The 144179-nt window shown below is 43.5% G+C and overlaps 9 protein-coding genes, 1 long non-coding RNA gene and 1 pseudogene across 13 annotated transcripts; 7 read left to right on the top strand and 4 right to left on the bottom strand.

The window, feature by feature from the left end:
• The first annotated feature begins 39792 nt into the window (after positions 1-39792).
• Positions 39793-43295, top strand: LOC133922074 (potassium transporter 19-like). Its single transcript, XM_062367235.1, has 8 exons — positions 39793-40128; positions 40212-40434; positions 40531-40779; positions 40911-40961; positions 41060-41320; positions 41423-41475; positions 41581-41695; positions 41819-43295. The coding sequence occupies exons 1-8, from the start codon at positions 40015-40017 to the stop codon at positions 43012-43014; spliced, it is 2262 nt and encodes a 753-aa protein (XP_062223219.1). The 5' UTR covers positions 39793-40014; the 3' UTR covers positions 43015-43295.
• Positions 43296-44731: 1436 nt separating this feature from the next.
• On the bottom strand, positions 44732-49299 carry LOC133922076 (uncharacterized). The gene is made up of 3 exons (XR_009910379.1): positions 48900-49299; positions 45542-48747; positions 44732-44867 (listed from the first exon to the last, which is right to left on the bottom strand). It is a non-coding gene; the product is annotated as an uncharacterized LOC133922076 (long non-coding RNA).
• Positions 44768-47579, top strand: LOC133922075 (zinc finger protein GAI-ASSOCIATED FACTOR 1-like). Its single transcript, XM_062367236.1, has 3 exons — positions 44768-44906; positions 45583-45979; positions 46649-47579. Exons 1-3 carry the CDS (start codon positions 44768-44770, stop codon positions 47577-47579), a joined length of 1467 nt encoding a protein of 488 aa, XP_062223220.1.
• Positions 49300-52875: 3576 nt separating the features above from the next.
• LOC133922071 (probable magnesium transporter NIPA8) lies at positions 52876-58709 on the top strand. 4 transcript variants are annotated; one of them, XM_062367231.1, is made up of 14 exons: positions 52882-53307; positions 54123-54407; positions 55901-55988; positions 56071-56132; positions 56476-56561; positions 56656-56729; positions 56967-57069; positions 57150-57278; positions 57394-57493; positions 57596-57715; positions 57803-57893; positions 57965-58022; positions 58145-58244; positions 58324-58709. In XM_062367231.1, the coding sequence occupies exons 2-14, from the start codon at positions 54315-54317 to the stop codon at positions 58477-58479; spliced, it is 1260 nt and encodes a 419-aa protein (XP_062223215.1). In that variant the 5' UTR covers positions 52882-53307; positions 54123-54314; the 3' UTR covers positions 58480-58709. The 4 variants fall into 4 exon arrangements, with proteins under 4 accessions (XP_062223217.1, XP_062223215.1, XP_062223214.1 ...); XM_062367230.1 differs by having other exon boundaries at positions 52882-53319; XM_062367233.1 differs by lacking the exon at positions 56967-57069 and having other exon boundaries at positions 52876-53319; positions 56476-56565.
• Positions 58710-59034: 325 nt separating this feature from the next.
• On the top strand, positions 59035-60453 carry LOC133922072 (actin cytoskeleton-regulatory complex protein pan-1-like). Its single transcript, XM_062367234.1, has one exon. It carries the CDS (start codon positions 59274-59276, stop codon positions 60228-60230), a length of 957 nt encoding a protein of 318 aa, XP_062223218.1. The 5' UTR covers positions 59035-59273; the 3' UTR covers positions 60231-60453.
• Positions 60454-67292: 6839 nt separating this feature from the next.
• LOC133920529 (uncharacterized) lies at positions 67293-68285 on the top strand. Its single transcript, XM_062365143.1, has one exon. It carries the CDS (start codon positions 67441-67443, stop codon positions 67999-68001), a length of 561 nt encoding a protein of 186 aa, XP_062221127.1. The 5' UTR covers positions 67293-67440; the 3' UTR covers positions 68002-68285.
• A 7825-nt stretch (positions 68286-76110) lies between these two features.
• Positions 76111-76781, top strand: LOC133923052 (uncharacterized). The gene has a single exon (XM_062368512.1). It carries the CDS (start codon positions 76284-76286, stop codon positions 76779-76781), a length of 498 nt encoding a protein of 165 aa, XP_062224496.1. The 5' UTR covers positions 76111-76283.
• Positions 76782-78424: 1643 nt separating this feature from the next.
• LOC133922070 (ribonuclease TUDOR 1-like) lies at positions 78425-86385 on the bottom strand. The gene is made up of 17 exons (XM_062367229.1): positions 86001-86385; positions 84988-85153; positions 84575-84649; positions 84359-84472; positions 84168-84272; positions 83862-84068; positions 83570-83785; positions 83364-83471; positions 83056-83226; positions 82769-82969; positions 82310-82672; positions 81993-82223; positions 81729-81914; positions 81583-81660; positions 81306-81500; positions 79648-80022; positions 78425-79034 (listed from the first exon to the last, which is right to left on the bottom strand). The coding sequence occupies exons 2-17, from the start codon at positions 85135-85137 to the stop codon at positions 78846-78848; spliced, it is 2964 nt and encodes a 987-aa protein (XP_062223213.1). The 5' UTR covers positions 85138-85153; positions 86001-86385; the 3' UTR covers positions 78425-78845.
• A 2081-nt stretch (positions 86386-88466) lies between these two features.
• On the top strand, positions 88467-89331 carry LOC133923051 (inositol polyphosphate multikinase IPK2-like; annotated as a pseudogene).
• A 3607-nt stretch (positions 89332-92938) lies between these two features.
• On the bottom strand, positions 92939-97520 carry LOC133922069 (ribonuclease TUDOR 1-like). Its single transcript, XM_062367228.1, has 10 exons — positions 97324-97520; positions 96313-96478; positions 95894-95968; positions 95676-95789; positions 95481-95585; positions 95178-95381; positions 94886-95101; positions 94680-94787; positions 94373-94543; positions 92939-94288 (listed from the first exon to the last, which is right to left on the bottom strand). Exons 2-10 carry the CDS (start codon positions 96460-96462, stop codon positions 93344-93346), a joined length of 2088 nt encoding a protein of 695 aa, XP_062223212.1. The 5' UTR covers positions 96463-96478; positions 97324-97520; the 3' UTR covers positions 92939-93343.
• A 38310-nt stretch (positions 97521-135830) lies between these two features.
• LOC133922068 (probable BOI-related E3 ubiquitin-protein ligase 2) lies at positions 135831-139745 on the bottom strand. Its single transcript, XM_062367227.1, has 4 exons — positions 139589-139745; positions 139201-139221; positions 138651-139074; positions 135831-138546 (listed from the first exon to the last, which is right to left on the bottom strand). Exons 1-4 carry the CDS (start codon positions 139624-139626, stop codon positions 138013-138015), a joined length of 1017 nt encoding a protein of 338 aa, XP_062223211.1. The 5' UTR covers positions 139627-139745; the 3' UTR covers positions 135831-138012.
• Positions 139746-144179: the final 4434 nt, after the last annotated feature.

The raw sequence follows: 144179 nt of genomic DNA, 5'->3' as shown, positions 1-144179 counted from the left end.
AGCGTCGTCACTTCTAGTTGGAGAAGCCTTTCCACCACGGCACAAAACTTTTCTTCCATCACTTCTAGTTGGAGAAGCCTTTCCACCACGGCACAAAACTTTTCTTCCATCAAACTTTGAGAAAAGTCATTTTCCTATACCTTTTTAGTTTTTTACAGAGCTTAGATGATTCAAACAGAGCAGTTGCTCAATAACGCAGATTCAGCAGATCGACGTATGTAGTCCCTAGTTGCAGTTCAGATTCCGTCATTTTTCTTATAAAAAAAGAGGGGAAAATCTAGGTTCTGGAACAACTAAAACTATCCGAGTTCAGTACTTGTAATGCCTACTTGAGCAGAAGTATGCAAATTACCAGGATTATGCCAATCTACAGTGAAAGAATCACCGGCCACATATTTATAAGCGAATGTGATTTTTTACTATGTTGTAGACGGACATCATAATGGAGACCGTAATAAGTATCGGCTTCGTATATCGGCTGGGATATTTTGTTCCATTATCTAAAAAAAATTTGAGCGCTGATCTGGCTGTGATGGCAACGTGAGGCTCCGACTGCCTCGTCATATCCGGCCCATTATTTTCAAGAAGCACTCGCCCCATGTAAGTCCAAACTTGTTCGACGGCCCACGTCGTCTGCAAATTTTTTTTTTTTCCTCCGACGGTTTCCGAGTCCGATGGTCACAGAAACGACGCGTTGCGAGCGTGATCGGCGAAGGCCCCGCCGAGTCCGAGGAATTTTTTATCTTATATTTCTAACATAAATAATTAAATAAATATACTCTGAGTAAAAAATTTATAGAATTAAATGCCTACCAGCAAGGTGACAGATGCAGCCCTTATCTTCCTCATCAGAGGCGGTTATGCTTGGATAAACAGTACTTGTTCTTTTTATTTTTCTTCTTTTTTTTCCTCTACTTGAGTAGTGAGGTTATCGTGCTCCAAAATTGATAAAAACTTTTTTTTAGCCTATAGTTCGTGATGAATTCATTTTTACATATGTTTAAAAATAAAAAATTCTAAAGATAGCTATTTTTAAAACTTCTAGCAATTTTTAAGGGAAAAAAATCTAAAAATCTAAAAAAAATCACTAATATTCCGCTCATATGTCTTAATAATATCTAATTATTCCGATTCTAGATTACTTAGTGAAAAATAAGTTCCTTTGCAATGCTCTATTTATATATATTTTTATCATTTCATATGATATTCTGTTTTTAATTTAATTTAAGTTCAAATAAATTCAAAAATACATAAATTCATCCAAACTTTTATGGAATACATATACAAAGTACATGAGTATATGGTTCCACTCGAGTAACTCTACAGTTATTTATCGTAGGCTTACCATTATCATGAAGTGGTTATGTTGTACGAAGTTATCAGTGCAATCTTCTTGGCCGAAGGATATTTCGGTGTTCAACCACCTCATGGCCTGATGAATATGCACAAAGTTACATAAGAGTTTGGATAATTTTGTGCAGTCCGGTTATCGATATTTCTTTTTTTATTTGATGTCACACGCTAAATTGTAAATATTCATATTTATATATATTCCATAAGAGTTTAGATGAATTGTGCATGTTTGAATTTGTTTGAATTAAAATTGAATTAAAAAGAAAATGTCACATGAAATGATAAAAATGCATATAAATAAAGTATTATCAAGGAACTCAATTTTTTATCAAGTAACCTAGGGTTAAAAATAATTTTATATATTATTAATACACATGAGAGGAATATTAGTGTATTTTACCAGATTTTTAGGAATTTTTTAGACTTAAAAATTGCTAGAAGTTCTAAAAATAGCCATTTTTAGAATTTTTTGTTTTTAAACCTATATGGTTATTAAGGTGAATCCTTTTAAAATAGATTCATCATGAATTATAGTTCCAACAGAAAAAAAATTTGTAAATTTTAGAGCATGGCAACCCCACTACCCAAATAAAGAAAGATAAAAGGAGAGAAATTAGAAAAAATGCGGTGGGTACTGTTTATCGTACTTTGAGAAGACAGTAGACACCTTACCATCTTACGAGATAGTGGTAGACGTCTAATTTTACAAATCTTTTCATCCAAAATATATTTATTTAATTATTTATGTTAGAAAATCTTTACTATATAAAACACGAGTTGTTTCGTGCGTCACCCCTTTCCATCTTATCGAGGTTGGTCCTACTCATCAAAACAATTCCTAAGGATGAAATAATCCTCAAAAATTCCTATAAAAATTCTACAGTCCGAAAAGGGCATGAGTGAGTGATCGGGAAGACAGCAAATTAAAGAATCAGTTAAGCTCAGATCCTTCTCATTAGCGATGCCTTCTCAAGAATAAGATATGCTAGCAGATAGTTGAATATAATCCTAGTATAAAAAAACTCGAGTCCGGTATCCAACTCCGAGCCCAAGTCAGGCCCCAGCGCCCGCCCCACCTCACGCGCCAGCAGCCTATATATATGGGGGTGCGCCGCGGCACTCGCCCGTCGCACACACCAAACACAAAGCTCATTGACTCTTGCGGTCACGAATCACGACCCACGCAAGGATTGCCCCGGCTCCGACGAACCCCGCGGGACGCGAACGAGCATCCTTGCCCGCTGCCATGGACGGCGGCGCGCCGATCTACCTCCGCCTGATGTACGTTGACGGCGTCGCGGTGCCCATCCCGGACAACGTCGCCGGCCCCAGCGTGCGCCACGGCGGCGGCTTCTTCTTGGGCGCCCAGGAGGTCAAGGCGGCGAGGCAGAGGGATCACTACGCGCGGGTCAGGCGCCACGTGAGGCAGCTCCCGGACCTGGCCGCGAGCGTCGGTGGCGAGGACACGCTCGTCAACCTCTTGTACGGCGACGTCGACGACTTCGGCCGGCTGCTCCAGGGCCCTCTCGCGCCAGGCGTGTACGTGAACTACGTACAAATCTGATGCTGTAGCTGTTCAATGTCCTTCAGTGGGCTGGCTTGTTTTTTCGAGTGTCTTTTTCTCTTTTTGTGACTTTTGTTGTCCGGTGTATCTGCGAACACCGATATGTGGGTTGGTTTGTTTCCATGGGAAACGACAAACAATTCATTGGTTGTATGGTTTTGGTCTCCATAACTGAAAAAGAGAATAAATCCACTATGTAATAAATCAATAAAGGAGATATATTATTAGTGGTAGCTGCTCAATACACGTTACTAATATTCTATTAGTGAAGAGTCATATAAGATCACGTCACTAATGTAACTCTGAACTGAGACCCGTCACTAATGATAACAGTGACGGGTCACTTGACAAATCGTTGCTAATGACTATCTCAATCATTAGTGATGGACTTAGACATAACCCTCACTAATGTCTCAATCATTAGTGACAAGTTACAAAGAGATCCATACATTGATGTGTCTTAGGGCATCACTTTCACTCCGAAATCCCTCCTACAAAAACCCAGCCCCACGTGCTTCCTCCCCAGATCCTGCCATGTCCTCCCAAATCTCTCCTCCTCCTCTTGTCCACTCACCACAAGTGCCCTGCTCGTTATGCAGGTTCCATCGGCGCCCATTGCCATGAGCATCTTAATAGCTATGGCGTCCTGAGCCTGTTGACTTTCCTTTGATCGATGACAGCCTAGATGGCCTCGGCACGGGTCTCCTCGGTGATGGAGTTCTTCTCCGTCCATATCTTGTCACGCCTGTGCGCCCATGGCAGTGCGTCGAGCTCGCAGCACTAGACAACGTCATCCCGCATTGCCATAGTGTGGTGTGCCGAGCTATGTGCGTACATGGCCGTGTTCATGCCGACCATCGATGTCAGAACCTGCGAACCCCATAGGTGACATTGTTCACTACAGAGCCCGCCGACCCTTCTACACCCGCCACCATCAATAGATCTGGATACTGCTGCCTGTAATTTCTCTTTTCCTAGCATTATTTATTTCCATTTTCCTTGATGACGATTGTTACTGCTTTTCTACAGATGGGGCATGAATCAAGTATGTGCGTGGCAGGCTGGTGCAACAATCAGAGCAAGATCTACTGAAACTCCGAGTGAGGCTTGATTGAATCCTTGTAGCTCTACTCACACTAGTGCTAAGTGGTTTTTCTTTTGAGATGTTGTGTCGAGTTAATTTTTCTGCCAAGATTTAGTATTGCATAATTTGTGAGATAAGAATCATTCAGCATATTATTTTGTACCAACGGTAGGGGACAAGGGCACGCTAGGGTACTCGGACCAAGGCTGATCCTGTTCAGCGGGGCCACCAACCTTGAGGGGAACTCTGCCACACCGACCTCTTCAGTGGGGAGCGTGGTCCACCCTCTTCAGCGGGGAGCTCAGGAATCCATATGCCTTCTATCTTCTGCCTTGTGGTTTCTGCAAATGTACCTCTGCTCCTTGTCTCTGCTAGGATTGTTATTGGCTTGTTTGAGATGAAATTTTCATATACGGTTCTCACAGCCCCTTCTAGAACTAAAGGAGGAGGAATTTTTTTTAGCAAGTTAGGAGGTAAATGGAATTGTTTCAAGACTGATATTTATCTAAAATTTAAAGGCTTTATTCTCTGGGTTGCCAATTAGAAATTGTTTGTAATGACTACAAATCCAGCTAGTTTCTCTGTTTTTTTAGCACACATCAGTGAAAGGTTCGGTCCAGATATACACATTAGTGACGTGTTCAGAGTGACGGATGACACCCGCCACTAATAAGTTTTTATGAGGTGGTGATCATAGCTGTTGTCATGTGAACTACTATGTGTTAACTACATTGGTGAAGTATATTGCCTTTTGCCGATCACCCACAGAATTGCTTAAACATTTCAGAGATTTGTTTGGCGCATGAAATTCAAGTTGATATCAGAGTCATAGTTTCTAGTTCGAGCCCATGGAGTCCGGCCACGTTGTTAGCCTGTGAGCCTCGATGTGAGTTGGGTTGTTTTCCTTTCTTGTTCGTCCATCAATTTCGCGTGGTTAAACTAGCACCAAGGAGGATAACAGGTGGGAGGTGGGGGCATTAGCTAGAAAACCCGGAAGTGGCATTCTGTTGGAGACGTGAGGATAGTGCAGGAGAGGAGAGTGCCGCTAGTTGTGGACTTGTGGATGTTAGGAAACCTAGCAGGTACGTATGGAAGTGGGTCTGTCTTAAATTATAGTAGGATTGGTGTCTAACTCGTAGAGGTTTTTGGTTCTTTATATACGGGAGGAGATCCCTCATTGTAACATATAGAAGAACAGATGAATAAAGAATAGACAACTTTTCCCCTACGCTTATGTCTCATTTTGCAATTGTTCTCTTGAGGGATCGCTGGACTACACCTGGTAGCAGCGGTTTCTCAACATGTTATCAGCACGAAACTCTACCAGAGATCAAGCTAGTGGAACGAATCTGCCTACGACCGATATGCACTGCATCGACATCGTCGTCAAGCGGGCAGGTCTTTGGCCGAGCCTATATGCCCTACGCGGCACGAATCGTTTGCAAGAATTGAAAGGTGCGATCGATTCGGTATGTATCCTCGCAGCTACTGTCTTTTGCATCAAAATAGATCTGAAATCTTTGCATAAACAGTAGCGTGCATTGTATGTATGATCAGTACCGAGTATGTATGAATAAACATGCAATGCACAATAGTATCATCTCATATGCATGAACAGTATCTAGCACAATAAACAATAGCTAGCGAATTCGATCTATCCAGTAGGGCATCACGGCAAGAACCAAGCATCGCATGAACTCTGAGTATCCGATCTGGTGGGGCCCGCAGCCACCACCGCACCGCCGGTTGAATCCGACCGCCACACTCAAGCACAATATGCGGTGGCTCGAAGGCCACCATCACAGATCGAAAAAGAAAAATATGCCAGCTCATGCCCTTCTCGGGTCCTCGGGGAAAGTTGGGGTGCTCGGGGGGCTAGCAGTTCTCGGACCCGAGCACCGCCTCCTGGCTCTTGCCCTCCTCAGGGGTGCTCGGGGGGTACTCGGGGTGCTCAGGGGGCCAGCAGTTCCCGGACCCGAGCACCGCCTCCCAGCTCTTGCCCTCCTCGGGGTACTCAGGGGGTACTCGGGGTGCTCGGGGGGCTAGCAGTTCCCGGACCCGAGCACCGCCTCCCGACTCTTACCCTCCTCGGGGGTACTCGGGGGGTACTCAGGGTGCTCGGGGGGTGAGCAGTTCTCGGACCCGAGCACCGCCTCCCGGCTCTTGCCCTCCTCGGGGGTGCTCGGGGGGTACTCGGGGTGCTCGGGGGGCCAGCAGTTCCCGAGCCCGAGCACCGTCTCCTGGCTCTTGCCCTCCTCGGGGGTCCTCGGGGGGTACTCGGGGTGCTTCGGGGGGCCAGCAGTTCCCGGCCCCGAGCACCGCCTCCCGGAACTAAAGGCTCTATTTTTGCCTTTTAGACCCTGTGGGTTCTGAAAATTACGCAAATTTTGGAATTTTGCGTGCTTTATGGAGAATCCTGAAAATATTTTTCCTGCATGAAAATATCTCTAGAATTTGAATTTTGCATGTGTTTTAGCCATTATGCAGTATTTATTTCTATGTTATTTTTGCTGTTTAAATTGCCTGAAATGCGTTTAAATTCAATAAAATTCAGATGATAGCATAGAAAATATCGAAAAAATTGCAGCAATCCAATTTAGCAACATGAAGCAACTTTACTGGTAGTAATACTTGCATCATTTAAATATGTAGATGGCTGGCATCACGAACAAGGAGTTCGCTGAGCTGAGTGCTGATGGCCGCAACTATCTCACTTGGGCATCAGATGTTCGGATTGTACTGAGAGCAAAAAGGCTCCGCGCTACAATTGGCCTGGGAACAAGTAGTACGATTGTTCCCACGGAGGATGAGAATGATCAGGCACTTCATTTTCTTCGCCATCATCTCTCTCCCACTTTGAAGGATGAGTACATGGCAATGACCAGCGCTAAGGCACTATGGGACACACTGCAGGAGTGTTTTGAGCATCTTAAGTACACCATCAAGCCTCTCGCAGAACAAGAATGGGTCCGGCTCCATTTCTGTGACTATAAGCATGTCAGAGGGTACAACTCCGTGCTGCACCGTATATGCACACTATTGTGTCTCTGTGGGAAAGAGATCACAGAAGAGGAGAAAATTGAGAAGACTCTCTCCACTTTCCACCCGAATGCGGCAAAATCCGCACGCAATCACCGTCAATCAAATTACAAGAAGTATTCAGAATTGATTGATGTGCTGCAACTCAATGAAGTTCATGACGAAATCAAAAACAAGAACTTCTTATCCCAGCCGCAAGGAAGGAGCAGTGGACTAGAAGTCAATCAACTCTCTTTCAAAGCGAGCAAGATCCGTAATAATAAGCGGGAGAAGGGAGGAAAGAAAGTGGTGACAGGAAAAGTCAAGCCTAGTGATGATAATGACAAGACAAAGAAAGAAGTCAAGCCTTATGGTGAGCAAAACCAGACATGCTTTTAGTGCGGTGTTTGGGGTCATTGGTCCCGCATCTGCAAAGCACCTAAGCATGTTGTGGAAGCATTCCAGAAGAAGAAGAAAGAGCAGCCAGAAGCACACCTCACCATTGCAGTGGGGATGGAAGAGGACAAAGCAGTCGAAGTTGAAAGGGATGCATCTCACATGGAAGTTGATGACGCTCCCGCAATGACGGTAAAAGACCTCCCGATGAAGGATGCAGGGACCTCTACTTTGCCCTCTTCCACTGCCATAGTAAATGCCGAAATGAATGAAGCGGAAAACAAAGCCATTGAAGATGAAGTGGTCAGATGTTTCGCAGACTCTATCTAGAATTAGAGTAATTAGCCATTTATTTAGTTAGTTGCTGAATTTAGGAGGATTAAATAAATGTAAGCTCTAGAAGAGCGGATCTTAGCTGCAAATAATTTTTCGATAGTATATATGAAGTATTTAGTCTTTGTGCTACCTTCTTACATGTGAATGATTGAATGCTTTATTTATAGAATATGTGTGGCGCCCGCATGGAGGAAGTGTGTATTGTGGATAGTGGAACCACAAATACAATCTTAAGAGAAAAGAAGTATTTCTATTCTATCAGAAATAGCTTTGGAAAAATGATGACTATCACTGGTAGTGATAAATGCATAGTTGGATCTGGAAGAGCCACAGTCACACTACCTATGAGAACTACTTTGCACATTGAAGAAGCATTGCTGTATCCTAAATCTACAAGGAATCTCTTAAGTTTTAAAGGCATTCGCGCTAACGGTTTCCAGGTAGAAACTGGTGAAGAAGATGATAGGGAGTACCTATACATCACTAAGCGTGACAGTGAAGAAAGAATATTAGAAAAACTTCCCTCCATGAGCAGTGGCTTGTACTACACTCGTATTAGGGCAGCTGAAGTGTTCACTACCTTAAAGACTGTATTCCGTAGTGCGGAATTATTCTCCCTATGACATGATAGATTATGTCACCCTGGTCTTAGACTGATGAGGAACATAATTACTAACTCACAAGGTCATGGCATAAATGTGAAGAATTTCCCGAATCATGAAGATTTTATATGCCCTGCATATGCTACCGGGAAATTAATAGTGAGACCATCTGTCTTGAAGGTACAGGATGAAATCCCTGCATTCCTGGACAGAATACAGGGGGATATCTGTGGTCCTATTCAGCCGCTTTCTGGCCCGTTTCGGTACTTTATGGTGTTAATAGACGCGTCCTCGAAGTGGTCGCATGTATGTTTATTATCTACCCGTAAGCATGCCTTTGTAAAGTTGATCTCGCAGATCATACAAATCAGGAATAATTTTACGGATCATGGAGTGAAGTCCATTAGAATGGACAACACTGGAGAATTTACTTCGAAAGCGTTCGATGATTATTGCACTGGCATGGGGATTAAAGTTGAACATTTTATACCGCATGTCCACACCCAGAATGGACTAACCGAAGCACTGATCAAGAGAATAAAGTTCATTGCTAGACCGTTGTTGCAGCACTGAATTTGCCTGCTACATGTTGGGGACATGCACTCTTGCATGCAGCTGCCCTCATTAATTACAGACCATCCTCCTACAACATCCATTCACCTATGCAACTAGTGCAAGGGGTGATCCCGAAGATTTCCCATTTAGGCAAATTTGGATGTATGGTTTATGTGTCAATACCGCCGCCACAGCAAACCACTATGGGACCTTTGCGAAAAGTTGGAATATATGTCGGTTATGAGACTGCATCCATAATCCGATATTTAGAACCAGCAACTAGAAATCTGCATACGGCCTGCTTCGCTGACTGCATTTTTGATTAAAATAATTTTCCGTCATTAGGGGGAGGAAATATACCCTTGGATGAAAAATATCGGGAAATTATATGGCAGGCTGAAGGAATTGCGGCACATGATCCTCGCACTAGTGAAGCAAATGATGAAGTACAGAAAATCATCGACTTACAGAAATTAGCAAACAATCTGCCTGGTCATTTTTGTGATTTGAAGAGCGTGACTAAGTCGCATGTGTCTGCACGTAATGCATCGGAGAGGGTAGAAGTACCAAAAGAAGGTACCCCTCATCTTGTCCTAGGAGCTCCGAAAGATAATAGAAGGACAAGAAATCCGGTTACTCAAGTCCCAAATAGCCGGAGACGTCTGACGAAAGTGGGAAATGAGAGCTTACCACAGCCGATCACAAAAGTGCCCCAAAGGAAAAAAAAAAAGGAGGGGCCAGTTGAGACATAGCGATGGTATGGAACCTCAGAAAGTAGGCATACCAGATTTGAATCTTCCCATGCAGGAAGAAACCAGCGAAAATGCGCGCGTTGAAATCGACGCTGGTAAACTAAAGGCCCTTGCCACAAATCATGAAGAGCAAGATGAAGAAACACCTGAAAGTGCAGCCCATGATGAAATAGCAATAAACTATGTGAATTCAGGGGAATCCTGGAATAGAGCAACCACAATAGTCGACACATACTTCGCAAATAAAATTGCCACAGTCATGATCATGACCCTGAGCCTGCATCGCTCGCTGAATGTAGAATGAGGTCAGATTGGAAAGACTGGTAGAAGACAATAACAGCTGAACTGTTGTCCCTGAACAAAAGAGAGGTTTTTGGGCCAGTATACCGCACACCTCTTCACATCAAACCAGTGGGATACAAGTGAGCTTTTGTTCGTAAGAGGAATGAAAGGAATGAAATTGTAAGGTACAAGCACAACTAGTGGCACAAGGTTTCACTCAACGACCAGACATTGATTATGAAGAAACCTATTCCCTGGTGATGGGTGGCATTACCTTTAGATATTTAATCTCGATGGCAGTCAACCTAGAGTTGAAAATGAAGTTGATGGATGTTGTGACCGCATATCTTTATGGGAGCCTAGATTTGGACATTTATATGAAGGTACCTGAAGGAATACCACTGCCGAATCAGGATAGAGGAAATAAACACCTTTATAGTGTATAGTTGAAGAAATCACTGTATGGGTTGAAACAGTCAAGTAGAATGTGGTACAATCGTTTAAGTGAATTTCTTGGAAAACGAGGCTACACGAATAGCACAGATTGTCCCTGTGTATTCATAAGAAGGTCCCAGAATGGATTTTGCATAATATCAGTATATGTAGATGATCTGAATATCATTGGTATAAAAGAAGATATAGAAGAAGCAAGTTCCTACTTAAAATCTGAATTCGAAATGAAAGATTTGGGTAAAACCAAATTCTGCTTGGGCCTGTAGCTAGAGCATATGGAAGATGGAATCTTTGTACATCAGTCAAACTACACTCAGAAAGTGTTAGAGAGGTTTGGTTTTGATAAATCATTCCCCGCTAAAACCCCTATGGTCGGAAGATCATTACAAGCAGATCAAGATCCCTATGGACCTAGAGAAGAGGGGGAGGAAGTATTGGGACTGAAATTCCCATATTTAAGTGCAATAGGTGCGCTGATGTATCTGCCTAATTGCACTAGATTAGACATAGCGTTTGCAATAAACCTACTTGCCCGATACAGTGCAGAGCCCACTAAAAGACACTGGAAGGGCTTGAAGGATATTCTACGCTACTTGCAAGGTAGCAAGGATATGGGCCTGTTCTACAGAAAGAATCAGGATCTAAGTCTTGTTGGATACGCGGATGCTGGGTACCTATCAGACCCGCATACAGCGAAATCACAGACTGGCTATGTTTTCTTATGTGGTGGAACTGCAATATCCTGGAAATCGTCGAAGCAAAGTCTTGTATCTACTTCGACAAACCACTCAGAAATAATAGCTCTATATGAAGCCGCACGAGAATACGCATGGCTTAGAAGAGTGATCAATCACGTCCAGCAGTCATGTGGCTTGAACACTACTAACACCCCTACCATTATCTATGAAGATAATGCTGCATGTGTTGCACAAGTGCAAACGGGATATGTGAAAAGAAACTTAACGAAGCATATCAACCCCAAGTTCTTTTATGCTCATGAATTACATAAAATGAATGAAATAAAGGTAATGCATACCAAGTCGTGTGAGAATCTTGCAGATTTGTTCACTAAGTCTCTCCCTGCATTTTGTTTTGAAAGATATGTTCGTGGCATTGGGATGATGAGGCTTAGAGAGTTGCATAGTTTAGGGGGAGATATTCCACATAACACCGATAAGAAGAATTAAATCTTAGTCAAGAAGATTAAGTACCCAAGGTTAATCATGAAGATTACTTGAAGTATTTGGGTGAATTGTACTCTTTTTCCCTTATATGAGTTTTCCTGAAGTTTCTCATGGCAAGGTTTTTAATGAGGCAATTCGTGTGACCATGTCACGAGCTATGTACTCTTTCTCCTAATTTTTTCCACTGGGTTTTTGGGGAGTTTTGATGAGACATGCATTCCGCGAGAAGTGCCCAAGGGGGAGTATTAGGAAACCTAGCAGGTTACGTATGGAAGTGGGCCCGTCTCGAATCCTAGTAGGATTGGATTCCAACTCTTAGGGGTTTTTGGTTCTTTATATACGGGGGGAGACCCCTCATTGTAACATACAGAAGAACAGATGAATAAAAAATATACAGTTTTTCCTCTACGCTTGTGTCTCTTTTTGCAATTGTTCTCTTGAGGGATCGCTGGACTACACCCGGTAGCAGCGGTTTCTCAACAGTGGAGAGTGGTAGGAGTGAAAGAGGAGGTGATGATGTGTGAAAGGTACGGAGGGAGGCGGAGGAGGGTTGAGCAAAGCCGAGCTTTGGTTTTTGAGGAGGAAGAACAATTTTAACTCCTAAAAACTGTCTTGGCTTATGTTTTGCACGGTGGTGTAGTGTTGACCTAGGTGCCCAGCCTTCTTAGATAATGGAATAATTTATTCTAGCGTTTAGCATGAAAGCATATGGCCTCAGTACTTATTACAAAATATAGCGGTCAGACTGCTACATCACATATTATGATCATAGAGAAACTTAGACCAATGAAAGGTAACATAATTTGGATATAGAGAACTTATTAAGTAGTAATCTATTGCTAAATCTTCATTCATGGTTGGCGAAAAGTTACATCGTCATAGTTTCAAGAGTACAGCATGCAAGACGCATTATCTCCTTGTCTTCATCACACTTTTACAATTACGTCCAGAACCGGAGCCAATATGTCCTTCTGTAAAGTACCTGCATATAAGTTTTACAAAGTGATTTATCAAAAATTATATCATTTTTGTTAAGCCATAAAGAACAATATAGAGCAGATGCCCCAGTTAACAACAGCCCCTTATCCTTTAATTTGCTCCGCTTCTTGCTAGCCAATCTTCAAATAAGTTGTCCATACTGAAAGGTAAATTCAAGTTAAAGGCAATCTGAGCCACTCGCCATAAAAACTTAGCAAAATGATATTCGAAAAAAGGGTGTTGAATGGTTTCATTGCTACTACAAAAGCAACATGTTTTACTCTCATTTTACCTTCGTCTAGCTATCTTCAATAAAAATAACACCCTTCTTTAGGTACTATAAGAAAATCTTTATTTTTAAAGGAATCTTCATTTTCCAAACTGTCATGTTAGCTTCTATATTACCATTGTTTACAAGAGCTCTGTACATAGAATGAACTGAAAATTGTTCATTCTAATGTAAATTTCATCTAAAAACATCATGATTATCATTCAATTGAATATAAATTACATGAGCCACCAACTGATGCCAATGTATTAAATTATTATCAACCAGTGATCTACGAAAAGAAATATTCAGTGAAACTCTACTGAACACCGTTGCTATGGATGTATTCTTCCTATGTACAATGTTATAAAGTGAATGGTATAGCTCTCTAAGGGTGAAGTTCCACATCTAGAAACGAATTCGGTTTCCATCATTAAGATGAAATTTACCCAAACTTAGGAATTTTCCTTTAACATTCATCAATCTCGACCAAACTTTTGAATCTCTTGGCTTTTTCTCCACCTCAACTATTGTTTGGTATTTTAAATACTTATTCCTAGGAAGATCCTGCAATAAATCATCCTTATTTATTAACTTGAACAATCATTTGCTCAGTAGACATTGATTTTGTATGTCAATATTTTGTATTCTAGTCCTTCTGTTGACACAAAATGTCCCATCTAGCTAACATATATTTTTTCTTATGGCCATCGTTCAAAAAAATCTCGATCTAAAGTACTCCAATTTTTGTAGAACACCTTTAGAGACCTCAAAAATGAGAGCATAAACATTGCTAAACTAGTTAGCACATAATTAATCATGACCGGTCTATCTCCAACTAACATGTGCTTACTTTTCCAACTACTTAACTTCTTCTCAAATTTCTCTTATATGATTCTCTCATTCTTATTATATAGCTCTTTATGATACATCGGAATACCTAAATACATAAAAGATAAGCACCCTGCGACATCCAAATAGCACACAATACTGTTCTTGACAGTCCTGTGAAATAGTTCATAATGAGGAGGAAGCGCAGGCAAAGATGGCATGCATAGAAGTGTTCGAGGAGACTGAGCAAATAAAAGGTACCATCCAGAGATGCTTCAATGGATCGGATGACCAAAAGCTGAGTACCAACATGGACAAACCAGCCTAAAGGCAACAAATTGATCCGATATTACAAGTTCACGGGGTCAAACAATCCAAAACCTAGTGTAGCTAGGGTGTTAAGCGGACAATTAGGATACTTCGACCATGTAAAATAGACCTTTTCCTTCGGATTTATAGTCTTTGCTGTAGAGTTCTATTTGTCACTTGTCTGATAAAGCATTCCTCTCTAGTCTCTAGTGATCAAGTTGGTAACGTTTTATGGGCGGAGAGTGCAATAATAATGTGTTCCCAAGAAACTTTGAGAAATGTCATTTGTCCAAAATCCATATCACTTCTACCGAGTGCAGATGATCCGAACAGAACGGTCACTCCTTAAGGCAGATTCAGCTGACCGGCGATTGTCGATTATAGTCCCGTATTGCATTGTGACAGGTATATCTTACTGCCTAGAACTAGGTAGCAAAAACCTTTAGGCATTGTGGCCAAAGTGTTCACTCTCTTGGAAATGATGCCTTACTGCATCAACGGTATAGCGATTCAGATGGTGGAGGTAACTACAGAGTTCAGTGCTAATAATGCTGACTTGCGCAAAAATATGTCAACACGGCGAAGAGGTGGTGAATGGTTTCTGGGACAGACGGGTAGAATGGGCATTCCGGTTCCGGCATTATGCCAAGTTAGCACAGGAACACGCACGTCCTGGTGTAGCCGTGGGGCAAAATCCAAAAGAAAACTTGGACTTTTTCTCTTCGTTGGAAAGTTTTTTCCAGCTGTGCCACTGAAGTTGCACATACTCTGGGACGAGGGGGTGGAGTCAAGATTGGACAATAGGGAGGCCAAATTGTAAATATTAACAACAATCATCTGATAACAAGTATGATATGATAGTGTGTATATATATATATATATATATATATATATATATATATATATACTGATTTAATTGGAATATAGATAACAAGTATAACAACAAGTATAACCTCGGCGACCTCCCCGATGACTTCCCGGCCGCTGCTCATCTATGTCGCTCTCTCCTCAGTGACTCCTCCCTCCCTGGCGATTCCTCTTAGATCTAGCGACTCCTCCCTCCCCAACAACTTCTCCCTCCACATGACTCCTCCCTCACCGCTCCCTGTGACTCCTCACTCTCCAGCCACCGCTCCCTCCTTGGCAGCCTCCCTCCCTAGCGAAGGTAAGGTTTTCGGTCTTTGTTTTCCCCCTTTTGCTCTATGATGAGATTTGTCTTCATGCGGTGTAGTATTACATTATAAAAAAATTACGATCAAAGATTAGTTGATATATTATGTTTTAAAAGGTCTTTGATACGGAAATTGTTATTGATGAACATTAATCATGGCAGATCAGGCTCTCCATTGTCGTTCCTAGAGAGCACAAACCAAGATGTTCGGTGGAACGACGCTGTAGTTTCCTAATATTTCTTCTGTTGTGACTAAAACAGTGTGGTGTGTATCACTTATATGTGGGTGGTTTGCAATAATGTTTTATGTTTAATGACTTCTTACATTCATTGTTCTTCGTACTGGTCAATTTTTGGCAATTACATCTGTCCTAGGAAATCGAATCATTCCTATGTAACAGTGTTCACTTTGGAAACTTTATCTTTATGACATACAACAATACATTTCAAACTTAGATGACCTCCGAAGCCTCCCAAAACACAATCTCTCGAAGCCTCGGTCCTCCAAAGCTTCGGCCTCCCGAAGCCCTGGTCCTCCGGAGTCCTGCTTCCCAAAGCCTTTACCTCCTGATTCTATGCCTCCCAAGGCCTCCGCCTCGGGCTGCTTGGGCCGCCTTCCCGAAGGCAGCGGGGTGAGTCAACATGCCTTAGGAAAGATCTACTAGAATGGGAGCACTGGTCGTACTTTGCCTATAAGGAAGTGACCGTGTCGGTGACACAGGAACCAGGGGTCCCCGAGTCCCGAGGCCAGACCAGCAGGTTGCCACGTGGCGACCTCCCGCGGGGATGATCTCCCTGAAGCGCGAGAAGACTAAGTCCCGAGAGAGGACACTCGGGGCCATGAACAGCGGTCCCCAAGTACCCAAGTTCTCCGATGATCTGCGAAGACCAAGTGCCGGGAAGAGAATGCTCGGGGTCATGAACAGTGGCCCCCGAGCACCCAAGTCCCCCGATGACCAGAAAAGCTGAGTACCGGGAAGGGTGTGCTCGGGGCTGCGAATAGTGGCCCCTGAGCACCCGAGTACCTTGAGGACCCAAGGAAGGTAGTTCCGGGAGAGAGTACTCGGGGCTGTAAACAGCGGCCCCCGAGCACTCGGTTCCCCGAGGATCTGAACAGTCAATTCCGAGAGAGAGTGCTCGGGGGCCACTGTTCACTCAGTTCCCCGAGGATCAAGAAAAGGCATATCCGGGAGAGAGTGCTTGGGGCTGTGAACAGCGATTCCGAGCACTCGGTTCCCCGACGACCTAAGAAGTCTTTCGCCGGTGGCCCCCACAGAGGCCCAACGGTGAGGTGTCAACCAGTGAAAGGCTCAATACCGCATTTAAGAGGGCGCGTGGCCTGTCACTTCCAACTGCTCCTGCCACGCTCGGTGTCAGCCCCTGCCACGGCTTGGAAGAGAGGCGTGGGGACATTTAATGCACGGATCCCATCCCGCGTCATCCGGCGCGTCTCGGGATGGCATCGCGAGGCCCAAGGCACCCCGCCTGCCGTCCTGCTGTGTCAGGCGAACAAGACCGGGCGGGCACGCCGGGCTGCTCTGTGGCTACCCGGTGGGCCCTCTCCGCGGTGCCCGTTGCCAACGCCATCATGACGACCGAGACCGGGCGGAGGGCGCGTTTTCAACCCCGCCGTCACTTCGCGCAGCAGCCCATAATGACTGCTTTTCCATTTATGACACCTTGGAACTTGTGCCCTCCCTTTCGGGGCACGCTACCACCGGCGAGTATTTAAGAAGAGCCGATGGAATCGAGGAGGGCCGGATCCAGCTCTCTGACTCTCTCTCTCTCGGACGGGAATGAAGACCGAAGACAGAAGAACACCCCAGTACAAGCACAAAAGCTGAGACCACCGAAGAACAAGGAGCCCGAAGCTCTAGGATAGACAAACATTCTTGTAACCAGCAACATCCCTGAGAGATATTCTCAGTGCATTTATAGCATACACACAGAAGTAGGGTGTTACGCTTAGTGTGGCCCGAACCTATCTAAAAATCCCTCCAGTGCATTTACTGCATTCTGCATTCGATCATTCCATTCCACCTGCCATCGCATTTACGCCCATTTACTTCACCCGCAAACAGATTCAAAATCATCCCCTGACCGAATCTCAAAGGGGTCCCTCCGGATCCCTGCTTTAGGAGTTCACCCTCCGACAGACCGGCATTAAAGGCCTAGGCTAATGGACGCCGCTCTGACACCCCGACGTGATGGAGGCTATCCTGACACCCCTGACAGTGCGGCGTCGGGCCACAATCGGCGACCGGCTCGCCCCCTTCAGGGGGCAGGTACCACGATAATTACCACGGTGGATATTTATCTCCCCGATAGGGAAGAAAGGTAGTTATCCGGGATAAGGCCTAGTAATTTGGTCAGATCCCGGATATTTGTACATTATAATAACTTGTATGCCAAGCTATGCACTACCCTATAAATAGTAGGCCATGATCCTCTGGGAAAAGAGGACGAGCAAGACAGCAAAAAAAGATACAAAGGTGAAAATACACTAAGTCACACTGTGATGCACCTCCCAGAGTGATACATTTTTCTACCATCAATACATTCGTGGTGTTCCTTCTTCTCAAACTTCATCTCTAAACTTGAATCTCCTCCTTAGAAGAAACTCTCACCGTACTTGCTGGGGCAAGACGAACTCTTGCTCCAACAGCACGCCGTCCATGGGGACTCAAACACAGAAGTGCTAAGAGAGGTATGAATCCACCAGAAAAACCACCAAAGGGTTAGCTAAAACCGCCATAACCACCGTTGCAAGCATGCAACCATATGCATGGCTGTCTCGGCCATACACACCGTATGCATGCTCCAGCCCCGCTGCCGTGTGGGACAACGTTCCTCCGACCTCGACCAACTCAGAACACTGGGTCGGTACAGGAACTCCAGACGGCGCGGAGGCCTTCCAGCCTCTGCACGATGAAGACCTCACCGCCTCAGGAGAAGATGCAGTTGAAGCCATGGCCAAGCAGACCGCCTTCCAATGGTTCTGGGCAGTCCAACCCAGGAGTGCTCCCACCTGGACTTGGTCCCTAGGTATCCCCTTTGACTACACCTGGGATACCCCAAGTGAGCCAACATCTTCGGAAAGTCTATTCACCCAGCGCCCTCCTTGGGCCCCTCAAGCAAAAGAGGGTTCCAAGGAGACGGAGGGCTTCGGGGTGCGCGGACCCCACCAGCACCTCCAACATTGCCCTCGCAATGCCAACCGTGCACAGGGAACCCCTAGCCCACCTCGTCCGGGGAGGCATAGTCAGAACCACTTCGACGCCCTCTCCTCCATGCTCTGCTGTCGTCAAGCCCTCGAGCCCATCGCCGACCCCACCGACGACACCCTCAACGCCACTTCCCCAACAGAGGAGGAGGAAGCCACCCATGCCACTGCCGCTTGCTCCATCCAGCCGCCGCCGTCCTCATCAGGTGCAAGTGGAGCAGATCCAAGCGACCCCACCCCCCATCTTTGTTGAGCCTGTCATCCACCTCCCATCTTTGTCAGGTACGCCTCCGCTCCTCCCCCTCCATCTTAGTGTAGGGATATTTGTAGACGACGTCAGGTGGCTCGGATTTGTAAAATGATGCAGTTTTTATCTGATAGATAGATTCAGGCTATGTATGTGTGCACTGAAAAACGCCATGAGCAGCACGCCCTTGCATGCTGATGTCGCCATCACCATCTTTCAGTGAGCTAGTGATGTATCAGATTCAGGCTATGTATGTGTGCACTGAAAAACAAGTGCATGAAGGGAATGTTTGATGCTGACAATGGCGTGGTCTCTGCGTGTATTTATAGATCATGAGTTCATAACTTCATATACGACACGAGGAGGAACAAGCTAGGGTTAATATTATTTCTGTGCATGCAGAGAGTTCACAACATTTTTCTTTTGGGGACAATAATGTTAATAGCAACAATGATTTGGGAGGTTGCTACCGTATGTATATTGGCTACAATTATCCTGGCTTAGTTTCATTGATAGATCTGAGAACCATAATTTGGCAAAACACTTTTGATTTATGGGCATTAAGACTCCTTTTGAGGGTCTATATATTTTTCTTAAATATGTTTGCTCATTTTTCTGAATTGGATTTTCAACTAAAATTAGTTGCAAGAATGACAGTTTTCTCTTTTAACCTGCTATATGTTTTATGAGTATATGTTTTCATATTCAAAACAAGAACCAATTTGAATATCTAAAAAAAATTATATTTTGGACATGGGACAGTTTTATTACTAACACTAGTCTATGTAAAATTAGCAAAAAGTCTTGTATATTCCACCATATTTGGAACTTGTACATATACGTTTGCGTAATTGAAGTTGGCACTTTATAAATATACAATCTATAGCCTATAAATGTCATTCCTTGGAGTAGTATTTTTGGTGTAATATTGCACCATATATGGGCACTTTCTAAACAATTGAGGGAAAGACACATGTTTCTTAGTTCTTAACCTTGATTCCTTTCTTTCCTCTAAGAAACCATAGGGGAGAAGAGGACTGTCACACTTAGAAACCAAAAGCACATATCATGCTAGCACTAGAGGCCTCCCCGGCACAAGATGGGGTGGATAGAGGCCCAAGCCCATACCCAACATCCTCATCCTGTAGCAGCGAAAAAGCCAGTATCACAACCCGATCCTTGTTCCATGCGAGCCACTGAGCTGATGTCGGGCAAGTGACAAAGATAACAATCCCACAGAAGAGGTATTGATATGAGTCAATGCATTTTTATACTTGTTGAATAGAGTAATATTTTTTGCTTATGTCAACTCCCCTTATTTTCTCTCTAGATGGAGGAAGCGCAGTCTCCAAGCTAGATAGCTGGTAGTGGTGCACGAGCCCGAAAGCCAAGGTCACAAACACAGTAGTCGACGGACAAGGTTACCATCATGGGAATCAAAGTTGATGGGTTGTCTATGGATGAAAGGTCCCTGAAGAGATTCCAAAGGGTCACAGGGCTCATTGCTCGGGAGAGGGTGCTAAAAACGACTAAGCTCGATGACCTCAGTGATGAAGCAAAGAGAGACTTGTTTAACAATGTCATCAAGGAATATCTGGAGTACACTGAGAAAATGAGCGAGCGTCAAATGATCACCACAGTCAATGCAGCAATGAAAGTGATCATGTTTCATCATCAAAGCTTTAAGAGCAAGCTTGTTAATCGGTTCTTTTCTAAAGGGGTAGCGCCTTCGAGAGCTACAAGCACTTAAAAGAGGAAGATTGGGATGTTTTTTTTGCAGATGAAGAACTCAGAGTAGTTCAAAAGGGAGAGTGAGTGGAAGAAACAACTTCGGGCTAGGAACAAGCCAAGCACAGGACTGGCGCAACCGGGTATGCTGAGAAAAGGGCGAAATGCCAGGCAGAGGATAATAAGTTGGCTAGAGAAGGCCGTGAGAATCCTTGGATGCAATTCCCAGGACGATCATGATCGTATTTGCGTGCAAGGGGTGAACTATCCGAAAGCGGGGAAATCACATTCAGAAATAGCGAAACCTAGTTAGTCGCATAAAAAAGTAAAAGAAAAGGCAGCCAAACCTAGCCAAAGTTCTTTTACCGGGGTCAGGGAACATGATGTTCTCACAGTGGCACTGGGAAACCTAGAGCACCCAATTCGAGTGCAAGGTGTATCAAGTTCCCAGGGCAGGAACTACGGCTTTCCTGAAGACCTCGAGATGTACAAGAAGAGCAAGAGGTGGTGCAATGGACGTGGATGCAATTACATGGGACATCACTTGAAAAGTTTATACAAGCATCATGGGGTAGCTTGCATCATAGGGAATAGAGATTTTCATGCTATATGAAGCTAGCTCTGGAGCTACAGGGAAGAGTAGTTGTGCCACTAAGGAGGTCAATCAACAAGTAGCTACTACTGTGACTAAGCCAGATACGATTGACCTGATATAAGTGCTCACGCCCTGCAGCCTTGTAATTAGACCTGACAAGTATCTCATCGAGATTGCAAGGGGCCAGGTACTTCCAGACGTTCGTATCTTACATAAGGAACCGATACGTGATGGCTACGCCATGGTTACGGTGGACATTTTACATAGCAATGCCACCGATCATGTGTTGGAGCTCCCCCCAATGATAAAGTTACAACTTTGGGTGAAGCTCTTCGTCAAAGAATCTAGTAGAAGAGGGGTGACATCGTGACCTCTAGTGCATCCCAGTCTGGACGAGCTTCAAATGCACCACCATCGTGCCCCTCATTTCCAGAGAGGGCAGCTTCATTGCCTTCTCCTCCAGAGAATCTATCTTCACTGCCCTCTCCTTCACATCCGCCAACCTCACTTCCAGATCCAAGTCCGTATCCCAAAAGAGCCCAAAGAAAAAGAAAAATGAAGCCAAGAAGAAAGGCTCTAAGAAGCACCTACTAAAGATGTCGAAGGCCATTGTATCGGCAAAGAAGTCCACGGATATTGAAGCAGCATGGACTAGTGCCAACACAAAATTCCAATATGGGAAGCCCTTGATGAGGGTAGATGACCTAGCAAGGGTGGGAAAAGCATGTGTCGAACTGCATAATTACTACATATAGGTTGCTAAAGACAGCAATGCTCAATCCATAGTCGTACAATACAAATGACACCATTTCTTAACTAATGACAACGGCTACTTCATTATGGATTTCAATGACTTATACCTCTTCAACCTTGATACTCTGGATGTATCGTTATTACAGATCTTCATATTAGAAGTTCTTTGAAACTGGATATTCATTAATTAATATAACTAAACATTGAATCTAACTATGTTCTTATTAGTAGACGTTTGATGAAAGAAACAAAGAAGAACAACAAGCCCATTGCATTTCTTGACCCTGAGGCCATTACAGTATCAGTCATCCAACTTCACCCCGACTACGTTGTGGATCATGTGACCAGGGCAATGCAACAATATTTCAAAATGCACTACCTGTTGGACGCTCACAACATTGGTGGTCATTGGATCTTACTTGTTATTTACCTCAAGTGAAACTTGGTGTAGTACCACGACTCATCAAGACCAGTAGCACCAAAAGGAAAACTTAGGAAGTGTGATTATAGCGTTGTAAAAGGACTCCTCGATGCATAAGTTTTGCCTGACTTATTTTACATATTTAACTTTTCTAACATTCAAATACTCCCTAATGGGTCCCTCTTTATGCAGGGTTTTTGACAAGTACCTTCAAGCTCAACCTGACTACAACATGAAAGATAGCCGCAGACTGACACACAAGACCGAGTTTGTTGTAAGTGCTACCAAACAGGTAACCAAATGCTCTCTTTTGCTGTTTTTTCTATTGACCGTAAGAATAAATTTTCTTTTCAGTAGTGCCACCAACAACCATCGGGCAGCACCTGCGGATTCTATGTTGTGTGGAGCATGCTCCTCACACTCCGCATGAAGGATATCAGATCCCCCGATGTAAGTTCAATACGAGATCTACGGATTCTATGTTGTGTGGAGCATGTTCCTCACACTCCGCATGAAGGATATCAGATCTCCCGATGTAAGTTCAATACGAGATTATTCGTAACTAATTTCATAATTAGTTTAATTCTACGATAACATGACATTGTTACGCATCAAATTATGCAGGAATTTTCAGCTTCTTTTTTCGACAACGATGCACTCCCATAGATTCAACGATGGATCGCTGAGTTCATGGTGCCTGAAGTCATCAGCCCATACAGCGAGTTCCACTATAGAATCCCTATGTTGTGAGGTCTTATGTAATATGAGTTGATCGAAACTTTGTAATATTTATGATTCTGTAATGAATTGATTGGAACTTCGTAACCTTTGTGATTCTATGATGAAGCGAGTTCTTATATAAGTGTGTTTATCCATGTGGATTTGGATGTGTTGTTGTTGTTTGCAGGGAGAAGGCGGCTGTCAAATCCTAGCTATGCTCCAAGATGCAGCTAAGAAATAATACAATCATGCTATGTAAGCTACACATAAGTGACGAGTAACTTTGTTACCCGTCACTTATGTGTTCATATAAGTGATGGGTAACTATGCCTTTCTCCCCAGCACATGGGTTACCTATCACTTATGTTTTTTTTTCAGTACATGAGAGACAATCATAGGTGACAGATAACGGTTATGACCCGTCACCTATAACATTGTTAGTGATGGGTCCTTACTCGTCACTAATGATTAGTCACCAGTGACGTATTCGGGGTGACGGATGCGAGACCCGTCACCTATATCCGTTATAACACGTCACTCGTAGCCTTTTTCACTTAGTGTACCTTCCCATGGCGGTGGTACCATCATTGCCTCGCTGCCCACTGTCACCTCCTCCCCCTGCCATATCACGGCTACCGCCCCTAGGCATCCAAGCTGGGAGGGCACCCGAACCCCGACCTTAACCTAACCCTAACTCCGTCATAGCCCTGTCCTTCCTCTTTCCCAATAGTGGCAACCTCTCCGACATCAAGCGCGACAAGCTCGAGCGTGCGATAGCTAGCTTGAACACATGCTCAAAATAAGACTTTGGATGATAAAGAGTGTTAGTTTGGATGGTTGGATGGACCTTGTAGCTGCTTGAATTGTGGACGGTAAGAACGTCTTGTTACTCTCTGCATTCGAAATTGCTATATCGCTTTTAGTTATGCCGGTGAAGAGTGAAGACACAAATGTGAGCGTGAACACAGGTGCCTTTTTTAAGGAGCAAATGGGTTCTCTATGTTCTGCGCAACCATTTTTAGCTGAAAGGGGCCCTCGCGCTTACAATCATCAGCCCGAACGCAGGGAAGAAGCCCAAATGGATGGGAACACGCTGGCCAGCCCGCACCGACGACATGTGCGCAGGCAGCAAGCTTCACGAACTCGTACCAACACGACAAGTGCGCATCGCGTCCGGCTCCCGACGGAGCAGTAAGATGCTGACAGCACACGAAGCAACTGTACTTGATCGTCCAAAATGCCAGTACCATCAGTGGATCGAAAAGAGACACGGCAGTGCGCGGACAGGTCACGTCCGCGAGATCAGATCAAAAGCAGCTCGCGCGGGGATCAGGCAGAAGCCTCCAGGACACCGTCACTTCCCGATCTCGATTGGTTCCCACTTCCCCGTGCTCCACCCTACAGTTCCCATGGAATGCGCGGGAAGATTCAGGTGGTTGTGGTTCGTTTAATCGGACCAACTCAGTCAGTGGCAACTGAAGGACGAAGGAGCTACGGATTGGTCGTTGTCCTGTGCTATATAGTCTTCGCACAGTGGACGACAGGCTCGAGCGTCACTGTCGAGTGGCTAGCTAGCTAGGTCGTTCCAGCTGCGTCCTTTTGAGCCCGTATACTTCCCGAGTAATTATTGTTAACCATGCAGCAGACAAGAGAAGACCAGCGAAAGGCATGCATGCTGCATCCTACCATTAAAGTGACAGTAGGAGGCTCGTTTAAAAATTTACTCAAAATGAGAAGTCGTTTCGTTTCAAATGACTGTATGATGTGTTGTATATAATATGATAAAAGTGAGCATAGATATCATTTTATAAATAAAAATACAAGGGCATAGCAATAAGAATTCATTACACATAAATATGAAATAGAATGACAATAGTTCTAGAACAACAGGACCAAATATCATGTGCAAAACATGAACTGGACAGCAAGTACATTTCTTATATAAAAGTGCTCTTAGTAAAAGTATAACAATTGGCTTTGGAACTATCATTGTCTTCTCCCTAATTATCCTAGCAAGTATATCATCGATTGGGCAATGTTCCTTAGATTTTAGCTAGCAAATATAACCTGAATTGAATTCTCAAGTTTTAAAGGCGCATCATGGACAGTGCTGCAGTGCAATTTCAGAGTGCACAAAACCGGAATAGGGGGAGCAAGTCATTGCCGAGACAAAGATGAAATTGAACAAAAAATTGTAAAAGACAGTAACTGCAACTTGGACTAGCAATTCATCTAGAATCAAATATGTAAAGTACATTTAGAACTCACTGCAGCACTGAACCAAGGATAAGATTAATAGGCAGTATACAGGTGACTCAATCCACCAAGTGTATCACGGTATACAGGAATAGAACTGATACAAACACCGATTAGCCTTCACGTACTACCAATGTCTACCAAATAACTAGAGAAACCACAGGCCTAAGCTAGTGTACTTAGTGAACATGCTCAATCTCAGAACATCCAAACATCATCGAGCAAACTCGTATATGAATTTGTTGTCCAAAACATAGAAAGGGGGCAATACTCACAGAGAGAATAGCTGAAAAGCACTGATGACAGAGGCAAGGCACGGCTCACCAGGAGTTGTCGCAGAAATCCTATTCGTCGTCGTTGCCGCCAACGAGGAAGACGAAGATACAAAGCCTCACCGAACTGCGTTGGTGCTTGCAGGTGAGCCTCGGCGTCAGCAGCATTGATCAGAACACCATTGTGGCTCCTCCACCCAATCCCTTCAAGCACCAACTCACCAAAGCCAAGCTCTTGTATCAAGGAGAGACAATCAACAACAGAGATATCGATGATTAGCCAAGAAAATGGAGATCTTTTTTCCATCGCCCCCAAGGAGGAAGAAGAAGGCCTACATATAGATGTTGCGATGCCATCCAGCCCCACACGACCCCAAAGGATCAAAGGGGCGGTTACGCTGCTGCCGCCGCTCAACAGCCACTGCCTCCTCTCTCTTCCGTGGTGTACCATTTTTCCACAGCATAAACCCTAGCTGAACCAAAGCCAAGCTCTTGTACCATGACCGCACGGGCTTGGGCCACATAAGGACAAATGGGCCGACTGGCCTAGCAAATAAAAAGGCCATGAAAAACAATAAAAATACATATTTTTCTCAATAATTCCCACCAAATTTTAATGTTGGAGTTATCGATTTGATGTACATGATTTGAGTAATTTGTACCTTTCACGTTTGAACAAGTTACCTAGTTGCATAAAATTGACTCACACAGGATGAGAAGGACTAAACCTTGATCCTCAGCCTTGGTGCGGGAGTCTCCTCATATGAAATGCCCTATACTAGGCTGCTTTTTCCATTGCTCTCGGGTTGAATGTTACGGTCATATCCATGTACCTTAATTCATGAGTACCACTTAGAGAAGTACCCAATTTCTCTATGATTGCGACCCCACAATCACACTCACATAGTTAAATTCTCCTAGATGTTCAGTAGGACGACATATATTGTCATACGGCATTGAATTCATTAAGAGCTAATAGCTCACCCTCTCTACAGAAGAGCAAAGCAGCAAATGGGATTGATTTGCTCTTGTATCCACACAGCTTGTTTTCTTATAGCCTAGTTCACGAGATCTCTGATCTGCTAGGATAGGTTGCTGCCGGTATGAACCTTATCAGTGGGTAGTAATCCCATTTCTTTTGATGCTGTCTGAATGACTTTTCTAGCCATTCCTTTTATGAAAGGATCTGCAAGGTTCCTTTCAGACTGAATATAATCTACAGCGTTATTTTATGTGCTTTGAAGTCTTCATATTTTCCTTCCTACTCTTCACCTTAACCAGAACGGTTTGATTATCACAGTAGGTAAGAATATCTTGAATTGGCTTATCCAATATCGGTAGGTCAAAAAGTAGCTCTCAGATCCATTCTACCTCTACAACTGTTGAATCTAGCGCTACTAGCTCAGCCTCCATTGTGGAGCGAGTAGGGATGGTCTGTTTAGATGACCTCCAAGACACAGCTCCACCTGCTAGAGTAAAAACATATCCACTCGTAGCCTTCATATCATCCGAGTCATTGATCCAATTGGAATCACTGAATCCCTCTATGATTGCAGGATGGCCAAAAAAATGAATCCGTAAGTTCTTTGTTCCCTTCAGATACTTAAGTTTCCTCTCCAGTGCTATCCAATGATCATCTCTTAGGTTGGACGTATATCAACTCAACCTCATATTGTATATGAGATGTCAAGTCTAGTTGCACTAGCCAAGTACATGAGGGAATCTATCACGTGTGAATATTTTAGCTGGTATTTCCAATGGCCTATATTTTTCTTCAGCTTATTATTTGGATCATAGGGCATGGCTACAGGCTTACAGTCTATCATACCAAAACATGTAAGCACCTTGTCCACATAATGGGATTGACTTAAAGTCATCACATTCTCACCCTTTAGCAGCTTGATGTTTAGAATTACATCAACCTCTCGTAGATCCTTCATATCAAAGTTCTGAGATAGAAAAGGCATTGTTTGGTTAATCATTTTGAAGTCTATCCCAAACAGCAATATGTTATCCACATATAAACATAGAATGACACCTCGCCCTCCACCATAATGATAATATACGCATTTATCAGCTTCATTAACACATAAGCCGACCGAGGTCAGTGTAGTATCAAATTTTTCATGCCACTGCTTAGGAGCTTGGTTGAGACCATACAGGGATTTGACTAACCTGGATATTTTACTCTCATGTCCTCTTACCACAAATCCATCTGGTTATTGCATATAAATCTCCTCATCCAACTTTCCACTAAGGAAAGTGTTATTTACATCCATCTGGTGTACAAGGAGATTATGCGAAACTGCCATTGTTAAGAGCATGCAAATAGTGGGCAATCTGGCAACAAGAGAATACATATCAAAATAGTCTTCACCTTCCTTTTGCATAAAACCCTTAGCCACCAATAGGGTCTTGTACTTTTTTATAGTACCATTGGGTTTGCGATTTCTCTTGAAGATCCATTTGTAGCCGACTGGCTTGCAGCCAATTAAGAGGTCTGCTAACTCCAAGGTTCCGTTAGTGATGATCGAATCCATCTCACTATAGACTGCTTCCTTCCAATACTTCTCTTCTGAAGAAACATATGCCTCTGAAAAGTTTTGTGGTTCATCATCCATGACAAAGGTGACAAAGTCATCTCCCAGTGATTTTCTAGTTCTTTGCCTCTTACTCCTCCTAAGTTCCAATTCAGGAACTGTGTCGCTGACACTCTAAGGAGTAGGATCATCAACTAAAAAATCATTGATGTCAGCCTCCTTCGCTAACATAGGAAAGATGTGCTCAAAGAATGTCGCATTCTAAGACTCCATTATCGAGTTGATGGTAATTTCTGAGATCTCAGAATGGACCTCTAGGATCTATATACGGTACTCTGGTGAGCATACCCTAAAAAGATACAATCGATAGTTTTTGGTCCTAAGTTTCTTTTCTTCGACAAGGGAACATGTACTTTCGCTAAACAACCTTAAGTGCGAAGAAAGGATAGGTTCGGTTTTTTCCCCTTTCATCCTTCATAAGGGGTTGCCTTGCGGTTCCAAGAAGCGACCCTGTTTAGGACATAGTTAACTGTGAGAATAGCCTTACTCCACCATGAGTTAGTCATACTAGAACTTTGTATCAAGGCGTTACCCAAGTCACAAATCGTTCAATTCTTTCTCTCGGCTACTCCGTTGGCATGTGGTGAGTATAGTGGTGTAAACTCATGAATTATACCACTTTCTTCACAGAACTCGGAGAAATCCCTGGGAATATATTCCCCACCTCTGTCAGACATCAGTCTCTTTATTGTCTTCTCTAGTTGGTTTTCTACCTCAGCCTTATAGATCTTAACATATTCTAATGCTTCATTTGTTGTTCTAAGCAAATAGATATAGCAGAACCTAGTAGCACCATCTATAAGAGTAAAGAAGTATCTTTTGTCACCCTTTGTTAATATTTCATTCATCTCATAAAGATCAAGATGGATCAGCTCAAGTGGCGAGGTGCTTCTCCCCTCAACCGAGTGAAATGGTTTGTGGGGCTACTTAGCTTACACACATACCTCGCACTTATGGCTCTTGTCATAATTATAGGATGGAATAAGATTCATCTTGCTCAAGCTCACTATTGCTTCATTATTAGCAAGACAAAGACGAGAATGCCAAAATATCAATGTCCTTATTAGAATATGAAGAATAGAAAATATTTGTGCAACTATCAAGAATAGAAATACGGAACATACCTCTGCAATCATAGCCTTTTCCTACAAACAACCCACACCTAGTCATCACTACTTTATTTGACTAAGACTAACTTTATTCCTTGCTGGCACGGTATTGATTCGCTGAGTAGATTATGAGTCATGGAAGGCACGAATAGTGCGTCCTTCGAGATAAGAGTCTTATCGGAAGTCAGCTTCAGGCTCACTTGTCCTACTCCGCGTACTACTGTCACAACCCCATTCCCCATCAATACGGATCCACCATCTGCGCCCTATAAAAAAGTAAAACACGTCTCATAAGCACAAATATGCCTTGTAGCACTTGTATCAATCCACCAACTTACTGGTGAATTTGCCATAAAGGCCTTAGATAATACTCACTAATGAAGTCGCCATTGTCGGTATCATCGGATGTTGCAACCGTCACATGCACTTGGGCTTTGACTGCCTTCTGCTACTTAGGTGTCAGCCCCTTGCCCTTACGATTGTGACATCTATTAGCCTTGTGGTCCAACCCACCGTAGACGTAGCATACAATCTCGGGCTTCTTTTTTTTCTTCATGGCATTATCCTTCGGTCCTGAGAATCCAGGTTCGGCCTTCTCTTTCTTCGCATTCCTTGCAGGATGGTTTTTGTGTTCCACAAGGTTTGCTTGAGCGTGCGCCTTCACCCCACTATAGTCTGCCTTGGACTTCTCCTCGATAATTATAGCAGCGATGAGGTCATTAAGAGTCAACCGCTGCTTTAAGTGCCGACGCGCAGTGACAAAGTCACACCAAGAAGTGGGTAGCTTGGTTAGGATGGCATTAACCTAAAAATTCTCAGGGAGGACACAGCCATACTGGCCTAAGTCTTGTACGATCAGCTACAACTAATGGATCTGTTCCGTGACTGATATGCGATCTCCCATACGAAAGTTCATGTAATAGGCCACCATGAAGGACTCATTGTCATTGTCGCTTTCAACATACTTGTCATTTTGCTCTGACCACACCTTTCGTGCTTCCCCGAACCCCACGTAGACGCTAAAGAGCCTGTTCGATAGGATTTCCAAGAGGGGTGCTAGAGCTAGCGCATTAGCCTTCTCCCAACAGGCCCTTAACACGTCAAGACACATTCTTTCGACCTCATCTTGCACGGCTTCCCCTAGATGGGCAAGCGGCTCTTGGATGAGGACCCAAAACAGTTCGAGCTCCATCAACCATAGCCTTGTCCAGACCTGCCAGTGCTTAAAGCCGGTTCCATCAAAGTTGTCAGGCTTAATCGCGTCCAAGGACGATGGTGGTAGGGCAAAAGAGCCAGAATTAGCCATCATAGAAGCAATATAATTTATGGATTGTTGTATATAATGCGATAAAGTGAGCATGGATATCATTCCACAAATAAAAATACAAAGGCATAGCAATATGAATTCATTACACATGAACATGTAACAGAATGGCTGTAGTTCTGGAACAACAATACCAGATATCATATGCATAACATGAACTGAACAGCATGTACATTTCTTATATCAAACTACTCTCAGTAAAAGTATAACAATTGGCCCTAGGATTGTCATGGTTCTGCTTTTTAATTGTCCTAGCAAGTATATCATTGATTTGGCAATGTTCCTAAGATTTCAGTTAGCAAATATAACCTGAACTGAATTCTCAAGTTTTAAAGGCCATCATGGACAGTGTTGTAGTGCAATTTCATAGTGCACAAAATCAGAACAGGGGAAGCAGGTAATTGCTGAGACAGAGATGAAATTGAATAACAAATTGCAAAAGAGAGTAACTGCAACTTGGACTAGCAAATCATCTAGAATTAAATATGTAAAGTACACTTAGAACTCACTACAATACTGAACCAAGGATAATATTAACATGCAGTATACAGGTAACCCAATCCACCAAGTGTATCACGGTATACAGGAACTGAACTAATACACACACCAATTAGCCTCCATATACTACTAATTTCAACCAAATAACTAGAGAAGCCATAGGCCTAAGGTAGTGTCCTCAGTGAACATGCTCAATCTCAGAACATCCAAATATCATCGAGCAAACTCGTATATGAATTTGCTGTCCAAAACATAGAAAAGGGGCAATACTCATAGAGAGAATAGCATAAAAGTACTAATGACAGAGGTAAGGCACGACTCACCAGCTGATGTCCCAAAAATCCTATCCGTCACCATTCCCGCCGACAAGGAAAATGGAGATACAAAGTCTCACTGCACCGCGTTGGCGCGTGCGGATGAGCCTCGGCGTCAGCAGCACCGACCAGAACACCACTATGGCTCCTCCACCCAATCCCATCAAGCATCGACTCACCAACTGAGCTCCTCCCGGCTCAAGCTCAAGAGATAATCAAGAACAGAGAGATCGGTGATTAGCCAAGAAGATGAAGATCATTTTTCCATCGCCCCTAAGGAGGAAGAAGAGGGCCTGTATATAGATGTTGCGGTGCCATCCAGCCCAACATGACTGGCCTTGGAAAGGATCGGAGGGGCGGTTACACCACCGCAGCTGCTCAACGGCCACCTCCTCCTCTCTTCTCTGACGTCCTATTTTTCCACGGTATAAACCCTAGCTGAACCAAAGCTAAGCTCTTGTATCATGACCACACGGGCCTGGACCACACAAGGATAAATAGGCCTACCGGTCCAGCAAGATAAAAAGGTTTAAGAAAAACATTAGAATTCATATTTTTCTCAACAATAGGAGCCGATCAAACCTGAGAGCGCAGCATCGGTTACAGGCAAAGTAGCAATGGCGTAATCTGCACACATGGATTGTAAAATGGAGATTCATGAATACACTAGTGCTGATATTGAGAATACTCATGCATGTCCAAGCAGTAGTAGTCAGGTCAGCCGTGGTGTGCCAACCACGTGCCAAGCTGCTAAACAGAGCTAGATTCTGAGCTAAGCTTCCACAACAATCGGACGACCGATCGAAAGTCTCGTTGAGACAAACTAACTATTGGTACCTTGTGAGCTTGGGAGATGCATGCCAGAATATGCGATCGATCCAGCAAAAGAAATTGGTACCGGACCCCGGTTTCCGGATGCTAGTCGTTGATTTTGAGGCCGGCTCATTAGCCTGAAATCTGGCTGTTACAGTAGACGAGCCGTAGCCGTTAGATGTGAATCTAACGAATCAAAACTCGTCTGCTAGTAGTAATCTTCTTCCTCCGGACACTCCTTTTCTCGTGCCTGGCAATGCTCGCCCCCTCCCTACCTGCCTCCTTTTTCTCCGGTGGTCTACCGTGCTAACCTGACTCTACGTTTACCATCGCTCCTACCCAAGGACCGAGCTTGGTGGTACTCAAGGTGAGTCGTGGCCTCTCTAGATTCAAATTTTTTTTTACTGATTACCTAATGTCAGTAGCTAATTTGGTTCATACACCATCATTGGCCTCACTATCCATCCATGGGCCTCGAATGGTTGCTATGAAGTTACGTCTCTGTCCTCCTGAGATTTCGCTCAAGCTCTACCACTGCACCTATCTAGCCCACCGAATGTCCCAGTCACTTGTGGCTGGCAACTTCCCCACCACCGCACCCATTGCCTACATCCTATGTTGGGCATGTCTGCCTCCTTAGGAGCTCCCACTACTACAGAATAGATGTTCACTATCGGTTCCAAACTATCTTTTGTTGTCGGTTTTGAAACCAACGGTACGTAACAGGTAGTGATAGTCAGATTGCTATCACTGTCGGTTGTTGTCCACCGGTAGTATTGGTATTTTAGGAAACAAAAAACATCTTGGGAGTCGCTCGGCCCCCCACGCATGCTCCACCACCACACGCTCGCTAGCACCCACTATTGCTCAAGCTTGCGGGAGAGATAAGATTGAGAGAGGGGGGAAGAGATAAGGAGCAGCAGCTGGTTGATCAAATGAGGGAGAGAGGGGGGAAGATATAAGGTTGAGAGAGAGAGGATCTGACCGCGTGACTTAGAAAAAAATCAGTCGACACAAGAGCGGAGCGGACGCAAGGGTGAGCCAAAATCGCAGTGAATGAAAATTTCGGACCTGGTCTATGGTTCACTGTCAGTTCATATTAACAACCGATGATGATACTATCACCGTCGGTTTTTAATAGGAACTAGCAGTGATACTGATTTTCTTACTAACCGACGGTGGTAATCTTATCACTACATTAGTAGGGCCAATTAACAACTGGCGGTGGTTTTTAAAACGAACCGACATATAAGACATATTTTGTAGTAGTGTTCTTTAAGCCCGGCGATGAAGAAAACCTCCCAAAATCCCTCCTTGAACCACAAACCTCACCACCAAACTCGTTGACGTATTAAAATTGCCCTCAACCATAAGGACGAGTCACTCATACATAATATGGCTTATATGTCAGTCTATCATTGCCGGTTTATTACAAGCCAGCAGTGATGTATCACTATCGGTTCGTATTAAGGACCGGCACTAAAAGTGTATTTAAAAAGAATCAATTGTGAAACTTGACTATCACTGCCGACTCTAACTATGAACCGACAGTGATACTATCAATGTCGATACTTCTTATAAACCGGCAGTGATAGATTGACTATCACTATCGGCTCTAGCCATAAACCGGCAGTAATAGTTTGTCAAGTATCACTATCATTCTGTGTTACCAACCGACAGTGATAATAGTTATCACTACCATTTCGTGTTACGAACTGATAGTAATAATGGATGACATCTTATCTTTAAAAAAAATCATAACTTTTTCATATAAAGTCAGATAGGAACAAACTTTATACAAAAATTATAACCTTCGACAAGATCTACAACTTTATAGTTGAATTTTTTTTATTTGATGTCATTTAGATGTACAAATAATCGTTTGAAGTGTCAGACAAAAGAGATTCAAAAGGATTGCATATGCTATTGTTATCGCAAGCACTTGTCTGGTGAGATGGTAACGATGTATCGCGCAAGATGAGTGATCTCGGATTCGAATGCCATTGACTGCATGCGCATATATTTCGCTTGAAAATCGCGTGACTTGTGACTTGTGACTGTGCGCACATGAGGGTGCCTGGTCGAGAAAAAAGTTATTTTCATTTTTTGGGTCAAAAAATATCAATTTGGGCACGGACTGCCACTGCCAATCGAAGACTTCAGTTGACAGTGATAGTCATTCATCACTACCGACTGAAGTTTTCAACCGGTAGTGATAACACATTCACTGCCAATCCTCAGGCCGGCAGTGATAGTCAGGTCTATTACTGTCTATTGCCCACTATCAGCTCTAAAGTCTTATAGTGAAGACCACTTTAGAGTTGGCAGTGAACACACTTTTTTTAGTAGTGAGTGTTTTCAGGCGATTGAATTGTAGGAAGTGTGTATTTTCTTTTTAACATTAGGTTCATGAATGTGTTTATAATAGTAAATACTAGTATTTTCTTTTTAACAGAATATGAACCATGCATCTATCTGCCTGCTATTGCTCAAAGGAAGGAAATACGAAAATGAGCCGTTACATGCGAATCTAACAAACCAAAACATGTCAGCTAGTAAAAATCTTCTTTCTGACACCCCTTCTTTTCCATGCCCGGCAATGCTCGCTCCTCCCCTCCCACCTCCTTTGTATCCTGTGGCAGCCCCGCAGCTGGATCCATTCCTGCCGCTAGCTGTCACTCTAATCTAGCTCTTTGATAGCCCCGCTCGATCTGACCCATTGGCTGTCCTCCATCGCTCATGGCCGGTGGTGTTCTAGTCGTCACGCGCGCATCCGCTTTCGCTGTCTTACATGCCTATCTCCCCAGAAGCTCCTCGTAGCCCGGCGACAAGGAAAACCTCCCAAATTCGCTCCTTGAACCATAAACCTCACTGTTAATCTCGCAGGAGCGTTAAAACTGCCGTCGACCATAAGAACTAGTGTTTTCAGGTGATTGACGCGTAGGAAGCGTGTATATTTTCTTAACTTTAGGTTCATGCATGCGTTTATAATAGTAAATAGTAGTAATCCTTTACGTGAAATGACATGTTTGCTCTGCTGTCTGACGGAATATGAACCATGCATCTCTCCACCTGTCCTTGCTCAAAGGAAGGAAATACGAAAAGGAGACTGAAATCTGCCTAGTCACTCGTCACTATAGCACGGGCATGAAATGACGAGAAATAAAGCTAGTACATCCACGGCAGCATGCAGAAGATCAGAAAGAAGAAGACGACACATCCATTTACCGCGATGCGTGAAGCCCGCTTAAAAGTTTGTATGAGTCACTACACGAGAAATCTATTCTAGTAATGGTAATAACTCTTATTAATGATAGATATTTTATCTGTCACTTTTAATATATCACTAATATAAATTTATTAGTGACGGATCTAAATCCGTCACTAATGATACAGTGATGAATCTGATCCGATTCGTAACTAATAATAAACATTAGTGATGGATCTAGATTTGATCTGTCACTAATGACTCTATATTAGTGACGGGTTTGATCCTAAATTGTTACTAATATGTGTTTTAAAAAACAAAAAAAATAATTTTTGGTCTGAAAAATTTGACACGCGACCAAGCACCTTACAAGTCACTGCTCACTCAACCGCACCCGACCATTCACAAGTCACACGATTTCAGTACTCGAACTTGCTACCCTAGAAGTGAGCTTCGCGTGCGTGACCCCTCTAATCATCTCATCTCTTATTCGTCGTTGAGTATAATAGCAAAATCAATCCTTTTGACATCTTCTGATTGAATGTTTGAATGGTTATTTGAATATCTAAATGATCTTAAATTAAAATTTTGTCAACTATAAAGTTGTAGATCTCGCTGAGTTCTACAATGTTCATATAAATTTATCTCCATCCGACTCCATATGAAAAAGTTTGTATCTAACTCGTGCAGTGTTCAGTAAAACAGTCATAACTTTTGCATACGAAGTTCGATTTTGACGTTTTACCTCTACTTTTGAAGCTAACGATGAGGCGCATCCAAAAAATAAACAGTTCTTTAGATATGTATCTTTCTTGACCCAGAAAAGGCTCGGAAGATTCTCGATAGGACCTTTGAAGTTTTTTGTCAAAAATTGACCTTCTCCGATTTGCCTCAAAAATTTTGGAGACATAGTGTTATATCTAAAAATTAGTGTTGTGTAGATGTTTCATCAATCTGAGTTGTAGACCTCGTCGAGGGCTATAATTTTTGTATAAAGTTTTTCACCATCTGAGTTAGTATAAAAATGTTATGAATTTTTTATCCGATCAACTATGACTCGAAATCCAACCAATCATTAGTGATGGGTCAGGTCAGCCATTAGTGACGAGTATCTTTATCACCCGTCACTCATGAGCGTGTCCTCTCTACCCATCACTAATGGGTATACTATTTCTATCCGTCACTAATGATTCCATCATTAGTGACGAGCTTTAAGGTCACCCATTACTAACGAGTGTGCTCTCACTACTAAAAACCTCTTTACTATCGGCCCATAAAGGGGTTTTATTGCTGGTTTTGGAGCCGGCAATTAACAACGGGCAGTGATAGTCTCCGACTATCACTGCTGGTCTAGGAACTAACAGTGAAGGGGTTATCACTGCCGGTTGAAGGCTTCAGCCGGCAACGATAGTAGGACGCCAGATTAATCTTTTTGGGGCTGAAAAAATTGAAAAAATATATATATATTGCACCTGAGGAACCCTCACGCTCTGGCTGTCGCAAGTCACGAGTCACGCGAAATGCGCGCACGTGCAGTTCGTGATACTCGAACTCAAAACCTCTCAGCTCGCGCGCTATGTCCTTACCATCCTACCACAGAAGTACTAGTGATACCATTAGCATATGCAATCCTTTTAACATCTTCGGTCTGAAAATTTAAACGATTATTTGGATATCTAAATGACATCAAATGAAAAGGTTTTCAGCTACAAATTTGTAGATCTCGTCAAGGGCTACAGTTTTGATATAAAGTTTGTCCTCATCCGACTTTGTATGAAAAAGTTATAAATTTTTTAAAATAATCTATTATCCACTATCACTGCCGGCTCTAGCCATGAGCCAACGGTGAAACCTTGACCATCATTGTCGGTTCTTTTCGAATAGTCTTTTAGTGCTAGTCCATGGTACGAACTGACAGTGCTATTCCATCATTGCTAGCTTATAAGAAATCAGCAGTGATGAGTCGACATATAAGCATATTTCTGTAGTAGTGTCTCTCTATCCGTCACTAATAACTCTATCATTAGTGATGAGCTTTGAGGTCACATGTCACTAATGAGTATGCTGTCTCTACCTGTCACTAATAACTCCATCATTAATGATGGGTTTTGAGATAATCTATCACTACTATTTTTAGTGACGAATTATTTCTTCATTATCACTGATGATTCTTTATTAGTGATAAGTTTTGATCGAGTCTCAACCCGACTCGATCATTGCGATATGGACAATAATCAACCCGTTTCGATCATTGCGACATGGACAATAATCAACAACTGGCTGGACAGTTGGCTGGCTAGCTACTGTGCAGTCCAAGTCTCACTGCTCACCGCTTTCCCGTTTCGGCTGAGACTACTCCCACTATTTCACAGTTTCACGTACGTATCTGGAATCTCCATCTAGAACCATATTTAAAGCCCTCTTCCTTCACCCAACAAACAGAAAAGGGTCATCCTTAGCTAGCCGTGACAGCATCAATCTCTCTCCCTAGCTCGCTCGACAGAATCTCGTTGCGTATTTGCCTCGGTCTGGTAGGTGGCTGCGCGTCGACGTCCTCTTCTCTCACGACCCTCTCTCACGGCGGCCGTCGCCGGCTTGCGCCGCGCGGCCTCCGATCGCTTTCTTATTGTCAGGTAGGTGATCGATTCATACTCTTTTAGTTTCTTTCTCCCTCGATCTCCTTCATCTGATTTGTTTTTCAGTTTGCTTCCATGTTATAGCTAGGCTGCAAATCAAATTGCACCAGATCTCGTTGTCCATAAGCATGTGATTGGCAGTAGTAGTAGGGTTTCGGGCACCGCTCTCGCTCTCTCCGTCGGAAGATTCTGGGAGAGGACAGTCCACAACGGCACAGTTTGAAAGCAAGATCCAGCGATGCTAATTACTTTACGATATCGTTCACGCTTAAACAAGAGGGATTTGCACTCGAGCGCGGCATACATTACGCCATGACGATGAACTTAAAGGGGGCGTTTGGTTTCTCACATGTCTGAGCCTGTATACGTGAGTCAGGTTTATCTCAATCAGATTAAATGTATGCGGTAGTAATTTGTTTGGTTGAATGGATATGCTCAGTTTGCTGAGAATAGATTATGTTTGATTGTTCGTATGAGTATATGTTCTACGAGATTAAAATAAAAAAAATAAGTGTTAATATGATATTTATTTTATATAAATACACTATATAGTATTTAATTTATCACTATAAATTAATATTCACTTATTATACTATCATTAGCTAAGTCAGATATGCATCCTGCAAGCCTGGCTCTACAGAAACGTAATTGAGATCCGTTTCTCGGGAGTCAGACTCGCACAATAATTTTACATCCCGTGAACCAAACTCTAAAGATGCTACAAACAACCAAACTACAATCAACCAAACTGGCCTAAGTTACTCATGCATGCATGCAAGCGTCCTGGACGGCTGGGACTGGATCGATCAAGGCGGCGCAACCGCACAAGCGTGATCTTTCACACCTTTTTGGCCGTACGATCGAGTCCTGGACGGCTGAGATCAAGCCAAATGGCCCAAGGGCCGTCGAGACCAACTGTTTGTTTGGTCAAACCGCTCTCTAACTGTTTGCCTTTCTTGTCGCCTGAACTGCGGGGCGGATGATAGAATCAGCTACTAGCGCGCGTAACATCCTGAGATAAGTTGAAGGATTTGTTGCTTCATTTGTCACCGTTTCAGTATTTGGCATCGTGTTATTTCAGCTTCTTCTGGTGTCTAGTAGGAATGCAATTTGTCTCAAAAAAAAAAAAGGAAATACTTCACGTAAACTCCATTACAACCTAGTGTTCTAGGTCCATCGATTCATAGACGAGCCACTGCCCAAGTGATTTGAGTCCTGTAAAGGAGTTCCACAGATATATCGGTGGAGGCAGGGTCCATACGATTTTGATCTTACTCATCCCACAAAATTTCGGTGAAATTCATGCATCCCAGAGAGGCCAGCCAGTGTTAATGCTACCGGTAGCCGGTAAATAGTTTCAACAAATTTTGATCAAATTTGTAATTTCGTTTGCCAAATTTCACCCAAGATTCCAAATTGACCGGCTGTTAAAAAACAGCTACAACTGGGAGTAGGCGCAGCTACAACTGGGAGTCTGTTAGGTGGAAGGCGAGTAATATCTCCCTGGTCCCGTGGGGGTTTTGATCTCGTGAGGTCAGCGCCATCACTCGTTTCCGGCCACCCCTGCCCGCCCGCGTCTTCCATCCTGGATGAAGACACGGCATTCCGTTTCATCTCATAAAAACCAGAAAGAAACGGCCAGCACTGCAATCAACAGACGATGCATGCTGGACCGAGCCAAACATGGCAAGCAAAAGGTTAGTTGTGCAAGTTCGTTGACGTACTTGCTTGAGGTTTAGAGAGAGACAGAGGGGCAGGAAGATCAAGTGCCTCCAGATTTGGCACTGGAGGTTGTTTCCGATGGCGTCTGGCTCTGCAAATGGCGTGCGTATAAGATGGCGACGGTGCAAACGAAGGGATTCGCCATTCTTGAGCGCGGCAGGGGATATATAATCTTGCGTTCGCAGCCCTTCCTTCGGATCCCGGGTATCTCCTCCGTCGTCCCCGGCCCTCTCCTCTCCAGGATCTCACAGCTTCATTTCTCTGAATTCCTTTAGTCAAATAGATTCTTCATGTCTTCAGAATGTTGTGCAGATTGAGTTTTGCTTTCTCATGAGAATTTGTTACAGGGGCACCGGGATCTGAAGCCTAGAGGTTCTGCAGATCGACCATAAACCCTCCGAGCTCTTGAGACGCATCCAAGATCAGCACAGAAGAAGAGATGGCAGCAGCAGCAACCGAGAGCACGGCGCCGGGCTCCGAGAGGCTCAAGCGCCATGATTCGCTCTACGGCGACGCAGAGAAGGTCTCCAACGAGAAGTACCACGGCTCTGGGGTCAGGATCACCTCGATCAAACTCACTTGCGTCATGCACCTGTTCATAGATAGATAGTGACACGGTACGCGCGACTCGTGCAGGGCAGCTGGGCGCGGACGCTGCAGCTGGCGTTCCAGAGCATCGGCGTCGTGTACGGCGACATCGGGACGTCGCCGCTGTACGTGTACTCGAGCACGTTCCCGGGCGGCATCCGGCACCCGGATGACCTCGTCGGCGTCCTCTCGCTCATCCTCTACACCCTCATCCTCATCCCCATGCTCAAGTACGTCTTCATCGTCCTCCACGCCAACGACAACGGCGACGGTGAGGCTTCTTCACTTGGCACAGCATCATTCTCTTTCTCGTCAAACCGAAGCAGTGTGTGTGTTGACATGGTTGTGATATGCGATGATGGTGCAGGAGGAACGTTCGCGCTGTACTCGCTGCTATCGCGGTACGCCAAGATCGGGATGATCCCGAACCAGCAGGCCGAGGACGCGATGGTGTCCAACTACAGCATCGAGGCGCCCAACTCGGGGATGAGGAGGGCTCGGTGGTTGAGGGAGAAGCTCGAGTCCAGCAACGCGGCCAGGATCGCGCTCTTCACCATCACCATCCTCGGCACGTCCATGGTCATGGGCGACGGAACCTTGACGCCGGCAATCTCTGGTACTGTGAACGTACGGTGCATCGAGCCGTTTTGTCATGCGGGTTAAACGGCAAAAAGCTCGCACGAATCATACATAGATTTGAGGATTTAAGTGATGCTAATCAGTTGCTAATGGGTATGCTCTCGGCAGTGCTCTCGGCGGTGAGTGGGATCAGGGAGAAAGCGCCCGACTTGACCCAATGTAACCTGCAACATTCAGATATCAACTTTTTCATAACCCTGTTCATTCATGGTAGCTAGCATCTGAACTGGTACTTCCTGTTGTCGGTTTTGCTACAGCGCAAGTGGTGTGGATCTCGGTGGCCATCCTCTTCGTGCTCTTCTCGGTGCAGCGCTTCGGCACCGACAAGGTCGGCTACTCCTTCGCGCCCATCATCTCGGTGTGGTTCGTCCTCATCGCCACCATCGGGATGTACAACCTCGCCGTGCATGACGCCTCTATTCTCCGGGCGTTCAACCCCATGTACATCGTCGACTACTTCAGGAGGAACGGGAAGGAGGCCTGGGTCTCGCTTGGGGGCGTCGTCCTCTGCATTACAGGTATAACTTCTGATAGATATATCGTCGGTTTTGCGCATCTGGCTATATGAAACTGCAAAGTTGATCTAATCCGTTGTCTATTTACAATGTCATTTGGAACAGGCACGGAGGCCATGTTTGCAGACCTTGGCCACTTCAACATCAGGGCCATTCAGGTACGGGCAGTCATAGCTTAATTTGCTTCAGAGTTTCAGTTGTCAGGACTGGAACATCTTGTTAGTTGTTGCAGTAGTTACCGAGTTATTCGTTCGCTCTTGCAGATCAGCTTCACCTGTATCGTCTTCCCCTCTGTGGCACTGTGCTACATGGGTCAGGCGGCCTATCTGCGCAAATTTCCCGAAAACGTCAGCGATACCTTCTACAAATCCATCCCAGGTACAGCCGGATGATCAACCTGACATTGCAGCAATGGCTTGTTCAAGTTTGCTAGTAGTATTTTGCACACAAATTGACAAATATATCAAAATTCAAAACTGAGGCTGTGAGCTTAAAATGCAGCGCCGATGTTCTGGCCGGTGTTCGTGGCGGCGATCATGGCGGCCATCATCGCGAGCCAGGCCATGCTGTCGGGCGCGTTCGCAATCCTGTCCAAGGCGCTGTCAATGGGTTGCTTCCCGCGGGTGGAGGTGGTGCACACCTCCAGCAAGTACGAGGGCCAGGTGTACATTCCCGAGGTGAACTTCCTGATCGGCGCCGCTAGCGTCGCCGTCACGCTGGCGTTCCAGACGACGGCCAACATCGGCAACGCGTACGGGATATGCGTGGTGACGGTGTTCTCTATCACGACGCACTTGATGGCGGTGGTGATGCTTCTGGTGTGGCGGACGCACCCGGCCCTGGTGGCGGCGTTCTACGCGGCGTTTGGGTTCGCCGAGTTCCTGTACCTGTCGTCCATCCTGTCCAAGTTCGCCGAGGGCGGGTACCTGCCCTTCTGCTTCTCTCTGGTGCTCATGGCGCTCATGGCGGCCTGGCACTACGTCCACGTGCGGCGGTACTGGTACGAGCTGGACCGCGCCGTGCCGGCGTCCGATCTGGCGGCGATGCTGGCGCGGCGCGACGTGCGGCGGGTGCCCGGCGTGGGCCTGCTCTACTCGGAGCTCGTGCAGGGGATCCCGCCCGTGTTCCCGAGACTGGTCGAAAAGATCCCCTCCGTGCACGCCGTCCTCGTGTTCATGTCCATCAAGCACCTCCCCATCCCGCGAGTGGCGCCGCCGGAGCGGTTCATCTTCCGCCGCGTCGGCCCCGTGAGCCACCGCGTGTTCCGCTGCGTGGCGCGGTACGGCTACACGGACCCGCTGGAGGGGCACAGGGAGTTCGCCGCCTTCCTCCTCGACCGCCTCAAGATGTTCGTCCAGGAGGAGGTCGCCTTCGCCGCCCGCCGCCCGAGCGGCGACGAGGACGACGACCATGACGATGCCATCGACTGCGACAACGGCACAGACAGCGACGCGGCGCGCGCGCAGACGGCGGCGGTGGAGGAGGAGCAGCGGTTCATCGACGCGGAGGCGGAGCGCGGGGTGGTGTACCTGATGGGAGAGGCGACGGTGACGGCGGCCGCGGGGTCGTCGCTGGTGAAGCGGGTGGTGGTGAACTACTTGTACGGCTTCCTGAGGAAGAACCACCGGGAGAGCCACAAGGCGCTGTCCATCCCCAAGGACCAGCTGCTCAGGGTCGGCATCACCTACGAGATATAATCATACCCGCAGGCCACAGCTGCTTCCACTTCTCTTCTTCCTAGGGCTTGTTTTCATGTGCTCCTTGATGTTCTAATGGTGTCCTTTAGTAAATGGAGTGGCAGTAAATTAACCTGCGCACTTGCATGGTTGCATGGACTAATGGACTCTACTTGCATCATTGCATGGGCAGTAAGAGAGCTCAAATCTCTGTTCTAAATTGCACCATTCCATCTTTCATGCACCAACCGGCCATTCACAAGCCATCGAGAAAAGTGCATGGACAGCACAGAGAATATTACACATGCATTACCTGTAATTACTCCATGCTTCTTCGTGCTATCCTTTTCAGTGGCTGTTATGCTGAAAGCCTCAAAGTATAAATATCTTTGTTCTTGTCCTTTCTCTTGTCTGTTCATTCTCAGCAGGATGCCTGCCGATGCTCAAACTGTAAATTCATAAGCTGTCGAACCAGGACGCGGAATAGCTAGCATAGGGCACTCCGGATAACGGCTTTTGGCGCTTTGTTTGTACTGTTTTTGGTGTCACACAACAAACTAGGTCCTCCATTCCTTATCAGTAAGCTGCACTTCTCCTGAGGGGGCAATGCAAGCACAGCATGCTCCAGGTTGAGTGATGACAATATCCAGCACAGTTTCTAATGATATGTTACAATTGAAATTGAACACAGATTTACATTTGAAAACAACAATCATGTAGACAACAAGGCATTGTTTGTGTTCCTTAATTTCTTTTAATAAAAGAAGTACAACTTTCGGCCTTTATATCAAAAGGATGTCAAGGATATATATGTGTGTGTGTGTGTTTGTGTATAGTTATTTTATAAATATAAGCACTCACCATGATAACTAGGCGCCAAATCGGCGAAAGGTTCGTTTGACATACACTTTAGCCTCTTCTGATCCCAGCTTCTGCATTGGAAGACATGATGTAGAACGCTTCAAACCACCAGGCTCCATGCAGCGCAGGAAGCTCCAAATACAAAAACAAGAGCAATCTAACAGTTGCACCAAAGAACAAGGGTGATACCACGGCAAAGCCGAATATAAAACTGCGGCCAACAATTGTCTCTTCTCCCGGATCTCACCGTTGTCGTCCTCTTCCCTTGTACCGGCGAAGCCGTCTCCTGCCTGCCCTTCACACCGATTGCTTCGATTTTATTCCTCCATCTGATTGTGACATTGCCTCGAGGAAACAACATTATCAATTTACCACCCAAAGAGCCGAGCTTGACACTGACAAGCTAGTTTAATCCCCATGGTGAAACATGACATACATTAGAGCCTCTCTTGTCGATAATTGCAAGGCGTACAGATTTCTACTCAGTAAAAATCAGCAGTAGAAATTACTGTCTGCAGTATACGATAGCATGAATCTTTGTGATCTTCCAAGTGGTCTTTCTATCAAAATTGTGGCATTGTGAGCATAACAGTAACGGAGTGCGACGAAATGAGCGTACAGTAGCATGTAGCTCAAGACCAATTCTCCTTTCAAGTGGAAATCTGCTTAGCAAACTTGAGGATACTGACAAAATCATTATCAACAATAAATGGAACATTCATTGTGACGCAATCATATTCGCATTCTATGGTTTGAATAATAGCGGCAGATTTGCAGTCCTTGATATTGACTGAAAGGTACTCAACCATTTTCCTATTGTCTAATTGCAGCGCCTTCGTTCCATTGTGCATAAATCACCATCCCCCATCACTTTGCTGGAACCCTCTGGGACCAGTATCCAGTCTTCCAAACAATGTCACACACGTTGGAGGAAGAATCCCCGAACAATTTCCAGCAGCAAGCGAAGCTTGAAGGTTGCGCAGCTGGGTCAAGCAAAGGTGATACTGTCATGCCTGTAGTGAAAAAGAGACGAGGTCATCCAGGAAATCTAGGTATGTGGCTTCAACTTTTCAACTAATACACTTGGTTTCTTGAAGCATTTAATAATATCACTTTTCAACTAATGTTGGCCATCATGTCATAAACAATAAATCCAAGCCTGATATTTTTCCAATCAAGATTATCTGATTACATGAACAGTATCAATCTTATGAGAAATTATGCAAAGGAGAGAGATGAAGCAAGGTTAATCTTAATTTCTGGAACTCAGTAGAAAGTAGAAACTCTATAGATCATCCTGCATTATCCTTCTTTACCTGACAATCCAAGTACGGAAGAAAAATGTTCTTGTGTAGTGTCGTTTTAGCTTTTACTAAGGAACTCAAGGTATCATGTTTAGTATCAGCTCTATACAATGTACCGTACTATTTTCCCACTGCTGCAGCAGGGGAATGAAGCCATAGATAGTTTTACTTTGTTCCTACTCATTCCCACTAGGATATATATATATAGAACCAAGGGATAATGAATGGATAGATAGAAATGATAATAACCAAATCGTGCATTTTACAGCACTGAAATTCATTGGCATCCAAGAAGCAAAGATATCTGGAATGTCCAATAGGTCTCAACATACAACCTGATTAAAAATTGAGATGAAAATGATAACTGGAATGTGCATTTCAACCTGTGACAACCTAACATTTGTTCATGATATCCATCTTGCAGATCCTGATGTAGAAGTAGTGGCTTTGTCACCTAAGACCCTCCTTGCAACAAACAGATACATATGTGAGGTCTGCCATAAGGGCTTCCAGAGAGACCAGAACCTCCAGCTCCACAGGAGAGGCCATAACCTACCATGGAAGCTGAAACAGAGAAGCAGCACTGAAGCCAATAAGAAGGTGTATGTCTGCCCGGAGATCACCTGCCCTCATCATGATGCAAGCCGGGCTTTGGGTGATCTCACAGGCATAAAAAAGCACTACTCCAGGAAGCATGGGGAGAAGAAGTGGAAGTGCGATAGGTGTTCAAAGAAGTATGCTGTCCAATCGGACTGGAAGGCTCACACAAAGATATGTGGCACAAAGGAGTACCGATGTGACTGTGGAACAATCTTCTCAAGGTATCTCTCTCATGAACCAACAACACTATACACAGCAGTTAAACCAGCTATGCTTGACTGTAGAACGATTATTATCTGAACTTAATGCACATTGTTGTATCATACTTTCATACTTCTGCACGTGTGACTCAATGAAAAAAGTGCATGATGTGACCTAATGCATATTCCTCTGTTACAAAGCCTAAATATTTCAAGTAGGCAGTAGTTAGGTACAACAGCAGCAAGCAAAACAAAAAAGGGCAAAGGATAGAGTCCTTGAGTGTTAGGTAACTGCATAGGGCAGGGCTGGTCATAATAACAATGGTTTATGTATCAAATAAAAAATAAAATATCTTCAAAAGATACTTATAAATGGCCTCATGTGAGATACATGAACTGGAAGATTACTTGAGAAACTGCAAATGGCCCATGATTTCTCTTGGTACACACCAGTTATGAGACTTAATTATGTGTTGGTTACAAGGATAATCCAATTTGTTAGAAATAAATAAGCTTACCACATTCACATAGTTGTCAAACTGAAGCAACACAATGCCAATGAAAAATTGAATTTTGCAATTCCTTGACATCCTTTAGCATTGCTGGAAATGTTATATGTGAGTATTTATATCTCCCATATAAACTTTTGAAATTTTACCTTCAATTTTGTATTTTATTATGTAAATGCAGAAAGGACAGTTTCATCACACATCGAGCCTTCTGCGATGCATTGGCTGAAGACAACTCCAAGGTTAACCACACTCTTGCTACAATGGTAGGAAGTCTGCATGGTCAGCAGCAGGACATCTTTTCGCATGGAATACCTAGCTTCACTGCTTCACCAACAGATGTGATCGCAAACTTGTCTTGCAATGACCATAATTCAGACAGCCATCTGAGAACTATGTCCCCTTATGCTCTCATTACAAGGAACACAGCATTGTTTTCCAACCAGATATCACCCAAGGATTCAGGTTTTCCACTTGATGGCAGCGCATCGAGCTACCCTTACATGTCCATGAACTCTCCATACATGTCTGCAACTGCACTGCTACAGAAAGCAGCAGAGATGGGAGCAAAGACCAGCCATGATCCTATATCGCCGTTACTTCTAAAAAGTTTCCCAAGTAATGTGACTAGAGATCATATGGACATATCTAGTGTAAGCCAAGGGGACTCCCTAGGGAATTCAGCTGCTAATAGTGTTGGCATCAAGACAGCTGAAGATGAGGGCTCTTACATGAGTGGTCGCAGTAACATTCTGATGAACTCACCATGGACAAGCAGCTGCATGAGACCTACTACAGTGCCCTTAATTGGACTAATGAACCATCCATTTGCCATGAGCGCAGAAAAGGAGATCCCCAGCATTTTTCCTGAAAGTCAGACTCAGCACAACAGACAGGAAAACATTTCAGGGGTAGGAGATGCTGCCTTAACCCAAGACTTTCTAGGTTTAGGAGGCAGTGGGAATTTGGATATGAGTTCTGAGACCTACAACGCGGATGTGACAGCATTAAGCTATTCTGACGAGCAACAGAAGCCTCAGGAGCATATCTATTCTTACCATCAGTCATCTCTTGACTCTGCTGCACTGGGAAACCCCATTTGGGAATCCTAATGCAGACATTTTACTCTCTGGTAGTTCAGCTTCAGCTAAGCTATCCCAGGAGTAGCATTAGTCAAATTGGAATGTACCAGGCATGTAAATTTACCAGGCAGTATAACCCTTGTTCCGTTAGGTCAAATTGGGTCTAAGAGAGCATTTCTATAAGAAGATTAAAGAAAGTAGCTCACTATCTTATCTGCGTCAGAGAGAAAACAAGGATAGCTCTAAGAAAATGTTGTATTTTCATTCAAGTGATATCAATAAATATTTTGCAATCTGTTAGAAAGGAAAGCAGGACATATGGGTGTAGAGAACAAACAACAGATTTTGTTGTTCTCTTTGACAGTAGCAAACTACAGATTTCTTGTCCTCTTAATTTATGTGGCTTTAGGTATATGAACACAATGTCTCCCCTGCTTCCCACTTTTGCGTAAACCTTAACATGGACGCACGCTGCCAAGTCTTTTGGGCCCTGAAGTGAGTTCCAACTGTTGCTCCCTAGTCCTATTCGGTTTTTACCTAGGTGTTGTCTATGTCGCCTCTCCTTTTTGTTGTACTGTAAAATGTGGCTATAACAGCAATTGATACATTTGTATTAGTGACAAACTGCAGAACAGGTCAAATGTGCTCCTAGAGTCGAGATTCACCATTGATGTTGTAACAGGATAAAGGCCTATAGGAACTGAGCCTACTCAGTTGGTTGAGCGTGTGGATATATGCCTAGACCACCCAAGTCGAAGTCCTCTTCGATGTGATTTTTGGTGCCTATTTCTTATTAATAAAAAGCCACCTAGTTTTGTCTAGTTTTTTTTTTCTAAACAGGAGAAAAGCCGAAAGAGTGCAGACATACTAGTGAGGACTGAGGGATGGCCAACCCGTTGGCTGGTCATCTAACAGTACGTCAATACTAGAAGACCGCAAGACCTTAGACTGAAGCTGATACGGATGAATAGATCTCATGATCTCAGTTTCGCTGGCATCATGTATTTTCAGTAAAAAATGCTGATAGTTTGTCATGGTTTGAAGTATTGCAACATCAATTGTGGGAGTTATATCATTTTAGGTGTCACGAGCTACATACTCGAAGACAGATATACCAAACTAAAAGATGCATAGGCCAAACTCTGCAGGCTCCGAGCAACTTGAATCTTGAGTACTCTCTGGCCACCATATGGCCAACCTACAAGAATCAGAATATTTCTCTAAGGAACTTAAAATCGGAAGGGGAAAGAAGAGCATAGATGCTCAGGAATCAGGATCGCGCATTGTTCCAGTAAAAATCAGTTTGAAGTCTCCAAGTACCGGCAGCAGCACCAGGCGGTGGATGCTCACCGGGGGGAGAAGCGATGAAGCTGGGTAGGCGCTGTCCCCTACGCCGCTGGAGGTTGGCCGGCGGCCGGCAAGGGGTCTTAGTAGCCTCCGCCGTCACCGCCATGGCCGCCGGCGCTGAGCCGTTGGATTTCTGTTTGGGCTTACAACTCTTTGGGCCTTTGAACCAGTTAGTTGCCGGTGCTAACAGTTTGAGGCCCATCCTTTCCCGTGCCAGCCGTACACATCGGCGGCTGGGCGTGCAAAAAGCATTCGTGAGCTCGCCCGAATTGCGATCGTCTGCTGCGACCTAAAAGTAACTGCAGCAAAACCTCTTTCCAGTGCTATAGTACCGTAAATCACTGTGCCGAGTATGGATGCTGATAGGAAAGCTGGAGGGGCACCAGCGACCGATGGAGGCTTCCTCTCCACACTCACATGCTCGATGCTTAAAAAATGGAAGAGGGTAGGCGAACTAGCAAGGCAGAGGCAAAGGTGACGAACAGATTAACCAAAGTTGAAAGATGTCCGGCAACGCGTCGATGGATAGCAACCGACGACACGACTACACCAACATGTGGGAGCTCACCAATCTCTAGCACTTAAAATTCAAAATTAGTACCAGTACTAGTCTATTTGTATTGCACCTAATTAATTGTCACAGGACCAATTTATGCATTTTCAACCTACCGTGCTTCCTAGATGTTTTGGCTCCTGGTAGGACTAGCTTTAGTGGCATCACACTATTTCTTACTTTTTTTCAAATAGGTTGGAATTATATTAAATATGGAGAAAAGTACATCCTTTTACCGAAAGGTCCCTGGAAAAAGGAAGAAATTACAGCCATGTTATCTTCTTCTCTTCCGGTGCTCTCCGCTATTCTTCGCCACAAGTGCACCGCAAATAAGTACGCTAGAGTTTAGAAGCAATCCTCCAACCGATGCCGATGAGGGACCCCAACCTTGAATCGCCGCATAAGCCAAACCTTGAATCATGCCAAGATGCATATGAATACTTTATGTAGGGAAAATTGTTATATTAGGTTATATTTTGTGATTTTGATAATTAATGACAACATAATCAATAAGACTAACATGTTTGACAAGAATATATGTTAGTAAGTCTTATGAATACAATACATGAAGAAGTCATCGAAATCGGAACAAAGAGAGAAATAAATTGGATTTGTTCCATAAATTTTGATGTGATTAAATAGGATGGATTTCTATATAATATTGTAAAGCTCTTTACAAGCTTTTTATAGAGTCTAAGATCATCAAAATTGGAGTTCAAAGCGAAAAGTTATATCCAAAATACATAGCGTTGTTTGCTGAAATTTATCTGACCGGATAATTCAGTGCTCACATCAAAATTAGTCTGGTGCTACATAGGATAATCCAGTGAGAACAATGAAAAACAGTCTGGTGTTCACAAAAAGTTTGAAGCGGAGTCTTTTGCCTCACCGGATGATCCGGTATTCACAAAATGAGCACACTAGACTATTATTTCCAAAAAACTCTAAAATGAACATATGCACATAGGATAATCCGGTGCATTTATCCAGTGTTCAGTGAGTCATCACAGGATAATCCGGTGTTCATAGAGGCTTGAGTGGGGGTTTCAATGGCTAGTTTGTGAGAGTGTACTCATCGGATAATCCGGTGAGAATAATAGTACGGTGTTAGCAATTTTTCTGAGCTATTGGGTTAATGACTAGTGCGCAGGTTTGAGACTATAAATACCCCTCTACTCAATCATTTGAGGCAGCTGGAGTTCAAAAAAGTTCATATACACTTGAGAAGACATCCAAGGCACCAAAGTGCTTAAAGTGATCATCCAAGACAAATTAAGCACAAAATTAGAGAGTGATTAGTGCTTATAGGCTTAGAGAGTGTGTTGCTAGGTGATTATTGCCTAGAGAATGGATAAAGGAGTGATCCAAACTTTTAACTTTTGGTATGCCGGCGCCTTAGAGTCTTGGTGACTCGCCGGCAACTTGAGTCGGAGTTGTTCAAGCTTGTTGACCATCCGACTTGGTGTGGAACGGCGACGAGAAGTGTGTACGGGGACGCGAAGACCCATGCTTTGGTGGCTCAAGCTTCGAAGTGATCATAGCGGCAAGGAACCGGGAGAAAGGCTAGTGATGAGAAATTACTTTGGTGGCTCATCGGGGTGGAGACCTTGTCTTTGTGACTCAATGGCTCAAGAGTCGTGACTGGGTGCCGACTAGGTGCATATACTTTATGGAGTTCCAACGTAGACTAGTGGTGGCATTCATGCCATCGATACCATAAGAAAAAAAATCCTTATATCGATTTTGCTCTCTCTACCTTATTTACATTTCCGTATTTACTTACTTGCAATTTACCTTTTTAGATAATTTGCAAGCGCTTTGATCGGCAGAGAAGACACACTAGATAAATCTAGAGTACCTTTAGATATAAATTGATATAGATTTATCTTATGCTATTTTTGAAGTTAAAATAGTTCCAAGTGTCTTAATTCACCCTCCTCTTAGGACGTCACTGATTCTTATACTTTGAAAGCTCATCGACGATCACCTCGTCGGGATTGGTTGAGGAAAATAGATCGACCACCATCACCCTTAGGAATACCAAGAGCAAAAGCTCGGAAGTAGAGATCGCAACTGCTAGCACAACCGATGATCCGATAAACAAACCAACTACAGAGGAAGATATAGATATCCAAATCAAATGCATGGAACTATAAAAAAACTAACCTCCAAAATGAAGCCTTGGAATGGGTGTCACCATTGCTGAAGAAGGGACAAACATATATTTGCCTAAAGCTATCCAACTGAATTGGGCCAAATAGGTTGGCGCGAGGCGTGGCATTTTTTGGCCTAGCCCGGGCGAACTATAAAAAAAAAACTAACCTCCAAAACGAAGCCTTGGAATGGGTGTCACCATTGCTGAAGAAGGGACAAACATATATTTGCCTAAAGCTATCCAACTGAATTGGGCCAAATAGGCTGGCGCGAGGCGTGGCATTTTTGGCCTAGCCTGGGCATGGCATGAAGCCACGGCACACCGAAAATAGGGAACGGGCCAAACTGGCACATCACAGCTAAGCGGGTCGTGTCTGGGCTAAAGCCACGGCACGTTGACCCGGCATAGCACGATCTGTTTAAGTTTTTTTAAACATATATAATTTGTTTAATCTAATATCATATAGCATCTATGGCGCCATGGTAGCACACCTAGCTTCAAAGTGGAAGGTTGCGTGTTCCATTCCTGTGGGTGCCATTTTTTTCTTCTGATTTTCACATGCAAAAAGGGTTATCAGGTGTCACTCTGTATCTGCCCATGAAGTCACCATATCGCCATCACCGATATAAGGAAACCTAACCACTTAGGAATAAATTCTATCTAAAAAATTATTTGAGAAAACTTTTAAATTTATTAGATCTAAAAGTGGACCAGTACCGGCACCTTCTCGAGGGCCACCACTATTTCTTACTTTATGCCAAATAGGAATGAGATTTCATTTTTTTTTTCAGAAAATAAAGAATGAGCTGATGACGGACTAACATATTTCATTCCTCAAGCGATAACCCCACATGAAATGATAATAATGTGTAGCCTAATCGGAGCGCAACAGTCCCATACAGACTGATGGAATTCTTGACAACGTTCTATGCGAATCTAATATTCGAAACAAATAAGTTTTTTTCCATAAACTTATATCCGTACTTATCATTTCCCTCCTGACTAATTATCACGCTGGCATAATCTGTCAAAAATCCTTGAATAGCAACCATCGCCGTTTTTTTAAAAAGTGCCCTTGAAAGTGGCAAGATTGTCTTAAACTATAATTCAAATAACATTTAAAAGTACTACGTAGAAAGCTGAACCTCCATTAGCTTAATTGCCCCTCAAAGCTGGCAAAAAAATTGCACACGAAGCAAAACCACATGCACCAGAAAAGATTACAGCACTGCTACTCCATCAAAAGAAGCAAGAAGCGCACGAGAGAAAAGGAAAAGCGAGAGGACCAGCAGCAGCCTGTCCGCCCGGCTGTCCCCCTCCGATCCCACCGCACCTGCCCAGATCGCTCCGTCCCCGCGACCCGCACGATCGGGATCTGACGGGTAGAGCGAATCTTGACGTGCCCACCACCTCTTTCTTCCTCTCGACCCCCTGCTCTCCTCGTCGGCCTCCACCACCACACACCGCAGCTTCGCTCGTCGCCTCACCTCGCCTTGGCCGTCGCGGCCGAGCAACCCGTCCCCTGGCCTCAGCCGTCGCTGCCGCCGGGCCGAGCCCCGCCTGCCCTCCTCCTCCCGCGCCGCACGCGTCCGGCGAATCTCGCCGCGCGCGGATCCGACCGTTGCGCCGCGTGGGGGCGCCGTTGTGCCCTGGCCCTGCAGCGGGCGGGAAGCGGAGACCCTTCAAGGATTGAGAAGCACGCGGTGAGACTGGCGGTGAGTTTGCGAAATCCATTTCGAGAGTTTTTCCTCCCCTAAAATCCGTAGGAAATGCGCGCCGCGCACCGACTTGAAACCCGTTGCCGAATTGCTCGGAGGTTCAAAATCGTTTGATCGTCCGCGTGCACCCCCAGTTACTATTGTTACTTTTGTGAATGTTGCTTCCCTGGCTGTACGCATTTACTTCTCGAAAGCCGAATCTGTTTCTGGCGTGTGTCGTCGTTCGGCTCGCTAGATCTGGGCCGGAAATGCCGTGGCGCGGGTTGGTTTCCTTTTGCGGATTTCGCACCGTTGATCCTTTTGGGATTGAGATCTGCCGCATTTGTGGTTCCGTTCTGACGGTGCTGGCCAATCCAGTTGCTTGTTTATTCTGCTCAAATTGTTTTGGTTCGCGCCGTGATTGCTTTAGGATCGTGGGTAGGCGCCGGTTTGGTGATTAATTGATCAAATGATTGCTGGGATTTTAGGTTGTTTCCATCTGACAATTAGGGAAACACACACAAAAAAAATAATATAAGATTGAGTTGTGAAAAGGTGAATGGCTTAGTGTAGCATGTCATTGTTAAACACAATATTAGTTTACCTCTCCAGTAATGTTCGGTGGAAGGTTCTATGCCCAAGTGGTAAGGTTGTAGCCTCATGATCGGCATGCACCACTTCCACCGGGGTGCTAGGTTCTCTTTGAATGCCTTGTCAAATGTTGCCCTCTCTCTTTGAATGTTTCCTCACATGATTCTCTCCTTAAATGGTTGTCATCCAGAGTATGTGTGTCTGATATATCATTTATGCCCTTCTTGCAGGCTGAGCACCACACTGTTTCTTGGAGAGGTTTGACAGACTATTGGGGTCAACACACCCACACAAAAAGAAAAAAGGGAGAGAAAGAAACAGCTCAAGTGTTTGAAGTGGTTTCTCAGCAATGAGCTGTTGTACAGGGGGCTTGTTGAAGAAGTATGCCATATATCTGTAGGAGATACCTGTACGCTTGACTCATGGGTGACTGGGTTATTGGGGCGTTGATAAACATTGTGGGGAGTGTTGCCATAAACTTCGGTACCAACCTTCTGAAATTGGGCCATGATCAGGTGGATACTACATGTCTCTAAATTGGGCTTCTAGTTCTTACTTTTAATTTACCGGATTTACATGTTCCCTCTGGGAAGCTTAGGGGGATGCATATGCGGTTGCCTGGGTTTGATCCGCTGGGTCAGCTGAGGGCGAAAACACCCTTGGTATAAACTCTTTTTTTCCCCAAAAAACTGAACCCTAGTAACATATTTTTGGGTTACCAGATGACCTGTAGGTTGTAGCCATTTCCTCTATAGCTTTCATGAGAAAATGATGTATTAATAAATTCGGATCATAATTGGCTAGCATAGTTATTACGGCGGTAAGGCGAGACGAGGCGCCTGACCACCTTCACACCTTTTAGGCGAGTATGGCGTGAGGCAAGGCGACGCGATACTCACTTCACATAAATGTACAAGCACAACTATCAACTAGCTATCAACATTCAACAATCAACTACACAGAGCAAAGCATTACCAGGGCCGGCAGAGCAGAACAACTACACAACTATACAAGTATACAACTGCATAGAGCCGGCCGACCAAGTTAGTAACTGTGAGGAGTTGACACAGAGCAGAGCTGCGGAGGAGTCGACGAGCTGCCCCGGCGCCGCTGCGGTCTGCGGAAGTGCAGAGTCCATGGCTCCATGAGCCATTGTAGGGGAGCAGAGACCCGGCGGAGTGGGTGGGGGAACGGCGGACGATAGGGGACTGGCGGACGACAGGAGGCAACGACGGCGGATGGCAGGAGGCAACGACGGTGGAGGTGGGGATGGGGTGGGGACTGGTCACTGGGGAGGCAGCGGCGACGACGTATGTGCTGGAGCTGGACTGGAGCAGTAGATGCGGCGGGAGGCGGACATCGGCGGATCTGATTCTGGGCTTGAGAGATGGCGGCGCACCCTGCTCTGGAGTTCTCTCAGGTCTGGTCCCGCGCCTCTTCCCCCCCCCCCTCGGCGTGTTACCTTTTCCGCACGCGTGCTACTAGTTTTCTTGCTTCGCGTGAGCTCCTGGTTTTGCTCGACCTTGCGGCGTCCGCCTCCCTCCTTATTGTGTCGGATCACGATAATGCGACGCCTAGGTGACGCCATACGAGGCAAGGCGACAGCTGCGGCGACTACCACCGAGCGCCCTGACACCTTAATCAACGCCTTAATAACTATGTTGGCTAGTGAGCTACTCCGAATACACTTGAGCATGTTGTCAGCAATAAATTGTGCATTTGATGAGAAACTATAAGACAAACTTAGCAAATATAGCTTGACTCCCCAGGTCAATTTAAGGTAACTTCGCAGCTAGTCTTTGCTGTGTTATTTGAGCATACTGTTTACATATACGCAGAATATCCTTTGAAATAAATACGATTGTAGTGATATATGTGAAGATTCTGTTGTTTTACTTGGCGGAATGAAAGGTTCTGTTTTATTTGTCAGAACAAATTTTCTCATTGTTTTACCTCTGTGCCGGGCTTCCTTTGAAACAATTCATATTCTGTTCGTATTATTTGGCAGAGAGAAAAGCTTTCAGCAATTAACAACAGTGAAGGCAATGTCAAATTCGTTCCAAAATCTGTTATGCATTTCCAGACTTGGAGAATAGGTAGTCCTGTCTGATAGAGCTTATTTACTAATTCTAATGTTTTTGTTATACTTGAAATCTTTATTGTTAAATCTGCATTCAGGTATACTCTTTTTTGCTATTGGGAACTGCCTCAACTTCATGTCCTTTGCATATGCTGCACAGGTTGGTTACGATTTCCTCAAAAGCAAATTCAGTTTAACATGCAAATGTAATGATGATATATATGAGAAAAGTCATGAGCAATTGTGTGTAGACATGTCAAGAATAAAGCTCTTATAGAGATTGTAGATTTGAACCCCGTTCTCTTGACAATGTAGGTGTAGCCCATTTTTTATTTTCCTTTTGTTCTCCAGGTAAAAACATAACAGATGCTCATGCCCCTACAGTTTCCACCTCTGCTTGCTTCTTGCTTAGAACTAATAATATCATCGGATTATATTTTCTTTCCTGTTTCCAGTCTGGTGATTTTTTGAGGAGATTGATGGTTTGCTTAATTTTATTGCAGTCACTTCTCGCAGCTCTCGGGTCAATTCAGTTTGTGTCCAATATTGCATTTGCCTATTTTGTATTGAACAAGACTATTTCAGTGAAGTATGTATGTTTCTCACTGGCTGGGAACTGGAATAAAAGTTACAGTCAATACATAGAACCATGAGATTAATGAAGATTTTGCTCTGCTTTTCAGAGTCATGGTAGCCACAACTTTTATCGTCTTTGGCAACATATTCTTAGTTTCCTTCGGCAACCATCAATCACCTGGTATGGGTTGTTCCATACACCATTTCTGCTATATATAGTCCTTCAGTAAGGTTAATTTAAATTTTGATTACTTATGCTTGTTTTTATTGTTTCCATACTGACTCTAACATCATCACCCTGTAAGGGAAACAATAAAACTTAACTGCAGCATATTTTACATTGTAGAGCTGTAAGCCTACGACTTCCCATTTTCTAGGTTCCAAAGTAAATTTACTGATGCTAAAATCATGTTGGCAGTTTACACGCCGGAGCAGCTGATCGCAAAATACAGTAATTTGGTGTTTGTTCTCTATTGCATGTCATTGGTCTTTGTGGTTGCATTCAACCATTATCTCTATAGGTGAGACCTTGCAAATATAACCTAGTCTCTTGAGAAACTGGGTCATGCTCTTCCTCACCAGTTTAAAAACTTTGTTGCAGGAGTGGAGAGAATATTATTTCAAATAGTTCAAAGGACACTGGCACGTATTGGCGAACAATGCTGCCATTTTCTTACGCTGTTGTATCTGGTGCTGTAGGATCTTGCTCAGTCTTGTTTGCAAAATCACTGTAGGTCATATTGTATTTGATCAAGATCCATGCATATAGAAATGCTGATTCTTTCTGATTTATTTGGTTCTGACTACCATGTGCTGTTCCCCCTTCCTTTTTGTTTCCTGTCCAGGTCTAACATGCTGAGGCTGACCATGAGCAGCAGATACCAGTTCCATAGCTGGTTCACATACTCGATACTTCTGCTGTTTCTGTGTACTGCTGGATTTTGGGTATGGCCTATAGCAGGCGCTAACCTAATGTATTGTTCCTAAGGCTAGAGTACATGCTATTGTTCTTTTATGCTGTTATCTAATTCAACTCCTCTGTCACAGATGGCAAGATTGAATGAAGGGCTGTCTCTATTTGATGCAATATTGATTGTTCCAATGTTTCAAATTGCATGGACCTTCTTCTCTATTTTTACAGGATTTGTTTACTTTCAAGAATATCAAGTGAGTTCCTCTTTGTGAATGTTCGTGATATCAATGTGAATCTTGTGTTGCTCAAGTAGAAACTGAGTTTTTGTTTTCCTCTGTCAGGTATTTGATACACTCAGGATAGTAATGTTTGTATTGGGCATGACATTTGTCTTTATAGGGATCTCCTTGCTAGCACCTGATGACAGTAAAGGTTGGTAAAAGGTTGATTTTCATGTGCTTTTAAACAAACATAAATGATTTTGACTTTTGGTCAATTCGCAGCACCTGACACCAAAGATGGTTCGAGCGCTACCCAGGACCCTGTGATTGATACGAACAGGTTACTTTCCACGAGCTTGTAGAAAGTTTCATCTTTTGCTCCGGTGGCATTTTGCATTTTCAGTAAATCACTAGTATCTTCAAGTGAATTTAATGGTTTAACCTATAACTTGGACATCGCAGAATTGGAAAGATGCAGATGGAGGAGACAGAAGTAGATGATACTAACTCCTTTGTAGCTTCTGTAAAAATAAAAGTAAAACATGTATTGTCGAAAGCAAAGGTGATTGGTTTTCTTTTTAGACCTGATTCTGTAATTGATCTGTTACTGATCCGCCTCTCTCATGTGATCTTATTTGCAGTCTGCGTGCTCCATGTTACTTGGCCTTGGGGAGGAGACCATAAGCGCTTCTTCGGTGCTGGCAATGCCTATGGTGTCGTCAAGGACAACTGGCTTTAGAGGAAATGACCGATCAAAGTATGTACCCTTACGAACAACGGACTGGAACAGTCTATAGCTGATGATGATCCATAGATATACAGCACAGATCTTTACTTTTGCTGTTGCCAAGCGGATGCCAGTAAAGTTTTTGTTGCATCCGGAGGCAATTGTTTGTTCTACGTCATACTTGGCTGTGACATGAGTGTAATAGTTCAACGCATTTCCTCCAAACACTGCCCACACTCAGGTTGTAATTCTTGGAAACAGCTGCCTACACTACTTGTATAACCACGCGTTTAGAATAAACCTCAAGCGGTTCGGTTCACCTTCCATTTGCTCAGCTATTTCAGTGTGCTTGTGATCAGCTTCTAATCTTTCGCTGTCATATCCCGCAATGAGGGAAGCAGGCGAAGTTTGAGCCAGGTTCCAGTAGGGATGGCAGCGGGACGGGTGAGAGCGAAGCAGATGTGATCCGATCCGAGACCTGAATCGGGTTGCCTGATCCGTTACCAGATTTTTCTTGCAAGCAATAATTCAGTGGTCCTCGAGGGCGAGAACACGTATCTTTCTGACAGGCGCGAGCCGAGGAGAAGTTGCCGTGTAACCTCCCTGGCGCTGTGGGTCAGAGCTTACCAAATCATGGCGCTGGTTCGTTGGGCTGCTGATGGCCCGTCCCGTCTGGAGCAAATGCGGTCGCCCTTCCCTCGAAGACTTCGGGTCATCGTGTCTACCAGTCTACCACCTCCTTAACCTCCCAGCTGACCACTTCCCCCTTCTCGTCTCATCGCACATTAGTGCACCATTCCTAGCTCGGCGTCGTCTCGGCTCTCGCTTGCTTGCTTTCTTGCGCTGCGAGTCTGCAGGTTTGCAATGGACCGTCTGCGCCGGCGGCCGGAGCCGGCGGCGATCGACATCTCGTGGGTGTCGTGCCGCGGCGTCAGGTCGACGCTCCCGTTCCACACGCCGTGCCTCTACGCGTCCATCTTTGTTACCTCGTCGTCAGCCAAGAACGTCCGCGGTCACCGCCGGCCCCATCGAGTGAAGACGCCCACAGACCGCGCCGGCGGGGAGAACCCCGAGTGGGACGCGCCCCTGCGGCTGTACCTCCCCGACGCCTCGCCGCCGGCCCCGGAGCTGGAAGCAAGCGAGAAGAAGGACAGATCAGGCGATGACAACAGCGGCAGCGGCGGCGGCGACGTCCTGCTTGTGCGGTTCGAGCTCAAGGCCGAGGTGGCCGTCCTCGGCAACGTGCTCGCCGCGTCCGCCGCCGTGCCGGTCCCCGACCTCGTCGCCGACGGGCGGACGCGGCGCGTGTCGTACCAGCTGGCGGGCCCCGACGGCAGGCAGCCCAACGGCGTGATCTCCTTCTCATACGCCTTCCACGAAAGAAACAACGACGACGACCACAGCAGCGACGGCGAGCCCGTCGCGCCACCCTGCCCCACCGCGCCCAGTGCCGTCGCGCTCCCACCGCCCACGACAGCGGCGGCGCCACGGCTGTACCCGGCGATAGAGTGGCCGCTGACGGAACACATACCCATTTACCCGCCGGTGACGTCGTCTGAAACTATCACGGTAGCGGGCATGCAGTACTACCCTCCTCCACCGCCGGCGACTCCAGTGGAGCCGGTTGCGGTCTACTCGCCGTCACAAGAGACGTCGGCCTGCGGCGTGTACCCGGCGGCAGGGGAGCCGGCCAGCTCATTGTACCCCGCGGTGGGCCTTGCTGCGGTGAGCTGTTATCCGCCAGCGCCGCCGCCGCCGTACGGTGTGGGATGTGGGTACGCGGCGGCGCCGGGATGGGACGACCGGTGTTTCTACAGTTGACGCCGTAGTTACGCGGATCTGATTGACTGTTTCTTTGTGCTGCCCGCCCGCCTCCGTGTTTTTTTCCCGTTCATCTTCACATGTAACATTTTACGCGGAGCCGGCGCGCGGCGTGTACTTGCGAGTTCCAAACTTCATATCTGGTGTGCAATTAGGTGTTCTCATTCTGTATTCTTACTTCATATTCTTGATATTCATTGACTTGTATGCACCGATCAATTCACCTCAGGAAAGATATACACAATTCACTTTGACTTTAAAAAACATATTTGCCGAATTACATTTTGGTCCGATGACAATAAATAGAAAAGCAAATTAGATTGCGGTCAATGTTGGTAAATAAGAAATTCAATTATTTTTGTAAATACCATATTTACTAAATTAGCACGCGACTGCCAACTGTGTTTATTCCGATTTGAGCTGCGACATGCTATTAATGTAATATATTCGAGTGACTAACAGTTAAAAACCGTAACCAATTAGGAACCGGGTCCTCTACCACCGAGATTCTAGTCCTCATTGGCTTGAACTTGGGTGGTTTTATCTTCTTATTACAAGATCGTGTAGTTCCCCTATAACATCAGGATAGCAAGCATATCTTAAAAAGAAGATTTCAAAGTTTTTGACATACATTCCAAAATTTTGCAAGAGTATAGTGAACTTTAAAAGTGTGATTGAAAACATTGTTGAAAGAGCAATGGCAAATGGAACCTGGTCGTTCCTTGTCTTATTGAGTTCTTCCAGTGGCAGCACCAACCAGAATGGGCTGTAAAGAGGGCCATGTGAGGAGCCGTGTTCATGGGCCAGGTGAAGTGACTAAGGCCCAGTCTAGGGAGCTGGTAGCAGGAGCTTTTTTATTTTTATATTTTAAATAAAAATTTGTAAATATATATATATATATATCATTTTTGAAAAATTTCAGATCTAGACTTTTGTCTTCCGTTGAAATAACAACAGGTTTAAAAATAAAAAAATATTATGTTCTAATACTCTCAAAATTCGAAACACTATCGAAATAGTCATAAAAAATTATATGGTGTAGATGATGATATCATCAAATTTCAACTCAAATAATTACTTGTGCAATGATAAAAAACGAAAAATTTTAAGATCCCTCCCCGCATCAGCCCCACTCATATCCAGATCATCTCCTTGTGCTCCGACCCTCCCCTTCCCCGACGCGTTGCTCCTCTGCAACTCCTCCCCACCTCTCGTCCGTTGTAGAGCAGTCTAGATTTGAGAAAATGGCATGTGTGGTTTTTTCCATCTATGAGATGTTGGTAGGGATCTGCACACGAAATGATTTGAGAAAAATGCCATGCGTTTGGTTAATTCGTTGTTCTGATTATTTTTTGCCTTCATGTTCCTTGTTTACTGAATACTGAAATTTGTTCAAGCACGGTGTACATATGGATTGGCTGTATGCACCATGTATGGACATGTAAGCAATAAAAAAAAATCATAACGTATTCTCTACATGGCACTTTATAACTTCATTCTCGATAGTGCTTTAAGTGATCAGCTATTTCAGATGTGTGATGACGATGAAGAACATATCCCACCAGTTGATTCATTATGAGGTAGTGATCACAACGGTGTGGCGTTAGATGATGGCGACATATGCATTTCGTGATTTTATTGCGAACTCATTGATGACAGATAGGGGTAAATGAAAATAGGATTGAAACACTATTTATTTTAGTGTGTTATTGATGAAACCCCGTGTTAGCTTCAAGTTGATCTTTTGTATATGCTGAATAAACACATGTTGGGATGAGGTTAACTTTTTATATATGCTTGGTGAACGCATACCAATCTTGACAATTATATGGAGTAATAGTAATATTTTGATCCTACATTTCAATTTGAAATTTCAAACTTTTACGATAAAACAAAATTAGTATTAACCAAAACTGTGCACACAATCAGGCCTTCATTTCCCCACCTGGTATTTCGGGCATTTTACCCTTCATCTCCAACTCAGGCCACCAACCAAGCATCCAAAAACTAGGTTGTCAAACAGGTCTCTCGTACAAGAGCACCCAAAAACTAGGTTGCCAAACAATCCTCTCATACCAGTGCTTAGATCAGCTAGCTAGACTCTCATATAGCAGGTTCTGGACAATCTCCAGCTCCCCAAACAGGGCCTAAGAACATCTTCAACGGTTTTCCTTCAGGGTCCAGAATCTCTTCACGACGGGATTTTCGTTCCCTTCAATGCTCCAACGGTTTTCCTTCACGATTTCCATCACGAAGGAATTCTCAAGATCATTCCCTCCAGGACGGGATTATCTCTCCTTTTCCTTCACGATTACTCTCGAAGAGAAGCTGTTGAAGATGAGAGAAAATAAATAGAATGAAAACAGGAAAGGAAATCGGGAAGGGAACGAAATAAATGGAATATGATTGGAGTGCATCGACTGGCCACATATGGATAGTTGTTTTGTAGTACAATGATAGATTTGGACCCAATACCTTATGGGGCTCAAGAGAGAGGTGCTTCATTTTCTTGTGTGTTTCTTTTTGGTATTTCGATTTCTAGATGGTACTTTTGGGAACACGAGAGGCATATTTTTTCTAAGAAATATAGGGAGAGGGGCATGCTTTATTCGTTTAGAAGCAGGAGGCATTAAATATTTGCGACAACCATGAACATTAACATGAGCAACACCGCTGGTGTTTATGAAGTTCACGTGGAATTTCAAGAATTCAGAACTTTGTAGAAGCATTTATTGAACTTTTTCCTTACATTACTCCCTCAGTTCCTAAATGTATGACTGTCCTAAAACGCTAAAAAGCATGCAGTCAAAGCTCTTTTAACACCAGCAATTGATTTAATAAGAACTAGATTGGTCATATGTAGTACTCATATTGGGTTTGTCATGAAAAATATTTTCATGATATAGCAATCTTACAATTTTTTGGTAATCATTTACATATAAAAGGTTGTATTCAAAGTTGCTTATATATTGGAGGTCGTATATATCAATGTGTGTAAAGCATCATGCATTTATGGAGAGAGTAATAAAATTAGAGATGACTTAAGATAGTATATTTTATCGGTAAAAAACTTAAGATAGTACCCTCTGTTTTAAAAATATAAGATGTATTATGATTCAAAAAGTCAAACTTTATAAAATTTAACCAACGATTAATCAAATCTATGTATGTTTAGTGTACAAAAGATGTATCAATATATTCATATTTTAGATATCTTTTAATATGGTATTTGTTTCGTAGCAATTGATAATATGTAGTAAAAGAAACTAATGGTAAAAGTATATTTTAAAAGACTTTCTCAAATTCTAATAAATCCTATAAAAAAAGAAGGGAGTATATATTTATGTGACCCAATATGCTACCTTAGCTAAGAGACAACCTACATTCTCTATCATTTGCTCCCTCCCCTTGCTGATGGCATGGAGACAGCTAAGGTGGCATATGTTATATACGCTCTTAGCTCGAGTGCACCACATGTAGCTGCAGCTAGCCTGCAGGTGGAGCCACCTAGGTGGATCCAGTGCGGCCTTTTTACCTTGAATCATTGTCACCGCCTACTACAGAAATAATTTTATTTGTCGTCTTATCACTGTCGAATTAATTAAAACTAATAGTGATACGATTTTCACCGTCAGTTTGTAAAAAAACAGTATTGCTGTTGGTTAAAAAAAGAACCCGCGGTGATAGCGAGTTATCATTACCAGTTTGTATAGATAACCAGCAGTGGATATTGTCGGTTCATAATACCAAATGACATTAATAGTGTGACTTAGATCTGAATTTTATTTTTAATGTAATTTTAGCTCTCGGTCTCACGTTCAGCTCACAGGTGTGCTCCCTCTCTCCCTTATCTCTTCCATTTTAGACACTCTCTCTCTACCTTGTCTTTTTCCTCCACAAGCCTCTCTCCCTTATCTCTTTGGCACCCCCTGTCTCTTCAACAGAGCCAGAGTCCAGCCAGGACAAAGCCCTGGCCTTCGAGCGACACAGGCACTACGTGAAAAAAGGCTATAGGTGACGGGTGGTAACTGTCATAAGTGATAGATCCCACACCCGTTACCCTGAACGCATCATTGATGAGTCATCATTTGATGTGTTAAGACCCGTCACTAATTCAGTCATAAGTGATAGGTTATAAATTGATCCGTTACTTATGAAAGTCATAAGTGACAGACTGAACATAAGTGACCCATTACTTATGACTTCTTTCACGTTTTTTGATATGAAAAAGTTTAAAAATATATTTTTCACCTCGATCTTTGCGTTCTTTGAGAATTGAACATGCGACCTCTACTCGCGCACGTTCTCCCTTAGCACATCAGCTATCACGTTGTTGTGATAGAAAACGGATATTTTATCCTTTTAGCCTTTATTGCCGAATGTCATAGGTGATAGGTCATGGTTGAAAACGGATATTTTATCCTTTTAGCCTTTATTGCCGAATGTCATAGGTGACAGGTCATAACCATGACCTATCACCTATGACTGATTAAGTGACGGGCACCTATGACCATGTTACCAAATAGGTGATCCGGAGTGACTTTCAGTAAAATAGGCATACTTTTTGCATACGAATTCCGATTTTAACGTCATTTGATTCTACGGACATCTACAGAAAATGTTACATCTATTTCTTCCCTACTTTTTCGGGTTCAGTGAATTTTTTGAGGCAAAAAATAGCTTATCTTCTCGCATCCTAAAGTTTCTGCACTGTTTTTAGAACGTGCGCTTATGTTCATAGCCGCCACTCCTTGTATCAAACTTGTGCAGAAATATACAATGATTTCTATTCTAGTGCTACTCAGGTGAAAAAAATAAGAGAAAAATAAAAGAAAAATAAAAAATTCTAGCATCATGTTATGTACATATTTACTATATAAGCAAAAAATTAAGTAAGTTGTGATAGTAAACTAATTGACTAATATATCTAATAATTGATTAATTAAAATTCTTTTATCTGCTCTGCTTCATTAAATTGGTCATTAGTTTGGCCTGTCACTAATGACTCTCTAGAATGATCCGTCACTGATGAGTTAGTCATTAGTGATGAGTCATAATTTTACCTGTCATTTAGGACTGGCCTAGGATGACCCATCACTTATGACTGATAATAAGTGACGGGTTACAATTTGACCCGTCACTTATGATTGGTCTAAGATGACCTGCCACTTATGACTAGTAATAAATGACAGGTCACAACTATGATTCGTCATTATTATCATTAGTGACGGATCATATTACAATCCGCCACTAATTTTGTGTTTCTTTTATCTGTTTTTCGCGTAGTGAGGGCACGGGCGGGGCCTCCGAGCGGCACCAGGGCGAGCCGAGCGCCGCGGGGTGTAGGTGCGGCCTCCGAGCGGTGGTATTAGTGCCAAGGCGGCAACGGTGGCCTCAAATAGAAGAAGCGGAGGCGGCAAGGCCCGCACCACAAGCGAAACGCGAGCATGCGCTGGCCCCACCTATCGCGGCCACTTCCTCGAGCGCCTCATGAGCGCAGCTCAAGGCGGCGAGTAGAGTGAGCGAGCTGAGGGAACGAAGTGGGTGGCATGGAGGAGAGCGGCGTGAGGGCGGCAGTGGTGCGACAGTTGATGGCAGCGAAGGCAGAGTCTGCACACCAGCTGGCAGGCGCGACCTCGTCAACATGTTCTGTGGCAGCGGCCTTCGTGTTATCGGGTTTCTTGTGCAGGGCGGAGCAAAGCTGAGCTGGCGCGCGGCGGCGGTAGCCTCATTTATTTATTTATTTTTGTTTCCTAAAAATATCAATACTGCCTATTATGTACAACAGCTGGTCAGGATAGCAATCCGACTACCAACTAAAAATTAGTTTGGAACCACCAGTGAAGGATTATTCTGTAGTTGCGCCGTGTCACTACACCATGTTGATCAGCTCTCATCGCTGCGGAAGATGTGCATATGTATGTTACATGCTACAGAACGGTTTATCCGAAATGACAGCAAGCTCTGGACCGACACCTGCAGCAATCATGCATGGAATGATCGATCGATCAGTTGAATCGAGAACGCGGAGTAGGACAGAGAAGAAGCTAGTGGCAGGTACGCGGATAGTAATTTAACTTGGCTTTGGGTTGCGGTGAAATCAAGCAAGGCAAAAGCAGCAGCTCAGGTTACAGCCGAATGCTGCCGTGCTGCGTGCGTAGCGCCGGTCCGCGGGGAACAGCTAGCTGCGTGGTAAGCGATGCGACTGAGAGAGGCCCTGGTCTTCTGGCCGTTCTCCGGCATCTTCTCCTCAAGTAACCACGCAGTCATGCAAATGGACCTTCTGTGGGCCATCTAGGTGAGTTCTTTTAGGCAGATGCTGAATGATGATATGCAGAATCTACTGACAAGTGACAGGTGTGTGCTTCGCTTGATTATGAGAAGTGTTGGGGTTGCATATACTCGTAATCGTGATGGCCAAGGCTTGCTATCTTTTCGATCTTTTCTCTTGAAAGGAAATCAACCGTGTTCTCTATATATGTTTTTCCTTGCTTTAATTTTTCTTCCAGAAGACTAGAACATCTCATTTCATTTGTACAAATCTTTTATCCGTATTAGGTTTAGACGACACACATTTTAAAAGTATAGCCATTATAATTCGAACTTGTTTGTGGCATAAAAAACCTCTATATCATTAAAAAAATAGTAATCAACCTCTAGCTATATAGTCAGCCATTGCAGCTGCTCGATCACCCACAAATAAATTATCACAAAACAGAAAAAATAGTTAAACGAAGTGTGTGCCAGATGAGGTTTTCGGCATTGAAACTGCGCGAATTAACAGCAGGATGTCTTCAACTAGCTATTTTCAATTTATTTAGAATTTGAGATCGAACTAACTGATTGCATGGAGGCGAAAACGTGAGCGTGTCACGCACAATCACGAACAAGTTGCATGCACACCAGCTAGCTCGCACAGCTTGCTTCTCTGATTCACCAAAAACATTTTCTTGCCCCGAAATCATGCAACTCTCCCTTGTGTCACCTATGACTTTCACCTCAATACTCCCTACCTATATGTGGTTGCTATCATGCGCTGCTCAGCTATAAAAGGCTCAGCTATAAAAGGATATCGGCTTGACCAAGTACAGCTCCAGGACATAGATTCCTCAGGTTATCAGCTGGCCGGGCACGTACATGTAGGCTCGGCAAAACGTACCCAAGCTAAGCTAGCTAGCTACCACAGCAGCTCCCCGGCACGGGTAGCTGCATGGAGAACCGGCGCCGGCAGGCGACGAGGCGGGCGCGCTGCCTGCTCGCCCTCGCCGCTGACTACCTCAAGTACCTCTTCATGAAGCGGCGCCGGCTCCTGCACAAGGTGGCGCGGAGAACGCTGGCGCTCATCCACCGCCACGGCGAGCGCAAGAACCGCCTGGCTGCGTCGTCCTGGTCATCTCGCGCCCTGATGGAGTACGAGTTCTCGTGCGGCGACAGCCCAGGCCCGGCGTTCCTCGCGGTGAAGAGGCTGCTGCGGTCACGGCTGAAAGGCGGTGGCGCGGCAGCTGCCGGCGCCGTGTCTTCCTGCTTCGGCTCCTTATTACGAGCGCCGTGCGGTTCGCCCGAGACGACAGCAGCGGAGACAGAGGCCGCGGAAGATGAGGATCAGGTGGAGACGGAGGGCGACGAAGAAGATCGGGCGGCGGCCGAGGACAGGTGGGTGCAGTGCTGTGAGCTTCTTGACGTGGACGACAGAGCGGAGGAGTTCATCAACATGTTCTACGAGCAGCTCAGGGCGCAGAGCTTCGCCGCGGTTTTCCAGTGCTCCCCGTGACGGCGCCTGTGTAAGATGAGTTTCAGCTCGCAAAGTATGGCGCGTCCGCGAGCGCGGTGTGTGGTCGGAGTAGCCTTCATTTGTGAGGGATTCGTTTGTATCCGTTCGTCTTGATGTTTGGAGAGTGAGAGCGTGAGACAATATAGGGAGTACGGAGCGTTGTAACTACTTGTCGCTGAGTTTGCAGTCGAGTTTACGTACGTGCGAATGATGGTGTATCGATCATCAGGTTGGGTATAAATAACTAGCTTGAGTACCCGAGCAATTGCGCGGCTACTCCTATACTTTGGTATGTGTGTGACTCCAGTTCTTAGATCACTTAGGACTCCAGTTCTTCAAGAAAAGGAGTTGGAAAAATTGTTACCTGCTCAATGATATCTGATTGAGGACCTCTCTCAACGGTGAACTCCAAAGCACTGCAGCTGTCTTCAGCAATGAAGTTGAGCATGTTATCGCATTGAGTACAGGAAGATTATTCTGAACACGCCTATAGAGCACTAAATATTTCCTGCTAAGAATCCTCGACAGGCATGCGAGAACTTTTGGTGTGAAGGACCTTCAGTTTCATTTCCAATAAGCACAGCATTGGTGCTAGAATTGGTTATTATTTCCGAGTAAACATTACCTGCTCCTACTTCATCTGGTCTTGGAGACGCTTCAGAAACAGGATGCAAACCATACATACTATCCTAAGTACAACCTTACTGTGATTCTGTGTCCAGAAAATAAGTGGGCAAGTCCCAGTCCTTCGTACCTCGTGCCATCTCGTGTCGAGCAGACTCGGCTCGTTAAGCCCACCGGGCTATGCCATGCCAGCATGACAAGCTTACGGCTAAGCTCAAACACGGCTTATGGCACACCGTGCCGTGTCATAGCAGCCTAGGCACGACTCTCTATTTAGAGCAAACTGCTCTACCCAATCCCAGCTCTGCCCCAGCTCAAGCACGTCGCTCTACTCTGCAGCGCACCGGCGCAAGGCCCGATCAAGCATGAGGCTGGGCATTGGAAGCCCCATGGCGGTGACCAAATCGACGACCCAAGCCACACTGGCAAATCCACTTGAGCCGGCGCGGCGACGCAAAAGGAAAAAAAGAAAAGCGAGCAACCACAAACGTCTATGAAAACAACGGAAGCAAAAATTGGAGTAAGCCTCGCTGTTCTTGGGTGAGCAGAGCCAATACAATCAAATCCCGCATAGAGCCTATGGTCCGGCCATGGAAGCAGTTGCTGACTCGGTGGGCGTGCCCCCATCGGGGCGCACGACACGCTGGAACTTCCTGGCGAACTTGATGGCCACCTCGTTGGCCTCCGTTCTGGTGTTGGCGAACAAGGCGTGGTCCGCGAAGGACGTATCCACGAGCCGCTTGGCAGCCTTTTTCGTGCTGATGGGTCTTTTTCGTACCGACGGGTCTTTTACGTGGCGACGAGTCATTTTCGTGCTGGGCAGTCTATCGTGCCCAGACCCTGGGCACGGCACGAGCTATATGTCCGTACCATGCTGGCCCGATCCAAATTTTTTCATACCATACCATGCTATGGGATATGCCAAATTATCATGCCATTGGCCACCTAATTCGGCCCGGCGTAAGTCCCATCTCTAGACGTAGCTGAGGAGAATCCCAAATTCCCAACGTTAATGGAACATTGATTCTTTGTTTAGATATTTTGCTTTTCAATATGTATGAAAATCAAATTTCAAATCTTTCATATATTTTCATTTTTTAGTTTCAAAATTACCTAATTATTAATCATATTTAATATGAACTTTTTAGTTAAATCTAGACTATTAGATGTTCATAATAATAAGTGATATAGATCTTTTTCTTTTTTAATTAACGTGATGAGTCTTTTTTCTCCTCAAAGATGGTAGGTGCATACTAGTTCAATATGCCTCACCTGGCTGGTGTAATCTATCTATTATATTATTATTCGAGTTTTAAAAGAATGCATAATGTTCTCTCTCAAGGTCATGTATCATGTTAATCCAAAGAAATGATTTAGCCCACTCATTGTTATAAGCATCTAACGATCTAGATTAAACTAAAGAGTCAATATCAAATACGAATGATAAATAGCTAAATTCAAAATTAAATATTATAGAAAATTAGCAGTTCGATTTTCATTTGGTTTGGGAAGAAAAATATATAAATAAAGATTCCAAATAAAATAAAATAAATAATAATTGAAAGTAGGTTTAGAATAGAAAAAAAAAAGATCCATATCAAATATATTCTTAGAAAAAAAATCAAATTATTATAAAAATCAAATACCTAAATAAGCCCACCGGGCCCGCCATTTTCGTGCCGGGCCGCCCGTCGTGCCCAGACCCTGGGCACGGCACGGGCCGTATGTCCATGCCGTGCTGGCCCGGCCCAAATTTTCTCATGCCATACCGTGCTATGGGATATGCCAAATCATCATGTCATGGGCCACCCTAATTCGGCTCGGCCTAAGGGCCTGTTTGTTTCAGCTAGAGATTCTGAAAAACAGCTTATAAAAGCTGGATTGTTAAAAGCTGGATTGTGAAAAGCTTATAGACTGTAGATTCTAAAAAAATTTAATAGACAGTTTAGTAAAATGGACTTTCACAATCTATCAAAAGCTGAGGAAAACCAGCTTCTCAGATTCTCACAATCCAACCAGCAGATTTTAAAAAGCTATAACCAAAAGCTGCCTGTTTGTTTCAGCTTCGGATTATAAAAGCTGAAAGCCAGAATCCGAAGCTGAAACAAACAGGGCCTAAGTCCGACGTAGCTGAGGAGAATCCCAAGTTCCCAACGTTAATGGAACATTTCTTTGTTTAGATATTTTGCTTTGCAATGTGTATGGAAATCAAACTTCATCAAGAATTAAAATCAAATTATTGATATATTCTTAGAAAGAAAGAACCCTAGTTTAAAAAATAATTATTGATATATTCATCAATAATTTAAATAATAATTGAAAGTAGGTTTAGAATAGAAAAAAGAAGGATCCATATCAAATATATTCTTACAAAAAAATCAAATTATTATAAAAATCAAATACCTAAATAAAAAGTCCATGTAAAATATAATTAATCAATAATTAAAATTTATAATAAAAAATAATGAAAATTTTCAAAATTCTTACTAAGATAATAGATTAAGAAGCACAATATAGTTCAAGGTCGTCGCATCAAGTAGACAGTAGTCAAGGTACAACACGCAGGCAAGATAAACTTATCCTACTTTTGGTTGGATGTCTACACTTGACACACGATTTTTATAGTTGATCAAAACATATATGAATCGAACCAATACATGTATATGATTCGGGTATAAATTTGGAGTATAAATAATTTTTTCTTTCACTAATATAATTTTTATCTCTTATTCTAATTTTATGCATTTACTAAATGATACTAACCTCGTAAAAAAACTAAATAGACTAATTTTTAATCAAAGATTAACATGAAAAATACCACATTACTACACACTATAGCCAACCGAGCTAGCATCTTTTTCCATGTATCCCAGCTGAGTTTTCTGTGAGTTAACAAGCCAAGAGATGCCACGTACACATCTAAACCCACCCACCAGAGCATGCATGCAGAGTTTCTTTGTTGATTCTAATAGTTAAAATACAACATCTCTAGAACCATAGATTCGATTTTTGATCCTTTTAAAGCATATTGTTGAAAAAAAAATATGCTTAACAAAATGAGATCTATGAACTCTATATTTTGATGAAGTTTTAGGATCGTTATACAGTTACAACATGGTAGACATTAAGTTTCGCTTTGTGCTATACTGCAGTTATAACTTGGGTTGTAATTGTGATTTAGAGATAGTCGAGTTACAACATGTTGAATAACATAGTTACAATATGATAGACACTCTAGTTACGATAATATAGTTACAACATATTAGACACTCTAGTTACGGCAATGCAATTGTCGAGTGAATACTAGTTACAACACGGTAGATACTCTAATTATGACATAGTAAATACTCTAATTACAACATGGTAGTCGAGTATAGACTAGTTACAACATGGTATACATTCTAGTTACAACATGTTGAACAATACAGCTACAACATGCTAAACAATATAGTTATAACATTATCGATTGCAATATGATCGCAACATTGTCTAGTGAGTATTAGTTACAATATGGTAGACACTCTAGTTACAACATGGTGAACACTCTAATTACAATATGGTAGACAGCATAGTTACAACATGTATTGTCAAGTATGGACTAGCTACAACGTGGAATACACTCTAGTTACAACATGTTGAATAATATAGTTACAACATTATCGATTACATTATAGTTGCAATTAATTACAATCAGTCAGTCTAGATAAGTAAGTTGCAATCTTATTATGCATATAGTTGTAACTGCTCTATGTCTATAGTTGCAACGGGTAGTTGCAATCACTATATGGTTGTAATTATTTTAAAGTTTATCAAAACATATCCATGATGGATTTAGTTTTGTTAAGCATATTTTTTTAAGTAAGATGCTTTAAGTGATTCGTCAATCGGAGTTACGGTTTAGGAGAAAAATTATTTCGAAAATTAGAACGATAGTATTAGATAGTCGAGATAGAAACAATCGAGTTACACCATGCTGAATATCATAGTTACATAGAGACAGTCGAGTTACAACATTCTGAACAATATAGTTACAGCATGATAGACACTCTAGTTACGACAATATAGTCACAACATATTAGACACTCTAAGTACGACAATACAATTGTTGAGTGAGTACTAGTTACAATACGGTAGATATTTTAGTTATAACATAGTAAATACTCTAATTGCAACATGATAGTCGAGTGTGGACTAGTTACAATATGGTAGACATCATATTACAATATGCTGAATAATATAGTTACAACATGCTGAACAATATAGTTACAACATTGTCGATTGCAATATGGTTGCAACATTATTGAGTGAGCATTAATTATAACATGATGAACACTCTAGTTACAACATGATGAACACTCTAATTACAACATGGTAGATAATACAGTTACAATATTACCGATTGCAATATGGTCACAATTAGTTACAATCAGTCAGTCTAAACAGGTAAATTGTAATCTCACTATGTATATAGTTGTAACTGCTATATGCCTATAGTTGCAACGGTAGTTGCAATCACTATATGGTTATAATTATTTTAAAGTTTGTCCAATATATCCATGATGGATCTAGTTTTGTTAAGCATATTTTTTAGTAAGATGTTTCAAGTGGTTCGTTAATCGGAGTTACGGTTTAGGAGAAAGATTATTTAAAAATTAGAATGAGAGAGGAGGTGGGATGGTGAGGTTCATTTGACCAGCCTTTGATCATGTATGTGGTTGATACGGAGAGAAAAATGGCTCGCTAAGTTAGCGCGGAGAGAAAAATGGTTCACCGAGGTGGCTATGCGCACTAATAATTAGTGTTGTGTGTGTGTGTGTATATATATATATATATATATATATATATATATATATATATATATATATATATATATATATATATTTCAAGATAAATTATCAAGAGTCGGACAGATGCACCCTAAGCACACGGAGGAAATTACTGGTTTTGTACAAGATACATCATCACGAAATGGTTTCGATATCATGTTTCATGCTTGGCTTACATCCAGAACGCCACAGCCTTCTCGAGGTGATCACAGTACCGTGTCGCTGTTTGAAGCAGCCGATACGGCCTGACCCGGCGGCGTGTCACGGTTGGATCAATCGGCGAAACCACCGTCACACCGGACTTGGAGCACTTGGTGGATTAAGGCAGCGATTTGATCCAATTCGATCAATCGGCGAGGAAACTGTAGCCCATAAGGTGACCGACTAGGATCAGGAAACTGTAGCCCAAAATTTGTTTGCCCCTCAAGCATAAAGCATGATTGAAAAAGAAGCCGCTCCAAAAAACTTTTGCTTGTGCATGATGATGAACTTACGTCTCATACCAAGTGAAATCGACATCATACTATTACTGATCACACTTTTGTTATAAAGGAACTAGATCACGGAGAGAAGATGGCACTGACTTTGTTTTAATAGAGGTGAGTATTGATCTTTTTAGAAGATACTCACATAATCTATGAGCATGCATTTAAGTTCGAGCCCAGATCGATAACCTCTCAACTAGAGGTTCTAACGACCGAGTTATTGCACGGTTCTCCACTTTTGTTATAAGCGTTTGTTGTTTTAGGATCCAGCAGTTTTGTGCAAACGTTCTACAGCGTGAATGTCACGTTTACTCCGCCACCAAGAAAGAGCATAAGGTGGCATTGACGCTGCTCACAGGGCGTAGATCTGTACGCGCTTTGCACACGCACTCCACTTCGGCAGCTAGTAGCAAAGGCCATCATCACGTCCAAGGGCGGAGCTTCAAGATGACACAACAATTGCACGGTTTCACGGCCAGTTTACGCGAAATGAGGACAGTGATGTGCCCTCGGCGTAAACGGGCCTGGCGTATAAAATTTTACCTACGATGTGGAAGCGCTTCGGTTGATCGAATGCTTGAACGTATAAGATGTTGACTAAGTGTAGTCGCTAGACGAAGAACGGTAGCAATTTACAGCGCCGACAGCACTTAAATAACGAAACCACGCTGCGTCGTGTTACAAGTTTTCTATGGATACCTGTGTTAACTCACGCCAGTCCCTTTCAGTATTACCTGCTACCTACAAATACACACAATAGCCGAGAAAGTGCCAGCTGATTTCTACGCGCATATGTGACATTTTAGTCAGCCAATGAACACTGTGAACGCACTGAAAAGCTATTGTGTGCTACTTGTGAAAAATTAGTCCGGCATTGTCCAGCTCGATGGTGATAGCATCTCTTTTTTCATCGAATAAAATGATCTGTATACGTGGTGAAGGAGACTTGGTAGAAAAATGATGACATTTTCATGCACTACTACAAAAACTCTTTTCACTGTCGGTTCCAAAACACATTTCACTACCGGTTTTGAAGCTAGCAGTGAGCAACAGACAGTAATAGTCTCAGACTATCATTGCCGGCCTACGTACCGACAGTGAAGGTGTTATCATTGCCGACCTTCAGCCGACAGTGATAGTCGGACGTCGAATCGATGTTTTTGTGGCAAAAGAATTGAAAAAAAAAATTGCACCTGAGGAATCTTACACCCGCGCCGTTCCAAGTCACAAACCACACGATTTTTCACACGAAATACGCGCGTGTGCAATTTATAGCACTGAATCTCGGAGCCTGTCAACTCGCGCACTACATCATTACCATACAACCGCAGAAGTACTAGTGATAGTATTAGCATATGCAATCCTTTTAACATCTTCTATCTAAAATTTCAAATGATTAAACCGGTCGTGATGGCCTTGTTATAGTAATGGTGTGTGCGTGTCATCTGACATCGTTGACTTGCTGAAGTGTGTATAGCCAGTCTACTGTCCTTCACCAGGAGTTCAAAGCGGTGTGCAAAGAAGCTAGATAAGTAACTAGTAATAACAAAATTAAAAAGGAGAAAAACATAGGTAGAATCAGTTTCGTTTTCTTTCAAATGTTATAAGAAAAGGTCGCAAAAAATGTATAAGAAAAACATTGATTAATATTGATGACAAGGCTTTATTACTAGAAACGCATATATAATGTTTCAATCAATTTTCCCTAAACGTCGTGCAATATATGTGAATGCTAATGTATAGTGGGTTTCGCTATCTATCTATCGGTTGATCTTTTTTCGTTTTGCTTGCACATTAAATTTATGTCGTATGTATTTTCTTCAAGGCTCTCATGGTTTTAGTTGAGTCCACGTGGAGCAAAAACACAAAAACGTAGGACGACACAAATTTGAGTGATATGCTTTAAACTTTCGCTTGTATTATGTATAGTCCCCTTCAAATTTGTTTCTTTTGATATTCGAATTTTGAGAAGCATGATGTAAGAAAATTCACAATAACCTCCGAAACATTTTGATGATCACGACATAAAAGATTTTGAAGAAGCCACCACATCAGCCTTCTGCACAAGGAACTTCCCTCGACTTCCAGGAAATTAAGACCGCAATGGTACCGTAATCATATTTTATGAGCAATGTTCCCGTCACGTTAATGTGTTATAACACTTTTCCATCTGCCGTCCTTCCACAGTTCCACTTGAAGCATTCCACTTGAAGCATTCTACTCCTTAAACCCTACAAATACTACCTCGGCTACCAAGCACGTACCAACCATCGCCACTGCAAGTGCCATTGCGTGCATCATTATTCGCCATTGCATTCCTGAACTCATTCTAGCTCCTGAACGAACCATGAAGCCGCAGCGGCAGTTATCCATGGAGAAGCTGTCCAACGCCGCGAAGGACCTCCTCATCTTCATGCCAAGGAAGAAGCTGCCTACGCTTGGCGTTGGCTCAGCCGTCGTGGCGAAATGCAGGGAGCTCTGGGAAGGCTGCACCGGCTGCGGCTCTGGCGTGGCGCGCGACGACTACTTCAGCGGGAGCTACGAGTTCTCGTGCACGACCACGCCGGTCGTTCCAGTGAAGGGACGTGGCCGTCGATGTCGACAGCGGCGTCTGCCGCCCTGCGTCGGCGGCAGGCAGGCGAGGGAGATGCTGGCGAGCGTCGTTCCGGGGAGAGGGTGGTCGCCGGAGCGCTCGCCGGAGACCAGGGTCGGGCACGAGATCGACGGCCTCGCCGAGGAGTTCATCAAGAGGTTCCACGACGAGCTGAGGAAGCAGAGGGTGGCAGAGCTGAAGGTGGAGCACGAGAGAAGCGCTCACTTGGCGCTCTCTGTGCCAGTGATGTAGGCTATGGAGTGTTAGTGCGTGCAACCTATACAGTACTACTTCGTATATACGGCGTATACATGTCGTATTTCTCTTTGTTATATACGTAGCACTATGATGGAGTGTATCATTTCGTTTGATCTCTGTTTGTATGTGGTTAGTGGTGGTTTAGCTGCATCTGCATGGTGACTTGGGACCGAACAGGGCTGAGTTTGTTTGCCTGGGTGTCTTGTCAGTGGTCAACATGTAAGACGGAGTGCCTGTACGATTAATGGAAAGCTACCTAATTGCTATTTCAGGATCTGGCAGGGCTTTCCCCAGAGGCCCAGACTGTCCGGGAACTGCACATGCTTCCGGCTGCTAGGACATACATCATGTGAAGTGCTAGCACGGTCGCTAACATTTCAGAATCCAAGTCCACGAGCCGTCCCGTCCGTGTATCATGTAACTACTAGATTTCTTGACACGCAACGACGCTACCGTCACACTACAGGCTAGTAGCTGACAAACGCGCACATGATCTATTTCAAGTTGATCAGATAACTCATATACAATGGAGGAAGTGTTGTTAGCATAGATAGTAGCATCGAGAGAGACACTATAAGCAAATACGTGCCTAGGAGGTAGGGATGGCATTGGCTACAAATTAAGTGTCTAATCGTGGATAAAAATCCTAATGGATGTAAGTAGAATGGATTCTTTGCTCACGGGTCTGAACACATGTTTGATTCTAAACCCAATGGGCATACTCTTACAGGCATAAGAAAAGCTTACCTGTGCTCATTTTGACCATGTACCCGTATGGACTGACAGGTGGACCAAGCAGAGAAGCCACACCTCCAGGCTTCCTCCACATCTCTCCAAGACCTGAACTCCCGTCGACCCCTCTCAAACTCCTGTCGCCTCCCCTCACGATCCCTTTCTCTGTCTCTCATCGCCCTCTCTCTTCCCAATCTTCAGATCGAACTTTGGATCTGACACTTCTCACCCTCAGCCACCGGAGACACCGGATCCAAGAGAAATCACCGCACAGAGATGACAAATGAGCCCACAATCCAGCACAAGATCTAAAGGGCCCTATCCTGCATTGCGTCATCCTAACTTGCCCGAGCCTCTCGTTGTTCATAAAGCTGGCAACTGGACCATGCTTACTAGGCGAGCCAAACACAACACAACCCGAAGCTCGACGGGTCGGACTAGCATGACATGCCTCGTCGGGCCTAGGCTGAGGCCGCAGCATGTCGTGCCGACACTAGCACGACCCACCCCGCTGCCCAATCGCCCGACCCAGTGCCTTGCCCCATCTCGGCCGCTCCCCTCCCCGGCCACCCCCACCCTGCCTCGCTGCCCAGCCACCCCGCTCAGCCAGCCCGTCGTGCTGCAATAGAACATGATTCACCGGCGGAAGATGTGCTGCTGCATGGTGAGCCCTGCACCCCCCCCCCCCCCACCCACGGAGGGAGGACTACAAATTTGTAGCTGGTAGCAAATATGGACAGCTCGATGACGAAGCATTGAATCACGAGTGCTTTGCGTTACGCATACGGACTGCAGGCAATAGTGCAACGTACACCCGAAGAAAAATGCTAGCTACTTTCGCCCAAGAAAAATGATATCAATCAAAGCAATCAGTAAATGCGTATGAGAGATCGTCAAGGCACCACTGGAATAACTGACTGCAATCCTGAATTTTAATTCACTGCAGTTCCCATTATATTCTGTCTACAAAGAACCGCAGCTCACAAGGGCACGATATTATTAAGTTCAGGGAAAAAACAATGTATCTTTAACCTTCACCTTACGATGTAAAACGGAATAACTTGGCAGCAAAAGTGCCAGGTTTCGCCTCGCTAAGTCCTCTGTTCTAACCGAATAAATAAAGGTACCCCCTCACTAAGTTTTCGTCTATTCCCGGCAAGAGTCCACCTTAAGGTGTCCAAAACTTCATAGCTTACCACTTTACCAGAGCCCCCCCCCCCCCCACTTGGGATGTAAAACATTTCATAGCTTACCAGACCTCCCCACTTGGGATGTAAAAAACTTCATAGCTTACCACCAGCGCTGTCCCCAGGAGCGCCATGCCATCTACCGACGGCCTCCAGGTTTCCTTGCAGCTGGAGCTTGCTCCTCCTCGTCGGATTCGACATCTCCGTACTGCCAGATCTGCAGCCTGTCCTTCTTTGCTTTCTCCTGGAACTGTTCCAGGTTCTGGAGTGCCGTCTTCCTCTCCTTAGTGTCCCATCTCTTGCTTCTTTCAAGCCGAGCAAGCCCTTCCTGCAGATGTAGTCAGAGTAGGCGCTGTTAGGAATGAACATATGCTTCTGGTTGCATAGCATGTACATCTTTTCTCTGACTAGTCAGCGAACAGTCATCTGTCTTCAAGGCCACCAAATGCGAAATAGGTGTATACTGAATATATATTCAATTATGATTTACAGGTGTGATAAACTAGTGTTACTTGGCGAATTATAATGATTTTTCTTTTATAGCAATATTATGAACAAAATGCCATGTAAAAAAAATGCACAAATTACCAAAAACACGACGTATGTCATCGACAACACTGGTAATCAGGTGCCACTGTTTCTCCCAACCAAAATACAACTGCACGCCATAGCCTTTTTAAAAGATTACAAACAGCATAAACAGACACTAACGAAAGAAGGAACTCAAAGGAAGTATTGACATTCAAGAAAAAGAAATGCAGAGAGATAGTAGATGCTGTCTCTTGTTTCCAATCTAAGGTCAACATTTCCCATGGAGAATTGTTAACTAAGTGGTTCCATTTTTCAAAATAGAACAGAAGAGCTCAACTATTTGAGAAGTGAAATGAAAACGTATTTTGCAGCTCACCAAAAAAAAACTAAACGGAACTGCTAGCACAAACCTCAAGCATGGTTGCATTTATGCTAGTCTCTGTCTCAGCATCAACAAGGGTAACAATAAGAATATTCCCGGTTCCTTGTCCCTTAGATTTCCCCCCAGAAGTGTCACGTTCTTCAATCATTGCTCGGTACTGCTTTGAGTTGCTGAGCAAACATTCACTTAGATACTCTGCTGCTTCCTGACCGAAATCATCCTCTAGACTTGGTACTTTTATGAAGGCAAGGCTGCATAGCTGAGCAAGAGCAGGAGCCGAGGAAACAGATGAATCCACAGGTCGTATACGACTGTAAGGAACCACTTCTTGGTTGCCATAGTCGATGTAAAATACTTCAAACTTGTCATTGGGAGATTCTACAGCTCGAGGTCCATTCACGATCTGCACATGTCATGAGAGGACTTAATAATGGAAATGCTGGAAAGAACAGAAACTAACAATGACAATCTGCACATAAACTCTAAAATTGAGGTGTTGTAAGAAGAGTAAAACATAAGCATGCAGAACTTCCTACATATGGGGGCATGAATAATGCATTTCCAATAAAAGTGACAAGATATCGGTATAGTGTTTTGCACTTGGCCTGACATTAGCCACTTCAATTTATATGGAACGACATCTCAGATCTGTTTTTTAGGGGTCATCTCACATGCCCAGTCCGGGTCACATAACAGTGGAAACCTATATCTGTGTGATGTGTGATACCACAAAAACTCCTAGTGTAAACCATTCAAGGGCATTTGGATGCATCCACTTGAAAAGAGAGTCAAGGTGGAGTAAGTCCTTGCAATCTGAGTCATCTGCTCATCCATGCAGTGTGATTCTCAGTCCGCTTGAATCTAGCCCATCAAAATGAAATCAAATGGTCAAAAGTTTGAGCTTGCAGTAACCTAGATAGGGGCTTGCACTAGATACAGACCTCTAATAATCAAATAAAAATAATCTGATGAATCCATTTTGTGATCCATTCACTGGGAGCATAAAAGAGAATTTTCACCAAATAAAACTGGTTACCGAAGCTTCCATCATAACAAGCCCACCAATTTCGATGGCGCACTGAAATCACGTAAATATTGAAATTTTGCTTTCGAAAAGTAAAAGCCAAGATTTATAAAATACAATTAGTTAAGTAACTAGTACGGAAACAGACAAATCAACTAGTGATTACTAACTACCATGGAAATAGTCAAACTTGTTGAGAGCATACCATCAAACTGTGACACATCATCAACCACATGACTACATGAGCATCCCCCTATCATTTGACACATGAACCCATTTGGTCACTGCCACCACTCGCAGTGGCAAAACTCGAGGGAGGGAGATAAGTGAAAATGGAAGAGGAACCAAGAAAGGCTCACTAGTGGGTCCCATATTCATTAGGTACCATGAGGGCGCTTGTCTAGTTGCTAATGTGTCAGATTCTGAAACAACTTCTCTAAAAATTGGCAAACAGATAAGGCCTTATTGAGGTGTTAACAGACCAAAATGAGTGGTTTGTGGGGGGGGGGGGGGCATTTTAGAATTATAAAATTTATGCTGCTCATAGAGCAAAAGAATTTTCAATAAGGTCCTCGGATATAAGGTACTAAAAGTCTAAAACATAGTTCGACTATGAAGATTCAGTTAGTTTCAACATACATGTGAAGTAATTGTATACATACCATAGCTCTATTCCAGGAGTTGTCAAGGCCAAATTGTGCTATGACTATCTCTCCCTTCACAGGATTAAAAGCACCAATGACCGGTGCATCTTTAAGTTTCAAAGATGCAAGCTGCTGTTGAATTGAAGCCACTCTCTGGTCACCTACTGTCTGGACATAGAACTTTCCACCACCAAGGACTTCCGTGACAACAACCTAAATATAGTCATGTAAAAATGTCAGATCATTTTCCCAGAAATGGAGTGCGCATTTCAATGCTATTTTTTCATGAACAAACCTTGAGAATTTCCTTTTGTTTGGATTGAGGTGTGGATCCATTGGAAACCTCTTCACCCTCCACGTAGTTCTCCCATATCTTGAAAAGTAAAGAGTCAGTAATGCTTTTCAATACTGCATACTTCGAGAAGAAAAAGGAAAGGTTACCTTAAGTTTTTGTTGCTTTGCAGACTGTTCAGCTCTTGTTAGGACATGAGCATCCGGAATCCTATCCAAACCAAACGAACTAAGCTTAGCCAACCCAGCCTCTAAAAGAACTGAAGCCATGTTGGTCTTGGTCTCCCACAAAGAACCTAAGAATGTTCCAGTTCTATCAACTGCTTCAACCTCTATCTGCATAAATCACTTTGCATCCTTTAGAAATTGAAAATGGAGAAAAGGGCAAACCAAAAGGGATAGACAAAATCATACCTCCACATCACGTTGTAGTACTCTTCTCCTCATTAAAGCAATAGCTTCATCTGAGTAGGGCTCACCTTTACCAGGGCACCGAACACCAGAAAATGATAAGGCAATACTGCAAGTCTCCTTAGGAATTGTTAGCTTGAACCGATGGCCACTGAAAACATATTCAACGATGGCGGAATGTCTTCTATTCCGCTGTAGGAAGGGAAGGAAATCTTTTGCCTTCTTCGCAGATACCTGATTAGACAAGAAGAAATGATAGGTTAATGAATGAGCATAAAAACTGTAAAATGAAACTAATGGAACAAGTGAGGATGCCTAACCATTGTTAAATCTGTTATATGCATCACAGGAGATTCCTTTCCAGAATGCTTTCCTTTCTTTGCTTTCTCGGCCCGTGATTCAGCTGCTAATAAAGCATCATAATAGTGTGACCTTTCCTCGTAGTCACGATGTTTGGATGTTTGAGCAAATCCCCGTGCAAGCAAAAGCTCAGCAACATTAACTCCAGGCTGGCTGGCTGAGCTCGGAATAGAAGATATGTCATCTCCATCAGCCTGGGAAGGTGAACCTAGAAAAACTGAACCATAATCCAAAACTCTGGTATCAGCCACGTTCGTTGTGGGCCCAACATTTTGGCCATCCACAGTGCTGATCCTTCTAGAGTATTCCATTTGAACAGTTACCTGAAAATTGGAAAAATAATCAATCAATTTTAAACAAATGTAATAACTTTTTGTTATAAAAAATTTCCACCGTGTAATCACAGGCCCTATACATACTTGTTTGCCAATCAACCGTGTGCGCAAGAATTCCTTAGCTTCACGAGCAAAACTTTCAGGCTTATTATCGTCTCTACGAGGATTGCCCAACTTAGGAGCTCTAATGCTTGAGAGATTAACCCGACGTTCGGCAGACGGACTTCCATAAGGAGCAGCATCATCAGCAACAATAATGCAATCGCCACTCACAACCTCTACCACCTGTGAAAAGATAAAAATGAAACAAATTAGTTACAACCACAAGAATCATGAAAAATACAAATAATCAGTGAGAACATAGGACACACCTTTCCAGTAAATTTCTGGTCATGGATAGGCTTTGAGTTAGTGACAGGGGGCTTAAACCCTGTCCAGATTCTCAGCTGATCCTTTTTAGCTTGAAGCTCTGCATTCTTCAGCTTTATTTTGACTTCAACATCAAGCATATTAGCACTCCATTCGACATACTTTGCAAGACCCTATTAATAAAAAAGGTTGAAACATGATTTTTCGATGCAAGTACATTTAACATTTCAAATAAACATGAAAATGTCTGTTTATTAAAAGGAATCATGAGGGTTCGAAATAAACATCATAGATAAATAATTAGTCATACATTTTCAACAAGCTCGAGGGCCAAGTCCTTTGCAGTCTCCCCATCAGGGTAGTACACCGAACCAATTATGTTACTAAAACTGTCCGTACCCTCCACCACAATCCGCACCTAGGGAATTTTAAATATATATAATATCATGATGAGTAATATGACAAACTTTTTATTCAAGGAGCGGAAAAAGATTGAAACTAGAGGAGGTTGCTTACATCTCTGTTCAGAACTCGAGTCTCTGTGAAGTGCTTGGCTTCTCTTCCAAACCTATCTGGTGGGACTTCAGTAGAAGCTGCAGATGCAACGAGCCTTTGAGCTGTAGTCAGTTGTGCAGGTGTTCCCTCCGAATCTTCACCATTTGCACCATCAGCAGTACCATTTGTTTCAGCAACCACAGTAGGAACCGAGGAGCGCCTCCCCATGGACGGAGCCTAAATTTATTTATAATTAATGTTTACCTTATAATGTAAACGATAACAGCAAACAAAGGGTGCATGAGAAGCATACCTGTACTCCAGCAACGTATATCTGCACAAATTGGAAACTTGGAAGCAAGTAAACACGAACAGTACTACCATCACGAACTTGTTCAACAATGGCTTCCAAACTCTTGCCTTTATTTGCAACAGCAAAACCCTTTGCATCAAAACCGCTTGCTTCACCAATTGCAGAAGGAGGAAGATCTCTTATTGATTCTTCAGCAGCATCGGGTTCCTGAATGTTAGTAGAGAAGATGTGTACAACAGAACATCAAGAAAGGCATTCATCTCATGCAATAAAAAAAGTTGGTCACAGAAACAAAAAATTGCTAACCTTGCTCCAACGGCCTAGACCCTGTTGCTTGGCAACTTCCTCCAGCCTTAGCAGCTCAGCAAGGTATGGGCTTTGTTCACCCCCTTTTGGGCCTTGCTCCTTTACCTGAGTAAAAAAAATAAAAGAAGAAATCAGCAACACATATGATAAAGGAAGTGAAAAGTGAAAAAGGAAAGTAAACTAGCCATTACCCTTGCCCATCCAGCAGAAACTACTGAGTAGGCGACGTTCTTGTCACCAAGGTAAACAGTACCAAATTCTCGCCCAATATTTGGAGCTGTATAATCCACTCTGAATGTGACCTCCTGTAACAGATTATAGTTTCGCATAGTCAAGGAAAAGGAATATAAGAATACAATGAATTATATGAGAATTCGGAAAAGATATTAATTTCACATAGAGCACACCTTCCCAATGCAAAGCTTTCTCAGAAACTCCCTGCTTTCCCACGCAAAGGGCTCATCCACTCCGCCACGGCGAGCCTAGATCACCATGAACTTTTGATGTAAATAAAGAAGGAAAAAAATAAAGAAATGCATCGAATAATAAGATGCTACAATTCATAATAAGGGTATATTCTTAAGTGGTAAGCTTTAGTAACAGAACGCAACCCAATGTAACACATTGAAGGAGTGAATCCATATGTGAATTATACACTTCCATTAGTTCCCAGGCATAACATGAAAACTTAGTGAACATAGAACAAGCCAATAACTTGCACCAAATTCATGAAGCAAATGAACACAGAAAGTAAGTAAAAAGGCCAAACCATATCCTGCATTACCAACAAGGATTTCGTCAAGTGCAGACTGAATCTTACCAGCCTTGGCGCCATAAGATAGGACAGGGTGATGGACTTCTCGGGTGGGATCTCAGCCTTTGTACTCCCCATGATGAGAAGACAGTCCCCAGATGTCACAGCCTTCACCTTACCCCTCAGCCATCCTGAGGCTCCTGTGTTGGACGCCATGACAGCAGCTTATACCCTGCCATCAAAAGGAAATATGAAACTTTAGTATCAGATTATTGTAACAAATTTAGTATTGTTTTCTATCCTATTCTGCAACACACATTTTTCCTGTATCTGGATTTCAGAGACACATAGGTAACTAAAAATGCAAAAATGACAAATCATATGGAGACAATTCATTGGAACAATGCCAGTTTATGCACAAATCATAACTATTTAAAGGTATAAACCAATTCAGGTAATCCTAATACGGTGTCTTCATGGTTACACAGTACCAATCACTCCACTTGGCACACAATTATGAAAGTAAATAAACAAAGCTGCGTGTATTGAAAAAGGAAATGAAATCTCAGCAGTAAGCATCACAGGTATGCAGGAATGTAAAGTGACCCGCTTTTATCCTACGCAACAATCACTGAAAACGAGCAAGTTTCTCTAAATGGAAACATGGGAAAAAATTGCACCAGAAAGATTTGGCCCACCCCCACCCCCAAATACCGCAGGAGTCCAACCACCCACCCCCGGGGGTCACCACCTTTCTGCCACGGCTAAAAATCCAAATCCAAGGCAGCTAAATCTAATCCACCGCCCACGCGGTGCCACCGGAACAGCCATGCAAAGCTGCGACCGTACACGCGCGCGTAGATCTGGCACTGGCACCCCCTAAACCCGCGCGATCTCGTGGAATTCCGACCTCGGCAGCCGGACCCCGAGCAGAGCAGGCCGCGCCGCGCCGAATTGACCGCGCGCCACGGCCGCAACGCGCAGATCGGGCCGAGCGGCGGTCCTAAACCCCCAGATCTGCGAGCTAGCCCACCCAAACCGCCACGAAATGGAACGTGCGCATCGGATCAGGAGCTCACCTGGCCCCGGCGGGATCGCCTCGCAGAAGCGGAGACGCACAGGCGGGAGTCAGATCTTGGCGAGCGGATAAGGGACGGGTCCCTCCGCGAGACTCGTTATATACGCGCGAGGGTGGGGCGCCCCTCTCGCCGGCGTGGCGACGAGGAGCGGAGGGGAGGGGGAGCGCGTGAGGCTTTTGGGGTGTAGCGAGCGGCTAGACGAGGGAGAGAGGAGTGAGGGGAGAAGGGAGGTGGTTTATAGGCGCGGCGCGAGGGGTGGGCAGAGGCTGCTGGTTTTGGTTTGGCTGGTCCCGTCCCGTCGCGCCCGCCCCCCCGCCCGCGTCATGGATGGGTGCTCGACGAGGGTTGCTCGCTTTCACGGAAATGGGCGTGCGGTTTGTTAGGGGACGCGAGATCCGACGACGACCGCAGTGGGAGCTGCAAAGGGGAAGCTGCGGTGCAGTGCAGGATGTCGATTTGTTCTGTGTTCGTACTCAAGAGTCAGGTGGGTGATGGTAAGAAGGCGAGTCATGCCTTGTTCGGCCGGCTAGCTTTCCCTTTCCACATCAGGTTGGTGTTTCTTTGGCTGTGCTGAAGCCCACTAATGGAATCATATTTCCTAGGTTACTCTTCATCTTCATTGCCAAAATAGAAGGTGTTCAGGCTCTGCGACAGATGGTGTCGACGGTCGCACATTTTGAATGTAAATATAAATAAAATAAATTAGTAATGTGGTGTATATAGGAGTTACAAAGTGCAGTCCTTAAATATTAAAATCATAATGAAATAAAACGACAAATAGGCTTAGAGTAAAAGTAAAAAATCCAAGTTCAATCCGAAAATAATTAAGATTGGAGTCTAAAGTGAAATAAAATGAGGACTAGACATGGATTGGAGGAAAGAGCTCGCATCAAGAAAAACATATAACTAACAATATTCAATAAAAAAATATTCAAATAAAAAGTAAAATACAAACTTGATTTAAACTACAATGACCCACAAAGTATCTCGCCCTTTTATATCGTGGTTGGATTATGTTTTTTTTTCTTTAGATATTGGAATATTTCACCACATGCCACTTCAAACTTGAGAACGTGGGTCTAAGAATGCATATCATTGAGAAAACAGATGGCATATAAGGGGTTAGGATTGAGAAAAGTTTGTAGCGGCAAATAAGCAATTGAGCCTTATATCAGATAGAGAAAGTTTCACTACGAGGGTCTACCCAATAGACGATCAGGTGATGAGGTCTAAATGGCCGAACATGGGTTACAATAGTTATGCCTTTCACTTTAATGCACCATGCAAGTAGACTTTGTTCATACCGAACTAGGGCGTCCACGTGATTTTCACAAGCGTTAGTGAAAAGTGGTTTACCCTAATTGTGTGCATCTATAAATACCCTAACTGAACGACTTGCCTAACATTTAGCACTTTGTTGTGATATAGTTGATCTACAACAGATTCTCTCTTTTGTTCGAGCATTTAACTTTGTATTCTTAGAACAAAGTTGGTGAGAGGCTTTAAAATGCTAAGCTTATATTTGTTCGAGCTTCTTCAACTATTGTTCTATTTCAATTGAGCGCTCCGAGCTTATTGCTTCTGGAGGTTATGGTCTCCTCAATGGCTTCAAGGGAGTTTGTGGTTGGTGATCTCTTCAATAAGGTGAGAAAAGAGATCAAGGAGTTATGATGTAATGAACCTCGCCTCCTAGAAGGAGAAAACACGCTCGTGTGGAATAGGTTCAATTTTAAGTCCCTCAATATCATTTAGGAAAGAGATAATATTTTGCATGCAATCACAGAGCCAAGCTGCTGAGCACTAAGGCCGACGGGCCATACTTGGTTGGGGCATCGCCAACTCCGGAGGAGACCGCCACTGCCATACCACGCAAGGAAGTCGACGTTGCACCGCTGTTGGAGGCCAAAGTTGAAGCTCTACCACTACTCGAGGCTACAACCACGCTGTCGGCGGTCGGCGCTGCCTCTAATCCATCGACGGAGGTCGTCCCTACACCTCCGTCACCCACATCGCGTCTCCCAGTGGATGATTTCAAGCCATGTAGTTTTTCAATCGATTTTGGAATTTTCTATGAATCAGATTGAAAGTTTTCTGAATCAAAAGTTTTTCTTCTCATTTGATTGGAAAGTTTCTTCGAATCGATTTGAAAGTTTTCTTTCCAATTCGTTGATTTTTTAATCATTTTTTAAAGTTTTTCTTTGTGCTGGTAGCACAGCATTGATGGCAGACATGGTGGGGAGGGGGTTGTGCACGTGGGGAAGGGGTGCTTGTTGGAGGGTGGGCGGGCGCGGGCAAGAACGCAGTAGAAAAGAACACTAGAAATATCATGGATCAAGCAAGAGAGACCATTGAATTGAATGATCTCAAAATTGCTAGATCTCTTTAAAGTCCTCCGGTGTCTTGACCCCCCTCCCCTCCCCCCCCCCCCGAACCACTTCTTACACCGTCGCCACCCGCCGCCTAACCATGTCTGAGCCGGACTTCCGCTCACCGGAGCACCAGGTCACCAGCCACAATGCCTCCGTCAACAAGTTGGGTCCGCTCGTTGATGACTCGAGCCTCTTCTACAAGCCGCTCCAAGCCAACGATCACGAGGAGCACAAGCTCTCCTTCTATGAGGCGTTCTCCGCCCACCCCGTCGTCTCGCACCGCGGGATGCCTTCTTCCCGTGGTTTCACGGCACGCGCCTCCTCCCCACTACGGCGTGGCCCAACGAGTCGCACCCCCACATTGCCATCGAGGATCTCCTCACGGGCCTCGTGGCACTCTCCGTCATCGACATCAAGATTGGCGCGTGCACGTGGCTGCCAAGCTTGTCGAAACCCTATGTCGCCAAGTGCCTCGCCAAGGACCGCGAGGCCACCAGCGTCCTTCTTGGATTCCGCGTCTCTGGGGCGTGGGTCGTCAGTCCTGGGGACACCGTGTGGTGGCCGGAGCGATCGGAGCTGAAGGCGTTGGACACCACTGGGGCCCGTCGCATGCTCCAATGCTACATGTCCCTCATTGCCGACAAGGGACTAGACTGCACACTCACCACGACAATGTATGGTGGGGAGGGGGAGTCTTGTCGTAGTTGCACCAACTGAAGGCGTGGTTCGAGGAGCAGACTCTATTCCACTTATACTCAACATCGATTCTTTTGTGCTATGATTCCAATGCAATGTCAACGACCGGAGGTGGTGGGGTGTGGGTCAAGCTGGTGGACTTTATGCATATCGTCGATGGTGATGTGGTGATTGACCACAACTTCTTAGGTGAACTTTGCTCATTGATCAAGTTCATTTCTGACATTGTCGTTGAGGCTCCTAAGACACCTTTGAGTCCTTCTTAAGACAAGATATTGGCATTTTGGAGCTGATAACAAAGGTAAGGCTCAGCCTTTGTGTTTATTGTTCCTTTGGCATGTTAGATTTGTTAATGTATAAGGATGCTAGTAGAAGATATTAGTTCAAGGATGTAATGTGGAAGGGAAATTTTGTTCATGGCTCAGATGTTGTTGTCTTACGATGGGAGAAGATAAAGTAAATGAAAAGATTCTCATATCATTGTGGTCATCAAATCTACTGGAATGCACGATTGTTTGTAAAAAAAGATCAGAATATTGTCACTTGAGAAAAACTAGGATGTTAAAAACACTTTTTACAAAAGAAAGTTTGATTATGCAATCTGGATTGTGGTAGCTTTAGGAATCTCTAGAAGTAGAAAAGTTGAATGATAATAAGAAAATATTAGCTCACAAGTGAAGGTATTTGTTCTAGATACATTTTATCCTTTATTGTTAAGTGATTTATGAACATGAAAATAATTTTAAAAATGATACATGACTCTTCAAATTTGTGTTTATTGTTGAGACCAATGAATTTATTTATTAATTCTAAAATTGTTTTATTACTATTGGTGATGATGGTGATAGGTTTGACCATTTGAAGTTGGGTGTCTTCATTACACTGAATAGACGCCTAACGAGACTTTTCATTAATGCAAATATACAAAGATTTCAATCTTCTCAAGTTAAACATTTAAAGATCTAAATAAGTTGTTGATTGATACTATATGTAATTATTCTTACTTTTATCCAATAAGATGGATAAGATATGTGTAAATAATCTCGTGATGTTGACCACAGTGGCTATAAACCAACGATATTAACTAGAGTAAACTACAGTATTTAGTTAACTAACCCCTGCTTCTCGAGGCACACTCACCATAATTCATCCTTTGTTGTATTTACCATTGATGCAAAGTTCACAATCTTTATTTGGTCACTCGCATAGATCCTACTTTTCTTATTAGATTAGGAATAACGAAAACAGAACCAGTATATTACTTATATATACCAAGCTTAAGAAAAGTTTTTTCTATGATCTTCATTTGTTCATTTCCATATATCCTATTTTTCTTATTAGATCTGAATAAGAAAAAAAATATTATGTCACTACTATGTACTAGGCTAATGAAGTATAAATATATTGTTTGACAAATAATAAAAGTAATTCTCGTTCATTCAATAAATCTTCTAACTATTATATTTATCATGCTTCTCCTAGTTATCGTTCAATAGTAGCTTCTCCTAGTTATCGTTCAACAGTACATATCATGTTGGGTTTAGTTCGCACCTTCAGGAAACGATATAGAAATAGTAATCAGTATAAAATTTATAGTCTATGGTAAATTACTTGTCTTGTTATAATTTATTGTATTATAATCACCGTTTCTTTGTTAAATCACTCTAAGTGTTATTTTATATTAAATCGATGTTGGTATGTTGTTTAGTATTCAAATTTTGGTTTGTTATACTATTTTCTTTTATTCTGCTTATTTGAAGTGTTACTGACTCAATGTTCCTAAGAAAAAACCTGCCAAATGTAAACTTTATATGGAATACATTAGATCCGTTTGAATTGACCTCTTTAGCTATACTCACAAATGATAAAGATAAGTTAGATATTCCTTGAATTAGCCTCTTTAGTTATACTGACAAATGATAAAGATAAGTTAGATATTCTTTTTCTGTGGATAAGTTTTGTAGTCCCTTTGATTTGCTTCGGAATGCTATGGTAGCTAGATAAATATACATATGAGATATGTGATTGTTTGAGATTCATCAATATCTAGAAAAAGAATATGAAGCAAGTCTAAGATCACATTTACGACAGAATTCTATATACAAGTCTGAACTAGTATGCCATATTATTATCAGTCTGAGGTGTTTTGAGTTTTTTCTGCATTCTTGTATTATTATCAGACTAAGACGTTTGAGTTTTTTTTACACTACATTTAGTGACCTCCCTTGAAATGTGAATGATATAACCTATGATTAATTTTATCAATCATAACAAAACAATTGATTGTATTGATAACTTGATACTAAGACTGGCTATACAGTAATGCGTGTTAAACGTTAGATCTTAACGAGTTAATTAAGACCAACCGATATTAGAAAAAGGGAAAATTGAAGATTTTTCAATCCTTTTGTTGACTTGCCACCCCCCATATGTCATTGAGATAAGCGGGTTAGGAAATAGAGATAATTCCTTACGTGCCACTAAATATTAACTAAATATTTTATTTGTTATGGTAAAAATCATGATCCTTTCCATTCCATTACTTAATTTTTTTTCTTTCCCTATCTATCATCACCGTTATTATAGAGGTGACGGTAGTCGACAGTGACACATAAAGGATTAAAATTTTCTTTAGGACATATTACTGTATGACTAGTCTTAGTATCAAATTATTAATACACTCAATTGTTTTGTTATGAATGACAAAATTGATTATAGGTTTCATCATTCACATATCAAGGGCAAATTATTAATACACTCAATTGTTTTGTTATGAATGACAAAATTGATTATAGATTTCATCATTCACATATCAAGGGAGGTCACTAAATGCAGTATCAAAAAACTCAAGCATCTAAATCTGATAATAATATAGGATACTCTAGTTCAAATTTGTTTATAAAATCCTGTCGTAAATGTAGACATAGGCTTACTTTAGATTTTTCTTGCTTTCTAGACATTGATACTATTTTAAACAATTTTATATCTTATATGCATATTTACCTAGAGCCTACCCCAACTTGTTTGGGACTGAAAGGCTTTGTTGTTGTTATATGTATATTTACCTAGCTACGGTGAGATTCCTAAGCATATCAAAGGGACTATAAAACTTATCCACAGAAAATAAATGGATAACTTACCTCTATCATTTGTGAATATAACTGAAGAGGCCAATTCAAACAGACACAATGCATTCCACATAAAGCTTACATTTTGTAGTTTTTTTTCTTAGAAACATCGAGCCAGTAGCACTTAAAATAAACAGAATACAAGAAAATAGTATAATAAACCAAAGTCTGAATACCAAACAACATGCTAACATCGATTTAATACAAAATAACAATGTGATTGTTTTAATATAGAAACGATGATGATAATACAATAAATTATAACAAGAGAAATAACTTATAATGTACTATAATTTTCATATTGATTGCTATTTCTATATCGTTTTCCAAGAATGCAAACTAAACACATCATGATATATACTATTGAACAATAGTTAGCAGAAGCATGATAAATATAATAACCAGTGGATTTATTGAATGAACAAGAATTATTTTCCATTATTTATAAAAAATTACATTTCGTTAGCCTAATACATAACAATGACATACTTTTTCTCCCTTATTCAGATTAATAAGAAAAATAGAACATACGAAATGGACAAATAAAGATCGTCAAAAAAAAGAAAATTACTTTTCATAAGCCTATATATAGAAGTGGCATTCTGGTTCTGTTTTCTTTATTCCTAATATAATAAAAAAAGATCTACGCAAGTATCCAAATAAAGATAATAAACTTCGCACTAATAATAAATATAATAATAAAAAAATTAAAATCAATAAACAAATTCATAAGCCTCAAACAATATACATCAATTGGAAGAGTCAGATACCATTTCTTAGAATTAATTTCATGTTCACAAAACACTCAACAATCAAGTACAAAATATACCCAGAACAAATATTGTAAAAAGTGTTTCTAACATCCTAGTGACAATATTCTAATCTCTTTTACAAACGATCATGCATCCCGAACGATTTGATAACCACAATGACACCGTAATCTTTTCATTTACTTTATCTTCTCCCATCGCAAGACAACATCCGAGTCAGGAACAAAATCTCCCTTCTAATTTACATCCTTGAACCAATATCTCCAAAATACCAAGATCCAAAATGCAAAAGAAAAATAAACACAAAGGTTGACTCTTACCTCTATTATTGGCTCCAAAATACCAAGATCCCCCTGTCTTAAGGATCCAAAGGAACCGTCTCAAGACTCAGCGACAATGTCAGAAATGAACTTGATCAAAGAGCAAAGTCCACCCAAGAAGTTGTGATCAATCACCCCATCACCATCAACGACATGCGCAAAGTCCACCAGCTTGACCCTCACCCCACCACCTTTGATCGCTGACACTACATTAGCATCATAACACAAAAGAATCGATGCCGAGTAGAAATGGAACAGAGTCTGCTCCTCGAACCACGCCTTCAGCTGGCGCAACTGCGACAAGACTCCCCCCTCCCCATTGTACACTGCCGCAACAAGCACGTGGTCTAGTCCCTCGTCGGCAACAGACGACACGTAGCGCCGGAGCATGCGACGAACCCCAGCAGTGTCCAATGCCTTCAGTTCTGGCTGCTCCGGCCGCCACACGATGTCCCTAGGACCGACGACCCGCACCCCAGAGATGCGGAATCCAAGAAGGGAACTGGTGGTCTCGCGGTCCTTGGCGAGACACTTGGTGACGTAGGGCTCTGGCGAGCATGGCGGCCACGTGCACGCGCCGATCTTGATGTCGATGACGGAGGGCGCCGCGAGGCCAACAAGGAGATCCTCAATGACGATGTGGGGGTGCGACTCGCCGGGCCGTGCCGCCGTTGGGAGGAGGCGCGTGCCGTGGAATCGTGGGAAGAAGGCATCCCGGATGCGAGGCGGGACAGCGGGGTGGGCGGAGAACGCCTCGTAGAAGGCGAGCTCATGCTCCCCACGATCGCCGGTCTGGAGCGGCTTGTAGAAGAGGCCCGAGCTGTCGACGAGTGGGCCAAGCTTGTTGGCGGAGGCGCGGTGGCCGGCGACCTGGTGCTCCGGCGGACGAAGGTCCGGCTCAAACATGGTTGGGTGCAGTGGCCGGCAACCTTTGGCAGAAGGACTTCCATAAGGAGCAGCGTCATCAGCAACAATAATGCAATCCCCACTCACAATCTCTACCACCTGTGAAAAGATAAAAATGAAACAAATTAGTTACAACCACAAGAATCATGAAAAATACAAATCATCAGTGAGAACATAACACACCTTTCCAGTAAATTTCTGGTCATGGATAGGCTCTGAGTTAGTGACAGGGGGCTTAAACCCTGTCCAGATTCTCAGCTGATCGTTTTTAGCTTGAAGCTCTGCATTCTTCAGCTTTATTTTGACTTCAACATCAAGCATATTAGCACTCCATTCGACATACTTTGCAAGACCCTATAATAAACAAGGTTGAAACATAATTTGTCGATGCAAGTACATTTAACATTTCAAATAAACATGAAAATGTCTGTTTATTAAAAGAAATCATGAGGATTCGAAATAAACATCATGGATAAATAATTAGTCATACATTTTCAACAAGCTCGAGGGCCAAGTCCTTTGCAGTCTCCCCATCAGGGTAGTGCACCGAACCAATTATGTTACTAAAACTGTCCGTACCCTCCACCACAATCCGCACCTAGGGAATTTTAAATATATATAATATCATGATGAGTAATATGACAAATTTTTTATTCAAGGAGCGGAAAAAGATTGAAACTAGAGGAGGTTGCTTACATCTCTGTTCAGAACTCGAGTCTCTGTGAATTGCTTGGCTTCTCTTCCAAACCTATCTGGTGGTACTTCAGTAGAAGCTGCAGATGCAACGAGCCTTTGAGCTGTAGTCAGTTGTGCAGGTGTTCCCTCCGAATCTTCACCATTTGCACCATCAGCAGTACCATCCGTTTCAGCAACCACAGTAGGAACTGAGGAGCACCTCCCCATGGACGGAGCCTAAATTTATTTATAACTAATGTTTACCTTATAAAGTAAAGGATAACAGCAAATAAAGGGTGCATGAGAAGCATACCTGTACTCCAGCAACGTATATCTGCACAAATTGGAAACTTGGAAGCAAGTAAACACGAACAGTACTGCCATCACGAACTTGTTCAACAATGGCTTCCAAACTCTTGCCTTTATTTGCAACAGCGAAACCCTTTGCATCAAAACTGCTTGCTTCACCAATTGCAGGAGGAAGATCTCTTATTGATTCTTCAGCAGCACCAGGTTCCTGAATGTTAGTAGAGAAGATGTGTACAACAGAACATCAAGAAAGGCATTCATCTCATGCAATAAAAAAAGTTGGTCACAGAAACAAAAAATTGCTAACCTTGCTCCAACGGCCTAGACCCTGTTGCTTGGCAACTTCCTCCAGCCTTAGCAGCTCAGAAAGGTATGGGCTTTGTTCACCCCCTTTTGGGCCTTGCTCCTTTACCTGAGTAAAAAAATAAAAGAAGAAATCAGCAACACATTTAATATGATAAAGGAAGTGAAAAGTGAAAAAGGAAAGTAAACTAGCCATTACCCTTGCCCATCCAGCAGAAACTACTGAGTAGGCGACGTTCTTGTCACCAAGGTAAACAGTACCAAATTCTCGCCCAATATCTGGAGCTGTATAATCAACTCTGAATGTGACCTCCTGTAACAGATTATAGTTCCATATAGTCAAGGAAAAAAAGAATACATGAATACAATGAATTATACTAGAGTTCGGAAAAGATACCAATTTCACATAGAACACACCTTCCCAATGCAAAGCTTTCTCAGAAACTCCCTGCTTTCCCACGCAAATGGCTCATCCACTCCGTCACGGCGAGCCTAGATCCCATGAACTTTTTATGTAAATAAAGAAGCGAAAAAAGGAAAAAGAAAGAAATGCATGGAACAAAAAGATGCTACAATTGATAATAAGAATATATTCTTAAGTGGTAAACTTTAGTAACAGAACGCAACCCAATGTAACGCATTGAAGGAGTGAATCCATATGTGAATTATACGCTTCCATTAGTTCCAAAGCATAACATGAAAACCTAGTGAACATAGAACAAGCCAATAACTTGCACCAAATTCATGGCGCAAATGAACACAGAAAGTAAGTGAAGAGGCCAAACCATATCCTGCATTACCAACAAGGATTTAGTTAAGTGCAGACTGAATCTTACCAACCTTGGCGCCATAAGATAGGACAGGGTGATGGACTTCTCAGGTGGGATCTCAACGTTTGTGCTCCCCATGATGAGAAGACAATCCCCAGATGTCACAGCCTTCACCTTACCGCTCAGCCATCCTGAGGCTCCTGTGTTGGACGCCATGATAGCAGCTTATACCCTGCCATCAAAAGGAATTATGAAACTTTAGTATCAGATTATTGTAACAAATTTAGTATTGTTTTCTATCCTATTCTGCAACACACATTTTTCCTGTATCTGGATTTCAGAGACACATATGTAACTAAAAATGCAAAATGACAAATCATATGCAGATAATTGATTGGAACAATCCCAGTTTATGCGCAAATCATAACTATTTAAAGGTATAAACCAATTCAGCTAATCCTAATACGGTGTCTTCACGGTTACAAAGTACCAATCACTCCACTTGGTACACAATTATGAACAGTAAATAAACAAAGCTGCATGTATTGAAAAGGAAATGAAATCTCAGCAGTAAGCATCACAGGTATGCAGGAATGTAAAGTGACCCGCTTTCATCCTACGCAAGAATCACTGAAAACGAGCAGGTTTCTCTAAATGGAAATATGGGAAAAAATTGCACCCGAAAGATTTGGCCCACCCCCACCCCCAAATACCCGCAAGAGTCCAACCACCCACCCCCGGGGGTCACCACCTTTCTGCCACGGCCAAATCCAAATCCAAGGCAGCTAAATCTAATCCACCGCCCACGCGGTGCCACCGGAACAGCCATGCAAAGCTGCGACCGTACACGCGCGCGTAGATCTGGCACTGGCACCCCCTAAACCCGCGCGATCTCGTGGAATTCCGACCTCGGCAGCCGGACCCCGAGCAGAGCAGGCCGCGCCGCGCCGAATTGACCGCGCGCCACGGCCCCAACGCGCAGATCGGGCCAAGAGGCGGTCCTAAACCCCCAGATCTGCAAGCTAGCCCACCCAAGCCGCCACGAAATAGAACGTGCGCATCGGATCAGGAGCTCACCTGGCCCCGACGGGATCGCCTCGCAGAAGCGGAGACGCAGAGGCGGGAGTCAGATCTGGGCGAGCGGATAAGGGACGGGTCCCTCCGCGAGACTCGTTATATACGCGCGAGAGTGGGGCGCCCCTCTCGCCGGCGTGGCGACGAAGAGCGGAGGGGAGGGGGATCGCGGGAGAGAGAGGGGGGGAGGGGAGAAGGGAGGTGGTTTATAGGTGCTGGTTTTGGTTTGGCTGGGTCCCGTCCCGTCCCGTCGGCGTGGGCCCGCGTCATGGATGGGGGCTCGACGTGGGGGGCTCGCTTTCACGGAAATGGGGACGCTAATCCGACGGCCGCAGTGGGAGCTGGAAAGTGGAAGATGCCGTGCAGTGCAGGAAGTCGACTTGTTCTGTGTTCGTTGTACTCAATCCGAAAACAATTAAAATTGGAGTCTAAAGTGAAATAAAATGAGAACTAGCCAAGGATTGGATGAAGGAGCTCCAATTAAGAAAAATATATAGCTAGTAATATTCAAATAAAAAGTAAAATACAAACTTGATTTAAACTACAATGACCCACAAAATTTCCTTGCCCTTTTATATCATGGCTGGATTATCAGTTTTTTTCTTTAGATATTGGAATATTTCATCTCATGCCACTTCAAACTTGAGAATGCATATCATTGAGAAAACAGATGGCATATAAGGGGTTAGGATTTAGGAAAGTTTGTAACGACAAATAAGCAATTGGGCCTTATATCAGATAGAGAAAGTTTCACTTCGAGGGTCTATCGAATAGACGATCGGGTGATGAGGTCTAAATGGTCGAACATGGTTTACACCTTTCACTTCAATGCACCGTGTAAGTAGACTTCGTTCATACCAAACTGGGGCGTCAACGAGATTTTCACGAGCGTTAGTGAAAACAGTTTACCCTAATTGAGTGCAGCTATAAATACCCCAACGGACCGACTTGCTAACATTTAGCACTTTGTTGTGATATCGTTGATCTACAACAGATTCTCTCTTTTGTTCGAGCATTTAACTTTGTATTCTTACAATAAAGTTGGTGAAAGGTTTTAAAATGCTAAGCTTATATCAGTTCAAGCTTCTTCAACTTTTGGAGGTTATGGCCTCCATGATGGCTTCGAGGATGTTTGTGGCTGGTGATCTCTTCAATAAGGTGAGAAAAGAAATCAAGGAGTTAGATATAATGAACCTCACCTCCTAGAAGGAGAAAAGATGCTCGTGTGGAATAAGTTTAATTTTGAGTCCCTCAATATGGTTTAGGAAAGAGATAATCTTTTGCATGTAATCAAAAGTTATTGAAATCTTCGATCTTCCTCTCCCATTTTTGTTCAATGCAAACACGGAGCCAAGCTGCTGAGCGCTGAGGCCAATGGGTCATACCTGGTTGGGGCACTGCCAACTCCGGAGGAGACTACCACTGCCATACCACACAAGGAAGTTGACGTTGCGCCGCTGTTGGAGGCCAAAGTTGAAGCTGCACCACCGCTGGAGGCTAAAACCACACAGTCAGCGGTAGGCGCTGCCTCCACACAACTAACAGAGGTCATCACTACACCTTTGTCGCCCACATCATGCCTCCCAGTGGGTGATTGCAAGCCCTATAATTTTTAATCAATTTTGGAATTTTCTATGAATCGAATTGAAAGTTTTCTGAACTAGAAGTTCTCTTCTGGTTTGATTGGGAAGTTTCTTCAAACCGATTCGAAAGTTTTCTTTTCCAATTTATTGATTTTTTAAATCATTTTTGAAAGTTTTTCTTTGTGCTGGCAGTGCAGATTTGATGGCAGGCGTGGTGGGTGGTGGGCTATGGCGCGTGGGGGAGGGGGTGCTTGCTGTAGGGTGGGTGTCACATCCTAAGTTTTGTTAAGTAAAATTAGTAAGTAAACAAATTCACTAGCTTGAAAAATTCAGAGTAATTAAAACTTTTACCGATAGGTTGGATGCGCTTGAAATGAATTCAACTTAAATCAAATTGAACTCCTAAGAACTTAAAAAAAGTATAAAAGATGTCAATTTTGAGTAATATTAGTTCAACTCTGGCTCACCCTTTTTGAGTATAAATTGTCAAAATGGGTTTCTGGAGATTCGTAGTGCTACCAGAAAAAGAGGCATGAATTTTTGTGGCTTTTAGATGGTCCAAACTGACAACAGGAGAGAGGGAAGGAAATTGGAAATATGAGTACTGTTCATTGTGACCCCACTTGTCATTGCCTTCCCTGCTCTGTCTCGTCTTCCTCCCATTGGTTGCTCAAAAGCTTACATCCACGTGGTCGTCGACCCTTGCCAACCTCAGTTCTCCCCCCTTCTCCCAGGAACCCGTCCAGGTGCATGGACACGCCCTGGCCATATCCTCTCCTCTTTGGTCTCATCTCGTCCTTCCTCATTTTCCCCTCAGCCAAGACCAAAATGAGCAGCAGCAACAAGTCGAGCTCGCCCACTGCCTTGCTCAGCCTCTCTGCCACTAAGCTGCTGTAGGGAAGACCCCTTGGAGCTCCACCATCCTCCCAGCAAATCCTCGTCTGATCACGTGCGTTCATGACCTGTTTCAGCTCTGACTGAAGGATGACAAATGATGCCGCCGTGCTCCATCGACCACACCAACGGACCGAGGGAGTTCCACTTCAACCATGCCGGCTGCCTCCCCACCTCCTTCCTCTCCTTCCTGCAGTGAGCACCTGTTGGACTTAAACCTAATCGTAGGCCTCGATGACTTGATTGAAGTTTAGATTCCTGGTCGTAACTTTGAATGTTCGATCGTGCGGTGTGCACGAGAGTAATCGAAGTTTGAGTCGAAGTCGGATCATGGGATGGCACGATTCAGTTTAGGATTCAGAGTTAGCAGGTCGCTATAAATATGAGTTGTAATCTCTAGTTTGTTTAAGCAAGACACGGAGTCGTGCAAATTGCAAGTTAATGGAGTCAAAAGTTTTTTTCAAAGAGTTTTCGCCTTGTTTTTGTTTGATTTTCTTCCTTGTCGAGTAGTACTCGACTCGGGCATTGCTGGTTGATCAGCGTGATCGAGAGCAACTCGTACAATGCAGATAGCCAGATTGGTCGTGGTCGAGTACGTACGGCAAATCGCTCGCCTGGTCGGAGGAGTAGTCGCTCGTGCGGTTGGAGACATGGTCGCTTGCGTGATTAACGACCTCGGGCTGGTCGTAGTTAGGGACTATACTGCTGGGACACGTATTGGTCGTGGTCGGGCATGCGCGTGATCCGGAGGTAGGGGCTAACATATGGTATCAGAGCTGATAGGGTGCAGCACTACCTCATGAAGATGTCGATTGTTTCTCAGGGCGAGGCGGCGTAGGAGAGCGACGATGGGTTGTTCCTGTACTCGTAGTTGACGATGACAAACTACATGAGTTGGGTGATTCACGTGCAAGCGATGATGGAGGATCAAGGCGTCTGGGAGGTAGTTAAGCCTATGGCCGGTATGGCCATCGACGAGAAGAAGGACAAGAAGGCGAGGTCGTATCTCTTCCAAGCACTCTCGGAGGATCTCCTAATGTAGGTGGAAAGGAAGAAAACTGCAAAGGAGGTCTGGAACTGTCTCAAAACAAGGTTCGTAGGCGTGGATCGCATCAAGAATGCGCGACTGCAAACGTTGAAGGGCGACTTCAACGCTATGCTCATGAAGGAGGGAGAGACGCTGGACCAGTACGCCGAAAAGCTCAACGTCATGTCTATCAGGTACGCAAATATGGGGGAGACGCTCGATGACGCCGCACTAGTCAAAAAGTTGTTCGACATCGCGCCAGATCGATTCCTGAGTGTGATCATCGGGATCGAGCAGTTCTAGGTCCTTGACAAGTTGCCTTTTGAGGAAGCTATGGGGCGGCTGAAGGCGTTTGAAGAACATGCTCGCCCACGTGCATTTGACAGCAACAATAATGGCGACAACCAGCTTTTGCTCACTTAGGCCAAGTGGCAAGCGCGGTAGAAGAAGGACAAAAATGACTCCTCGTCAAGCAACAAGGGTAAATACCACTCTCCTGTAGATAGCAATCACAGTCAAGGTGATCGTGGATGAGGCAGAGGTGGTCGTAGCGGTATGTCAAGCAATGACGAGAAGAGCGGCTCGAGCGATGGTTGCCGTAACAAGAGTCACATCAAGTGCTACAACTGCTACAAAATGGGGCACTACGTGAACGAGTGCTGGGCACCCAAGAAGAAGGAGGAAGAGAATGGTGAGTCTCATCTCACACATACCAAATGACACTGAGCTGAACTTATTGCTCGTAGTGTCGGAGGAGACGGTATCGGGACTGCAGCAAAGGTGGGAGGCCGTGTTGCTAAATGAGGAGAAGTTGAAGCCGAAACTATGCGACACAATGGAGGGATGCTCCAACTCTGATGTCTGTTACTTGGACAATGGGGCCAGTAACCACATGACCGGTGACAAAGAGAAGTTCAGAGAGCTGAATGAATGTGTCACTGGCAAGGTGAAGTTCGGGGATGGCTCCACGGTACAGATCATGGGGTTAGGGTCTGTCGTGTTCAGCTGCAAGAACGGTAATCAATTGCTGTTGCAAGAGGTCTATTGCATTTCAAGATTGTGCAGCAACATCATCAGCCTATGACAATTTACCAAAGTTGGACACAAGGTGATCATGGATGCTGAACATCTACGAGTGTATGATAATAATCCTGCACAGTTGCTGATGAAGGTGAGGCTGTTGACACGAATTTTGGCAATATGTGGTTAATAACATATAAAATACTGTCAGTAGCTAAATTTCATTAGATATGAAATAAATAAACCCTTTAAAATAATCATTTCTAAAAAAAAAGAAAGGAATGAATATAATCTTGCGTCGGCCGCAAAACACAAGCGCGCTCGAGAACTAAAAATACACATGGTTGTCGAGACTCGTTTGATATGCAATTGTTGAGAGTGCTCCATATCAAATTTCTACGAGCAATGCTGGAATTCGTACCCACATGTAACATCAAACATGGGTATATGGCATGGTCGCCCGAATATGCAGCTTCTCGACTGATTATCTAACAAAATATGGACAATATATGAGACCAAAATATTTAGTTACCTATCAAATAATTAGTCAATTAATATGGCCATGTCAGTTACCAAAAAAAGAATAAAAATAAAAATAAACCCATGTATGCGCATATACGTTTCGTGATACATGCACACTAGCTAAACACTGAATCAGATGATGGATTAGTCAAGGTCCCCACGTGTCAGCATGACCATGCTTTCCCAAATGCATATATGCATGCATGTGTGTGTTTGGCTGAGTCTAACAAAGCCAGCGCAAGAATAAAGGATAGCTTACCCACAACTCAGCCTCTAAAGCTCGGACATCTCCAATTAAGTACAGACCAAGTCCACGTGACTAGAAGCAAAAACCTCCACGAACTGCTCAATGTGCAAGTCATGGCGCCGCTGCCGCTTAATGGCTCAATTAGCAAATAAACAAAGCAGAAAACAAATGAAAAAAGGTGAGAGGAGTTGCTGTAACTGGCCAAAATGGAACCGCCCTTTGCTCTGCTCTATAAATAGATGGCCTGGCCAGCGGCAGAAAAAAGAAGAAGAAGAAAAAGCTTGGGCAGAGCACAGGCAGACTGTTGGCATGAGAGAAGGAGAGGAGTTCCGCCGGAGAGCACTAATAGGCTGCCGGTTTGAGAAGTCTTTTGCACGCCAAGTATTCGACGCATGGGAGCTTCTGCAGAAACAAGTGCTCGGCAAATACATACAAGCACTGGAGGGCAGATACTAGGGAGAAAGGAGAGGCCAGTGGAGGAGTGCCCAGGGAGAAAGTTGTCGTGCACGTAAAGGTATTGGACAAGGAAGGAATGGGGGCACGTGTGCAAAACTTCGTCACGCTTTGCATTGGTTCGCTTTGGGTGGATGTGCCTTTGGGTCCTTTCCAGGCCACTAGCACTAACTCCCTGCGCACCATTGCTGCATCACCGGTTGTGGCTACTCATGAGCAAGTTGACTCTACTCCTGAAGATGGATTCATTCCTGTCATGTCTAAATCTACAAAGAGGAGAGTAAGGAGGGCTGCAGTAAAATCTAGGGAGATTGCCTCACATGAACACATCACCAACATGCATGTAGCTCTCTCCTTTAATTCAGTCCCTTCTAGCTTCTCCAAGCCTACAAACACCAAATCAACCAAACCCGCAAATCGTGAGGCGGTCCCAAAATTCCGCCACACCACACTTGGAGAATGGCCTATTCGCACAAGGCGGATAAGGCCAACAAAGTCTACGTCATGTGCACAGCCACAAGCATCCTCTTCAACAACTTCAAAGGCAAAGAGGGCAATCTCGCTCTCAACACGTCTCAAGGTGCTGGGGGCATGTTCTTTCAACCCTGCCCCAAGCATATTAGGGGCGGCTCCTGCCATGACTACGACCATGATGGCACCATCACCTCCAAGAGAAAGCATGATGCTGCTGGACCAACCCCATCGTCCACAGCCCCGTGGCAAAGGAAAGGCTATAATGATTGAAGAAAATGACCATATGCATCCCATGAACAAGGGAAAAGCTGAAATGAAAGAGTATAGCACTTCATCTTTAGAGGGCGAATCCTACCCTCCACAGAACCGACTCTGAGCTGATGCACCAGAGTTTATCCCCTCGCTGGCCTATAATCCCGATGAGCTTAAGCCCAAGCATGAGCTTCGATGGCAAGGAGTTCACCTATCCCTTGGTGATATTAATAAGGGACATGTGGATCCCTTGTTTGCGATTTCTAATCCTATATCATCAGAGTTTACAATTCCACGCCAATCCGTCCAGAATTCTATGTCACCAAAATGTCATCGCCGGCGGCAACGCAATATTCGCCGGGCATGGGTTGATTTCTCCACGGCAGTTGACTCTGTTATAACAAATTCGCAGCATGCCTTCATCGTCGATACTATTTTGGCTCAACACGAAAGAAGTAGACGTAAGTTGCAAGCTGCAGTGAGACAAGCCCTTGAAATGTCTCTAGAACAAACTATATGCCAAGATCTCAAGGGGTTACTTCTTGGAGTGTCTACATCTGAAGATAATATTGGTAGTAAGATCATGAGGAGAGTAGAAGCTTTGGCCAAATGGCCGGAGTACCAAGAGTTTGTAAAGAAAGATCCTTGGCGTGGGAAATACGCCAAACAAGCTGCGTACATACGCGCAAGACGCACCGAATACAAGCAAAGGGAGATGGTGCTACGGGCCGACTCCATGTTTATCAAGATACAAGGGATGGACCTGCCATCGTCAACTCATATCAGTGACATGGAAGAGAAGAATAAATCAGCTGCCCCATCTAAGAAGATGTTCACTCCTTGGCCGACACGGAAGAGTATCTTGAACAACGTGTTTGAGGTACTTTCTTCGATGCCAGTGGAGATCACAGAAGCGACCGACAATGCCAGCGAGACATCATCCACATTGACACATTTCAAGAGAAAGAAACCCTGAAGCAATGTTGTAGTGGGTCATCGTCCTACAACTTGTAGTCAGACAAAGTCTAGCAATGAAGATTATCAATTACATTGTTCAGGGTCTTATAATCCCCTATATAATGAGGCTACATGTTCTGAAAATGAGCTTCCTGATGCTACTAGTTTTGATGGTCTACCTTCCATAAACGGTGAACCAAGCCGTATGGAACATTCTTGCTATGAATGAAGGCCGATCTGTTGAGGAGAAAATGGCTCAACTCATGACCGTACTCCAATAGAAAGAAGATGAAATAGCTGCACTCCGTCAATAAGTGGCAGCCAATAATACAAATTGGGAGAATGAGAGACATGTTTCTACAAGTCAAAGTAGACATCAACCATCAACTCCAATCAGCATTGAGGCGATACAAAGAATGATCACTGAAGGAGTAAAAGCCCAATACATGCAAACACATTATTCTATGCGTCAAGGGTATGTTAAACCATACCTGCTAGATGTAGACATGGTGCCATTGTCAAGCAATTATCGTCAGCTGCAGTTCAGCAAGTTCAGCGGATCAGGGTCCCCTCATGAACTTGTAGCCCACTTCCTAGCAGCTTGCCAAGATACATCACATAATGGGGCCCTTCTCCTCCGACAATTTGTACAAACTTTATCAGGGCCCGCCTTTACTTGGTATAGCAAATTAGCTCTAGGTTCAATAAAAAACATGGGAGCAGATGCAAGATGCCTTCCTTGAACGCTTCTATAGCACTCAAAGGATGGTAGGAATCACAAAACTAACGCAAACATTACAAAGAGCAAATGAAAAAGCTGCTGATTTTATCAACATGTGGAGAAATTTGAGCCTGCACTGTCCGCATCCAATCACATAACTTGAAGCAGTGAGGATGTGCATGAACAATCTGAGTCCTGACATGGCTATTTATTTGCAAGGTGTGCGTCCTGTCACTTTTGAAGAGCTGGCTTTGAAAGCCACAGATATTGAGAATTATATGCAGCATGTTACACATCAAGCGAGACCATTTAATAGGCCAATGGAGAAGAATGGTCAACACGATAAGTTGCCCACCAAACCCAAGTCAGCACAAGCAATGGAGGCGATAGTGTCACCTCCGCAGTTCCAACCCAGGAGCATCACCATAAGAAACCAAGAAAAGAGAAGTGCACTAGCTCCTAGAAGGCCAACTCTCAGTGAGCGCCAAAACAAGGAATACTCCTTCCTGACAGAAGAAGTCGAGGACTTTTTCATAGGCCTACGGGAGCTAAATCTCATAGAGCTTCCTAAACCAAAAAGGGTAGAAGAAGCTTCCAAGTTTAATGAACCAAATTTCTGTCACTACCACCGCGTCTTGGGCCATACACTGAAAGATTGCTTCGTAGTGAAGAACATCATGCAAAAAATGATCGATGAAGGAATCATAGACGCCAACCTTCTCAAAAGCTTGAAGAAAGGCAAGAAAATGGCTACATCAAACGTTGACACTTTCAAAGATCATTTGGTGAGTTGTGCGGCTTCAGATATGATGCCAACTTATAATCAAATTATGATGATGTCAGAACCTAAGTTTGTTAATATGACTTTCTCAGGATATACTCGGCAACACAAAATTGAGTGCCAAAATGAAAGCAAGGCTCTCTTTCAGTGGATCCACACTCCAAGACGGGGGACATCAACCCCCCCCCCCCCCAAAAAAAACCACGAGAGAGTCGACAACAACTCGCAAGACGACGCATGCTGCAACAAGTGATATCGATGGGTGAGGTCCCGGGCTTCTCTCAAAATATAAAGAAGCATGAGGATGAGCTTCTCGAAGAGTGTGCTACTCTCACCATCGGAGTCTTTGAGGATGATGACGAGCCTCTTCACTTCCCGGATGAAGAAGATCTAGAAGTTGACGAAATTCAACTTAGATTAGGCTGCCAACTACCTGACTCTTGTCCTCAGGCTAGGCAACCCAAAAGCAAAAATGTAACTCTGAATGAAGTGACTGACCATCCTCACAATGTGTCGGTCAAGTATGATGTAATCGCACACTTGAAGAAAATACCAGCTATGCTTTTTGTGTATGATGCTCTGTCTTTCTTCTGATTTGCGCAAGGCATTTATTACGACGCTCTCATTTCCTGAAGATTATAGAGTTGAAGTGTCTCAACCAGAAACAGAGCTAGCTGAAGTATTAAACATGAAATTTACCGATGAAGATTTACTTCTAGGACACAAAAAGCATAACCGACCTCTCCTCATGTTCGGTGAGATAGATGATTTGCCCACTAATCGCATCATGATTGATGGTGGGTCTGCTATTAACTTGTTGCCATTATGTACCCTCAAGAAGACAGGGTATTCTATAAAGGATTTGAGTTGATCTAATGTTGTTATTAATGACTTTAACCAATCCGGTCAGGAAGCCATGGGTACGATATCTTTGGTTTTAAAGTTGGAAAAGCTCATAACATACGTAACTTTCCATGTGATCGATGCAACTACTTCATATAATGCTCTCCTGGGTCGCCCATGGTTGCATGAGAATCAAGTAGTACCATCAACTTGAGAGAGAAGAGAGTCCAGGAGGGGAGCGCCCAGGGAGAAAGTTGTCGTGCGCGTAAAGGTATTGGACAAGGTGATGCTCTTGTCCTCTTCGCCGCCCTCTGATTTGGTCTGTTGATACAAATCAAGAAGCTAGCTATCCTCCTCCCTCCACTCTCTTGGTTTCTTGTTCTCGCCTCCCTCTGATTTGGTCTATTGATACAAATCAAGAGCAGCACAAAACCTCATTCGCTAGTTTGGTCCATTAATACAAACCACGATGAGATGTGTGAAGGCCCCAATCTTCGGCTTGGTCCGTTAATACAATGTCAAGATAGGAAGAGCCTTGCTTCTTCTATTCGGTCTTTTCGACATATACGAAACCAAGAACAAGTGTTGTTACCATACGTAAAAGGCTAACCAAAATATGTCTTGGCTGCACTCCGTGTATGACAATACCTACCATGAGTAGCAGCGGACGTTCTCAAAATCATACAAGAAAAATGCCTCAGTTTGTGTTACGCCATGCATGCATAAGCATATACCATGCTAGTAAACAAGCGAGGAAAACAATGCATGCATACACGCTGCATCCATACGAAATTGTGCAACACCATGCTAAAGCTCCACACATGGGTCCTTTCTGCAGGGGATACCTGTCATGAGCGATAGTATGGAGTCAAATCAGTAAATTGCGTCACTTTGTATTCTGCATAATCATGCTTAAAAAGCTAACCAAGATGTGCCCCGTTGTCGTCCGAGCATGGGTTCTACCATCAAGAATACCATGCCATGAGTGCCAGCACAGATGTAGTCTAAGAAGAAAAACTGCATCTTGTTCCATTCTGCACACGTTGCATTAATAATTTTTTTTTTGTTATGCAGCTAACGAGCAGCATTATGTCTAATAAAATAAGTGAGATGCTTGCTAGTTGTGCTCAGGTAGGCCTGCATGCACCAAGTCATGAGCATCGATAATGGCTTAGCCAAATTAACAATCAATGAACTCTGTCATATTGTATTTTTGCGCCCGAGCATTTGCACCATAGTGTAATCTTCGCGAAATATATATTGTCTATGCTTACCACGTGGGTTCCATACTCAAGAATACCACGTCAAGGTGTAGATAATAAAAAAATAATTTACCAAAATTATATTATGTCCATGAAAGTTGTGTCGCATGGTCACTAACTTAGCAAAATCAACAAACCTGTGCATACCCTATGGGCATCGCGCTAATTAGTGCCATGTCACCGGAAATAGAACAAATTATCTTGGCGTTGTATATGCTCAGCATATGGGCTCCAATACGTGAATACCATGTCACGGGCAATAACAAGATGATTAAATCTCGCATCACACCCCTGCATGCACCACGTGACGAGTTCCAACATCTGCTTAGCAAAATTAACGGACAATGGACCTCGTCAAATTGCACTCTGTACACATACATCATATTAGTCATTAATCATTCCATGTCATAATAATATCTAACACGGGTGGATAAATATTCATATACTCATGTATTGAGAGGGTCTTAAATCCCGTTGTCTCTAAACTATCAACTTGTAGAGTTGCTTTTTTCAATGATTGTCCTTTTGCTTTGTTCTCTATTCAAGTTTTAAGTTTTTCTGCTTAAAGACACCTGGAATGGTCTTGAATAGAGCATACGGCTCATATTCCATCCGTGACGTTATGTTTTTTTAGAACTTTCTTTCTTGCTTTGTCTATCTAAAGTTTATGCTTCTGTTTGTGTACTTTTAAGAGCATTGGGTGAACAAGGAGTAGGCCATCTATTTTGTAAAAAAATTGTAAGACGTCTATTCACCTCTGCTCTAGTCACTGTTCTCGATCCTACAATTAGTATCAGAACTGATTTGATCACTTGTTGACCTCAACCAGTTTTGTGATCCTTAGACGAAAATGGAGAGAAGTAAAAAAATTCAATTCTTTGATGGTCGAGATTTTTCATACTAAAAGGTGCGCATGGAGGCTTATCTCCTAAGCCAAGGAAGTGCAATATGAGAGATTAGGGACTCCAGCTATGTGATTCCTGTTACTCGTTCTTCTCTGACCTAGATTGAACATTATGATGCCAATAATAAGGCTCGCAATATATTATTCACTAGCCTGAGTCATAATGTGTTTGATAGAGTCCAGCACCTCCGTACTGCTCACGAGATCTGGTCCACTCTTAGTGTCTTTCATGAGGGTACTAGCCAGATCACAGTCAGTCATTAGAGCATGTACAACCATGAATACCAAATATTCGTACAGAACCCTAAAGAGTCTTTGGATGCTTTGTTTCCTCGTTTTAATGGAATTGTTAGCAACCAAATATCCACTGGTGTTTTTCCCTATTCTGACCACGAGAGAGCGATCAAGTTTCTCTATTCTCTTGATCGTAGCATATGTGAAGTTAAGATCTCGACCGTTGAAGAGTCACCAAGTTACGACATTTTAACTTGTGATGAACTCTTCAATAAGCTCAAGTCCACCGAGATAACCAAGGCGGCTCGGATCAGTCTCGGAAACCCCATGTCTTAGAACATGACATTGGTTTCCAAACCTAGTGGTGACAATTAGGCTGGAGCTAGTTTTTCTTGTGCTAACACTTTATAGAGTGGATTTGCTTTGTCTTCCTTGGTTTCTATCATAGAGGAGCAGGTGGACGTACTGGATGATGAGAACCTTATGCTTATTGTGAAGAAGTTCACTCGTTTCTACAACAACAGAAGAGTCCAGAGGAGAGGGGGTTCTCGGGCTTGTTTTGAGTGCGGTGAAACCACTCAGTTGAAGGCGGACCGCCTCAAGCTCAAGAAGAAGGAGGACAGCGATCATGACTACAACAAGCATAAGAAAAAGAACAAGAAGCCATTTTTTAAGAAGAAGACCAAGACGGCTTCTAAGGCATTCGTGGAGGCTCTCAACGACATTGACACATCTTCAAGCTCGGAGGAGGAGGAACCACAAGTGAAGAGCAAGAAGAAGGCCAAGGACTTCACTAGCCTCTACTTCATGGTGGATGACAATGATAACGATAGCAACCCCGAGCTTGATCCTTCCAAGGTATTGCCTTCCTACGACCAGCTTTCCATCCAAGTCAATACATTGAATGATGCTCTTGTTAGTCAGGATAGGTTAATTAAGAAAGTTGTGCATGAGTTGAAGGATCTTAGGTCTAAGTATGAGTTTGTATCTACTAAACTTGTATTGCTTAGGTCTAGGCCTGATGTTGAGGAGTGTGAGAGTTGTTTGATTGTCATGACTAAATTTACCGAGCTTCGGAATGTAAATGCCTAAGTCGCTAGTCGGCTTAAGGGTGCCGAGAAGAAGTTCCTTGAGGAGGAGTCTAGATCTACTCTTTTAGGTGTTTGCAAGAATTACCTTTTACTTGCAATGGATGTTGAACTGAAGGACAAGTGCCTTAATGAGCTAGAATCTAGATTGGAGAGTGCTGGGTGTTCAAAGGATGTACAACCAAACTGTTCCACCTGCATAGTCTTTCAGGATAAGCTCAACCGGGTTAGACGACAAGTTCAAAAACTTTTGACAAAGAATGAGTGAGTGGAGAAGTGCTCAGAGGGCAAGAGAAAAATAAATTTGACTCTTGGGTTGGGTTTGGCTTAGAGGCCAAGACTAAGATATGCACTGATAAGGCGGGTTTGGATCTTGGGTTGGGTTTTGAGAGTGGCTTACAATGAGAAGAGTAAGACTGTATTCACCACATCTATTACCCTAGAAGCTAAAAATTCCAAGATTGATGCTACACCACCACCCATCAATAAGAAATCCACATCATAACCCATCAAGAAGAAACCCACACCATAAACCAAGAAAGCTAAGCAAGCTAAGGTGAGAGCCCCTATGAGAGAGCCCAAAGTGACCAGCTATCGAGCTCCCGAGAGACTTTACCATTGCACATACTTTCAGAGAAAAGGTCACTTGGTTGGGTTTCCCTTTCGCCGTAGGAGAGATGTGCGGTGTGAGTGGGAATGGAGTACCCGAGACATGTACCGCCCCTCTGTTGGTGTACATGAGCATTTTTTCAGCTACCCATGAGTCTCTAGTGCTTTTCCATCTTTCCCAAGAGGCATTGCCTAATGTGGATTTTACCATGACTCATACGGTTTTGGTCCACGTGTAAGAGGTTTTGAGTCCCAGCTCTTTGGCGGGCCATGTTTTCCTCATCGTGGTACTCACCCCTAGCATGTTGGTGTTGAGTTGCATGCACCTAAGTTTCTGCTTTAGGACGGATGACCCAATACTAGACTCTAAAAGTGCATCTAGTCTATATATGTGGTTTTGGTAATTAATGAAAATACATATAGACTAACAATGATGTTGAGTTTGTTAGTAGGTTGTTCCATAAGTGATGCATGGAGAAGAGATATGCACCAAGATTAATGAGCTCTTGGTAATGCTCGGGTAAGTTAATGATAATACCTATGGACTGACAATTATGTTGAGAATTGTTATTAGGCTATTCCATAGAAGATGCATAAATGATGAAACATGGATTCGTTGAGAATTACCATGAGTTCAAAGAATTACATCAAAGTCATTGAGATCTTAGTGATGCTCATAAGAGAAAAGAAAAACTTATAGAAGATTAGCGATAAGTGTGAATGCTAAGTTACTTGTGGAGATCAAGTCACTAAAGGTATATCATTGTCAATAAAATTTTATAGATTAAACCATGTGCTTTGTACTTAAGAGTGTGTTGGGGTTAGGATCCATAATAAGGCATAAGTTGAATTAAAATCATATATGTCAAGAGGGAAGAATAAGAGTGGACTTCATATATGATAAAGTGAATTTCTTGAAGATCTTGAATACAAAGTGGTTTTTCTATGGCAAGACGGTGAAGGGCAAGTGAGACTCGACTGTGATGGAGCATCTGTGGTGAAGGGCAAGAAAATGGCTTGGCGCCGAAGGACCAAGGTGGTAGTGAAGAGCGACTGAAGACTTTGTGTCAATACTGTGGAAGGACATAGGAAGCTACAGGTGATTTCCATCAATCACATAAAGAATGAAGAAGAAATGGAGTGATGACGATATAAAAGTTGGCAACCCTCTAAGTTTGAAGAAATGAGGTGTACTTGAAGGTATTCAAAGGCTCAATATGATTCAAATATGTTTTATCTTTGAAATTGGGTATAGGTATACCACACTATTAAAAGGGATTCAACGTAGAGCTATTTGTCGTGTCTCAGTGCTCAAGAGTTTCTAATCAACCCAATGTGAGAGTTCGCTTTAGGAATCTGGTGAGGAAAGTGTGGATTATTCGAATTAGGTTTTGGAGTTTTCCTAGTTTGATCCTATGTGTTTGAGATCATAATTTAAATTGGGATGTATAGTGCTCTGAATAAGCTTTCTATAGAGTCTAAAATCATTGAAATCAAACATCGGGATCAAAAGTTATCGCCATTTTTAGAGGGTCAGGTATGTTGAACACGGACATTCTGGGCTGACCCCGATACTCTGGGTTGGTCAGAGTATCTGGTTTTAGCTCTGAGCCATGTGGTCTTTTAGGGCCTAAGTGTTTCACCCGGATACTTTGGGTTGACTCGGAGACTCCGGGTTCTGGTAATTGTCTGGACCCTTCAAGTTGTACTTCAGCCAGGGTTCTCAGTTATACATTCAAGTGCCAACCGAGATACTCTGGGTCAGTACAAAAAGATGTTTAATGGCTAGTTTTTTGGGGAAGGGTATAAATAACCCTCACCCCACCCTTGTTTGTTGCTGCTTGGACATGAAAGAAAAACCTTCTAGAGCCAAAAGAACCCGCTCCCACTCCAATCTAGTGTGTGATTTGAGAAAAAAGTGAGCTGGGTTGAGAGATTGCAAGTTTAAGTGCAAGTGAGCATATCTCCCATCTTGAGCACTCGGGTTCATCAGCAATAAGTTCCTCATCATGTTTGTTATTCTTGGAGCTTTGAGCTCCCAGGCGGCTAGGTGTCGCCAGCGAGCACCCAAGGTTGTGATGTACCACAGGAAGTTTGTGAAGGCTTTGATTTTGCCTCCGAAAGGTACAAAATCAAGAGTGAAAACCCAAGATCAAGTGTGACCAAGATTGGAGAGGAAAAGGGTTGAGAGAAACCCGACTCAAGTGCGACCAAACTCCTCGACAGAGACAAAGGAACCTCTAGAGGAGGTGTCCGAACTTCAAAAAATAAATCTTGTATCTCCTCTCTTGTATCCTTGTTCTTGAGTTCTTGCTTAACCTTTATGCATATTGCTCGATCTACTTGCTCGTGTGAAATTCATTGTATGTTCTCTGTGGATCTACTTGAAATCATCATTTGGAACACACAACTTTGCTTGGTTTGAGCTATGACTCCTTAGACATCCTTTAATTTCAGTTTCTAGTTCATTCTCTGCTGAACCCAGATGTTCCGGATATAACTTGTAAGGTACGGATTCTGTATAATCAAATTTGATCCCGGAAACTCGGGATTGAACCCAGAACCTCCGGTGAACAGGGTTTTCAAGATTTTTAACTAGAATTTTCTTACGTATCTTTTGCTAGTTTTGAATAATCTTTGTCACCCTAGGATTGTAACTTTTACACTTATTTAGGGTGATTGTGCACTATTTGAGCCTAGCATATTTAATATTTTCACTTGTGAAAAATCCATTAATTTATTTTCCGTTGCAAGTTTAGGCCAATGGTAAAAGGGGACGAATTTTTGTAAAAACACCTATTCACCCCCTATAGGCGACATCATTGTCCTTTCAAATTTCCATAAAGAACATTCATAGCTTGAGAATTTGCAAGAGCGCTATCCCTATCTTCAATAGTAAGATTAGTAGGATCAAGAATTACATAATCCTTATCCACTATATCCCATATTTACTGCCCATAGCTTTAAGATAGATGGTTATTGTAGCATTCCAATAGTCATAGTTTGACCCCACAAAGAATGGATGCTTCCACACATTGACATGAGCATTACTAGCCATAATCTTACTCTGGGATGATTAAATTTGCTATAAAAAGGAGCCTTAGGCTCTGATACCACATGTAGGCTATAAAACTAATTGCTAAGTGATCAACCAAACTTGCGGAAACAAACTAAAGATCACTATAGCAATATGAAAAAACTAAGAGCTATACCAATGTTTGTAATCCTAGGGTGACATACAACAATTTGTATTGCAGGAAGATAAATTATATAAAGTAAATTGCATGAAAGTAAATAGCTCAAAGGATGACACATGAAATTTATCCCGTGGTATCGGTGATTTGCCGATCACCCCTAATTCATGTTGAGGTGAGTTCAAGCTTCTAACCGCTTCTCTATCAAGTATCCAATTCTCACACGAGAAAGGGCTCACACCAAGCAACTTGATCTTTAGCCGGAATAGAACAAGAACTAGTCAATACCTCGATTTCACTAAAGTAGCACTTTGCCTCTCCGGCAAGACGTGCTCAAAGCATCTCACAATCACCATCGTGGCTCCTTCACAATCTTTTTTGATGAGCTCAACAGCGTAACAACCTCCAAGTCGTCTAGGAGGCGGCAACCTCTAACAAGAACAAGTCGATAACGCTTGCTTGAAGGATCACTAGTGTCTCAATGCTCAAACTCTTCAAAGCTATGCACTAGATGCTCTCAGACTCTAAAAAATACAACCACTAAGCTAAGAGAGGGAGAGTAGGAAGACAAGAGCTCAAATGAGTTGTAGTGAAGTGCTAGCCGACTCCGTTGAACCAGCCAAGCGACTATATATAGGCCACACTCAAAAATATGATTGCTTCTGTTGATTTGACACTTCTACGACACTGAGGGTCAGACAACAGTTCAACTGGCGGTCAGACCGCCAGCCGTTCAACGGCTATAAAGTCATGATGACTACTTTTGACACAGGCTGGCGGTCAGACCGCAAACCATCTCAGTCAGACCGCGAGCAGGGAACAGAGTGTCAAAACTCTATGTTCCCGAGCGGTCAGACCAGCCATGCCCGACGGTCAGACCACTAGTCAGAGCAGAGGGTCTGAACCCCTATGTTCCTTGGTGGTCAAATCGTGCCATGCCACGGTCAGACCGGGACTGAGGTCCGAACACATCTCAAACATGGTTATACAACGGTCAGATCGGCAAGGCCCTTTGGTCAGACTGCTACACTTCAACTTTGAACATAACTGTAATACCGAATATTTGAGAGAGAAAAAAAGGATTTGACCAAAAATTGACTTTTTGATCCGTTGCTCGAATGGACGATCGGAGACCATGGTTACGTTCATCTCGTCGAGACAAACCCATTTTGCTATTCATATGTCCGTTCCGAGCACTTTGTGACCCTTAGCAAGCCCAATAAATTTAGACCGTTGTTTTTAAAAAAAAAGTAAAAAAAGAAGATAAATCTCCGGATGGATCGGTCGTCACCCTGACCCATCCAGAGACTTCGTGCTGCCGCCAGTTCTCTCTCTCTCTCTCTCTCTCCTTGTCGCTGTGCGCGTCGTTCGCGTGTTGCTGCCGCCCCACCGTGCGCCTGCTCGCCGACGCGCCGCCCGTGTGCCTCGCCGCCGCCGCCGTGCGTGCTGTCGCAGCTATGCTCGCCGCCGTCTCCACGCCGCCTTTAGCCCTGCCCGCCGCCGCCGTGCACCTGCACGCTGTTGCGCCGTGCCGTGCACCGGCCGAGCTCCCGGCCGCCGTGCTGTGCCACCTCCGCCGGCCTGAGCTGCTCCGCCAGCCGTCTCGCGCCTCCGCGCCGTCGCGCCGGCTCGCCGCTGCTGACCGCCGTGCTGTTGACCGCCATCGAGCACCGCTGTGGTTGCTCTCCGGCCAACGTGCTTCGTTTACCGAGAGCAACACTGAAGGAAGCAGGCACGGATCAAAGCAAGGAAGCTAGCCAAAGAAGAAAACCAGGAAAGGGAAGGAAAAGAAAAGAAAAGAGAAAAGGAGAGAGAAGAAAAGGAAAGAGAAAAGAAAAAGGGAAGAAAGAGAAAAGAAAAAGAAAAAGGGAGAAAAAGGGAAAAGTTGGAATTTTCGCAATTTTGTCGGATTCGTCGTCAATCCTCCAAAGGTGATTCTTCAGTAATTCCTAGATGTTTATGGTTAGATTAAATCAATCAATTCCTATCGTATCATTTCATGTGATCAATAGTCCGATTCGTTTCGATAATCATTATTGATTCGAAGATACGACATCCGAGTCGAAACATTCATTTCTTTCAACGGAGCAAAGTCCAATTAGTGAGAACTTTGATTCGACTCTAAAATTGGAAATAGTGTATCATTTCATATGATACGGTTTTCAGTTCGGTTTTCCGAAATATAGGCGTATATGCGACAATTTTCAGGCGTAGGAATGACACTTCATATTTTATGTGTTTTAAATGTGTTTTAGTGCTAATAATATACCTGTGCAGGTGGTAATACTTTCGGATGTACCTAATCGAAATTTCTTCGTCGCTTTTGGTAAAAGGCAAGTAACGTGGGGGTGTAATTCAATGCTATGTTTATATTCATGTCTTACTTCTTTCACAGATAAAATTGAAGTATGTGATATTTTTTCCAATTTATTCATATGATGAATGATGTCATATTTGATGAATTAAATCAATGTCATTTTGTTGATTTTGATTATATCGCTGATATCATGAACTAGTAGTAGTGATACTCATAAAAAAGAATCATCAAAAGAAAATTAAGAATTGACGTCAATTCACATGCATACATATGCATTTATGCACTTCATATGGTGATAAAGGCTGATCACCGCCATCGTGCGTGATTCATACCGGTACATGGAGTTGCATGAGAGGTTGGCATCGTTCAGCTCTCAAATGGTGTTGCATCATGGCATTCATACATTTATATAATATCTGAAGAATACAGAATTCTAGAAATTAAATGCCATAATCTGTGGGAGATCGTGTTGGAGTCTATCGTTACTTTCTCGACAAATATTCTGAAAGGATATTCTCTTTAAAACCATATATTTTTTTTACGTTTTGAGAAGAATGATTAATTCCCAAATACTTTTGAATCAAGTGAGTTATGTTTATATTCATAGCTGTTACTTGCTGAGCTCGTCTCACCCCCTTGTTAAATCTTTTACAGGTATGTTTAGAATGTTGACGTGCATTTTGGGGATGGAACTTGGTAGTTGCACGCACTACCTCATCACGATATCGATAACTCAACCGGTGTTTAGAAATTATGCTTTTGGCGGTCTGTCGTTCGTTTTGTATTAAGTTTCGCGCTTGAAAAAGTTGTTTTGTATATGTTGTGGTAAGACGCTGGTAGCGTCGTGAAAATTTCTATATGTTGTTTATATCATATATTGTCTGCGTGTGATCTTTTTTGTGGTCAGTTATACCGCCCCTATAGAGGAAATACTGCCAAAATTTTCCATATTCGAATAAATATGCTTAGTTGTAAAGTAGGGTGTTACAATAACAACCTTTTCTATACAGCGGTCAGACTGGTCATTCCGGCGGTCAGACCGTCGCAACTGAGAAACACTAAAAGGCCGTCTTTCTTTGGTTTCTCTCAAACTAAGTTTCCCACTCAATATGAAATGCGAGTTTAGCAATTTTGGCACTTTAGACATCTCAAGTAAATGCACATCAATCTCTCTTCATAGTACGACACTTATCCTATCAATCTGGTCAAATTTCTTTAACCGGCAAAAGAAAATACCATACAATTATACATTTGACTTGAGCTGGCCATTTCCTTATTTTCCACACATGTTTCTTCTAGCTTCACAACACCTTTGTGACTAGCCTTTTCATAACTCAAATAAACATGTTAGTCCATAAATTTTTTATTGTCATTAATTAACAAAACACGAAATAGGGGCCTAGATGCTTTAATATCCCCTTTTTTGGTAATTGATGACAATAATACTAAGAAGTGATGTGAATTAAGTTTTGAGCCCACTTTTAGCACGTGGCATAAAGAAGAGTCGGCGGTGAGTTTCCATAGCAAGAATTTCAAGAATATGAAATTAAAGGATATAAATGTTATAAGAAACTCATGTTAAGATAAGCTCCCCCTACATATGTGCCCAAGATTAAAGAGAAGATACATGACACAAGTTATAGTTTTAAATAAAAAATTGGCAGAGTTTACCTTGATTTCTTGGATCCGAGAAAAATGATATAATCAATGAGATTTCTAATACAAATATATCATTCAAAATATTTTCCTCAAGACATCCAACAAGGTTAGAACATATAGATAGAGAATAATATGGAGATAAGCAAATAAACATAATTCATCATATTACAATACTTAAACATAGTCCATCACATAGTTCTCATGCAACCAAAAAACAAATAAAGATGCAACATAGTTCATCATATTATATGTAGGATAGAGTCTCATGCATAGAAAGATGAAAAGATAGATTATGATAGATTATCTCTTGCTCTCCCTCTTTCTCACTTCTTCCAACTTCTCCCTCTTTGATATCAAGTACCAAAAAGATCTAATTATCCTAAGGAGGAGGTGAAGGAGGCCTCAGATAGATATTATAGAAGTGATCAGAGAAAGTGTTGAACCATTGCTGAAGACTTTGCTGTCCAAGAGACAAAGTATTAAACATTTCTTTCAAATCTTGGTTCTAAGTTTACAAAACAGCAATGTCTTCATAAGCAAGAGCTATGGCCTGCTGAGTAGGCTGATAGTAGGTTTGCTCAAAGTTCACCTGAAAACTATACAAACTCTGCTGAAAACCCTGCTAAATAGATGCCGTATATGGATCAAAGAAACCAGCTAGATGTATCCACTGAGGAGGAACTGGCTCTGGAGTTGACTAAGCCTGAGGAGGAACATAATACTGAGGTTCCTCATCCTGACTTCCTTGAGCTGCAGGAAAACCATGGCTCCCTTGACCTCTATGAACAATGCGGGGATTCACTTTGAAAAGCTTGTATCCTATATGTTTTATATCACAAGATGTTTGGCGGAAATTTGACTTGAAAAGAATGAGAGACATGATATACGGAGCAAAGTAGAGAGTTGGAGTTATGCTTATTGTGATATCATTAATAGCCCTCAATATATACTTGATCACATTAATTTTCTTCCTGTTCCTGACATGAGTGATGATATTCCAATAATGATCCCGAATAGCATCACTGTTTCCACTTTTTGGAGCAAAAGTGGCTCTCACTATTTTATTGATAGTTGCACGTAGCACTTTTAACCCAGTCACTGTCCCAAGGGTATCTTTGGAGAGAATACCCAAAGGCTCATAAAAAGTGTTCCAAACATCCTGTGACAAGCAATCTTCATCATTTTCTGAGACTCATGAGAAATCTCTGAAGGAAGCCATAAACCACATCATAAGGGATTCTCACATCACTTGCAAAATCTCTGAAGGAAGCTTCAAATTTTCTGGATCTTGTCATGCACTCAATTTTCTGAGACTCATGAGAAATCTCAACTGTTGCATAGAATTGTCTAATGATAGTTGCATTCCAATCACATTTTAAGCTCACAAACTCATGAAGACATAGCTCTTGAAAGATATCAGCTAAACCATACATGCTAGGCAGACTTCTCACATATGCCCAATGAATCCACTTTTGTTCATAGATTTTCTTATTCAGAAGATGGCCATAGAAAGTATCTTGTTGAAACATAGTGTAAAAGATGTGGTTGAGTAGCGTCATTATCTAGAGCATACTGATAAGTGTTTCTAGCTCTAGTATATTCAGTTCAAGTCCAAGATTTTCTATACCCAATATAAGCTTGATGATTAATTTCAAGATCCCCATCACTGGTATCTTCCATGTCATGATCAACATTACCAACAAAAGACGAGATTTCCTCACCAATATCCCGAGAAGGCTTCCAATCGGAGTCCCAACGATCATCCTCGGAATCCGATTCCGCCAATCTTTTCTTAGGCTTACCCCGATTGGCCATAATCTTTTTCAACCTCCTCCCAAGGCCACTTCCACTTTCATTGATCATAAGAGATGTCACAAGAAATTAGATCAAAGAAAAGGAACGATGCATGATGAAACAATGAGAGAAACAGATTCTGCCGCTGCTGGCGGTCAGACTGGCACAAGCCGCGGTATGACCGCGAATGCGCAGACAAACCCAAACGATGGGTTTTGATGAAAAATGAAGTTCCAACCGATCAAAATCTGAGAATAACTTAATATAGATGGTAGCAACTTATTACAACAAGTTTCATCTCAAATCCATGCATCATGTGATAGATCATACCCTTCAAACCTTAAGCTTCAAAAGCTTTGAAATCCATGGTAAAAATGGAAGGAATCGAGGAAATACCAAGAAGACATGTTGGAGGAGTCCGCAGTTGGATCAGGGATGGTCTCGGATCGACCGAGGACGAAGGATTTGAGTTTTTTTGAGTTGGCACCGAGAGTACTTGTTCGTGATAGAGAGAGAAAGCAAAAACTCGGTTTGGTGAGATGGGGACCGGAGGAGAAGATAAAGAGAGAAAATGATTTAGCCATATCAGGCATTGGTGGTCAGACCGCAACTAGGGTGGTCCGACCACTGGAGTCCAGAGGCTGAAAAACTCTTTGTATAGATCTGGCGGTCAGACTGGGCTTATGGCAGTCAGACCGCTAGAACTAGAAAACTCAGAACTTCTTGGAATTGAGCTGGGAAGCGAGATATTAAGATAACCTATGATCTTTAGAGATGAGATATGAGATAGAACCATATGAAACATAATTTAACCATAAACTTAGATGAAAAAACTTGAATTGAAATATTTCAATAATTTATCGTGTTCAAGAAGAAAATAGCCATAAGAAATATGAGCATGTAAATTATTGTATGATTACTAGAACATGTAAATGCATAAATATTATATGCACATTGTTTCAAGCAACATTTGAGAAGTCAATGACATTGAGCTTATTTCTCAATTTGCAAAAACAACTCTCATCTAAAGGTTTGGTGAAGATGTCCGCCAATTGGTCATCGATCCTCACACTATCTACTAGGATATCGTCTTTGCTTACATGATCTCCAAGAAAATGATGGTGAATATCTATATGATTAGTTCTTGATTGTTGGATCGGATTTGTGGCTTTTTTTACGACACTTTCATTGTCACACAAAAGAGGCACAATTTTGAACTTAACTTCATATTCTAACAAAATTTGCATCATCCATAGCAATTGAGCACAACAACTACTCGTGGAAATATATTCCGCTTCGGCGGTAGATAGTGCTACTGAATTTTGTTTCTTGGAAGACCATAAAACTAGCAATCTACCTAGAAATTGGCAACTTTCGGAGGTGCTCTTTCTACCTACTTTACAACCCGCATAATCGGAATCCGAATATCCGATTATCTCGAACTTATCACATTTTGGATACCAAATCCCTATACTTGGAGAGTATTTCAAATATCTCAAAATGCGTTTAACGGCCATCAAGTGACATTCTTTAGGTGATGCTTGAAACCTTACACACATACACACACGAAACATGATATCGGACCTAGATGCTGTAAGATAAAGCAAATTAGCTATCATAGATCTATAAAGCTTTAAATCTACCGGTTTACCTCCCTTATCAAGATCAAAATGACCATTTGTCGCCATAGGAGTCTTGATAGGCTTCGCATCTTTCACACCAAAATTTTTTAATAGATTCTTCAAATATTTTGATTGGCTAATAAAAGTCTCATCTTTGAGTTGTTTGATTTTAAGTCCAACAAAGAAACTCAATTCTCCCATCATAGACATTTCAAATTCCCTAGACATCATTTCTCTAAATTCCTCACAAAAATCTTTGTTAGTAGATCCAAAATGATATCATCAATATAAATTTGACATACAAAGAAATCATTTATAATAAATTTAGTGAACAAATTAGTATCAACTTTCTCAGCTTTGAAGCCTTTTGAAATAAGGATATCTCTAAGTCTCTCATACCATGTACGTGGGGCTTGTTTAAAGGCCATAGAGAGATTTAGAGAGCTTATATATGATTTGGCTTTCTAGGATCTTTAAAACTGGAAGGTTGCTCAACAAAGATAAGTTCACTAATTTTACCATTCAAAAAGGTATTTTTCACATACATTTGATATAACTTGATATTATGAGATGAAGCAAAAGAAAGTAAGATTCTAATAGCCTCAAGTCTAGCTACGGGAGCAAAAGTTTCACTGAAATCCAAACCTTCAACTTGAGTATATCCTTGTGCAACCAATTTTGCTTTGCTTCTCACAACAATTCCTTCTTCATCTTACTTATTCCGAAAAACCTATTTTATACCAATCATATTATGATATCTTAGTCTTTCTACCAATTCTCATATATTATTGCGGGTGAAGTTGTTTAACTCATCATGCATTGCATTCACCCAATTCAGATCATTAGAGCTTCTTCTGTATGGTTTGGCTCAATAGAGGATATAAAAGAATAGTGTTCACAAAATAAAGCAATATGAGAATGAGTTTGAACACCCTTACTAAGGTCACTAACAATTTGATCAATGAGATGATCTTTTGCAATGGCATGGTGAACTTTTGGATGAGCTACTAGCACTTGTGATGGAGTTGATGAAGTGGTAGCTTGTTGTGATTGATCATTCATATCTTCCACATTATGAGCTTGAATATGATCATTTGTAGTAGAATTAGATGGAATAGCATGTATTGAGGTAGATAGATCATCCTCTTATTCATCTTTCTCTTTTGGCTTAGTGTCACCTATTGACATATTCGTGATAGCACTTCCCAAACCATAATTACTTACATCATCCAATTTTTCTTGCTCTTCTTGAGAGCCATTAGTTTCATCAAATTCAACATCATGTGTCTCTTCAACCAAACCGGAATTTTGGTTGTAGATACGATAAGCTTTACTTTGAGAAGAATAACCAAGTAAAAAATCTTCATCATATTTTCTTTAAAATTTTAATAAACGAGTACATTTCTTTAGAATGTAGCATTTGCATTCAAATACCCAAAAATATAAAATGTTTGGTTTTCTTCCAATAAGAATCTCATATAGAGTCTTCTTCGACAATCGGTGATAATATAACATATTTGATGAATGGCAAGCAGTATTGATAGCTTTGGCCCAAAAATTATCCGAAACATCATATTTTAAAAACATTGATCTTGTCATATCAATAAGAGTTCTATTCTTCCTTTCAACTACTCCATTTTGCTCTGGAGTGTATTTGGCTGATAATTCATGTTTGATACCCTTTTCTTCAAAAAATCCTCAACTTGATCTTAAGCTGGAATAGAACAAGAACTACCCAATACCTCGATTTTACTAGAGTAGCACTTTGCCTCTCTGGCAAGGTGTGCTCAAAGCCTCTCACAATCACCGCTGTGGCTCCTTCACAATCTTCTTTGAAAGGCTCAACAGCGTAACAACCTTCAAGCCGTCTAGGAGGCGGCAACCTCCAAGAGTAACAAGTCGATGATGCTTCGTGGAAGGATCACTAGTGCCCCAATGCTCAAACTCTTCAAAGTTATGCACTAGATGCTCTCACACTCTCAAGAATGCAACTACTAGGCCAAGAGAGGGAGAGGAAGAAGGCAAGAGCTTAAATGAGTTGTAGTGAAGTGCTAGCCTACTCCCTTGAACCAGCCAAGCGACTATATACTCCAAAATGTGACCGTTTATGTTGATTTGACACTTCGGCGACACTGACGGTCAAATCGTAGGTCAACTAACGGTCAGACCGTCAACCGTTCAATGACTATAAAATCGTGATGATTACTTTTGACACAGGCTGGTGGTCAGACTGTTAACCCTCTCGGTCAGACCGCGAGTAGGGAACAGAGTGTCAAAACTCTTTGTTCCCAGGTGGTCTGACCGCTGGGCATGGCCGGTTAGACCGCCAATCAGAGCAAAGGGTCTAAATCCCTCTGTTCCTTGGTACTTTGACTGTGTTTGATCCGAATGAAGATGGCGAAGCAGTGGATCGCGAGAGTTCAAGATCATGATTGGCTCCCTCCTGTACCTGACGGTGACAAGATTGGACATCCACTTCGTCATCTGCCTCTGTTCGCGCTTCCAAGCTTCACCGAGAACATCTAACCGCCAAGCGGTGAAATGCATTCTGAGATACACAAGCACACTCTCGAGTATGGACTCTTGTTTTTTGCTTTCTCTTCGCTTTCTCTTTAAGGTTTTTCCGATGTGAATTTTGCTGAGTGTAGAATTGATAGGAAGAGTACTTATGGTACGTGTCATGTCTTGGGTACTTCTCTTATGTGTTGGTCTTCTCACAAGCAGTCTAGCGTTGCGCAGTACATTGCTGAAGCTGAATATGTAGCTACTGCTAACTGTTGCTCACATATTTTGTGGATGGTTGGTACTTTGAGAGACTTTGGGTTAGATTTTAGGAGTGTGCCATTTCTATGTGACAACACCAGTGCCATAAACTTAGCCAATAATCCAATCCAACACTCTAGAACCAAACACATAGATGTGTGATTCTAGTTTATGAGAGACTACGATAAGAAGGGGATACAAACTTGAAATACATTGATACCCAATATCAGCTAGCCGATATCTTCACCAAGCCTCTAAATACTACTAGATTTGCCTATTTAAGAGGAGAGCTTAGTGTGTGCATGCCTATGTCATTGTGTAAGGGAGAATTGTCTTTGTATATACTCTATCTTACTTTTGTTGCATTTACATTGCATCGCAACATTAAGACAATCATAGTAGTTGAGCTTTGACTTGTATGTCTTTAGCATTTTCGGTTGCTGGATTTGAATTTGGACTAAGTTGAGTAGTTGTGCGGAGTAAACTTTTAATCTTAGACTCCTCTCGATACTTTGACATGAAACGTTTCAAGTAAGCTAACTTTACTTAAGATGAAATTTGATAATTTTATGAATCATGTGGACTATAAAATACTACATTCTTGATCACCATGTTCATAATTGCTTTGTCTTAGTCAATATTTGTGTTTAGGCTAGTTTGATAAATATCTTGCTCTAAGCTTCTTGGTTAAAATTAGTGGATTGGAGAACATTGAATTATGTTTTCTGTCTTTATCAAATGTTTAGCTTATGATAGAACCTTAGGGGAATATGTGTTCCTTGTGTCGCAAAGATACTACTTGCTTGATCACGTGAAAACTTGAATCTTTGTGAAAATATAAATAATTTTGTGAATCAAGTATCTTGTGCTAAAATGTGATCCAATACAGTTGTCTTGAAGCCTCAAGGTGTTTGTCGTACCCACACGTAACACTTTGCTTGTATGAGAGGAAACTTGAGGATAAAAATGAAAAATATGCCTAATTGCTTAATTTTGTTTTAAATCACTTGATCTAACTAAGTCTTTGTTTCATATGTGAGCGTTTGCAAAGCCTACTGTCATGATTGCTTGTTTATCTAGTTTGATATTGAAGTTGGCTTGTTCTTAATACTTGTGTTATCTCTGCATGATTGAATGCTTATGTGGTGGCTGCTTTGAATATGATTCGGCTATGTGAAATTAAATGCGCCAACTAATTCTTCAGATTTAACTTATATAGCTTTATGCTCTTGTGCATTTGTGAGCTCCATCTTCTACTTTCCATAGCATTTGACATCTCTAGCTTTTGCAAACTTTGCGATATACTTGTGAAAGCTCATTAGGATTGCATATTCATGCATTGCATAATATTTTATCCTTGATGTTTGCATTACCAAAGGGGAGAAATGAATGAAAAAGTGGACAAATAAAAAATTTGTACCAAATGAAAGAAAAATCTTGCATCAATGAAAAATGTGCATTCATCAAGGGGGAACATTTGATTTTGTGTTTTTGAGTTGTTATTTCTCTTTTGAGGTTTTTGATTGTTTTTGCCTCTCGTAGATGTTATGCCACCTTTTCTTATGCTAAGTGACATATTTTTGCTCTTTTTTGAGTTTTTTTTCACTTGGATGAGCCTATTTTCTTCAAACCAAAATCTTTGTGCTTTGAGGTATTGTTAATGCACTCATCAAATGGTAGATTGAGAAACAAAGTTGAAATATGTCTTGGTTTATATATGATGAGTGATTGACAAGGTTATCAATTTGGTTTGTCAAGTTTTGGATCGTTTGAGCTTGGTTTGAACATTTTACTTATGAACGAACTGGAGTTGGAGTTGGAGATATATGTTTTCTTGTCTTATAGTATGCAGGTTATAGATGCAACTTGGTGGTCAACGGCGGGTGATCGGAGCTAAGCGGGATGCTTAGTGCCGGACGCTCAAGGAGGCCGGGTGGAGTCAAGAGTGATCCTAACTGTACACGTGAAGGTTAAGCAAAGTATGAAACAAAGGATGAAGATGGCGTGTTGACAAAGTTAAACGAAAGGAATGCTGGTGCAAGTGACAAGATGGTCTGATGGATCAGGAGCGGGATAGACTTCTGGCGGTCAGTATCGCAAGATGGAGTATACGTGTCAATATTAGAGCGCTTGCTTAAAGTGTAAGCATGTGGTGAGTCGTGTTTTGAGAAGCGTGAAGATGGTTTCCCGATTGGACCTCAAAACCGTGGAAGTGTTCGATGGACCGAGTAAGAAATAGATTAAAATACCCTCGGTGGTAGGTATGAGTATACTACAAGAGGGGTATTTTGGTAACAAGCTAGGAAACTTAGGGGTCAAGTTTTCTAGGCCTATAAATAGAAGGGTAGAGTTAAGAGAGAGTTTGAACTGGTCACTTGAGCCCATTATACCACCTATTTGAGAGCTTAGTGCTAAGATTTTAGATGAGAGAAAGATGAATGCTTAACTTATGTAATAGGTAAGAGTTTTTGAGAGAAAAATTCTTATAATTTGCCTAAAATAGAGCTAACCTATTTCAGTAATGAAGTTTATGTTTTTCATATGCTGAATTTTCCTCCTTCTAATCTCTCTTTATTAGTTCCCTTGTAAGTTTGTAAGTTTTTTTTTTAGGTTTCTTGTTGATTTTTGTTTTTATCTTTGAGTTGCGATTTTTCAACCTTACGAAGTTGTTCTTTTCGTTACTAGAGGCATAAACGTTCATATACTAATGTATTTGAGAGGGCCTTGAATCACCTTGTCTCTATGCTATCAATTTGGAGAGTTGCTTCTTTCGGTAGTTGTCGTTTTGCTTTATTCTTCGTTCAAATTTTAAGCTTTCGTGCTCAAAGATATATAGAATGGTCTTGAACAGAGCATATGATTCATATTTTATCTGTGGAGCTAAGTTGTTTTGAAACTTTCTTTCTTGCTTTCTCTTTAGAATTATGCTTTCGTTTGTGTGTTTTTCGAAGCATTAGGTGAATAAAAAATAGGATATCTATTTTGTAGGAAAATTATAAAGCACCTATTCAACGTTCTTGATCCTACATGTTGCCAATCCATCCGAGTTTAACCTGGTAATAAGCATTAAGACGAGTGCAGGCGTGTTGATTCAGCTAATATAAGCTGTGTGCCTGTATGAGCACTTTTCTCCTTGAGGCGAAAATTACATGCACGTGGTAGGACGGTGTCAGCTTTGAGTAGCGCTAGCATTGTATTTCTGAGATCTCTGACCTAATGCCTCCCACGAGCAAAACTGCATCCCTGTCACGCTTGGTCGATTAGGTATTTAGATTGTTAAATTGATGGCATTGGGGTGGTAGAGTATTTCCTCTTAGAAACTGCTGAAGTTACAGGGGGTCCCATAGCGAACGAGAAGTCAGCTCGGTGGTTCGCTTGCTGGATGCTGCGAGTGGGCGAGTCGGGAGCTCGACTCCTCGCTCACGCACCAAAAAAAATCCCCTCGCTACGCGGGCTGCGCACGGTCGCTCCCGTGTGCCCACGTGTTACGGTGCGGACGAAGTCCCGGGTTGTCTCGAAGCAACGTTAGTGAGGTTCGTGCCCCGGCCAGATTCGGTGGGTCGAGCGGTGGCACAGCTCTCCAGCGTTCAAGGATTTTATCGATCTTAATTAAATGCCTTAAGGATATTTCTCCGTGAGTCGAGTTTTTTTTCATGTGGTCCCATACAGAATGGGTATGAAATGAGCTGACAAGTGGGTCTCAGTTCAGGCTAACGTCAAGTGGGCCCACCTGTCAGGTGCAGGACGCATGGCTGAAATCTGGTACTACTACTTCAGACTTCAGAGTAGGGCAGAGTAAGCTTTCCGCAGGCGAGAGGCATCCACATGGGGGTTAAGGATCTCTACGTTGCTGAGTCGTAGATATCACCTGTAAGCTGTGCAAATGTGGTCAAAAGATCAGGGAACAAAATCGCTTTATGACCTACTATTTGCAATCTGGTTAAAGACAACAAGAGCATTACTGTAGTCTGTGAAGTTACAGTACCTAAGAGTGTGTTTGGTTGGGCTGCTCCTGTCGGCCTGTATTGGCGAAGCCATATACGATACAACAGTAGTCTGTTTAGATGCTCGCACGAGCGCCCAGCGCATGCACCCGCTCGTGCAACTGCACGAGCTTGCACGAGCGCGTGCAGGACGAGGGATACGCGGGATTCGGCCGTAGGTGCGATGCAGGCCCAGCGGATACAACCGGTTCTACGTTGAACCCACTTGTCAGCGATAGCGAGTCCCCTCATGCAGCTTCAGATTCAGCCTATCAAATACAAACTCAAATTTAATCTGCATCATCTCATCCAACCAATCAAACATTATTCTTTTCTAAAATACAGCTCCTCCATCCTGTTTCCCCTCATCTAAAATATACAATACAGCTATACAAAACACCATACAGACAACCAAACACACATTAAGCAACTTTACTCGACTAGGCATCAGGAGGCAAATGCCACGACTGGCAATTGGCATCGACCTGGGATAAGAGGAAAGGAAAGCCAAGGACACATGGGGCAAGGCTGGCATGTGGAATTTTTTCTGGATGAGTCATGAGCAGTTGATTCCCTTTGGCCATCGAGTGCCGTCTGTCCGTCTGGGTGCCTTTAGCAGGCAGGTTGCTCACCTCACCTGAACCTGAAGCCTTTATTCCGTTCCAAATCCAAGCACATGAGACTGGTGCTGTGACGTCAAGCTTTCAGTATGGCCGTCCGGCGCTCCGCATTGTAGTTATCGCCTCGCTTACTCCCAGCCAACGCTACGCGCCTACTGCTATTATTTTCGTTTCGGGATTCGGATACGTGGCTGGCAAGAAAGGTGAATGGGTGACGAACCCATCGATGATCACGAAGGCGATGGGATGGGCTGCCGTTGAGCCTTGAAGAGCGTGCATAGAAACTCTTCCCATACGGCCACACCCACGCTCTCGGTGCTGCGTGCCGGCAGGGCTGGTCCTTACGTATCTAGAGCCAGATTAAAAATAAAGTTTTATTATTAAATATAAATTATCTAGATATAATTTTTTTTAGTTTATTTTTAACTGATATACACAGTATATATATACATATGAGATCTCTGAATTTTGAACATCCAAAGTGACCGTCCCGCTCACCTCCCCCTCTCAAGACCGGCCCTGCGTGCTGGCCATGCCAAGGATGCATCGACACCGTCCAGTAGGGCAACTAGTCCCCGGGCTGAACTAGTTAATACATGCCTAACTTCTTTGTAGCTTTGAACATTTTAATGTTTCCAAATACATTTTACCATTGGTTTTTGGCTTCACGCAGCATGGGCCCTGTCTCTGCCACTGCTCGTGAGCCTGAAAACCTAGCCCTAGCATGGAACTCAATATGTGATCCGATGCCCTAAACCTTTGACTGGTTATAAAAAGAACTTTTAAACTTGTCGGTAAATTATTGTTCTTGTGAGTGTGAATGTAAGCACCAACACCGGTGTGTCGAGTATTATTCCGAATCGAAATCATTATGAAGGGTTAGTGGGCCCGCATAACCCATACCATATGGAGATTGATGTGAACTGCGTGCTGGGTGTGATGGGCTAGAGAAATCAGTTAGGCCTGAACAAAAAGACCAACCCGGTCTGCCGAACGCTGAGACCCGAGTGGCCCATTTTTGTTCCTCAATTGCAATGAAACATGCCCACTGGGCCTGTCACTAAACCATAGAGTACAAACCGGAGGAATCATTTCACCTTTTTCGCTCTAAGGGTCACAAATACTTAGATGTTTTAGACAAGATTAGTCAAATTTTAAAAACTCTGACTATCAATAATTTTTAATATATTTAATTTAGAAATATAAAATTATATATTTAGATTTATCTTAAAAAATATTTTCATAATATTATAAGTTCATTGGTTTTATAAATATATTTAGTAAAAAATAGTGGTCAATAATACACGTAGACGACCATGCCATATATAAAATCAAATATTTTTGACCAGAGGAGTAATTCTTTTTTTGCGAGAAATAACATAGTAGTTATTTAGTTTTAATTAGATATTTCAATTGAAAATGGGAACTTTTCAAACTCTAGTAATCCACTTTCCGATCGCCTCATACCGTTAATCCCACTACTCCATCACACGAACCTAATGCTATCAGCGTGACAGAATCAAAGTACAGACAGGGGAATCATGGGATTGTTTGGTTTTTGGCTCCAACAAGCCAAGCTAAAATTTAGTCAGAGGACAAATTAGGATAGAACCAAATTTTAGACACTAAAATAGCATTTAGTTTAAGACCAAGCCAAAATTTGGTCGGCAAAATACTTGACCAGGAGAGTAATTATTTTTTTGCGAGGAAGATCATAGTAGTTATTTAGTTTTAATTAGATATTTCAATTGAAAATGGGAACTTTTCAAACTCTGGTAATCCACTTTCCGCTCGCCTCATACCATTAATCTCACTACTCCATCACACGAATCTAACACTGTCAGCATGATAGCGTCAAGGTATAGACCGATGAATAATGGGGTTGTTTGGTTTTTGCCTTAATAGATCAAGCTAAAATTTAGTCAGAGGCCAAATCAGGGCAGTGTCAAATTTTAACCGTTCAAATGGCGTTTGGTTTGAGATCAAGTTAAAGTTTGGTCGACCAAAAATTTTGACAGGCGATTTGGCTGCCCAAGATTTGCCCAAAGACGTATAATTTTTTTTTGACTGACCAAATTTTTTCAAGACAAATCAAATTTTAACCTAAAATCAAACGAAGACCAAATTCTCGTGACAACCATAATTTAGCTTGGCTCACTTTGGCCTCTAACCAAACAGCCTCCATGTGACTCGTACGTATCCGCGCCTGCCGATAAGACGGCTCTAACGGTCTGACAAATGTGACTCGTACGTATCCCGAGCTGGTTGTGATGTGTAAGAAATCGTGTAGTCTCTAACCAAACAGCCTCCATGTGACTCGTACGTATCCGCGCCTGCCGATCAGACGGCTCTAACGGTCTGACAAATGTGACTCGTACGTATCCCAAGCTGGTTGTGATGTGTAAGAAATCGTGTAGTCGTCGTTTTCAATGCACCGGGATGGCGTACGAACACTGAACGGAACCGGTGACCCTTTTGATACCTTCGCACGGACTCCCGTTACCGTTGTACAGTACCCACAAAGGAAACCATGCAACGACCCACCCTTCTCCATGCATGTACCGAATAAATAGGTAGTCCCTTCCGAGCGTAGACGTACGGCGACTTTCTCCGGGTGATCGATCTGTACCTGTCGTCTTGCCATGTGCATGAACAGCACGCCTGCTGGTACGTGCGATACGTTACGCCAAGCAAAAGAAACACGAGCTACGCACGTACGCGCGTACAGATTCCATCGGCTGATGCCTACGTCCGGGACCTCTCACGTCGATCCGGTCAGCAACTCCGGCCATGGATCAGAACGGAACCCCATATCCGTCGTCGTCGCTCTCGATCAGCGCTCGCACCGTACACACACGCGCAGGCGCGCAGTTTGGTCGAGATCCACCGCATCCCGGCCGCCGGTCCGCTGCCGTTTCGACCGTGTTCCGCCCATACATCCGCATCGTCGTCTCTTCCGAAAGCAGCCGTCGTTGTTCTCGTCGAAACGGATCGATCGAGAGTCGCGTTGGTCGTTGATGCGTGTGCGCGTGTCAGCAGCGCGCGCGCTGGCCCTTCTCCTTCAGGTTTGACTAAGCTGTGATCGAGGGGGGTCATGGGGACAGCCGGCATCGGTCTGCCATTGCTGCGGTGCACCTTCCACCCGCGCACGCGAGCACCGCTAACAGAAGGTGACAGTGACACCGGGCATTTACCTGTAGGAAGTCTGGATGATGACGGTCCAGCCGGTTCCCAGTCCCAACTCCCAACCAGCTTCTCACCATTTCACCGTCAGAGTTGCACAGCAATGGCCGGGCGGCCGGGGCTGTGTCACAGATGAACTCTCAGCTTGTTTGAAACTGCGGTTGCAACCTTGCCCCCGAGTATGCAGATCGATCTCTCTGCGTAAGCGACTCGGCGGCTTGACAATCGCAGCACGGACAGGGGAACCGATGCTTTTTTCGATTGCTTAAAGCTAACCTGGTCGTGGCCGGGACAGCGACAGCGGTTATACCTCACTGACGGGAGGGCACTCCGGTGAGTTGGAGATGGACATGCACCAGCTGATTCAGCATAGGATGATTTATTCCTCCCCAGAAACTGGTGGCGACAAAACAAGGTGGTCGATCTGCCGTGTGTGCTAACCTGACTGAACATATGACCGGCCCGCCACGCCGAAGAGCCCTGCCTTCACGACACCGCCAATGAATTCCTTACCCTACAACCTAGCTAGCGTTAATTGGTCTTTAGTCATCTTCTCTATGGATGGACTCTAGCTTAACTAATTCAGAGAAGGGTTGTATACATCGAGATGCAAGGCATAAACGTTATTCTTAAAAAAAAAACTAATTCAGAGAAACTACAATATGGCCATCCAGTGTCCACACATATCTGCAAGATGCTCTCGTTTGACTGGTTTGTTTTTATTCGCTCCATCCAGAGATAGAGTATGGGATGCTACACTCGGAGTATCGGAGAACGCACATTCAGCGCGGCGGTAGTGCGCCCAGGTGTGCCGCACGCCCGTGAGCGTTCGGGCCCCTGGCTTGGCGCTTGCATCTCACGGGGGATTTTCCCTAGAGCGCCCGGTGAGTTCGGTGCACTAAAGTCTGATGTACCTTTAAAAACCACTAGACGATCTAGTACTGACACTTACACATTATCAAATAACTTAGAGGTTGTTTGGGAGAGAACGGAGCCCTACCAAACATTCGAGCTTTACCGATTCGTAGATCCACCAACTTCATAGAGCTACTAAAGAGCGAAAAGGGTATGATTATTTTTCATTTTTCCTGCAGTAGATATGATGAGGAGAGTGGGTTAGGTGTGGATTTTTTCTGTTAAATCCTGGGTTATGACTTATGATGATGATGATGAGCTCCCTTGTATTCACAGGCAAGTTAGTTAACAGTAGGTCAATTACTTTACCTAAACCTATAGTCAACTAACTTGATTCCTTAAAAAAAGCTGAATATGGATCTTGCTGCCATCTATCTTTGCTTGGTGAACGATTTCATGGCCTTTTCTGGCTGGTGGATCAGGTGTAAACTCTTCACTAACCGCTGCAGTGGTTGTTCTTACCGGGCTCGCTGGTGCGAATTTTGTCCAAGCAGCTATGGATAAACTTGGTCTGAACTACCCGATCGCCAGAGGAATAGGGACATTTCCAGGTAATCTTGTTTGCTTCTAGGTCATCCTTCTACTTTACTCTGTGACTGTTTGTGAGCATGATCGATCTGGTAACAGCTATGGATAATCTTGCCATGTTTGGTTGATGATGGAGCAGTGCTCATGGCCTGGGAACAGCAGCACTGTCAGCCAAGGAGCCTGAAGCGCTCCCTTTCTGCGCCATTGCTTACGGTGTCACCGGGATTTTCGGCTCGTTGATTCTGCTGTTTGAGATATCATAGCAACTCTTTCTCAAAGTATCTATGAACCGGTAATCGACATATTTGAGTTATGAACGGCGTAATATTTATAATCGATTTATTTCACGATCACTTATATTTTATTATTGTAACATTCAGAAAATATAATATTTTTCTATGTTAAAAACACTTGCAAAAATTCTATGCATCGTATCTTAGGTCCTGCTTGTTTCCTGCTTTTGCTTCTGCTTCTACTACTAGCAGAAGTCAGAACAAACGGGATTCTGGAGAAGTAACTTCTGAAAAAGCTAGAAGCCTGTTTCTGAGGAAAATGAACTAAAGCTGAGAAGCTCGTTGAGATGTGCTTTTCTGAGAAGCTATGTGCTGAGAAGCTAAAAATTTATTGTAGAAACCAACAACCTATTTTCAAAAGCAGCTTTTCAGACAAACTAAAAACACAGTTTTTCAGAAAAGCTCAAAAGCAGAAACTCAAACAAACAGACCCTTAGTATAACAAAAAATTAAAAATACTTATATAAAAAATAATATATATGTAACACCACAAGGGTACCGTTGACAGTTCTTACAAACCTCTTATTCTTAGATGAAAAGTCATTCTATTAACCAAACATTTTTACTGATAGTTCTAACTCTATGACAGATCTGTTCTACCGTCGGTTTTTAAATAAAACTAGAAAACTTGAAGTGAAACAGTACTAAACAGACCATGCATAATCACCTCTGTGGCAGATGGACTAAATCTACAACAGCAACGCAAAACCGCCTAGACGTTCACGCATGGCCATCGCATGCGTGCACATGGTAGGTTCGCCATTTGCCTCGGTTCGGTCAGGTCATCGTTTTCTGCCGGCCCAATGTGCGCATCACCGACGATCTGCTCAGCTCACGGCAGACGCTTGTGTGACATTGTCACGTTCACATCACATACACATAGCTAGCAGAGCCAGATTTTCACATGATTGTTTGATACAAACAGGCACACAGCACATAAATAGGCACCGTACCTGTGTTTGGCCTATAAGGGTTCCGCAGAGACATCAGCGACAGTACCGAGTCACATGCAAACGATACCAGCTACCGCATGGTGTGACATACGTACGTTGGTGTTTGTAACAGTACCACTAACGCAAAGCATGGCAGATGGCACGTTGAAACGAATGACAGGGGCTTGGCATCTTGAGGAGGAACTTCATTTACTGCGTTCCTGAAATCTGACGCTCTCCCCTCAACCAGTATGTTAGCTACTTTTCTGAACTATTTTTGCATAATAGTTGGTCTCACCAAAAAAAAAAAACTTGACAACAGAGATCCTAGATTCTCTCGAAGAGATACTCCTAGCCAGATTTACAAAAAGAAGGATCATATCGGAGCGAATCTTTGCTTGCTGTTGCAACTTGCTACAGTTCTCGTAGCTTCTTTGTCTATTTTTTAACACTGGCCCCTTCCTTAGCTTTTATTAGAGGTTATTTAGATGGGACGTGCGACACTTAGGATTCAAACTCGGTGGGTTTAACTCACCACCGAACGTTTTCTTGCTGGGCTCCATGACTAGTAGCTTCTTCTCGTCAGGATCCAGGATCGATGGTGATTTGCACAAGTTGTGGTTTGGCAGCATTGCACTACAGCTCAATTCTTTAGAGGTTGACATACTACGCATGTTCCATACGTGATACGTTTCGGCAAGTGGCACTTAAGCTCTCGTTTTCTTTACGTTGCTTTTACTTTCTTTTTATCCCGAAAGAACGGTAAGAGTATTATCAATATTTTTATAGAATAAGAGAATTAATTCAGTTTATAAAAGAAATCGGACTCAAATATTTTATAGCTGCACGGTTTTAAAAAAATCGGTAGATGACCCCACAACATCAAGACAAAAACAACGCCTAAACCAAAAATATAACCAGATAACAGTTAAGTTAACCCAACTCAACTCACGCGCTAACTAACCCAACCACTCTCATAACTCGATCGATGGAGCTCTACTTCCACACCACCGCAACTTGGCCGATGGAACCCTACTCCCACACCGCCACAACACAACTCGGTTGGCAGAGCCCCGCTCCCACGTCACCACTCTGATACATGAGCCAGCAGTGCGTCGCTTTGGAGGAGTGCGCATCAGAACAAACTGCTATCGAGAAGTGCCAAACCAGATGTCGCCACGAATCGAGGGTGTAAGAGTAAACCTACAGAAGAAACCAGCGGTTCAAACCGAACCTAACCAAGCCGCCACCAAGCTGACGATCACCGCAACATGAGAAATGGATCTCTAGAGCGACGCCTTCAAGGAGGATATGACGTCGAGATGTCACTGTCGCTCGTCCGAATACCCGAACCAGGTTTTCACCCAAAAACTCTAAGGGAGAAAAGTGGAAAGATGCTATGACAACGCCTCCAAGGAGGAGAACGACACCCAAGGGCGTCGTTATCATCGATGCCGACCAGAAACCAGATAAAGCTTTCACCAGCGGCTCCCACAACCTGCCCCTTGAGCACGGGCAACCCGCACAAAGGCAAAGACCAAAGCAGCCACACCACCTCAACACAACCACACCGTCCCACGGATAGCTAAGTGTCACGAAGCTTCCCACGAACACAACTTGTAAAAGATAAGGAGGTTAGGCAAGGGGAGGAGCAACACAAAGCTAGGAGCCGGGAACGGCATAAAGCCTGCACCACCGAACGCCACCTCCACGAAACCACGTCGACCCACGGCCATCCTAGCGTCACAAAGCTCCCTACAAACCCAACCTGCAGAAGAGAAGGACGCCAGGCAAGGGGAGGAGCAAAGCAAAATACCAAGAGCTAAGAAACGACACAGTGCCGCTGACACCGGACGCCCACCCACGACAGCCACGGCGGTGAGCACAACACAACAGCAGAAACACATCAGCACCATGGCAACACATGGTACACAGCACACGGGAGTCCACCATTGCCGTCGCCACAGGCGACGATAACCACCAGCTCAACCTCAAGAAATAGCTCGCCAAGCCTCCAGCACACCGGCCACGCACGACCACCAGTGCGCCACAACCGCCAAGCCTGTGAAGCCAACGTGAAGCTCGCAACGCTAGGCGCCCACAACAACGCCAGAGCGGGAAGATGCCTGCCGATGAACCAAGAGGCAGAAACCACGAGAGGAGGGCAGCCAGGAGGCAGAACCGCCCAAGCCCCTACCAAGCGAGCCGCGCACGACCACCAACACGCGCGCAGGACCGTCGAGACCACAGGGGAGGGGGAGCGGCCAGGAGGTAGCCCACCCAAACCCCTGTCACATCGGCCACGCACGACCACTAGCACGTGTGCTGCCATCACAATCGCCCAAGACCCAGCCACAATGACGATAGGCAGCCACGACGACAGCAGTGCAAAATCTAGCGCCACGGAGCATGACACAGGGAGGCCAGGCGCCAACCCACAATGACCACCCACTGGCCAGACCACGAGAGGAGCGGATTGACAGTGTGCAGGTCACCAGGGGACAGATTCGGCCAACAGGAGACCCGAATCAGCCTGGCTAGGGAGATCCCACGTGAGCGCCACAGGCTCGGCTTGACGCAAACGACGGAGAGAACTGGTTAGAAAAAAAGAAGAGGAGACAGAAAAAAAAGAAGAGGAAGGGAGAAAGGAGGGGGTGACCACCGCCATCGAATAGGACACCATTGGCGGCGGCAGCCGAGCGGGACGCGCTAGGTGGCGGAGACAAGCGCCCCGAGTCGCCCCTAGGGGGACGACGCACGTTGCTTTTACTTTCCACGGGTCTTTTCCGGTAGAACCAGTACCGTCGACGTCCTCTCGTGCTGATGGCCAACAAGGCAAGAACCCAAAGGGGGACAAACAAACCAAGCTTTCACCGGTCATGGCATTTGCTGGATCAATTCCCAAGCGCCACTCCATCTGATTGCACCGGCCATTGCCTTTTGCCAATCTCCTCTATAGTAGCTTACCCTCCAATTCTCGTTTGCTGATGCATTCGTGAAGCGATGCAACACGTCGGGTCAGGAGAGGAGGACATGGAGCGAGGCGTTCTTGGTGGCCGCGCACACGGGGCACGCGTCCACGGCCGCCTCGCACCCGCCGCACAGGCACAGGTGCCGGCACGGCAGCAGCAGCACGCACGCCTCCGCCTCGCCGCACGCCTTGCACGCCCTAGTCCCGGCCCGTCCACCAGGCACCTCGCCTCCGTCGGCGGTACCGTCCTGCTCGAAGCAGCACGACTGCGCGTCCTCAGCGGCGCCCTCACCGTCGGGGATCGCCCCGGCGCCGGCGCATGGCGACTGAAGGAGCTGATCGATCGTGGCGCGAAGGCCGGCGGCGACGGCCTCGTGGTTCTTGGCGATTCCGTGCCACGCCTGCCCCTCGGCGCCCATCTGGCGGAGCTTCTCGTCGAGCTCCGCGTTGCGCCACAAGGCGCGCTCCAGCTCCGCCTCCGCGTCGCGCAGACGCCGCGCGGCCGCTCGCTCCACCGCCGACACCACTGCTCTGATGTGCCGGCGTTGCGCCTCCGCCAGCCCAGCCCGCAGCCTGTCGTTCTGCGCGGAGAATCCAATCCAAACCAGACCGTATCAAATGCCGCTCACCACACCACTAAACAGAGTAGCGGCACGTTGTTCTTGCAGAGGAGAGGCCAACGAACCTCGATGCGGACGAGCGCGTCAATCTCGACGCTATGGCGGCAGAGATGCGAGACGAGGCCGTGCGAGACCGGCGCGGCGGTGGCCGGGCGTCCACTGGTGGACGCGGCGCCAGAGCAGAGGACCCTGCGCCGCACGTCCCCCGCAGGCGCGAACGCCTGCGGCACCGGCATCGGCGGCAGCAGCGCGCGGTGCCCTTCCATGATCAAGCCCGCGCCCACCATGTTGGAGTCACCCACCCGCGCGCGTTTCCTTGGCACTAAGCAACCGCTATCGTGGTTGTTGTTGTTGCAGGTGAGGTCGCTGCGCGGATCGCTGAACACCGTGTTGCCGTCCACCGCCTTCGCAGCGGCAGCCAGCAGGTGGCCGCCCGCCGCTGACTCGCGGAGGAACACCGACGCGCTCGTCGCGTTGTCCAGCGCTGGCCTGTGAGACACACACACAAGTGATGAATCGAGACGTTTCATGGAAGGCGCATAAATAGGAGGGGAAGGGAGGGAGCGCAGCGCGCGTGAGTGAGGGACAGAGAGAGGGGAGGACGGATAGACGAACCTGATGACGCGGGAGTCATGGAAAAGGTTCCTCTGACGTAGCTCGTTTTACGTCAGAGGAGCACAGTAATTTGTGTCTGGCGCTACAGTTCTCTGACGTAGCTACAGTACCAAACAGTATTTTTAGCTACTGTTCACATGTTACTGTATACATTTTACTGTTTACCGTGGTACTGTAGCAGACCATCTGATCTGTCGGTTCCAGATCGGACGTCCAAAATTGATTGGACTGCTCTCTGACGTAACGTCAGGGGATCCCATTCCGGGAGTCATGGGGGAAGGCGTGGACGAGGTACTGCGCCTGCACGGCCATCGGCGCCTACACGAGAGGACGGGCACGAGGAGGAGGAGGCAAGGATGTAGTAGTGATCCCATTCCGGGAGTCATGGGGGAAGGCGTGGGCGAGGTACTGCGCCTGCACGGCCATCGGCGCCTACACGAGAGGACGGGCACGAGGAGGAGGAGGCAAGGATGTAGTAGTGCAACCGCACGGACGTGGGATCGCGTATGCGCGGGCGGGGGGCTGTGGAGCGAGCAGAGCACGGGGGAGGAGTGGAGGACGAGGTCATATATGGCAGCGCGTAGGATTACGCGGTCAGCGCAGGGAGTAAAGAAGACACGTCGGCGTGGGGTTGTAGGCGGGAATTACAACTCCATATAGGTGTCGACACACAGGTTATTTCCACCGATCTTATGATTTTTTGACACAAATATCAATATAAATAAACAGTTATAATAATCAAGATCAGTCGAAGTTCCTCTCCGACGGGGGCGTACGTTGGAATTGGATCGAGAGACAAATGCTATCAAGAGGCGACAGGTGCTATCAGGAGACAAAAGCATATGTATATATTTGTATTTGTACAGCAGCACTTTCCAACAAAAAGATATAGGAAATGAACCTGTTGGTCACAGTGACCTACGCCTGCGCATTTCGGAGATTCTGAAAGCACTAGTTGCGAACCAATTAATCATTCGAACCAGTAATTAAAGTCTACGCTTCTCCTAATTGCCTGTGGATTACGACGTGCGCCAGAAGCGGCAGCAGCGGGTTTGAACCGGTGTTCGCGCGCGCACGCGACAAGGGTTGTGATCCGGCTTTTCCTCATCTTGTATTAGCATTTCTTTTCTGGACAGATCTGTCGGTCACGACGACTGCCTTTGAACGATCCATTTATATATATAATATTATTACAACGGCTAATTAAATACCATTAAATCTCAAATACCTATAGTGTATCACTTCATCTCAAAATAGAAATTCGTTATATTTAATGGGAGTTGGTTTGCTTAATGGTTCTCTAAATTCAGAATCATGGGCTTTCCAATAACCATATGCCGGCAATATAATCATGAAAGATATGAGGGTGGTAAGGTTTTAGTGAGCGGATCCGCAAGCATTGATTTAGTACTTATATGATTGATACTTATTATTTGATCATGGATTCTACCTTTCACAATATCGTACTTATTGTCAATGTATTTGGCAACACTACATGACCTGTTGTTAGTCGTATAGAACACTGTAGGTTGATTACCTCAGTATAATGTAAGTGGCTTTAAAATACTATCGATCATTCTTAATTCCGGGATAAAGTTCTTTAGCTATACAGCCTTCCCGGTAGCCTCATAACATGCTACAAACTCAGATTGCATCATTGATGATACCGCAAGTATTTGTTTTAGCTTTTCCACGAGATAGCTGCTTCGGCGAGGGTGAAGATATAACTCGACGTAGATTTCTTAGTATCCACACACCCTACAAAGTCTACATCAGAATAACTAATAACTTTGAGGTCATCGGATTTTCTAAATATGAGCATGTAGTTTTTAGTGCCTTACAAATAACAAAGGACTTTCTTAACGATCATAATCTAATCAAACCCATATATGAGTCCAATTCGTATATTTTGTTCTAACTCATTAAGTGTGTGACCCGTTAGGTTTTTATGTACAAACAGCTATGACTTAGAAACATTTTTCAAACTGAAGTCAATAGTTGTCCCTAGCAGGACATGTTAACTCCCGAGTATACACAAAAATTATATCGACTAAATCTTGATATACACATGCACCGATCCCTTTGCCTCACGATACCAGACAAGCTCAAGACGAGATAGGTGTCACCCTTGTGATAGTTCGACTATTCACTCGATCAAGTAGTGGATCCATCGTGATTAACTCTTTAATCATATTGGCATGACCATACACTTCCCAATCTAACTACCTCGAGACGACCAGAGATATCTCTCCCGTTATCAAGGAGGGACAAATTCTATCTTAATCGCTCACACCCCGTGAAATGCTTCCTGACAAATCCGAAAACTACCTTTATGACTACCCAATTATAGAATAACATTTGACAACCTCAAAGTATGTTACTACACATTTTAGGAATTAATTACAATCTAGGTCTAAGGATCTTACAGGTACACAATCTGAGATAACAACTGATGGCATATCATAAATAATAATCCCAACAATATCTCAAGGTGGGTCTATCTAACATCATGTTCTCTAATATAAATATCGATATTATTGACCTGATATCTCTATAGATATGATCTGTGAAATGTGATCATCTATCAATACTTTTGCTGCTCTTATGAATCATCACAATGATATATGACCAGCGATTTATTTAGAATAACATCATGATGCAAACAAAGAGTTCCATGAACAAGTCATATACTTACCAATCAATGTAAATGATAGTCTTTCTTGGAATAACACATTATGCAAAAGTACATAATATAAACATGACACAATCATCTCTATGATTACCTCTAGGCCATATCACATTTAATCTCCCACTTGCACTAGAATCAATCGTGTAAGTATCTAATACCCATCCCTCTCATGTGTGCCTCATGCTTAGGCCGCGGGAGTGGCTTTATCAACGGATCAGAAACATTCAAATCTGTGTGCACCTTGCATATCTTCACATCACCCTGATTTAAAATCTCTCGAATAAGGTGATAGCGCCACAATATATGTTTGGACTTCTGGTGCGACCTAGGTTTCTTGGCTTGCGCAATGGCTCAACTATTATCACAATAGAGATCCTTTGTACTAGAATCACTAGGCACAACACCAATCTCAGAAACAAAATTTCTGATCAAAACAGTCTCCTTTGCAGCTTCAGAAGTTGTCAGCATCCAACGTGGAACCGACCACTGTTTCCTTCTTGGAACTCCTATAACTCGTTGCTCCTCTGTTGAGGCAAAATATAAAACCAAATTGCGATCTCGAATTGTCCTTATCCATTTAGAATCTAGCATTGGTATAACCATTTACAGTGAGCTCTTTCTCACCTCCATAAACTAGGAACATATCTATAGTTCATCTCATGTACTTTAGGATATTCTTTACTGTTACCTAGTGATCTTCACCCATGTTCGATTGGTATCTACTTATAATACTTAGAGCAAAGAAAATATTTGGACGTGTACAAAGCATGTCATACATGATGGACCCGATAGCGGAAGCATACATGATCATACTCATTCTTTCCAGCTCATTAGGTGTCGAAAGACACTGACTCTTACTAAGAGTGGTACCATGTGACATTGGTAAGAAACCTTTCTTAGAATCCTGAATATTGAACTGTTCAATATCTTGTCGATGTATGTACTCTAACTTTATTTGATTAGCCTTCTCGACCTATCTCTATAGATCTTTATGCCCAATATGTATGCTACCCCTCCAAGATCTTTCATTGAGAAACTCTTTCGCAACGAAGATTTAACAGCATTAAGTATTGGAATATCATTCTATATCAATAATATGTCATCTACATATAAGACCAGAAACACAAGTGCGCTCCCACTAACTTTTTATAAACACAAGGCTCTTCTTCATTCTTGATGAAACAAAACCCTTTTACCACTTCAACAAAATGAAGATTCGAACTTCAAGAAGCTTGCTTTAGTCCATAGATGGACTTTTGCGGCTTGCATATCTTCCTAACATTTCTCGGATCGACAAAACCCTCATGGTGTGTCATGTACACATCCTCACTTAGGTTTCCATTGAGGAAAGCCGTTTTGACATCCATTTGCCATATCTCAGAGTCATAATATGCAGCAATTGCTAAGATGATCTGGATAGACTTTAGCATTGTGATAGGCGAAAACGTTTCGTCATAATTAACTTCTTGAATTTTCTTGAAACCTTTCGCCACCAATCATGCCTTATAGATATGAACATATCCATCAACGCCTATCTCGGATTAACCAACGGGCCAAAACGCTTTTTATTAAAAACACATTTGCACTCAACTACTTTAACACCATCAGGTGGATCAATTAAGTTTCAAACTTAATTATCATGCATGGATTCTATCTCGGATCTCATGGCTCTAAGCCATCTCTTAGAGTATGGTCCCACCATCGCTTCCGAGTAGGTGTTGGGTTCATCATTATCCAACAATAGTATGTCACTATTCTCCGTGGTTAGGAACATAAACCTCTTAGGTGCACGACTAACCCTTACCGACCGTCGTGGGACTGGTGTCTCTACAATATATTCTACAACATCTAGTTGTGGGTCAGTAGGGACTGAAACACTTTTTGATGGTTTCTGAATCTCTTTGAGTTGCACCGTGCTCCCATTAATTTTCTTTGAGAGAAACTCTTTCTACAGAAAAACACCATTTCAGGTGACAAACACTTTGCCTTCTTCCTAGTTATAGAAGTAATATCCTTTGGTTTCCTTAGGATACACCATAAAGAAGCATTTATCTGATTTGAGAGTGAGCTTACCAGACGTCAAATGTTTTACATAGGCCTCACAACCCCATATCTTAAGGAAAGACAGCCCGGGATGCTTCTCAGTCTATATCTCATGTGGTGTCTTCTCTACAGTTTTAGATGGAACCCTGTTTAAAGTGAACGCAATAGTTTCTAGAGCATATCCCCAGAAGAACAATGAAAGATCATATTAGCTCATCATTGACCGAACCACGTCTAACAAGGTTTG

The sequence above is a fragment of the Phragmites australis genome, chromosome 6 (assembly GCF_958298935.1).
Source record: "Phragmites australis chromosome 6, lpPhrAust1.1, whole genome shotgun sequence".
Classification (NCBI taxonomy): domain Eukaryota; kingdom Viridiplantae; phylum Streptophyta; class Magnoliopsida; order Poales; family Poaceae; genus Phragmites; species Phragmites australis.
The sequence above is the reverse complement of the archived record's forward strand: the minus strand, read 5'-3'. Positions and strand labels throughout refer to the sequence as shown.

Coding starts and splice junctions, on each gene's coding strand:
- LOC133922074 (XM_062367235.1), top strand. CDS start 40,015: ATGGCAGCAGCAGCAACCGAGAGCACGGCGCCGGGCTCCGAGAGGCTC. Junction 40,962..41,059: donor AGCGCCCGACTTGACCCAAT/GTAACCTGCAAC, acceptor GTTTTGCTACAG/CGCAAGTGGTGTGGATCTCG. Junction 41,321..41,422: donor CGTCGTCCTCTGCATTACAG/GTATAACTTCTG, acceptor CATTTGGAACAG/GCACGGAGGCCATGTTTGCA.
- LOC133922075 (XM_062367236.1), top strand. CDS start 44,768: ATGTCACACACGTTGGAGGAAGAATCCCCGAACAATTTCCAGCAGCAA. Junction 44,907..45,582: donor AGGTCATCCAGGAAATCTAG/GTATGTGGCTTC, acceptor TCCATCTTGCAG/ATCCTGATGTAGAAGTAGTG. Junction 45,980..46,648: donor TGTGGAACAATCTTCTCAAG/GTATCTCTCTCA, acceptor ATGTAAATGCAG/AAAGGACAGTTTCATCACAC.
- LOC133922071 (XM_062367231.1), top strand. CDS start 54,315: ATGGGTGACTGGGTTATTGGGGCGTTGATAAACATTGTGGGGAGTGTT. Junction 54,408..55,900: donor TGAAATTGGGCCATGATCAG/GTGGATACTACA, acceptor ATTATTTGGCAG/AGAGAAAAGCTTTCAGCAAT. Junction 56,562..56,655: donor AACAAGACTATTTCAGTGAA/GTATGTATGTTT, acceptor TCTGCTTTTCAG/AGTCATGGTAGCCACAACTT.
- LOC133922072 (XM_062367234.1), top strand. CDS start 59,274: ATGGACCGTCTGCGCCGGCGGCCGGAGCCGGCGGCGATCGACATCTCG.
- LOC133920529 (XM_062365143.1), top strand. CDS start 67,441: ATGGAGAACCGGCGCCGGCAGGCGACGAGGCGGGCGCGCTGCCTGCTC.
- LOC133923052 (XM_062368512.1), top strand. CDS start 76,284: ATGAAGCCGCAGCGGCAGTTATCCATGGAGAAGCTGTCCAACGCCGCG.
- LOC133922070 (XM_062367229.1), bottom strand. CDS start 85,137: ATGGCGTCCAACACAGGAGCCTCAGGATGGCTGAGGGGTAAGGTGAAG. Junction 84,273..84,358: donor TTTCTGCTGGATGGGCAAGG/GTAATGGCTAGT, acceptor TTTTTTACTCAG/GTAAAGGAGCAAGGCCCAAA. Junction 80,023..81,305: donor ACTCCTGGAATAGAGCTATG/GTATGTATACAA, acceptor TGACATGTGCAG/ATCGTGAATGGACCTCGAGC.
- LOC133922069 (XM_062367228.1), bottom strand. CDS start 96,462: ATGGCGTCCAACACAGGAGCCTCAGGATGGCTGAGCGGTAAGGTGAAG. Junction 95,382..95,480: donor GTCTAGGCCGTTGGAGCAAG/GTTAGCAATTTT, acceptor ACTAACATTCAG/GAACCTGGTGCTGCTGAAGA. Junction 94,544..94,679: donor CCCTCGAGCTTGTTGAAAAT/GTATGACTAATT, acceptor TGTTTATTATAG/GGTCTTGCAAAGTATGTCGA.
- LOC133922068 (XM_062367227.1), bottom strand. CDS start 139,626: ATGGCCGTGCAGGCGCAGTACCTCGCCCACGCCTTCCC. Junction 139,075..139,200: donor CATGACTCCCGCGTCATCAG/GTTCGTCTATCC, acceptor TGTGTCTCACAG/GCCAGCGCTGGACAACGCGA. Junction 138,547..138,650: donor ACGCGCTCGTCCGCATCGAG/GTTCGTTGGCCT, acceptor TTCTCCGCGCAG/AACGACAGGCTGCGGGCTGG.